Source organism: Taudactylus pleione, unplaced genomic scaffold, assembly GCF_031769625.1.
Source record: "Taudactylus pleione unplaced genomic scaffold, aTauple2 ptg000127l, whole genome shotgun sequence".
In the NCBI taxonomy this organism is placed as follows: Eukaryota; Metazoa; Chordata; class Amphibia; order Anura; family Myobatrachidae; genus Taudactylus; species Taudactylus pleione.
In genome coordinates, this window is record NW_028284529.1 from 13,774,545 (window position 1) to 13,918,723 (window position 144,179).

Here is a 144,179-nt window from a genome sequence, read left to right on the forward strand (position 1 = left end):
GTGTCCGGCTCTGAATCAGGCCCTTAGTATGTAATCCAAGTACAAACTCCTAGTGCCATTCTCCTGTGCCTGTTCTGCGTCTGAAGCCACAGCGTTAATACATCATCCAAGTACAATCTCCTAGTGCCATTCTCCTGTGTCAGCTCTGCATCTGGATCAAGAGGGTGTGTACCCAATACATCACCCAAGAGCAAAACTTCCAGTATCATTCTTCTGTGCTTTTCTTGTGATAGTGTTCTACCATCTTCCACTTGTGCCGGATACCTGACCAAAGGGCCGCGACCTGCTTGCTGGTTGCAGCTTATGCCCAAATCCTGCTTGGAGTCACTGGTGAACACCTCCCAGTAAGTCAGACAAACCACGCCTTTGGTAAGGTCTAGCCAACATCCGGTACTTGTGGATGAGGAAGGCATATTTCCAGGCCCTTCGCCTCAGAGTACTTTCTCAACCTGGGTCCACATCTATCCCTTACAGGGGACCACCATAGCCCGAACGTGACAGTAACTGTATAACCAAGTTAACAACCATCTAGATCCTGACTCTGCCAATCCCAATCAATATCTGTCCTGCGCGAGTTCCTAAGTAATACCTAGTTCCAGAGCCGCAACTAGACTTTTTGGGCCAGAAAAAGCACTGGCGCCCTCACCGCAAAGAGCGCTACTTGTAGTGTATATGCATCACATATCCGCGGCAGGGAGATCCGTGCAAGTACCCTGCGCCGGCAGCTGAACTCACCGACACGCGTACTTGAAGTGTGCTGGTAAGACCTGGGTTGGGAATCGGTGGCTGTGTACAGGGCTGCCATGAGAAATTGTGGGGCAGTTAGCTGTGTGTGTTAAATAAAAGAGGATGTAACTGAAGGTGTTTGAGGAGGTGGCCTGATGGAGAGGGAGTCGGCCAGGGAAGAGACAGAGGTAGCCTGGAGATGACGGGGATAAAAGAAGAGGGAGCTACAAGTGAGAATGAATATGAACCAAAAATTGACAGGCCCAAACAGTGCCCCTTACCCTGCAGTGCCCTGTGCCATAGCAAATGTTGCACCACCCTAGTTACAGCCCTGACTGGTTCATTCCAGATAGTATCCACCCATGGTCCTAAAGAGAGAACCCTATTCCCTAATCGGCCTTCCCAGCCAGGAGTCACAATGGTGTGAACTGAAGATAGCACGCTTTAATCTTACAGGAGTCCCTAATATCCTTGTAGTGGATCATTATGTAATGCCGGCTGTCGGGATGCCTGCTGTCAGAATACAGACAGCGTTATCCTGATGTATGGTATCCCGACAGGGTTTGGGTAAGTATACTTACAGTCCCCCCTAACCATCTCTTTTTGTAGCCTATCCCTAACCCTCCCTACCCGGCACCCTAACCATCCCTGTTAGTACCTAAACCTAACCCTCCCCACTTCGTGCCTAAACTTAACCCTCCCCCCTTAGTGCCTACTCCTAACCCTCCCCGCTAGGGGTGCCAAACCCTTACCTCCCCTCAAAAAACCTAACCCTAACCCTGCTACGCTCCCTAAACCTAACCCCCCCCACGGCTAATGCTAAGAGCATCCCGGACTTACCTCGTTCGGGCTGGCATCCTTCAGCGTTCAGGCGTCGAATTAAGATAAGCGTCGGATTTTCGATGCCTATCTTAAGTCCCTTGTCAGGATTCAGCTGCCGGTATTGAGACCGGCAGCATCGCGGACGCCAGACTCATAACTGCATCCCCTTGTAGCTACTATATAGCCTGCACTTATGTATGTGGGGCAGAGACCACTTCTGTACAGGAAGAAAATATGCATCAACTGATAGCATTCTTATTCCTATAATGTGCAGGTGGTTTGCGCTGCAAACATTTCAAAATTAAGAGTTGGTGCAGTCTACCCAGACTCTAATAGGGGCATATTTATCACAATTTACATCTCCAATGCGGATGGGATGTGATAAATTCACCCAAAATCGCAATGCGATATTCAAATACATTGCAAGGATGTATCAAATATTGCATGCAGGGACAGAGCTTACGTGAAACCCTTGACCCTATGAATCTCTCCCCGCATTTCTCAGCTTAATTTTTTCAACTTTTTTTATGTAATAGATACACCACTCTTGGGTGTGCGATCACCCTCTGATATACGCATACCTTGGTGCGTTCAACCACCCAAGGCGTGATTATATCAGAGCGTGATCACACACCCAAGAGTGGTATATCTATTTTATAAAATATTTCCTGTTGTGACAAAATAGTTTTCTGTGGAGATGATGTAGGATGAAACAGATACAGAAGAGAATAGTTCAGAATAGACTGTTTAATTGAAATAATTCTCAATGAATAAACATTTAAATGGATGATGTAAGTGAATAAAACGGGTTAGGTACTGGATTCCGGCACTTGGGATCCCAGCGGTCAGAATCCCGACACTGGCTTCCCGACCAGGTTAGAATGCCGACGCCCCCAGGTAAGTAAGCCTAACCCCTCTTTAGTGCCTAAACCTAACCCTCCCTCCCCGCAGCCTAAACCTAAACCCCCACCACAGCCTAACCCTCCACCTAGTGCCTAACCCCTTACCCTAACCCTCCCTCTAAACCCAGTACTTGCCTTCGAGATTCTAGTGGTCGGGATGCCGGTGCCTGTATTCTGACAAGTTTCAGGATTCTGGCTGCCGGAATCCCAGCAGTCAGCATTCTGACTGCATCCCAATGAAACAGCTGAACATTAATGACTATTGTCACCATGGTTCATTTTGAACACAAAGCATGTGTAGTACAGTGAATTGTAATGGCAGGAAGAGCTTATTGCTTCAGGGACAAGGCTACTCACCATTTGAATTCTTGTCACAAGCTGCCGTTGCGTGTCCTCCGTCCTCCTCAGTGTCCTCTGACCACAGGCTCTGACTGCCTCCACAGTCACCAGGCAACATGCCGGCCGAACTGGGACGGCGCCTGCAGTTGCTGGGAGACCTAGACGCCAGACAGCCGCAGGTGCTGTTAGGTCTGCTAGACGAGCAGTGTCCCAGCTGTCAGATGTCAATCAATCTGGGCACACGCACCTCATTGGTTCAGGAACTTTTAGCAGACTATCTGTACCGGCGCCATGTCGCTGATGATAGTTTATACCTCATGTGTGAATACTGGTTCCTGTAAGTCTGTCAGTATCCCTGTCTACCAATATCCTGTCAGTTAATGCCTTGTACTGCTCTGCCTGTGTTCCTGACCGTCACAGTGGTTTTGTATCCAGGCTCAGTCTACGGCCTTGTCACATCCGTGGCATTCAACTCTCGGTGATGGCTACTATTTCTGTATTCAGTCATGTACGCCTGCCGCTCACCATACCATCATCTGTAGCGCTGCCTGAGGCATAGCTACCTTCTCCACCTAGATGGCATCTCAGCACTCTAGCCACACCATGACCCTCAAGGTTGCACCGCTGCCATCTTAGACGCACCTTGGCACCAGTGCCCAATTCCGGCCCTCGAGGCCGTATCTCAGCACCTGTTTCCTAATTTGGCCCTCAAGGTCACACCTCGGCATCAGTGGCGCACCACAACCCTCAAGGTCGCACCACGTCTTAGTCACACCTCGGCCGTCAAGGCCACATCTCGGCACCAGTGCCTTACTGCAGCCCTCAAGGCCGCACCTCGGCACCAGTGCCGTTGTTCGATCCTCAAGGCCACATCTTGGCCCTCAAAGTTGCAACTTGTCATCTAAGCCGCACCTCGGTTCATTGTCATTACCATCTATTCCATCTCCAGCAGCATATCCTCTGATCAGCAGGATTTCCGTGTTTTAAGACCAGGCAGCCACCTAAGTATCAGTGAGTGTGTTCAGCTCTAAGTGAACAGCGGGTGGCTATTATTGGCAGAAGACCAAGCCAGCCTGACTCTAGGGTTCCTAGTCCTGTTCAAGTTCTCTTGTGAGAATTGATGTCCAGTCTACTGAGTCATGAAATCATTTGGACATTTCCTTACATTTTTGTGTCAGAAATGTGTATGTCAGTGACGCAGTGATGTGCTTATCACCTGTGAGAAGTGTCTCTGACAGATGTTATTGTTTACACTTGTGGATACAGCTGTGTCTTTGTGATGAGGTTCAGATATATATACAGTATATACTCTTTGTTTTGTTATTTCCATACCATTGGAATTTTTGACACACTCCAGTGTTCCAACTTTGTCCGTGGGATTGTGATAGGTGTTAAATAGTGTGAGCATGGGACTTTCCAGTGTGTTCTACATGGGGAAGAACTTGATGTTGGAGTCTTGGCTTTAACCAGGTTCTGTCAGCTCAAGTTATCTTTCAAGGCTCTTGTTACTTGACTGTTGGAATGAAATGGTGTTGTCTGCACTCTTAGATAATTAGCACCATTGAGACAATCCTGTGGTTTGGAGACCTCAATGTGCCTACCAAAGTGAAGTGATTGGTATCTGTTCCCTACCATGCTGGTAGAGGGTATTTAACCATGCAGCCGGTTTACTCAAGATATTATTCCTTAATATATTGGGCCTGATTCAGTGTTGTATGCTATTGCATTCGCAGCTGCGATCCCGCTTGTAATGTATGTGTGAAAATATGCTAATGCCTGCTAACAGACTCCCCACCTGAAACAACGTGCAACTGACTGAGCAAATTTTGCTATACCCACTTCACCTATCTGCGTTGTGTAGATCCTCTGGGAGTTGAGAACACACCTCTATCGAAGCAACATCAGAAGCTCATCAACTCCTCGAGTAAGTCCTGGGCTGCAGAGATTCCAGGTCAACTTTCTCTCTACAAATGGCCTCTCTCTTCAAGGCTTAGTACATAGACCCCTTTGTCCTCTGTAAATTTGCAGAAAATATGTAAAATGGCATAATGATTTCTTCCTTTTGTATAGAAAAATAAGTACGTAAATGTACAATGTAAAATGTGAATTGGGGGCACTACTGTGTTGCAGAACATGAAATGTGGGCACTACTGTGTGGTGTAATGTGAATTGTGAGCACTACTGTGTGGCATGTGAATAGTGCGCATTACTGTGGGGCATAATATAAATTGGGGCACCAAAATTAAGCTAAATGTTGCAACACCACAAGGCCTCGTGATGCTAGACATGGCAAAATCTAAAAGTGTCAGGAACTGAGACAACAAGTGCTAGTGATCAATCACAGAGCAGGAGCTCTATGGGGAGCAACGAAGGTAAACCATCTAAAAGATACAGTATATTGACAAAAATTTCTAAAGCCATATGTCCAACTTCAGAGGCAGTGTTGGAGGAAATGAGAGAAGTTCCTTATCAAAGTGCCATTGGAACTTTAATGCATGCTAGAATTGGTACATGTCCATACATAACTCTTGAAGTTAGTCATGTCAGCCAATTTGCTTTCAGTCCTGGAAAAGAACACTGGATTGCTGTTAAGATACCTGTAAGGTACAAGTTCCTTGAAATTAAACTTTGAGAAAACTGAAGATTTGGATCTACAAGCTGTCTGTAAAGCCGATTTGGGAACAGATGCTGACGATAGGCGTTCCTACACCGGATACCTGTGTGGGCGCAGATGTCAGCTGGGCTTGCAGAAAAGTGGGCGCAGCTGTCAGCTGGGCTTGCAGAAAAGTGCTTGCTGTTGCCTTGTCTACTACTGAAGCTGAGTATATGGCACTCGCAGAATCAGCCAGAGAAATTGTGGTTGGAGGAAAATTTGGGGTATATTTACGAAGCAGCAACTTTTGTAATGTGAGTGCCACTTAATTTTCAGCTCCAACCCGCCACTTTGTGAATATAGACCTTTGTGCCACTGTGATATCACAGATCCAATTGATGCATTTGAAGACCCAGCATTGGATCACCATCCCAACCATCGGCCATCTGAGTATGGCTACTCAAAATTGCCAACTTATCTCCGCATGCGAGACCAATAAAATCTGCATTAAAAGACAAAGACTGGCCACAGGCATTCCCACAAAATGGTCCCCGTTGCCACTCCTAAATGGCCGCTGCATGTCAGTGTTTCTGTTCCCAGTGCTGGTCAAGACATATATACTTTTATAGCTGAATCTTGTGTGTGCGCTGTGTACCTGTTATACAGTACATACCTGCTGCATCAACCTTGGGTCATCCTGTAGACCTGTTCTTCCTGGTTAATAAGCCAATGACCTGGTTATCTAGCATGTGGACTGACCATCACACCTAGTTGCCACCTATACATCCAGTGCTTAAAGTGGTCCTAGAGACGTGGTGGAACTCACCCCCCCCATCCTCGGCGCTATCTTAATAAAGAGACAGTGCGCGGTGTGGGCGCACACTGCAAAGGGGGTGTGGTTTTAAAAGGGGGCGTAGTCACACAATACTATCCCCAATTCAAATTACGCCACACAGTAGCACAACCTTATTCACATTACACAACACATAATGCCCCTGATTCACATTACACCATATAGTAGTGTCCCTTATTCATGTTATGACACAGTAGTGTCCCTTATATACAATGCCCACAGTAGTAGTGCCCCTACTACGCATAATGCCCACAGCAGTAGTGCCCCTTATGCAATGCCCTCAGTAGTGGTGCCCCTTATGCAGTGCCTCCTGGAGTGGTGCCCCTTATGTAGTGTCCCAGTGATAGTGCCTTCATTGGTATGTATGTAGTTGTGCCTCCAGTAGTAATGTTCCCTGTAGTAGTGTCCCCAGTTGTAATGCCCCCAGTAGTAGTGCCCCTTACACAAAAAAACCCACGCAATACTTATCTTAAGCCCCGATCCCGCTGCCCTCCGATGAGGGATAGACATCGGAAACCAATGGTTATCAACCATCAATGTTTCCGATTCGATGGAAGTACTTTTTCCATCGAATACTGGGAATTCGATGATTGCTACCCATGGGATGCTCCAGTGTCAGACTGGGCAATGAGGGGCCCACCAGGGGAATCGGTAGTAAGGGTGTGGTCATCTGCCAGAGGGGGTGTGGCCAGCCACCACAGACTCTTGGCTAACGATTAGGCAAATCTTGGTGTAGATTCTATAGAAGGGAACCAAGCCCCCATGTTGATCAGTGGTCCTTTTCTACCAGGTAACTGGCTAATAAAGTAACAACATATAAAACCTGACACCTAGAGGAGGGCCCACAGGCAGTGGGGCCCACCGGGGATTTCCCCTGTACCCGTGGGCCAGTCCAACCCTGGGATGCCCATCCGATGGATGGCTATGGATAGGGAGCACACTCTGCACAGCAGAGCAGCAGGAGAATAGAAGCTGTGCACATACGCACAGCATCTATTCTCAGTGTAGGGGAGAGCCCGGGGGCACTTCAGCATCTCGGATTGCTTGGCACGACCCCACAATAACGTGAATGGTGAGAGTCATGAGGCCCCGCACCTTTCACATAGACCCCCATCCCATTTTTGCCCCGAGAGTATGATAACTATTTAATGGTTGCGATGGCTAGTTGCCATTGCATCACTGGATTTGATGTTGAAAGCCCGGCAACCATTCGATGCCAGGCTTCTGATGTTCATCCCTATGTCCGACTGGCTGCTCCTCGGAACTAAGGGAGAAACGTCATGACGTCTCTCCCATAGTGCACAGTTGCACACTCCGGGAGCCAGAGCTCAGGAGTGAACTCCAGCCTCCAGCTGCCGCTGTATGGAAGGAGCAGGCAGCCGGCAACGCCCTGCAGTGCAGTGTTAACAGGCGGGGTAAGGTGGGCTTGAGGAGGTGGAACGCAATTCCGCCCCACATTAAACCCCGAATACCATCTATAAGGTATGCCAATAGAGGGTGTGTCGCCAATGTAAGCGGGTCTCGCGCATGCGCACGTCGGAGCCGGCTCCGACATGCACATGCCCAGTGGGCAAACATCGACCCGGTTGCGAGCGCTCAGCGCTTGCGACCGGGTCTAAATAAGGCCCTGAGTCTGTATGGGCATTTGCATAAACTCACATATGGGCGACTGCCAATAGACGCTGCTATGTGCGCTTTTGCGTGTGACTTGGTATCAGCCCGCGTTTCATTACCTTTGTATCTGCTGTTTTACTTTAATTACACAAGTGTATAATGACACTATGTGAACATTGGCAGATACAGGTTAACAAAATATCACAATTTGGAGATACTGCAAAATAAAATTTGATAAGTCTTCCCACTGTGATAAAGGTTGATAAAAAAAAGGTAATAGGGCCAAGGATTAGCTTCTAACTCTCCATCTCCCCCAGTACCAGCAGGAGCAGAGCTGCCAAGCAGCGGCAGCAGCAGCTTTCTTTTCATTGAAAGAAAGGGAGGGCGCTGGAGCCGGGCTGCACCAATTCCGCGGAATAGGGGTTCATGCGCAGCTCAGCAGATGTCACATACACGTTTCTGCTAACATACGTGTAACTCCGGCAGCTGCGGAGGCGCCTTCTCTGCAACCGGAGCACGTCACCTGCCGGGGTGTGCGGCCCGTTGAGGATGTGACTTTTGGCGGGAGTTTGTCAGTGTGTCCTTCCCCTGTGCACTGCTGGTGCTGGTGGGTGCCGAAGGAGGAGGGAGCCTGGCTGGCTGCAGGCGGGAGAGGGACGGGAGCAGCGGGTCCAGGGGTATATACAGTAGGCTGCAGTGCTGTTGCTGACCGATAACAACACAGCCAGGTAAGAGGCTGGTATTTGTTATGGCGGTGTATGAGGGTACATAATGCTGCGGCTGGCACCCTGGGCACAGCGCCGACCTTATTACCTACGGACGTTCCATTGTGTAGTACATACATAACGCCTGTGGTGCACAGTGTATTCTCTGCTGCGTACTCTTCTCGTCATTGTCTGTGTTATATTTAGTCATGAGAATAATTATCAGATGTAGTAGATGAGTAATGTGTTTGCAGAACATGCGCCGCCTCTGCAGCCTATGTTCTGTTCTCAGTCTCTGCGTGTTCTGTGTGTGCGGGAGAAGGGGGAGTGAGAGGCATTTAAATATCAGGCTGGTCAAGAGTATGTGAAAGGGGTACTTTGGAAATATGTATCACATTTTCATGTTTTATACGTGTGTGTGTGTGTGTGTGTATATATATATATATATATATATATATATATATATCTCCTTCATGCATAATACTAGTTATTAGAAGATGCACTACATGGCACAGGCAGCCTGTCTGTTACTGGGGTTGCATGCTAATAAACTTGCGCTAGCAGTGGCCTTATGCCAGCTTTGTCTTCTATGTTGTTGTTTTCTTTTTTTTATTGTTCACTAACTCAGTGTGGTCCTCTGAGGGATTTAGAAAATCATCAATTTTGATCTTTTACAGCTTACACGTCCTTTATATTTTATCAGTAATTTGTTATAGGCAGAGTAGTTTGTGTTTTTTCCATTTTTATTTTATAGCATTTGCTTACTGTGCTCCATTACGACACATTTACTAGTAAATATGGGAAGGTCTTGTTCAAAAGTAGGTGTCTTCCTACCCACTGAGAATTACTTTCACTTTGGTTTAAATCACACGGTACAACCTGCACAACCAATGATATTGTTTATAGATTTCTCTTCAACCTTCTGTAGTGCAGGGCAAACTATTTTGGGTGTACACACTGATAGGGAGGGTACACACGGTCAGACTATCAGATCGTTATCTGATCATTCTGCATGTGCTGGTTCGAACATCCAGCGCATGCAGCAACTCCCCAACTACTATAACGACCCGTGATCAATGATCACAGGTCTCTATAGTAAACAGGCTAACATGGTCGATATCGACCTTGTTGGCCTGCATGCACGGGCAATGGTCGATATCTGTATCAACCATTCGTGCCTGCGCATCGGCAATCGTTTGGTCGTTGAAAGGGGTAATATTTCGGTTGATATAAACCAGGGGTGGCCAACCCGTGGCTCTTGAGTCGCATGAGGCTCTTCTGAGCGTCTAATGCGGCTCGGCAGACCCCAATTGTTACTGAGAATGCTGGTCTCTAATGCCATCAGAGGCTAAAGAAGCCTCTGACCACTTCAGAGGCCAGCGTTCCCAGTAATGCAGTGCGCGGGTGACGTCATGATGTCACCCGCGATGTGAGGAGCCCGTGCGTCTGCTGGATCCAGTTAGATCCAGCAGGCGGCGGAAGCAGTTGCAGCGACTGCGCGGTGGGACTTAGTGGTGCCAGCCCGGAGGTAAGTTTCTTCATGGGGGGGGAGGGAGCTAGTGCTGGGGGCACTACTACAGGGAGCATTGCAGGAGGGGAACAGCTACAGGGGGCATTGCTTAATGGGCACAGCTACAGGGGACAGTGCAGAAGAGGCGCAACTACTGGGGGGCATTGCTTAATGGGCACAGCTACAGGGGGCATTTCAGAAGGGGCAACTACTGGGGCATTGCATAATGGGCACAGCTACAGGGGCATTGCAGAAGGGGCACAACTACTGGGGGAATTGCATAATGCGCACAGCTACAGGGGGCATTGCATAAGGGCCGCAACTACTGGGGGCATTGCTTAATGGGCATTGAAGAAGGGGCACAACTACTGGGGGGCATTGCATAATGGGCACAGCTACAGGGGGCATTGCATAAGGGCCACAACTACTGTGGGCATTGATTAATGGGCAATCCATATGGTGCACAACTACAGAGGGCATTGCATAAGGGCCACAACTACTTGGGGGCACTACATATGGGGCACAACAGCGTAATGGGCACTGGCATTCTCAATTTATTTTATGTGGTTCTGGATTTCAATATGTATTTTATGTGAACGTGGCTATTGCAATGTTTTCTGTGTTGCTCTGGCTTTTTCTTTCACTTCAACAGTGAAAACTGTATATTTGGATGATTATGTAAAATGTTTATTTTCAATGTCCTGGGCTTGCCACCAGCGTGACTAAAAACGGAGGTGTGACACAAGGTCATGCTCCTGCAAATGTCATACGGCGCGCGCATGCTATCGGCTCTTTCGATTGACTACATATCTTTTTTGGCTCTTTGCCTCCGACTGGTTGGCCACCCCTGATATAAACGATCGAACGGTATCATTATTGTTTATATTGACCAGAATATCTGACCGTGTGTACGCACTAATAATGTCTTTGATAGATATTTCAGTGAAGTCATCTCTTAACATGCAAATCGTGTTGAAATCGTCCAAGTTGGCCTGCATGTGTTGGCGACCATAGATATCGTTATTGTCCATGCGGGAACATGCATCGTTCGCTGCATAAAAATGAACGATTTATCATTGATCGATATCGTTCATTAAAATCGTACTGTGTATTCATCATTGGTTTTATTCTTTACATCACTCAGTGCTTTATATTAGGAATTGCCTATCGGCAGTCCCATAACGGTCTTTTGAATCGTTATGGGATTGGCATCTTTGATTTTAATACAGAGAATAAAGAAAATATTATCAATCTTCTCCAGGATTGATATTCTTTTTACACATGTGCTATTGGTGAGTTAGAATAAAGTCACACATGCAGTACAGTAAGACGTGCTGGGGAACAATTAAGAACATGCCTGCTAGCATCATAACTTATGAATTGATCCTATTGATACATCATAACTTCAGGATCGATCCAATAATCCTGTATCTTCAATGAAGTTTGATATATCCAATAGATCATACTTCGATGTTCGTCCCTACCTTGTATATGAAACCATTGATCAAACTGACAAGTGTGGTGCTAAATAAAAAAAAAAACTAGTTCATAATACAACTGTTCCTTAATCCCATATTTCTCCATGGTAATTTTAAGACCACTGTAGTCAATAAAAGTGATGTTAAAATTGGCGGTGACTTGTATTACATATAGATTTTGCTTATTAGTGACCTATAATTCTATAATATTTGATGTTACAGCCACAATATTCATACAAGTAGTCTGCAGCATATAAATGATTAATTGTTAATAAAATAAGGACACATGTAATGCTTGGCAATACACTGTCAGATAGAAGTCACCATTAAACAGACCAATTATCTGACTGCCATATACTGTCCGATAATTGGCCTTTTTTTCTGATTGTGAGTATATACTTTGTAAGCTCAAAGCACAAATTATTGCATCCGTCAAACATGCTGGAAGATTTTTGATTCCCAACAAGCGGATAATTGGTGTTCGGTTGCAACAGTACAATTATCGGCTGATCAGGGCGATACTTGCAGTGTGTATGACCATTTTATGAATGGGTTTTTTTTGTGAATTTGGTCCCTATATTTTCAATTTTTGGTTTAAAATTTTTTTGAATTCTCTTTGTAGGTCTACCCAAAACATCTGATAAAGCTATTGAAGGAAAACGTTATTTATTCACGCTTTCTGTTTCCTTAATGTAGGTCATAAAAGTTCCAGACTTGTTGGAAGTATTGTGTTTATTCTCCATTGATTTTTATTGCTGATTTATCAAAAAAATGACCCGTGATTACAAACCTGGGGATCTGATCTTTGCCAAGATGAAAGGGTACCCTCACTGGCCTGCCAGGGTAAGTTGAATGCTTTAATACACTTACATGTAATTGGTGTAAAGAAATATTCTATCTATTCCTTAAGGCAGGGTTCGACACATCCCGGGGGCCAGGTCGCCATGGTGACTATATTTTGTTGTTTGGCGACCAGATTTCAGGGACGGAGGATCCAAGGAAGCAGTTTCCCAGCGGAGGTTCGTGGGTGGCCATTTCACAGCAGTGCATGCACTGGCAGCATATTTTGAGCTGACTCCCGCCTTTGGTGACACCTTCACCCTCATCCATCCTGGCTGTCTGGCTACACAGAGCTCCGGTAAGAGCTTGTATGCAGACACCTTCACCCTCGTCCGTCCCGGCTGTCTGGCTCCTCCACCTGCGGTGACCTTCTTCCTCATCCGTGCTGGGAAATAACTGCACAGTGTGGCTGCGGAGTGGTGGTTTGCCTGGGGGGGGTGGGTGTAGCTTCTCTAGTGCTGTGGCCATGGGAGTTTGTCACCCGTGGAATATGTGCTCAGTAATGTTGCACTAGTGATGGGTAGTACTTTCTGGCACCGTTATTATTATATGTACAAATCTGGTCCGTTATTACTGGAGGGTAGCTGTGCAGAGCTGTGAGGAGTTTCCTCCATTTTACTGCAGCCATTCAACTGCACCCATTTTGTGGACTAATGCAGTGTGTGTAACAGATGAATAGCACACTGAGCTAAGGGCTCGAATCACACCCGCTCGCTAGATGCGTTCGCACGCAGCCATCAGCTGCTAAAGTATGTAAAGCCCGTGATCGCACGGCAAGACATTAGTACGCCCACTATGTCCTAGCGTGCGATTGCAGTCTGTATGTAAGACACCCACCAGCCAGTCATAAGACGCCCACTTTCCCTTCGTAACAGACGTCATCTCCAGGAAGTGTATGCAACAATTAGTAACATCGAGTACCATCGGAACCATATGCAGCACTTGTGGTTGACCATACCCTACCACAAGCACTGCGATTGCTGCAGTGTGTAACACAGACAGATGACGTGTACTATGATGCTGTGTCTTAATTATGCACGCCCCTGAAATGCTGTTAAAACGCTTGGGCGCACCTGCGTTTGCACAACCACACCCTTTACCTTTTACAAGGTTTTAGTGATGTATTTTTATTTTTTTGGATGGTGGTCTGGCGCCTACATTTTCATTCTGGCTCCTAGATTGTATAAAAATTTGTCAAGCCCTGCCTTAAGCCATTTAGGAAACATCACTCCACTATTTAAGTATGTTTTAAGCAAGAGTCGCTACATGAGATTCATTTCTCTACTGCAAAAAGCTTCAGTGTATTTAAATATTTAATTTTTTTTGGACAGAAGACATCAAGAGGCTTATTTATTAGAATAGCCTGGAAATTAACACTCGACTCATATCTCAGCAATAATGAATATATTCTCAGGATTTTGTGAGGTTTCCTGGAGACAGGTTCCAGTAATAGGCAGTCCATTTGCTTCTGGGTTCGGACCTGGCCGCAAAACTGCGTATGCGCTGCCATCCTGACAAAATATGCGCTATGCAGAAAACTTACGATGACTGTTACTCCAGCCCACCAGAAAGGGATAGCAAGAACCTGCTTATGCTGAGCTTCACCCACAGAGAAAGGTGGGCTAATGCCATCTGAAAATGGTGTTAGACACCCGTAAATAAGGTTAGAAGCTTGTTAAATAGATTTCCCCCATAGAAAAATATGAGGACAACTGCTGTGAGCGCTGTTGCTAACAAAGCTTTTTAGGTTTGATTACTTTCTGCGATAATTCATTAAACGTGCTGAAAAAGATGTTTCCGCAGAATCAGTTTGATATATACACCATGAAGTTATAGGCAAGCAGGATTGTGAAACAATTTTTTTTGGGGGGGTCATCTCTCAGTGTATGTGAAGCAGGTTTACATATTGGTATAACAAAGATTTTTGTCTAAAATGTAATCTTTTTATATGGGAATTCCATATACAGCAATGTTTTTTTCATTGTTTTAACATTCCTGGGAGGCAGTACATGGATTTCTTGTGCCAATTAAAGTAATTGACTTGCTGTTGGTAAGGGCCAGGCAGTTATTTCACATCCTAGCATGGTTTCATTGCAGTTGGTGAAGACAGTTACTGAAAACAGTTTACTGTAAACATGAAAGTACTTCTGCCATATTATAATTCATGGCAATATTCAGTATGAAACAGTTTAGCTACTCTGACATTTTTCGAATATCTATGAGCTAGACTATTGCCTGCAACCAAAATATACTCATGCCCCTTCAATGCTCATCAGGCTTCCCAACATGCCCTCTGATGCATGACCTCCGGTGCCCAATTCATAGTATGCAACCAATTCAGTCTGCCCCACCACAGTGCCCTCAATACATAGTCTGCCCCAACACAGTGCGTCCAAAATGTGTCAATGTTAAATTAAATTAATGTGTACAGGGAGGCAAGGCTGCTCTCCCTGCATTTACTGCCTGGGATGGGATCTGAGAAACCAGCAGAATGACCTGACTAGGTCTTGACCCTTCATAGGTGGGCAAGTACCTAACTTGTAGCTGGGCAGCTGCAGGAACACCATGGAGTGTCTGACATGGTTTATCAAGGAACCCTGGCCTACTCTACCCCCTGCTGTTGCTTCCAAGTTTACATTCATGTACTGCAAGGGCTCTTCCTGCAGAGCGAGCTACCCGGTGAGCTCCATGACAAACCAGCCTACGCTGTTCAGCAGGTGAGGAAGGGCAGCCAACAGCATGGCATGTCTGAGTGATAGTTATACAGTAGCCCTTTTCCCAGGGTTGCTTGTGTGTGTCTTCAGCCAGGAGGAAATTACTTCACAGAAAGGGTAGTGGATGAGTGGAATAGCCTCCCACCAGATGTGGTTGAAGCTAAAACAGTGGAACAATTTAAACCCGCTTGGGATAGGCATAAGAAGAGTCGTAAGGAGCAAATAAGGTTGAAGTTGCCAAAAAGATGAATGAAAAGGGGCAGACTAGATAGGCCAAGTGGTGCTTATCTGCCGTCAAATTCTATGATGCTGTGGCACTGTAGCATCCGTAGTGTTAGTGGTCCACAGTCCTGGGGTCTATTCCCAAAGGCAGGATTCCACCTTGTGCCACATAAAGCTTGTAATGTGCTGCAAGTTCTTTATCCTGCTCACCAGTGGTCTGTGCGTTCTGAGTTGCTAGCCGGTGAGCTGCTGTGGAGCTGTTCAGTATAGGGTTCACTGACCCTGGTGTCAAGTCTCTATGGCTGCGAGTGGGGATTTGTGTTTTGCTACCGGCAGGCTGTGTGATTGCACTCGCTGGGCGGTGAGGTGCTTAACGATCAATGCAGGATTGCCAACACTGCTGCCATGGTTTCCAGGTCATTAGTTATGCTACCCCCAGCGGGCCAATACTCTTCTTATTGGCGCTGCAGCACGTTTTCCAGGACCTGCGTACATTTTGAAACAAAACACCTCCAATCACAAAACAGGGGTGGGTCCTAATTTGCATGACTACTACTGGATGCAATAGTCATGCAGTAGGACAGAGCCGAGTTTTGTTTCTAAACGAAACCACACTTAACACGGACGGGCTGGAATCTGCAAATCCGGTCGCTAGGCGTAAAACCTTTGTTGACCTGGGATTTGCCGAGCCTGCATTATTAAGATGTTGGCATGCCGGGGTTTAACCTCACTGTGCCTCCATTCTTCTTATTGACATTTGGAATGTCAAACTCTGATACCGAATCTGTAGCATAAATGTGCCAGCCCTGGCACATGTAAGTTGTGTAATATATTATAAAATATTTATTATGTTTATTTCAGAGATTCATGGATTATGCACCAACCTGTATGTTAAAAATACTACAAATGCCACTTTCACACCAAATTTATAACCCAGGTTCTTGCCGGGGCAACCCGGGTCCTGGCTTGGTGTGAAAGGGTCAACCTGGGTTTTGTGTTTCGGGTATCCGAACCTGGTCACATCCAGGGTTGAACACAGGACTGACCCGTGTAACGGTGTGATGTTGAATGTTACCGGGCACTCATTCCCGGTGCTATTCAACATTGCATTTAAATGAATTCCCCTCCATGTTTGTCAAAATCACTTTGGTATATTTATTTATCTTAAATATAAAAGATTGGTGGCAACCTTTAGACTATTAAAAAGATATGAGATTAGTAGCAAAATTGTAAAAACAAATCACTTAAAATTGCAACAGTAATAAAATTTGAAATGGAATCTCAGCAATAGAACAAAGAAATGTAGACAATTGATAGGACAGTTTGGTAAAGATCGATGTATGGCAATATTGACTATCGCTACCGAATGAAAAAAAATTGGTCAAAAAAACATGAATTTCTGGCATAGATAATTAAATAAAACTGATGTCTAGTATATAATTTAGTACATTGACAATAATATACAATTAGAAAAAAAAGAATGTAGACAAACATCACAGTCTAAGAAATAGTGCCAATAATTTGTCCATGGGTACCATAGGCGTTGGCGCGTATACAGTATAGAAGTATAGCTACAGACTTTAGCAAACAATGTTTCTCAAAGAAAGAAAAGGTTACTTGAATACTTTGAATTCACTTGTTATAGTAATCTTGCAATCACTTCTGTAATACTGTTACAACTACTAGGTATAGCTCTCAGCTGCTATATGCAAATATAACTAAGTCACTTGGTTAATAAAGAAATTTAAATCCGCAATAATCAACCCCTTTCCCGATTTGAAGAGAACTTCTGCGACATTTACCCAGGCTTGGAGTCTCCCTCTCAGTTCAGGGACTAGCTTGTAAATGCCCAGCTCTGTGAACCCTGGTCTGGCTCTCTCTATAAATGTCAGCTTCGCTCCACTATCTCGTAGGGATGTGTGTGGATCTTCACTACAGCCTGCTGCCCAACCAACCCAGGGATTGTCTGCCCTGTGGTCCTGAGCGTAACTTAGTCCTCCTACGAGCACTGTAAGGCTGATCTCTGCAAGTGCAGAGATCAGCTGCAGCAGGGGGGGACTGAAGAACAGTCCTCTCTGATACGCTCCACTGTGCTTGTTTTGGGAGGGAGGGGCATTGCCAGAGTGGAGGAGGTTTATATATTTTTTCAATTAACAAATGTAATATCCTTTGCTTAGCATTTGACAACAATAGATACCTGCCATAGTTTTTCTTTTTCATATTTCTGTCTTCCAATTGGGGACACTGGAGACAATGGGGGAGGCATGCTATTTTAGATGTTAAACTTGTGTTGTTGGTTTTTACTTTGGACCGGACTGTATGCGGCTCTTGTGTATACAGTCGCAAGCCCAGTTCTCTGTGGAGCCGGGCTGGGGTCCCCTAGCTGCAGACCTCAGCCAGAGCGGCCCGGCTAAGGTAACGGGTCCTGCTACCCCTCGGGACGCCATTTTGCTTTCTATTGGGCGGTTATTTCCCCTGGGTCAGTGGAGGCTGCCAGGAAGGGAGGTCATAGGGGATGGCGAAAGCCCGGTTTACCATGCCCTCACTGGTCAACCAAGAATAGAGGCCACGGCTCCTATCAGGCCAAACAGGACGGCGTTGTTCAACGACTAGGCACCTGGAAGGTCTCCGCCAGGAAGCGAGCTCTCCTGTTGCTCCTCCTATTTTCTCTTAGCGTGCTTCCCTGCTGGACTACCTGCTGAAGAGCTCTTCTCTCATCATGCTGAGTATCCATCTTCTCCATCGGTGCTCCTGCAGTTCAGTAGTTTGAGAAAATGGCAAAACCTCCTATCTAGCTATAGTTTGCTGTGTACTCTTAATAATTCTGTGTGTTTGCTTTCTCACTACTGTTATACTATAATGACTGGTTTCTTGACTAATTCAGTGGGACATGCATTAGACATGTGTGGGTTGTTTCTCAGTGTTGTTGTTTTTTTTTATATATACATTGTGTCACCATGTGTTCTAAAAGGAGCTCGAAGGCTGCTGACAAATTTTCTAGCCATAGATGCAATCGCTGTCAAAATAAGCTTCAGAGTGGGGATCCAGACCACATTTGACTCTGCAAGGCATATTTTGCAGAACCACCGGGTGATAGTCCCCCAGGTTCATCCCCATCTGAACCAGCTTGGGAATGTGTCCTATCTAATGCTATGCAAGAGCTGTCTCAGCAATTAGCCCTATATAGACAAACTCCTGCAGCTGCTCATAGCACTATTACCCAACCACCCTCTGAAGAGCCTGCTTGGGTGTCTAGTTTATCCCAGTCTGTACCAGGGTTAGTATAGAACATCCTCCCTACCCTGCATGTTAGATCCAGCGGTTGCACGCACTCAGAAGCGCCGTTTATATATCCCAGAGGTGCAGGATTATCTTTCTGGTTCTGAAGTTTCCTAGGTGAGGAAGCCTGCCCGCAGGAATCTGATTTTGAAAAATTCTCAGTTTTTGAAGAGGTTTTTGATCTAATAATGTGGAAGCTTTAATTGGGGTGGTTAAAGCCGTCCTTCAAATTAAGCATCCTGAGGGTGTCACCGAACAGGTGTCCACCTTTTCAAGTGCAAGAAAAAGGAATTAATTCCTTTCTCCTCTAGAATATTTGTTTGAAGCCTGGGATCAGCCTCACCGCAAATTTCGGACTTCCAGACCTATCCCCTTTTATCCTCCTTCACCACAAGGCTATTATTCCTCTGCCAAATGTAGCCACGCTTAAAGATATAACTGATGGGAAACTTGATGGGTTTCTCATCTATTTTTACCAGCACAGGTCTCTCACTTCGTCCAGCACTCTCCGCATCTTGTGTCAACCAGGCCATGTAACGTTGGGTGCGTTCCTTAGATGACAGCCTACATATTGGTAACGTGCGGAGCTCTTACCTTTTGGAGAGCCTCAGATTGGCATCCAGGTACTTGGGTGAATCGGCTATTGATTCAGGGATTTGTCTTCTAGGGCCTCAGCTTCTGTCATTGCTGCCTGTCATGGTTTGTGGTTAAGCACGTGGCAGGCGGATGCAGAATCTAAAAAAGCACGAGTCTCTTCCGTTCAAGGGTGACGTCTTTCTACAACGGATGGTAGATGTGCAACTTCAGATCCGACAAAAGCAGCGGTTCTACAGGGGTCCATAGTTTCCCTGTTAACTCTCAGAATTCATGGTCAAACCTCTTTCTCGTTCTGAGGTAGGATCTTCCGTCCCATTGTGAATCTCAAATCCCTCAATCCCTCAATCTCCATCTTCAGGTTCCCAAATTCAAGATGGAATTCCTCAGATCGAGTATTCAGTCCTTGGAACCCGGCAACTTTATTGTGTCCTTCATCAAGGACGCTTATCTACACATCCCAATTTGCCTGGGTCATCAGTCCCTTTTCCATTCCAAGCTCTATCGTTCGGTCTCTCAACAACACCCCAGGTATTCACAAAAGTGGTGTCAGACGTGGCCACTTTCCTTCAACAACAAGATGTAAGAGTTTTCCCTACTTAAACTACCTCCTTCTCATGGCGAGAACGTCGTCTGGAGATCCATATCACCTTGTTCACAACTGTCTCGCTGTTGTTCCTGACCAACAGATGCTCCATCTGGGAGCTTTTCTGGACACTCGGTGGATTTTCTTGCCAGGTAACAAGATCTTGGGAGTTCAATCACTTGTACAACTGCTTCTCCAACGGTGTAGACCTTCAACATGGTGGAGTTTGCTCAGTTTCACACCTGGTGTTTTCATAGGCTGCAGCTGTCCAAATGGAACAGCTCTCCTCTTTTAGATACTCACAGGTCATCTATTTGTCTCCCAAGACAACAGTCCCTACTGTGGTGGTTGATCAGACCTCAAATGAACAAGGGCTGTCCTTTTCTAAATTTCATCATGGACAATACTTTACTATGGATGCCAGCCTCCAGGGATGGAGCACATCTAACCCTTCACATGACTTTTCAGGGTTGTTGGTCATCTCTGGAGGCGCGTCTTCTCATCAATATTCTCAAACTCACAGTGCTCTATCTAGCTATGCTACAGGCTTGTTACCTTCTTCAGGGCCTCCCTATCAGGGTCCAATCACACAATGTGATGCTAGGCGCTTATATAAATCACCAAGGAGGATTGAGAAGTGCGCCGGCTATGAGGGAAGCGGCGTGCATTGTAATGGGCCAAAAAGCATACTTCGGCCATATCTGCAGTTTATATTCCTTGGGTGGACAACTGCGAGGCAGATTATCTCAAGGATTTCGACTTGGTGGAGTGGTACCTTCATCCAGACATCTACCAGCTTCTGGTGGAACGGTGGAGACACCCAGAGATCGACTTGATGGCCTCCAGACATAACTACAAGATCGACAAGTACGGTTCTCGTACTCTAGATCCGGCGGCTTACCTCTTAGAAGCCTTGTCCACTCTGTGGAACTTCAGGATGGTCTATCTTTTCCCTCCCACGACTCTCATTCCGCGAGATCTTCTCAAGCTACGCGAGGAATGTGTTCTAACAATCCTAGTAGTTCAATATTGGCCACGATGCTCCTGGTACACAGATCTTCTTCGCATGTTGGTAGCCCCCCTTGGCGGCCATCTCCTCACCCAAAGTCCATTTCATTACCAAGATTTACAGTATCTGGATTTGACAGGGTGGCTATTGAGACAGCCATCCTGAGGGCACTCTCGCATTCCGTGGTAAAGACCATGGTCAGGGCCCGGAAGCCATTGTCATTTAAAGCTGAAAACACACTAAATGATTTACCACAAGATTTGGAAAGCAAATGAATCAAGAAAGAAGAGGCGATGGTCAGTTAGGATTTATTTTATATGTTATATAATACATTCAAAAGACAATACAAGATAATAGTGTGCAGAGAAAATTGCACCTGCTCTCTCTCAACGGAAGCTAATCAGTAGTAATTATAAGGTTAAAATGTCATCATAAAATAACATTACCAGAGGGCACTGAACTGTATTAGTAACCGAAATTATCAGCAGAGTACCATTAAGCAAGCTTACACCAATGAATCATGATGTTAGTATAAGAAATAATTAGAACTTGCTTAGCGATAGCAATTGTATATAGACATCTGACTTCAATATATGCTTATTCTAGCTGGAATATTCATTGCTCAGAAAAAAATGGTGACAAAATTTGCAGCAGTCTTTTGAATAGCTAATAATTAGCAGCTGGATTGTTAGTTGCTCATGGAAAGATGGTAAAAAATTGTAGCAGACTTTTTGTTAGGTAGCAAGTTAAATCCAACATCAGTAAGCAACACTGTTTCAAACAGGCTGTAAACTGGAATGCACAAGCTAAAAGTTGGGAAGCAAGCTGTAGCAAGCATGCTTGATTTCACAAGTCAAGCTGTCATAGGCAGGCTGAGCGGTGTGCAAGGTAACAGCAGGGAGAGTTAAGGTGCCCACACTCTGGACGATTTTAGGCACGATTTGCACGAAAACGACGCATCGGAACGATACATCATTTTTTTTATTTTTTTGAAATCTGTTTATTGAGCAGTGAAAAAATTGTTATACAATGTACTGTAAAACATATCATTCAAGAATTAAGTACAATCAAACATTCAAAGAAAAAACTTATTTCTTGACGTAAACAAAATGAATTCTTATTTTTCAATTTAGAACAAATATAGATTGATATAACACAAGATGTATCAAAAATATACAAAGCCAGATACCGTAAAAAATCTATCAATCTGGATACATAAGAGTAGCAAAAATTACATATATTACATTAAATCATTAATATAATTGGAGCATAAAGTCTATAACTTGCAAATTATTATACCTAGCAGTTCACATTGCACAATAATTATCGTAATCCTGAGTCGCTATGGGGAGCTTATTAGGAAGAGCGAGTGATATAATAATAACATATAAAATATGGAGAATGAAAAGGAACTGGGTAGAATGATGAGGTTGGGGGGTGGGGGGGAGGTAGCCCGATGACTAAGGCGAGATAGACAAGAAAAGAAAAGGCACAAGTTGTCTTAACGAGTGACATACCAAGGTATACGGAATAAAATCCTAGGTGATCTGTTTTAGCAGGAACCACTCGGAACGATACATCATTTAAACATTTGCAAATCGTGCAGCTAAAAGGAATAATGATCCAATGTGCGGTTCCGCAAGTTGTTTGTCGTATCTTCAGATCTTACCTACTGCAGGTAAGATCTGGCAATCTCCTAACGATGCACTGGAAATCATTAAGGACGCACGATAGGTCGTTAGTCACATTGCACAGTTTAGCAAGATATTGTCTGTCCAGGAGTTCAAGGGAAATCATTGATGACATCGCATCTTTTGCGTGTCATCCAATCGTGTGGGCACCTTTAGGCTTTTAATGGAAACATGCATGCATATAAGATGGCCTTTTTTTATGTCACTCTATCCCTTGTTGCTTACCCCACTTATCCTTAGATCCTGAGTAGTAATAGGACGGATACAGTGGCGTATCTAAAATGGGGTGCAGTGTGTGCGGGGCCCAGGGGGGCCCCGCACTGCACCCATATTTTTTTTTAAACTTACCTGTCCGAGGTCCCGCGTTGGGTGTCACTGCTGCTCAGAACACCGGAAAAATGGCCGCCGTGGTGTTCTGCGCATGCGCAGAAGACTCCTGGCACACTCTAGTGCCCGGAGTCTACTGCGCATGCACAGAACGCTGGAAAAATGGCCGCCGCGGTCATTTTTCCGGCGTTCTGCGTATGCGCAGTAGACTCCGGGAGCACTCTAGTGCCCAGAGTCTACTAATGCTCTGGTGGCTAGCCAGCCGCGTCAGTCGGCTGCCAGCCACTTGTGAGATAGGAGGGGGCCCCGCACGAGTAGTGCACACGGACCCCCTCCTCTCTTAAAACGCCCCTGGACGGATATGTGCTTTAAGGATTACGGGCAGGTCCAATTCAAGTATTACTGCCCGACTTCCTCACGGAGATATAGAATTCGTCTTGGATTCAGATATGGTGATTCGGCTTTCTCCTAGAGGTGTGCTGTAGGCTCTGGGGTCCACGTTCTTTTCCTCCACCAACAGCCGCTCTTAAAACCAGAATTTTCTCTGCATAGGGGCACTCTCCTTCTATGCATTTTTCTGCCTTATTAGCCTGTTGGCGGCTTCTTCAGGAAGTGAGTTTTACACTTGCGGCTATCGCCATATATATATGATAATGGATGATAATGAATGAAACAATTGAGACTGTTAGAAAATCTGTTTAACAACTGGTGTAACTCTGACACCCATTTCCACTCTTGCTTGGGTGTGTAAGGAAATTGAAAAATTACTTCAGTAAAGGTCCCCATCCATCTGCGATGGATTGCCGCAATGCTGCAACCCGGCATCGCAGGATCGCAGAAATCCAACATGTTGGATTTCATAGATACGACAATCACGATCAAAAAATGATCATTATTGTCAAATCGGTGAAATTTCAGCAATCCTGCGACGGATCGCTGAACATCGATGGTCCCCAGTCTTTCCGACCGGCAGATCGGCGTTTCCCATCTGATCGCCAGATGGGAGTTCTATTAAGAAGTGATGTTTGCCCATAGCAACCAATCAGATTCTACTTCTCATTTATCTAGCACCTTCTAGAAGATAATACCTGGAATATAATTGGTTGCTATGGGCAACATCACTTCTTAATAGAACTCCCATCTTAGTAAATTTACCCCTGAGGGTTTGTAGCCCTGGGTGCTTTGGTCTGAATTAGTGATCTTGCTTGACTGCAATCAAGAAGTATTTGAATATTTGTGGAATGCAGCTTTGGGTGCCTGGTTTTAGTGGTCTCATCTTGTCTTACCCAGTAAGGGCTGAGAGGCAGATGAGGCGTATTAGCAGACATTTCCTTTTATTGGATGTTCATGTGTTCCACAGGTTCTCAAACTCTGTCCTCAGGACCCCAAACAGTGCATCTTTTCCAAGTCTCCACACAGAATCACATGTGGATGTTTTAAAATGTGTCAGTGAGTAATGAATACAACTGTGCACCTGCTGGTTGACCTGAAAAACATGACCTGTGTGGGATCCTGAGGACCAAGTTTGAGAACCTTTGATTTATACTATACTGATTATGGTAAGATCCCGAAGCCGGAAATACACTGCACAATCATGCAGCAGATCAGCTGACTGGGACAAATGCTGAGGTAGCTGCTTGATAGTTTGAGCACCTCCATACACTACACAATGGATAGAGGAGATCTCTATTCACAGCTTGAAGTTGAGTGAATGATTGATGGTTGGGTGAATTGAACAGATTTGAAAACTAAACAGATCCAGACAAATTTTCAGATTCTGACCGTATCATACGCTGAATGATAATCACTCAAACTAGACATTTAGGATCTGATTCAGAGCTGCACGTAGTATCAATGCCACAAGCAAGTGGCCAATGTTTTCAGTCTGCACATGCATCTAAGTCGCGTATCACCTGCGTTCCCGATGGTTAACGCTCTGACGCAGAACCAATTTGGATGCAGAAATAGGCAAGTTTGGTAGACATTTATGGGTGTGACCAATGGTGCATTTACAGGGTGTGACCAATGGTGCATCTTAATACGTACAATAGCACGAACCACTGAATCAGACCTTTTAGTTAACTTATTTGCATCATTGCAATGTATGGCCAGCTCAAGCCAGTCAATGGGTGGGAAGTTTATATTTTTTCTGGCAGTAATTCTGCAAAAAGTGTGGGGGGGTTTGTTTTCCTGCTCCACTATGGGAAAGAGTCAGGGGGTGTTCAAATTAATTTACATTTTTATTTGACTCTTGATGCCAGTCCTAAATTTTAGTTCCTAGATCTACTTCAGGGATTCATTTACGTTTTTTTTTTATTTTTTTTTATTAGCATGTATTTAATGGGATGCAGTCATTATGTTGTCAATCATAATGACAACACTTCTGCAAATGTTCCATGCTGACATGTCAACATGCTGACATGTGAAATGTTGATATTCAGCAGAGACCGGAGGGTTTGGCCTTGGGAGAGGAGGATTAGGCACTAAGGGGAGGGTTAGATGTTAGCAGTACTCACCGCTGTAACTGCTGCAGGATCAGCCAGAAGTCACTGTCAACTGACCACCAGACCCAGAGGACAAAACTGAAAGCCGCCAAAGAATTCTGGGTCAGGGCTCCTTCACTTGTTTAAAAGTTTTTGTGTACATTATTACCTTAATCCTGATAGTAGATACCCAGCGATCTTCAGTGTAACATAGAAGAGGTCCTATAGCGTACTGGTCATAGATGCATTACCTCCATGTACACCTCACCAGTTCTGGTCCTCCTCTTATTCACATGTGTGAAATCGATACCTTTTTACTGCTCTTTGCCCCTACAGCCATTTTGTTTCTAGTTTTGCACATTTGTACTTCGTGAGTATCTGTAAAATTGTTAGACAAATTATGACCGTTAAAAAGTATTCTCAATAAAAAGTCATCTTTGTAGTGTATTCCTGCATACTGCTAATGAAATTAGTGGTAGAACGCTGGACTCCAGAGCAAGAATTCAATTCCCATCATTGATGCAGTGTCCTACTGGTACAACATGTTTTCCTTCGCACCTCCTATGAAAACATGCAATGTCTCCACTACCTGATATGTGGGAAACCTGCATCACTGCAGTGCCCGCACAACTGACTACTTCCTCCCGCACACATAGTCTGGTGTCGTATACTCCAGAACATAGGGGTTATTTGTAGAGTTGTAGGTACTGTCATTTGCGTAGCATATTTTGCAGGATTTGAAACTGAGCATGCTCAAAAATAAGCTCTTCCGAGTGCGGCTATGCAAACAAGCACAACTTCATAGGTAGAAATAGGGTAAAGAAGCTCTCATGTTTGCAATGTTCCCACAACTGTGGGCCATGCAGACCAGCACATAACTAAATATGTGCCTGTTAGGTGAAATGTCTTGTGCACTGCAGGTATACGTTGATGGTAACTAGTAGTAAGTGAGGTGCATATAGGGCCCACGCAGAAGCGGATTCATCTCTAGGTGTGTACATGACTGCATATGGGCAGAAATATGCTATTTGTCGGTACCTGCTTCGTATCAATTTTTCCCTCCCGCGGGACACTGGCAGACTGTTTTAGCGCTACAATGCTAAAAGGGCAGGGCACATTTTGCCCCTTTTAGATCGGGCAGGGCGCCCCGCTAAAACAGCCTAGTGGGAATACTATGGACATATGGCTGGATTGCAGTAAGAATGCTCAGTAAATATTTTTGTGCTTGAGTAACGGTTCTATTTCTACTTATGCTGGCTACACACTGGGCAATATATATCAATGGTACAGCTGATGAATGATCTGTCGGCCGTGTGTACACATGATATATCTGTGAAAGACAACTTTCACAGATATATAGCATCGGCGTGATGCACTGCAGATGAGAAATAGCTGAAAGACTTAATATTTCACATCTGCTCTGACAGAACCATATGCTGGCCACAGGAACCAGCGATAGTGACATAACAGCTGGTTCTTCTGACTAGACGTAAGTGTGTTTGCACAAGATTGTTTGTGCGTTACTTAGCCAAATCTTCAGATCAGTTGGCGGTCGTCCAATCTAACAATTTGTCTTTCAAGTGTGTACCCCACATTACTGCTGCTCCGTATTTGGTTTGTTATAATCAAATGTTACCGACATTGTTTTCTGACCATGCCACACTGCTATTGAACCTTACCTTGACCCTGAATCTTTTCCTGCCAAGTGTCCTGTCTTTTTTTTTTTTTTCCATGCCTCTTGCTGCTAATTTGTGATAACCTGTAGGCTTTGACCTGCAGTGATGTATATTGTCTTCTGAGCGTTACTGGTAAAGATGACCTCCATTATGCTCAGGGCAGTTGATCCACACCAACTGGTAGGAGCAAAATGGGTCTATTCTAGTGCTTGTTTACGGAAGTGTTCTAAAATAAATGGGATACCAATTTTATGTAAAGAAGCTTCACATGATTGTAACTGGTTATTCAGCTCTTGCATGAAACAATGTAGGTAATCTAATTTCTTTTCATTTTTTCCAATTTTAAATATATCTGTTTGTATTACTTGTCATAAAGTCTTCCTATTGTTTCTTTAGTCAGATTCAGTAAAGTAAATAACTAAGATGTAGTTTCACTTCAGTGTTGTGAGGGTTTTTTTTTTTTGGAGGGGGGGTTGGTAGGGGACAAATTTATAGGGATTCTAAGATTTATTATGGTTTATATGGCAACAATATAGTGCATATAATGTTTTTTATAATCAATGCACTTGGGAGGATTTATGTTCTTTTTAGAAAATAAATTCAATGCTCAAGCTGTTAAATTGCATATGCAGGTGGATGAACTTCCTGATGGGGCTGTGAAACCTCCCACAAGTAAAATGCCGATCTTCTTTTTTGGCACCCATGAAACGTAAGTATCTTATTTTTATTTATTTTTTTATATCTCTTTCTTTCCTTCAGTTTTTGCTTTTTATTTCTTCCTTAGATTTTGATGAAGCATGTCTTAAGTTAAAATCTGTTTTTATATTACAGGTTGAGTGTCCCATATCCAAATATTCCGAAATACGGAATATTCTGAAATATGGAATTTTTTTTAGCATGAATGAGTTAGTGATACCTTTTTGCTTTTTGATGGTTCAATGTACACAAACTTTCTTTAAGACACAAAATTATTAAAAATATTGTATAAAATTACCTTCAGGCTGTGTGTATAAGGTGTATATAAAACATAAATGCTTTCTGTGCTTAGATTTGGGTTCCATTCCCAAGATATGTCATTATGTTATGCAAATATTCCATAATACGGAATATTCCGATATCCAAAATACCCCTAGTCCCAAAGATTTTGGATATGGGAGACCCAACCTGTAGCAAACCTTTTTTTTAAAGTTGAGTCTTTTTTTTTTTTCTTTTATTACTAGGTGAGCAGAAAGTACCCAGATGTTAGCTTGGGTAGCTAAAATTTAGTATGCATTAGATTAGTATGGCTTACCTTCACTACCCACATACCCACAGTGTGGTAATTCCTGACACTTGAAATTGTGAGGATAATCTATATATATATATATATATATATCTATTTATCATCACGATTTCAAATAAATATATACACACACATACACACACACTACCGTTCTAAAGTTTGGGGTCACCTACAAATTTCAGAATCGGTATGAAATACCCTGGCAGCCCGACAGCGCTGGAAATCCCAATCGTCCTCAGGTAAGTAATAACTAACCTAACCCTAACCTCCCACCCAAGTGCCTAACCCTAATCCCCCCTGTAAGTGCCTAACCCCCCCTCTTCCCCGCTGCCTAAACCTAAGTCCCCCGGGGGGATGCCTAACCCTAAGTCCCACCAGGGGATGCCTAGCCCCAATCCTCCCTCCCCCTAGCCTAACCCTGACCCTCCCAGGGGGGGGTGCCTAACCCTAAGTTCCCCCCTGAGTGCGCTAAACCTAACTGAGACTGGCCAATAAAAGGAAAAGATTAATATGGGCAAAAGAACACAGACATTGGACAGAGGAAGATTGGAAAAAAGTGTTATGGAAAGGCAAATCGAAGTTTGAGGTGTTTGGATCACACAGCAGAACATTTGTGAGATGCAGAACAAGTTGAAAAGATGCTGGAAGAGAGCCTGACGCAATCTGTCAAACATGGTGGCGGTAATGTGATGGTCTGGGGCTGCTTTGGTGCTGGTAAAGTGGGAGATTTGTACAAGGTAAAAGGGATTTTGAATAAGGAAGGCTATCACTCCATTTTGCAGCGCCATGCCATACCCTGTGGACAGCGCTTGATTGGAGCCAATTTCCTCCAACAGGATAATGACCCAAAGCACACCTCCAAATTATGCAAGAACTATTTAGGGAAGTAGCAGGCAGCTGGTATTCTGTCTGTAATGCAGTCACCAGATCTCAACTCCATTGAGCTTTTGTGGGAGCAGCTTGACCGTATGGTACCCAAGAAGTGCCCATCAAGCCAATCCAACTTGTGGGAGGTGATTCAGGAAGCGTGGGTGAAATTTCTTCAGATTACCTCAACAAATTAACAGCTAGAATGCCAAAGGTCTGCAATTCTGTAATTGCTGCAAAAGGAGCATTCTTTGACGAAAGCAAAGTTTGAAGGACAAAACTATTATTTCAATTAAAAATTATTATTTCTAACCTTGCCAATGTCTTGACTATATGTCCTATTCACTTTGAGATAGAGAGAGAGAGAGCGAGATATTTTGAGAGATATTTATTTTAGTATCCACAATCTGCCGGCACTCCCAACACCATCACAGCTGCCTCTGGTATAAATATCTCCAAAAAAGAACGGCACTCATAGAATTCAAAGCAACAAATAAATGTATTGTCAGGTCTACGACCGTTTCTGGGCCGAAGCCCCGTCTTCAGGACCACAACAATTACAAAGCAAACAAGAAAACATAAAAACTTACCCCCCTTATGTACCTCACCTCTACCCGTTGCTCGTCTCCAGCCGTCCGCCGGAAGCACATGACCGCCGCACTTCCGAGAACAGCCAATTGCGTTGTCATAGAAACCCCAGCATGCGTTCCACTGACTTAGGAGCCTGACTGCATCCTCCGGCGGCCGGACCTAAAGACATAGCGAAACAGGCATCAATGAGTGTAGGCACAATGTCCCAATACAAAAACATACAAAAATGACATTAAAATTCAGAATATACAGACATGCAAGATCTATCATTGAGTACACCCACATATATATTAATCTACTGGACATACAAGTGTCACTTCAGAGAGATACAGAACTATTGAAATATAAAATCAAATCCATTACATAAGGCTATTCCAATTGATCTTTTCGTTTAATCCATGGTATCAAGTTTCAAAATCCACTTGGATTCCTTAATAAGTAACTGCTTCACCCTGTCACCACATCTCATATTTACAGGCACATGATCGATCATAAAATACCGTAATGAAGCCAGAGTATTCCCCACCTCCTTAAAGTGTCGGGCAACTGGCTGATCGATAGGTCTGCGATCAGGTTGTCATTACAAGGGAGAACTATGTGCTGCCATTCGTTCTGAAAATTTACGTGTTGTGTGGCCCACGTAATATAATTTACACTGGCATACAATAATGTATAGAACATACTCTGTGGAACAGGTAAGGTATACCTAATGTCAAACATTTTATTAGTATGAGGGTGTTTAAAAGCATGACACTTATTTAGATACGGACACGTCGTTCAATTGCTGCACCGATAACATCCAGGTTGTTTCCTATGTACATTCGCTACTAAGGGAACTGCTTTGCCCGTAATGTCTGTCTTAACGAATCTATCCCTAAGGTTCCTACCTCTTTTCAATGCAGCATTAGGTCTACTGTTCTTAAAAATGGGGAGATCTTTATCCGAGAAGACTAGTGGCCGCAACGCCTGAGTGGCTCTCCTGATAATGGGACTAGCTGTAGTAAAATCACTAGTCCAAAGGATAATTTTAGAAGAATTTCTCTCCGTGGGGCATAAAAAATCACTATGGGACATACCCAACACTTGTAGTTTTTGCTCCCTTAGAATCTTAGGCTCATACCCCCCTGGAAATAAACTTCCCAATCAGGGTATCTAATTCTCCAGGTACCTTGTTCCGCATCATCTGAGATAAAGGGAGACCCCTCTTAAGGGGTTCTGGATGATGACTGGAAGCAAATAGAAAAGTATTTCTATCCGTAGGTTTATAAAAAAAAAAAAAAACCTCGGTCTGAAAAGCTTGATCAATCAGTTTTACTTTAACATTTAAAAAATGTACTTCAGACTCATGACATACAAAAGTAAACTTAATTGGAGAGTCTGAGTTATTAATTTTCTTCATCAAGTCGATAAATCTGTCGGTACCCCTGGTCCACAGAAGAAAAATATAGTCAATGTACCGGGTGTACCACAGAATATCTCTCTGCACCTCAAAGTCCTGGAAGAACTATTCTTGTTCTTGCTGAAACATAAAAACATTGGCATACGAGGGTGCCACAGAAGAACCCATGGCACACCCTCGTAGCTGCAAAAAGAAACCACCATCATGCAAGAAGTAATTGCGACATAATGTTAACTCTAATAACTGCAAGAATAGACCATGATCATAAACAGACTTAGGCAAATTAATATCCAAAAAATGTTTCATGGCTAATATGCCATCAACATGTGGGATGGAAGTGTACAAACTGCAGATGTCTAAGCAGCATAACAACGTGTGTGAAGGAGTATTACTAAATTCAGCTAGTTTGTGTAGGAATGTTGAAGTGTCCTTGAGGAAAGTAGGCTGTCCACACACCAACGGTTGCAATATAGAGTCCAGCAACTGCGAGACCGGTTGAAGAAGTGAGTCTCTTGCCGATATGATAGGCCGCCCAGGGGGTTTATTGCTGTCCTTGTGTACCTTGGGTAAGGTGTACAGCACAGGTACCTTAGGATACTGAACCAAAGGGCTTTAAGCACCTTTTGAGGAATTTTCAATTGATCCTTAGCTGTAGTCAGAATATCCTCTAATTCCCTTTGGTATTCCGCAGTGGGATCTCTTCGCAGCTTTTTTATGCACAGCAATATCAGACAGTTGAGACCCAATTTCAGACCTATATGCATCAATGTCCTGAATCACGATTGCTCCGCCTTTATCTGCGGGCCTGATGACAATGTCTTCATATGATTCCAGGTCTTTTACTTCAGCTTTAGATAGATTGGGGTGGACCTTTCCAGGTCCTGCAACAAATTTAGTAACTGCCTCATCCAGTAAGCGACCAATCGTCCTTAATGATGCATTATGGGAGACCGGGTCAAAATTGGACCTAGAGGATCGTTTCAAAAATAGTGGGATCAGCGCTCGTGATTTCATGCTGAAAATGTTCCTTTTGTCGCGAATTTATGAGAAGCGCACCTCCAGTTAAATTCGTCAAAACGATTTGTAGGGACAACACTTAGACCTCGGTTCAAAACCCGAGTCTCCGGGGCAGTCAGTGATCTTTTGAAGAGATTGAAGATTACATTTTCTTCTTGGTAGGTGGTCTTCCCCTGCCTCTTATTTTGCCTGCCTCTGCGGGTAGTGGATTTGACAGGGATACGTTTGTTGGTAAGGGGACCTGACGTAAAGGGACTCTCTGGGACCTATTCAAATCCTCACTTTCTGAGACTTGGAAATCGCTGTCACTGTTACTGTTTGAGGAGTTTTTATCTCCTCGTCTATCTGGATTTCTTTTCTGCCATGGTCTGCATCTGGTGGCCCGCTCTTTATTAAACCTAGGAGGATCCCCCAATGACAGCCATTTGTACACACGGTATTCATCATAATCTGTGTCAACCGTGTATTTTTTTATTTTTCTTGAATTTAATAATGTTTCTTTTGTAAGTTTCACATTGTTCATCCAGTTTACTTAACCTGTCCTGGCTGGTTTCATTTTTTAAAGTTTTCAAGTGGGACTTTTCAAAAAGTGCAATTTTATCTTTAGTGATAGTTAATTCACGATTGGCTTCTTCGATGGTCGCGGTGATCGAAGAAGCCAGATAAGAAGATAGATAAGAATTGATATAAGACAAAGTTCATATCACAATAAATGTTGTAAAAAAAATGTTTTTTTTAAAAATAGTAAAAATTAAATGTAGTAGACTTATTTTGGTTAAGGATAATAAGTTCATGAAGGTAAGATCATGGAGCTCTCAACACATTTTGTCTGGATTCTACACTTCCTTCAGGGGAGTCTAGACTTCCCCTTGAAGGCTAGAATCCAGATGAAATTATTTGGGAGCTCCAAGATTTCATTTATTTTAGAGTTAAAATGTATTCCTAGTATTTTTTTTATTATGTCAATTGTGTATTTGTAAAGTCCGTAATTTCATTGCCATACATTAAAACTTAATAATAATTTTGTATTTTACTTATAACTAGTGGTGTGCCTATGAGTCAGAGTAATAGTTTAAAATATAATTTGAAAAGTCAATGCCACAGGTGCTTCTGTCAAAGATCTGGACTGTAGTCATGCGAAAATGCAGAGAAGTAATGCAGATATTAAAATAACTGATCAAGTTTCGTGAGTAATCTTTTTTTGTATACAAGAAATAGTAGTCATAAGAGATGTTGCTAATACAGCCGAGGCTAACGGCGTGAAGTCCACCTGCAAATACTACAGCCAGCATAAAGCTGTTTTAACAAAAATTAAGCGCTTAGTGTCACTAATGAAGCTCGTCTAAGGTCCAGATGCAGGAATCAAATAAATGATGACAATGTAAATGTGTATAGCTCTTTTCAGTATAGGTGGCATTGCAGACCTTAGGCAGAGATGGGGAACATGAATGTTACCATAAGAAGCTTTTGCTGTCTCGTCCGACAGGTGTTTCAAGTCTTGGCTGCCTGTGTAAATTTCCTGTGAGCGTCCTGTTCGCTGTCCCTGTCTGTCGACCTTTTGTCCCTGGCGAGCCTTTGCATCTGTCTATCTTCACCCATGTCGACCTTTTGTGTGTCAACCTTTCGCCCCTGTCGACCTTTTGACTGTCTACCATGTGTTTGCTATCTAGACATTGACGACCTTTTTAATCTAGATCTGTTATAGCATTTAAATATTATAGATCATATCTATTTACAGCATAAGGCTGTGCCAATTGCACTATAACAGAGAGACTTACAGTGGGTACCCCTTATGATACTGTGAGCTAAGCTGAGACTGGGAAGCACAGGGCTGAGTTTCCTTGCACTAGGGTCTGCAAAAGTGCCCACAACCTCAGGGTGGAGGGGGCTAAGTTAAAGGAAGCATATCATTAGTGTGTGGAACTTCAAATCCCATTAAGTCTTGGAAGTAATTAACAAAATACCCATGGCTTTTACAGCATGTTGTTTCTTGTGAAATAAGAGATGTCAGCATGCCTTGGAAGCCAGGTCACGCTAGAACATCTAGCTTCAAACTTTGAAGTGCTTTACATTTGCATTAAAAAATTAAGAAAATAGAGTAAATAGACTTCAGCAAAGAGAACTTAGCAATTGGTTTGTATTTTCTTTATTTTTTTTACACTAAAGGGGCATTAATTTAAATGATTTAATGATTATATAATACATAAATCAAAATAATAAATGATTACATAATACATAAATACAAAAACACCATAAAACAAAAATCCTGTATTAGAAATGTAAAGACTTACCAAAATTCCCCATTCCCATCTTTATTCCACTCTTAAGCCATAGGCATCGCATCTTTTCTTTTGTCCTGTAATAGTCTGTTTTCTTGCATTAGTGAAATACAGCTTATCACTGTACTTCCTCTTGAGCAATGCGAATATTCTCCTTGCATGAAAACAAAAAGGCATGTCAACTGATTGCCTATCAGAGTGGCTACTAATGGACCTTGACTTTGGGACTATGAATGAACTACATCGTATTGTATCATCATTCGCGTGTGTTATATTAGCAAGTAGTCGATCTGAGAGGTTTTTTCTTGCTCCAGCCAATCAGACTCTAAAGCCATTTTGAATCTCTACCCACAACAGGCCTCTCTGCTTAAATTCCCAGCTCCATATGCAGCAGATTGTACATCATCTATAAGTGAGTTATATTTTTTTTTACAGGGTGGACTCCTCGCTGTTTGTTACCCCTCATTAGTGATAACCAGTCCAGGCTTTTTGTGCTGATTATACTTTGGAGGGAGTGTATAATTTTTATTATCTTGATCCCACTCATCATCATGCAGTTTACGATGACTGGAGTGTTTTAATGCAGCCGACTTTTAAGATGCTCTTAAACAAGGCCGGTTCCAGGGGTTGGAGCACCCTGTGCCGGTACCTTTAAAGGGTACCCTTACATCGTGCGTGGCCGGAAATGGGGGCGTGGCCTAATTACCATAGGCCACACCCCCTATGTGCTGTAATTTGGGGGGGCGTGCCCGCATGGTATGCTTCCAAATAACGTCAGTCTGGGGGAAGCTTCAATGGCTGGGCTTCCCCCGGCAATCTCCCGTCACTGAATGGATGCCGCACGCAGCATCCATTCAGACTCTGGCACCAGTTTTTAACTCATGGACTGCTTGCTGGCACTGACAGGCAGGCTGTATGTGGTGGCACATAGTCACACACACAGCCTGCCAGTGCCAGCAGCCAGCCTTGGTGATGCATTCACTTACCGTCTCTCCTCCGCCCTCGTCCAGGCCTCCACGACCGCCCAGTGCTGCTCAGCTTCAGGGTTGCTGATGGTGCTGAGTGAGCCCCACTCGTGATTCGTCGTCCGGTCACTCGTCGTCTGGTCCAGTGGCTGGCTGGCCGTCCGTGCTAGCTGTGAGCCTGGCATGACAGTGACAGCCAGGGCCGGGCCAAGCAAAATGCTGGGAGAAAATCTGCGCGCCCTCTGTAGGTGGCGCCCTCGTGTGGCCGCTCAGGTGGAAAATGCCTGGAGCCGGCCATGCTCGCAAACTTACATAATATTTTGAGATGCATATATCATGTCATTGGTGCATCTCAAAATGCACCCAAATAGGTATTTGTATAAGGTTTGTCTAAATTTCAAACCTGACAAACGTATTTACAGTATTTAAAGCGTGTGTATATATATCTTTTTTTTCTTTCTTTTTTTTTATTCTTTAACACAGCGCATTCTTGGGACCAAAGGACATATTCCCATATGATGAAAACAAAGAGAAGTATGCCAAACCTAATAAGCGAAAGGGATTCAATGAGGGTTTATGGGAAATTGACAATAATCCTAGAGTTAAGTTCTCAAATCCACAGGTAAGGTATAGTTTAAAGTCTTATTTTAAAATAAATATATTAAAATGTACAATGATGTGTGTTGTGCATGCACAGTACACTAAAACTACAGGCAACTCTCCACAAAATTATTTTTTAAAATCTCAACTCATACGTGTCTCAGATCAATGCGATCATATGTGCATTAGCCCTGAATATTATTCAAGATTGATTCTGACTTTTTGTTTGTCTGTAAAGATTTTTTGGTATCCTAAAAATTTATCTGGATGTTTTACATTCTAATAAATGTTTATAGAGCCATACTTTCTTCTCATTGAAAAGTTTTTAGGATGGAAGTATCTTTTCATATTGATGATAATTATTAATAATAATAAATACAATGTTATTTATTTAGCATTTTTCTTCCAATACAACAAAGTGCTTTACATTTGCATTAAAAAAAGAAAATTTTAGTAAATAGACTTCAGAAAAGAGAACTAAGAATTTGGTTTGTACTTTCTTTAATTTTTTTTTAGACCTTAAAGGGGTATTAATGAAATGCTTGAGTAAACAGATTAGTATTAAGTTTGTTTTTGAAGGTTTCTAGAGTGGAGGCATCTTTGCAGGGCACCAAGTTAGAGATTCTGAGCTTCACAGCTAAAAGCTAGACTCCCAAATGAACTAAGGGAGATGCTAGGTATCAAAAGTGCAGATCAAAGTAAGCAAATGAGTGAGTAATGCTGGTTACACACTGACAGATATATTGGCCGATCGATTGATCAGCCAATATATCTGGTGCCCTTCGCCCAGTGTGTACCGGTGATATGTCTGAATTGCGTCATTCATAGACACATTGCATTGACGCTGCTGCACAAACGATTGCAGATATGTCTGGCAGTGTCTACGGGCAGTCTGCCGACCGCCCATGCACTTGCAGCAGAGGCCGTTGGGGAGGGAGGGACTTTAAAAATTAGTAAGCCAATTTTTAAATAGTAATGCCATTTTACAGGCATCCAGTGTAGGGATTAGAGAATGGGTGCTATGTGGCAGGAGCAGGGCTGGTTATTTAACAGCCTGGCTGCAGCGTAATTCTTTTGGTGGAAGACCAGGTAGAGGTCAATGTACTAGTACAAGCAAATGTATGTTTGAGTGTAGATAGGTCTGAGGAAAGGGTCTGATTCTGCGTTGGGAGCAAAGCAAAAAAAAAAAGCAAGTAATGTGCCCATAAATCAGCAATCACAAAAAAAATTACCAATACTGCATTTTTTTTTCCCCTGATTTAACGATTCTCCAATCCACCAATATGTGCCCATACATTGACGATATGAACCAGCAGATCATTTTCACCAACGAACAGATCTGCCAATTGCGAGAAGCTTTATCATTTTGCTGTCTGCAAAATGGCTGATCGGTACCATACACTAGCAATATACAGCCCAGATTCCAAAATGCAACATTTTGGAAACCTGATTCACCGATTCAAATCGCTATTTGGTTGAATAAGCGATCGGCGAATCCCATACTGTATTGTGCTGACTTTTTTTTTTCCCCCCCACAATCATCTGCAAATTGTAGAATTGCCCCAATTGATTGCTGATATATGGACCCAATATTTTTACACTGCAGTTTAGATCTGATCTAGGACACGCTTGTCAAATCTAAATCTCTCTGAACATTTGAAATCTGCCTCACCTGCAGTGCAGCATGGTTTTGACAGGGGCAAAGTTATTTGCTTTTTTTTTCTTTTGTCCCCTTTCTGTTATGGAAAATGTTTTGTTGTTAATTTCTTACCTGTTATGATGGACAATTTTCACGTTTTAGAAAGACATTTAACCACAATGTACACACACAAATCTAAATGCGAACCTATGATTTCATTCGTATGTGATGACTGCATGACCAAAAAATGAAAGCTTATTCCAAAAGGAATTACTCATGATCCCCAAAACAGTAGATTGATTTTGCTGCGTTTCAGAGACTGATGAGATGTGAAGAATTAAGCAATTTTTACATTTACAACTATATTTACATTAAATTATCCAGTTGTTTAATAGGTATAATAAGTTCAGCAAACAGAAAAGTAAAATAAAAAAAAAAAAAATCCTATCATGTTTGGCAACTCTTAAATGTATTAAAATAGAGTTACAGCTAATCCTTTTTTTTTTTTTTTTTGTGACCATAGTGAAGGGGGGATATTGTTAGGCTAACAACATTGAGACTAGACTGAGTGTAAATTCCTGATAAAGTATGGAGAAAACTCTTGAACTTCAAATTCAAAGCATGCCGTAATTCCCTGTGCCGTATAGTCATGTTTACGTTTCCTTTATCAAAAATATATGTGGTATATCATGTTATTGTTTTAGAACTACTTGTCAATTGCCGATGCTGCTGAGCAGGAAGCAGAAGAAGCACAAATGGAAGAAGACTTAGAGGATAATGAGGATAAGATGCCACATAAAAAAAGGAAAAGCGCATCATCAAAGGTGAATTTATTTCAAGACATGAATTTATTTCTATAGCATATCTCCATTTTTTTTGGTTTGTTTTTTGTCTGCCATGTATCCTTTACTTAATCATATGATTTAACATATATTTGATATGTACTGTGTTAAGCAATCGGGCTGGCAGGCAGCTTTAAGCCTGGGGGGAAATTGCAATCAAGTGGCCTCGACTTTTCTACCAGCGCATGGCAGAGGCAAAATGGATGTGGTGAAAAAACTGCAGGCATGGTATATCTAATGGAGATGCGGTTTAAATGTGTAATGAAAATCATTGTCTTAGAACTATAATCAAACACACCACCTACCAGCCTGACAGAAACCATTCTAGTGATGGTTATAAAATATCCACCTCATAGCACACACTCCCACCCTACGACTTTCATATCCACCTCGTAGCACCACATACTGCCCTGTGTCATAAAACAGTCTGAATGCACCTACAGATGTGCCCACATAAATCTAGCCTCCTTGTGCGTTAAACAGAACTTCCAGGACTCTGTAGATCCTAGCGTCTCTGTTCTACTAAAAACAGCCACAACCGCTGACACTGTAATGTAGCATTTCACATGCAGATATAGCCGCAGTCGCAGGCTATACACAGCATATAGGCATGCTTGTGCGTACTATTCGCATCTCTTTGAGAATAAGACACATTTTAAAGGAAAAAGTTGCCCAAAAAGATGGTCGGTGCTACCGAGTCACATGGCGCTCACGTGTTATGTGTAACGCGACTTATAGTGCACTGAAGATAGCTGCATGAGCACCCTTCTGTACCTTATACATACTTCTGTCCACATGTTCTTCTGCTGGTTGTTAGAATGAACATTATTCGCTGTGCACAAAGGCACAGCCATAGTAAGTTATTAAGTTTGTGATATTTCGGAAATTAGCCTAGATTATGGTCTATAGTGCATGTCTCCGAGGAGGACCTGTCTGTAATTAATGCTGCTAGGAGTTACAGACCACCAGTCACTCATCACTCAAGTCTGTGTACGGTGGTGTGCCCATTGCTGCACATTAAGGTGTTGTGTCCAATGCTGAATCTTACCTGCTGCCAGTGTGCCTCTTTACTCCTAATGGGATGCTCAGAGCTGGTGGCCATAGATAATGCTGATAGCAGGGTCTGACGTCCACGGTGTGCTGCAGCTTATGAGAGTGGACCCAGCAGGATGAAACGTCCCTTTACATTCATAAGACAACAGCAGTCAGTCTGAGGAAAAGTCCTGACAGGCACCTAGCCTCATAATTAGAGCCTTATTCTCATCACACATCCTCCCTGTATCCCATCAGCCTTCTCATTCCCATCACCCAGCCTCCTATGATATTCTTTCACTATAGTCCCCACATGCCACCCACACAGCAGGAAATCACCCTCATTACACCTGCATGAGACTGCAATGATGGTAGGTGACTCTGAACAGCGTACTTTAAGTACATGCAGGATGACTATATAGGTTCATTCTATGTTATATGTCTTAGACATACACTACAAAACATAGACCTAGCACTACAAGTATCAGCATTCCCCACTAACAGAGTAGGTGGGTGTACATAGACACAAAAGGGACACGGGTGGGTTGGAACAGAGGCCCTGATTCAGAGCCGGACGGTCTGACAGAGCGCTCGCTCTGAATCAGGGCCGTCCCTGCTCCTTTTTGGAGCGGCCTACTGGCCGCTCGCTTAGCTGTGGGTGACCACCCACAGCTATAGCGAGCAGCCAAAATGATGGTCGCGATGGTCAAGACCATCGGGCTTGCGACGAGACCCTTGCGGTAGGCTCTTGCTGCCGCAAGCCCTGGAGTGCTTTTGGCTCTATCAGAGCCAAAAGCACTCCCACTGACATCACTAGTGATGTCAGTGGGGCCGGCCCCAGACGGTAGGCGTTCCCATGGGAACGCCTCCGTCTGGGCAGCCATGCCCACCAAAGGGGGCGTGCTGTCAATCACCATCGACAGCACGCCCCCTTTGCTGCGAGACCCATAACGACGGCTTGGCCATCGTTATTCGGGTCTCGCGCATGCACACGACGGAGCCGGCTCCCTCGTGCGCATGCGCACTTGGGCAACATCGACCCGCTTGCGAGCGCGTCTGAATCAGGCCCATACTCTAGTGCTGTCTTGAGGAAGCATGTCCAGAAGAGCAAGCAAATCGAGATCCCATGAATTGTATGCTGTCTGCTGGGTGTTTTACTGCCTAGCACTGGAAAAGATCATGGCTTGTTCACCCTGTAACTCAGTGGTTCCCAAACTTTTTTGAATCACTGCGCCCTAGTGCATCAGAATTGTTTTCACAGCACGCCTAAGCCAAAAGTTTGTTTAAAAATTCTGAAAAATTTTTAGTGAAGTAAATTGTGCTAACCTGTCATCCTTAGGTTCAGTTATGTAGTGGGTGACAGGTTTGTGCTTCTGTTTGCCCACATATTTACTTTACATTGACCATGAATAATTTGATTTCTACTTCAGGGTCCATAGGGTATCCACAGGATACCTTGGGGTATAGGTGTGACGTCAGTCGCAGGGCACCAAAGAGTTAAGCTTTCAGCCTCCCAGGATGCACTAGGTCCCCCTCCTATACCCCGCCCCCGGGCCAAGGCACCTCAGTTTAGTTTGGTGCCCGGCCGGAGTCGGGTGCACCTGTTGGAGTGGGGGCTAGAAGAGCCCCTGAAGCTTATTCTTCATGCAGCTGTGGCTGCACATCTGGATGAACAGCATGGACAGTCAGTCCTGACGTCCATGCTGTCTTCCCTACACCCCGCCGGTACCAGAACGCCGGTACTGATCCGGGGATGCTGGTGGGCGTCTGGGGTCACAGCTAGCGGTGACCCCAGATGCTCCGGACCATGGCCGGATTCAAGGGGGACAGAGGTAAGCAGCGGGGTCCCGCGGTGGGTCCCCGCTGATCACATGGTCCTAAGTCCCCAGGCAGGGGGCTCCCTGGGGACTGGCTGCAGCGTGGAGCCAGGCGACCAACCTGCGCTTCCACTACCCCCTGGGACAGCGGACCGCAGCAGAGCGGTAGCGCTGCGGCGTCCCAGGGGTTAAATGCATGCCAGGGGAGCGCGCCTTCCCTGTCTCACAGCCGGCGCCTCCCCCGCTGCACACAGCCCTCTCTGCATGCTGCCGACTGGTCCAGTGGCAGCGCTCCTCCCCCAGGCCAGCCTCCTCTCTGCTCCTCGGCGGCCATCTTCTCCAGAACGCATGGTGAACGCTGCTGGAAGCGCTGGACGGAAGCATCGTGGTCTGGGTCCCCCCGCATACCTCTCCTCCGCTGTGGTCAGGTCTGTGTATGCAGCGCTGTGTCCTACCAGGCCCTGTGTCTGTGTAGTTGAGTGATCAGCGCTGTTAGTGCAGGAATTGTTATTTTTCTGCATTGTATGTGACTGTGCTAGCGCTGCTGCCTGTAATCTTTTCTTCTCTAAACTGTCAGCTTTATTACTGTCCCTGTTCTTTCTGCTAAAGCCCTTGCGGTGCGGTGCTGCAGGGTGGTCTCTCGCCTATTTAATACTTAATTGGTGAGAGAGGTCACATACGTGGTGCCATCATGTCTGAAAGTGATTTTCCCCTCCGGCTACAGTGTACCACGTGCAAAGTACCGTTAGCGGAGGGGGAGGGTAGCGCGGAGGGCCTTTGCCGGCAGTGTTTGTCCATGGCGCGGCCTATTACGGTTACAGCACCGGTACAGGAGCCGCCCTGGGCTTGTTTCGCTCAGGCGTTAACAGCTTTAGTGGGCCAGTTAGCTCCGCAGCCCGCGTTTACTCCGATGGGTTTGTCCCAGCAGTCTGTGGTGTCGTCACCCATGCAGGGGTTCCCACGACAATTGGTGGTACCCCACAGTCTCCCTATTTCCCCGCTCCCGGGTTCTCAGGAGCCAGCGTGGGTTAACTCCCTGACAAGTTCTGTACAGCACTTGTCGGATGTGTTGCAAGGGGAGTCTGTGATGCGGTCTCATAAAAGGCCGGTGGCGTCTCTGTCCGCTCCTTATGAGGATGACGAAGGGACGTCTGATGATGGGGAGATTCTAGATCCTTACGATCAGGAACCTCTCCATACTAAGGACGCTGATGCTAAGTCCAAAGTATATATTCCTGGACTTATTCGGGCGGTCCGCACAGCCTTGGTGATTGAGGACGAAGTTCCCCCAGCGGCTAAATCTAAGTATGCCTTTTTCAAAGATGTGAAGGGCGATGCCACAGTCTTTCCTCTTTCGGGTCAGTTGGTGGACCATTTAGAGGAGGCGTGGAAACAACCTGGCAAAAGATACCAGCCGCAGAGACGCCTGGCGGTGGCTTATCCGTTCGCGGATAATTATTTTGCTAAGTGGGAATCCCCTCCACAGGTGGATTCTCACGTGACCCGTCTTGTCCGTAGTGCCACATTGCCGATGCCATCCATGTCCTCCCTTAAGGATGCTACGGACCGCAAGGTAGAAATCTGCCTGAAGTCCGCTTATTCCCTTGCAGGGGGGGCAGCACGGCCGGCTATGGCCATTTGCTGGGTTGCCAGAGCGAGGGAGCGCTGGGCGGATTCATTAGAGGCTTCTTTTGAATCCGACTGTCCGGCCGATCAGGCGGAGTTGATTGGCAATCTCCGTGATTCGGCCACCTACATCAACGAGGCGGCTCTAGACATTAGTACTCTGGTGTCTAGAATTTCTTCAGCAGCGGTAGCTGCTCGTCGCACCTTGTGGCTGCGATCCTGGAAGGCGGACGCAGATTCCAAGAAAGGTCTGGAAGCGTTGCCGTTTACCGGAGAAGTTCTCTTCGGTCCGGATCTGGATAAGATTGTGGCCACGCTGGCGGCAGCCAAATCTGCCTGTCTCCCGTCGGCCGCTGCTCCTTCTGGTTCGGGACCATCGTCCTTTCGGTCATCTAGGGCCCAGGGCAGGCCCAAACCACAGTCGTTTCCTCGACAGGCTGGCCCTAAGAAATCGGTCAAGCCCCGGAAGCAGGCATGGAGTACCAGACGTCCGGCCCCCAAGCCAGATGACAAGCCTGCGGCCTGACGGTCCGGGCCTCCCTTTGGGGGATCCCAGGGTGGGAGGCCGCCTGCTACAGTTCGCCCAGTGTTGGTCGACCACTACGACAGACACTTGGGTTCTGGAGGTGGTTTCCCACGGATACGCCCTCTCCTTCCGGCACAGACCCCCGGCTCGCTTCTTCACCACGGGTCTCCCATCAGACCGGAACAAGGCTACGGAGCTGCGGAAGGTATTGCACACTATGCTCCAGGCTGGAGTTATAGTGGCGGTTCCATTCTCCCAGAGGGGCCAGGGTTTCTATTCAAATCTATTTTTGGTACAGAAACCCAATGGGTCATATCGTCCGATACTCAACCTCAAAGCACTCAACAAGTCTTTGCGGGTCCCGAAGTTTCGGATGGAGACCCTACGGTCCATCATTCTGGCGCTGGAACCTGGGGACTACTTGGTGTCATTGGACATACAGGACGCTTACCTGCATGTCCCTATTCTTTGGCGCCATCAACAGTTCCTCAGGTTTGCAATCAGCAGCGACCACTTCCAGTTTCGGGCGTTACCTTTTGGCCTGGCAACAGCACCACGTGTTTTCACCAAGGTGATGGCGGTCATGGCGGCTTCTCTGCGGCTGCAGGGAGTCCGCATGTTGCCGTATTTGGACGACCTGTTATTGGTGGCAGGATCTCCAGAGCTCCTGTTACGCCACTTGGACCTGACCATTGCACTGCTGCAACGGCACGGCTGGCTAATCAACTGGCAGAAGTCCACTCTAATCCCGTCTCGGAGGATTCTGCATCTTGGAGCCTTATTGGACTCGGGACAGCAAAGGATCTTCGTGACGGAGGACAAGATCTCTGCTTTACAGTCAAGGGTGCGCAGTTGTCTGCACAGCCGCCGGGTGTCCTTACACTCGGCGATGAGGTTACTGGGCTCCATGGTGTCGGTGTTCGACATGGTGGAATACGCCCAGTTTCACTCCAGACCTCTGCAGCACCTGATCCTGTCCAAGTGGAACGGGCTGACTCAGTCTCTGAAGTCCCAGACGATTGTGCTCACCCAGGAGGTTCGCCTGTCCCTTACGTGGTGGTTACAGACGACCCACCTCAACAAGGGACGTCCGTTCTGGGTTCCAAATTGGGTCCTGTTGACAACGGACGCCAGTCTTCGGGGCTGGGGAGCAGTTTCGGGTCCACACTTGTTCCAGGGCAGGTGGACGCCGACAGAAGCGGAGCTTCCAATAAATATCTTGGAACTCCGTGCGGTCTTCAATGCTCTCCAGCAGGCACAGCGGTTTCTCCAGGGTCGCCCGGTGCAGGTCCAGTCGGACAACGCTACCACCGTGGCCTACATAAACAGGCAAGGAGGAACTCGCAGTCGGGCGGCTCTCGTAGAGGTCTCTCGGATCCTGGTTTGGGCGGAGCGCAATCTTCCGGCCATATCAGCGGTCTTCATCCCGGGAGTGCTCAATTGGGAGGCGGACTTTCTAAGTCGCCAGGACGTTCATCCGGGGGAATGGTCCCTGCACCCGGACGTTTTTCAACTACTGGTGGACAGGTGGGGTCTTCCAGAAATCGACCTCATGGCGTCCCGGCACAACAACAAGTTGCCGGTGTACGGGTCTCGCACAAGAGACAAAGGGGCGTCTCTGGTGGATGCTCTGTCCGTCCGGTGGACGTTCCGGTTCGCATACCTGTTCCCTCCGGTCTCCCTTCTTCCACGGGTAATCCGGAAATTCAAACAGGAAGGAGGGACGCTCCTGTTGATAGCTCCCGCGTGGCCCAGACGGCACTGGTTCTCAGACCTTCAGGGTCTGTCCGTGGACATTCCTCTGCGGTTGCCGCTACGACCGGACCTTCTGTCTCAGGGTCCTTGCCTTCACCCGGACCTGACTCGGCTGTCTTTGACGGCGTGGCTGTTGAGACGGCCATGCTGAGGTCCCGGGGGTTTTCCAGCTCTGTGGTGCGTACCATGTTACGAGCTCGGAAACCGTCTTCCGCGAGGATATACCATCGCGTGTGGCATACGTTCTTCCAGTGGTGTCGACCGAGAGGTTATGCACCGCGGGAGTTTCGTCTGTCTCGGATTCTCGCCTTCCTGCAAGCGGGACTAGATCATGGGCTTCGCCTTGCTTCTTTGAAGGTACAGGTTTCGGCCCTATCTGTCTGGTTTCACCGTAGGATTGCTACAATCCCGGATGTGCGCACCTTTATGCAGGGTGTTCTCCGCATTCAGCCGCCCTTTGTTCCACCTGTGGCGCCTTGGGATTTGGCTGTGGTCCTGAGGGCTCTCCAAGGACCGCCGTTTGAACCACTGGGCTCAGTGGATCTTAAATGGCTAACAGCTAAGACTGTTTTCCTTCTGGCTATTGCTTCGGCCAGACGTGTTTCTGAGTTAGGGGCTCTTTCTTGTAGACCCCCTTTCTTGGTTTTTTATGGGAACAGGGCAGTGCTCCGCACTCGGCCCGAGTTTCTTCCCAAAGTTATTTCCCAGTTTCATATTAACGAGGAAATAGTTGTTCCGGCCTTTAACTCACCGGGTCTTTCCGTGGGTGAGGCCTCATTGGATGTTGTGCGGGCCTTAAGGACTTATGTTGACCGCACTTCTTCGTTTAGGAAGTCGGACGCTTTGTTTGTCCTCTTTGGCTTCCGTAAAAAGGGTTGGCCTGCTTCAAAGCAAACTTTGGCAGCCTGGATCCGTATGGCTATTTCTGAAGCTTATCTTCATGAAGGCCTACCGGTCCCTCCTTCTCTGAAGGCTCATTCCACTAGGTCTGTGGGTCCTTCGTGGGCAGCTCGACGTGGTGCCTCGGCAGTTCAGATCTGCAAGGCTGCTACGTGGTCTTCTGTCCATACCTTCGTGAGGTATTACAGGTTTGACACCTTCGCCTCTCAGGATGCTTCCTTCGGGCGGCGGATTCTCCTTTCTGCACAGGAGCGTCCCCACCCTTAAAGGATACTGCTTTGGGACATCCCCAAGGTATCCTGTGGATACCCTATGGACCCTGAAGTAGAAAATATGAGATATGGTAAGAACTTACCCTTGTTATCTCTATTTCTACGAAGTCCATAGGGTTCCACAGGACTCCCGCCCTGTCGCACCTGTGCTGCAGATGGGCTTTGCTCTGGTCACCGGTTTTCCGTCTCCCTCTGGTGAGAATGTGATTCTTGTATGTGTCCAGATCTTTGTTCTCTCTCTTCCTTCTCCTCCTCCGGCCTATGGCTTGGTAACTAACTGAGGTGCCTTGGCCCGGGGGCGGGGTATAGGAGGGGGACCTAGTGCATCCTGGGAGGCTGAAAGCTTAACTCTTTGGTGCCCTGCGACTGACGTCACACCTATACCCCAAGGTATCCTGTGGAACCCTATGGACTTCGTAGAAATAGAGATAACAAGGGTAAGTTCTTACCATATCTCATATTTTTGTGCTGGACCACCAACCTGAGGCACCCCTGCAAGTGTCCCGAGGCACCCCAGGGTACTGCGGCACACAGTTTGGGAACCACTGCTGTAACCCTCTCTTGCTGGCACAAAAAAATATATTCGTATGATAAGGCTGTAAAACCTTGAAAATTTTTATTTTTTAAATAAACATCTTAATGTTTAATTTGTGTAAATTAAAATGTGAAATTAACAATCTTAAAACCTCACTTGTAAAATATCAGATTTCAAGCAAACACTCGGATACATCTTCTAGCGGACTTGGATCTCCAGAAAAAGATCTGAATATCTCAAAAGAGGACATCAGTGATCATCCTGCCAGTGAGGTGAGTCTTACATTGTACCAAGCATACATTTTACTTATTTTTCTTTTTTTTGTAGTCGAATACATAATACTCTGTCCATGTTACAAAGTATAATTAAAATAATCAGTCTGTATTGTTCATTATTAACATGCAGTATGCCACGTCTGTGCATCAGACTCAGTACTTATAGGGAGAATACTATAAAAATAAAATGTAGATTAGCGACGAGGAGGTTGCCAGGGAAAGTGAGGGCCACAAATAAAACACCTCAGTCTCATGGAACAAAGGCTGGTAGGACAGACTAATAGAACACAAAGAACACAATGTTTTGGGTAACATCCTTGTTTTGAACAGCTGTTGAATAAACTTGATTTAATACAAAAATATCCCTCACTATTTAATAAATCCTCTGCATATAGTTTGGTATGCAAGTTTCTAAAATATCCTCAAATGAATCATAAAATGTAATTAACGTAAAATTTAGCAAAAATGTCACCTTAATGTCTCATTTAGCCGAATAGGGACACAGACATTACTAATGGGGGGTAAGTACCACCCACATTATGAAGGGTTCTTAAACAAGAAAAAAAAGCCCTTCTCTTCATCCAAGAGCAGGGTTAGTTGTTGTAGTGCCTTAAGCAAAGGAAACTTGTAGTTTGAGACACGCCTAATGTTTTATGTGGGAACCAACCTCTTCCTTCACTGTCTACACATGTTGTAGGATCATCTTCCTTTACAGACTTTTTTTTTTACTTGTGCTTGAAGCACACGGCTGCCTGGAAGTGTGGGAGATATTACTAAAATACTTCACTTGCTGTGGGTAGTTTCAATACACCTTAGGTTCTCTCAACAATGTCATATACTGTTACAACACAGATACTATAGTGTTATAGTAGATTGATTGCTGCATAGGTACTGCAAGGAGCATTAACTGCATACTGCCTCCACCCCCCAATATTGATGTTCACTCACAAAATCTTGAAGACTGAAGCCTCAATTGCTACATTTTCCAGATCCTCTTGAGATTTGATGGTATATTCCTCATCAGCCTAGTGTAAGTGCCTCCTAAAATTCAGAGCCTGCATGCTGCATGCACTTCCTGGTGGCATCTGAACACATGGTGTTGTCATTTTACTAGTCAGTGTGTTTCATACTGAAACACATAGGGCAGTTGTTTTCCCTACTAGCCTTCTCATAAAGGCTACACAGACCTTTTCCCTTGCCTGGTAGAAGTTTGGAATATCCGAAGTATAACCCAGTCAGTTACATTCACTCCTCGATCATGTTTTTTTTTTTTCCTGTGAGCATAACTTCAGATTTTTCTTTTTTATTTAAGCCATGTCATTTACTTGTCCCCCAAAGTCAAAGCACTATTCTCATCGACTATGGGTATCTGGCCACTGAAAATTGATGTATCTTCATGCTCAAAAGACCAGTCTCCGGCATCATGAGGGATTTCTTACAGAAAGCTCCTTAAGTCTGGAGGCTTTGGTTGCATTGACATCTTGATGGGAACAGATCATTACATACTCCAGTGTCTCCATAGGATCAGATGTTGGCTATATTTGCTGATTGGACACAATTTGTCTCTCCTGGCAGCTACCTCCAACAATGCTTGGCCAAGTTTCTTATACATATGGCTGCTCGTGTTCCCTTGCTGGTAATAATTGTAGACTTTATTTCTTTTAACTAGTTGGTACCTAGAACACCTCTCACTGGTTGGTAACATTATAGTTTCAGCCAGTTATGTGCCAAGAACATCACCTTGCATATACCTGTTTGTTCTTTTTCCCATGATGTCTGGGAATACAGTCTTAAACATGTGTCGTCATGCTTGCATAACTCCCTTAGGGTAACTCAGATCACAAAATAATGTCCATTGATACCAACTCGATCAGTTTTTCTCTGTGATATATTGTGTGATCCATGGGCTTTGTGTTGTCCTATTGCCCTTCTCCATGCAGTGACTTGAAACTGGACAAGAAAGCTCTATCTAGACAAGTTTATTCTATTCATTCTTTGTAATCCATCTGTATCACACAAAGAAGCAAGCACAGTTACAGTGATCTTTTTGCAGTGGAGCATGACTGCATACATTACAGAATGGCATACATATCTTCTCTACATTTACTTCAATGAAACAAAAGTATGATCCATTATGTAATTGGTTCAATAGTCTGCTCTTAGTGGCATGTGCCCATCCAACATTTTTATATGGTGTCACCTGATTCTTATCGTAGTTATCTATCTTTGTCCCATGCAGCATCAGTCCTGTCCCTTACACAGTGTGTGCATAGTCTCATCTACACGGATCTGTGTTGCCTAGATTTAAGTGTAGCAATAGGGTTGTATTAAGTGACACCTACTGTACCCTGCCTTCAATACTGTCTTTTACCAGACAAACGTCTACTTTTTTTTTTCTTAAATTTGACACCTACCTGTCATTGCAGTGTGTCTATAGTTCTATCTAGGATATGACATATAGGAAGAGGCTTGAGAATTTTCAGGTAACACTGCCCATTCTTAAATGGGGCCTTCAAATCCAACCTTGGGTTATCCAGAAACTTTTTGGATTTCCTGGTTATCTTCATCTATGACACCTTCCTTGTCCTTGCAGGATGTGTCCCTATTCTTATACAAGGGGTGTCTCTTATTTTCAGAACACCTGTCCTAGCTTCAGAGGGTGTGCCCTGCCTCCTGTGGGAGGAGCTTAAGCCCATCAGTGATGTCTGTGTCCCCCCTTCAACTACAGAGAGAGAATTTGATGGTAAGTGTTAGAAAAAAGTAAAAGCAAATTAAAAACACAGTATGCCCAGCAAGATCCATTGTGTGCATTAAATAATAAATTGTTGTTGAGTGTGGTACTATCATCTCTTGACCTGACTCAATCGTGTGGAGGTCCAGTGTTGTGACCAGGAACAGTCCCTCCCCAAGTTTTGGCCAGCCAATTCTACTGAAGAATGAATTCATTTTGGGGGGTTATTTAGAGGATGCCCTACACTATATTTTTTAAGGAGTGTGCTCTCCATGTCTTTCAGTTGCAGAGTTGCTCTAGGGTGGTTTTTTCTCCCATTATTTTTTGACCTCACAAAAATGTTGTACTACTTGGTAACAATGGCCATCAGCATTCAAGCACACAGAACATAGGATTCCAAATACAGTAGATGGGAAGGTGTAGTACTTCTGAAATATGTTTAGCTTAACTTAATATGAGGATATATCTTCTTTGAAAATGCTATAGATACAAGCCTAGAATGGAAAATAAATCACTGGAAAGGTTAGGCGTTATAATCCATGTCATGTGCAAATAAGTATGTATAGATATCCAAATTTTCCCTATTAACATTGGACATTTTGCTCCTTGTCAGGATGCCAGTGCTCCAAGTGATCCTCCTGTTGTAGTTAAAGGTAGAAGAGGAAGAAAGAGAAAGGTAAAAGCTACTCTCTATATTCCCAGTCTCCTTTATGCCATCTCTGTACAATATATGTCCAATACAGGAGTAAAGCACTTCTATTAAATGTTTCTGTTAATATAGTTTTCCTACATGAAGTCACTAATCTAGCTGAACTAGTTGTTCGTTTTTAGTATTTCAGAATTTATATTTATCCATAATTTTTATATAACAGTGTCCTGGTTTAGGATGAAGCTTGACTATCTAATCCTTTTATCTTTGACTATTATCTCACCACTGTCCTGAACCTATTTTTAGATGATCATATCCAAAATCAATATATTTAGAACATGGGAAAATATCCCCCTTAAATAGCATAAAAAGTGTTTGTTTTATTGAACTTGCACATGTGTGTGCTTTCTTTCCAAACCCGCAAGAAGCAGGATTCTACACACAGGTTTTCTTACCAAAGTCATACTAAAACCTGCATGGTGTTAATCCCTGAGGAGGCCATCATTTAATTTTGAAGTGCAAATGGTTTTGATGCTTTGCTACAGCTGTGTCGCATAGAGTGTTAATTGTGGACACTAATGTGTAACATAGTATTATATGTAATATTTAAGTCTACACCCATATGTCTTTTAATACCCCTCTTACTTCCCCACATGCTCTCAGATAACCCCAACTGTCCCTTCAATGCCCATCAGACCACCTCACATGCCCCTTGTGTACCCCTCTGATTATACACATGCCCTTTAAGTTCCACTCATACCACCCTCAGATATTGAGCAGAGTGTGTAAGAAAAACCCTGACCACCAAGTAATGTACAATAAATGCCAGTAAAATACCCACACACATTGTAACACTGAAAGCTGCCAGCATAACAATTTCACCCATTACACACTGCTCTGCTTTCCTTTTTCCCATGCAGAGGCGCAAGGTACCAAGGGCTTCCTGATCCGACAGCCTCCCTGGCTAAGCCATTATATCCCCCCGCTTCTAGGATTTACAAAACGGCAGGATGCAGCACCCTACTAAAACTGCCTAGTGGGAACACTGTATATTTTTCATCATCCTAAAGTAGTTGCTTACAATGTGAAGGAATAATCTGGTATTCCAACAGGATATACCAAATAAAAAACTAGAAAATCTGCTGCATTAAATGAGGGGACTGCTGTTTTTATAGGTTACATGATGGGGGATTTCTAGGGAATAGAATCCCTCCCTCTATACAAAAATTTTATTTTACTGTAGTGTTGAGTGCTAATGTCATGTGATCACCAAACAAGAATAACTAATAGGGCAAATAACTAAGAGGGCAAAGTGTTCTATAAGAGGAGCCTACCCTCTTTCAATCGAGGTAACCCCCAATTGCATACATGCAGTGCTGCTCCTTGTCCACCCTGCAATTCTGGCAAACTTAGGCCCTGATTCAGAGCCGGACGCTCTGACAGAGCGCTCGCTCTGAATCGGGGCTGTCCTTCTTAGTTTCTACTTCAGGGTACATAGGGGGTTCACAGGGTTGACCTTGGGGTATAGCTGGATCTGGATCCACGGGCACCACACAGTTAAAGCTTTAGCTGCTCCCAGGATGCTCTTGGGTCCATCCTCCTCTATAACGCACCCCCGAGCCACAGGTACCTCAGTTTGAGTTGGTGCCCGGCCGGAGTCGGGTCACCCTGTGCAGGGGGGCTGCAGGAGCAGCCCCCAAAAGCTTTTTATTTAAAAAAAAAAAAAAAAAAAGTGAGCCTGTAAGTTTTTTATGTTTAACAGGGGCTCTCCAGCGTGGCAGCGAAGGGCTGTCTGTACAGACACCCACACTGCCGCTCTTACTCCCCGCTGGCGCCGTGACTCCAGTATCGCACTGGGGATTGCAGCGGGAGGCCAGAGTCCGTACTAGCCGGACTCTGGGTACCTCCCTGGACTGCTGCCGGAGTCGCCGGGGGGAAGGTAAGCCGCGAGTCGCCGATTAGCGGCTGCTCGCGGGTCTTACTCTATATGCAATCCTTTGCCCCCAGTTCTAGGGGACAGACCGGGGGCTGCTAGCGGTGGCGGCGGGCTCCCCCTCCAGTGGAGGAATACCCCGTCAGTGCCGGCAACCCAGGGGTTAATAGCTAGCCAGGGGAGGAAGCCTTCCCTGTTTAGTGGCTCCTCCCCTCAGCTCAGCGCACCTTTCAGCAAGTAGTCTGGCGTCGCTGAGCTGCAGTTACTCGGCCACTCCTCCTCTGAGGTCTCTGGGGGCCATTTTCTGTGGCAGCGCAGATCTCTCAGGGAGCACGCGGACCGGTCCCACTGTGTACTTCTCCCCCGATGAAGGACCGTGTACACAGCGCTATAGCCCTCCCAGACACTGAATCTGGGAGGTTGATTGTAGTAGAAAGGTGCAGTGAGTATATCTTCTCAGCATGGTATGTGACTTCTGCTAGTGCTGCCTGTCTGTGCTTATTTCTACTTACTGTCGGCTTATACCTATCCCTTTCCTTCTCCTACAAACCCTACAGGTGTGTGGGGGAGGGGCGTTTCTACAGATCTCACCTATATAAATCACGTATTTGTGAGGTCAGTCACATACAGTTGTGTGCTACACAGTACCATATTGTGGGCTGTTGTTTAGCACACTGGTGAGTGCGCTTGATTCGGCTCTGTTGCCAGATATATTTATTTATGTAATATATTTTGTCATGTCGGACGAGGAGATTGAGCCCTCCGTGTCTCCGGTGTTGGTCTCCTGCGGACGCTATTCTGCAGGAGTGGATAGGGAGGATTTGTCACAGGATGGCCTGTGTAGACGGTGCCAGGTGGTTCCTGGCCCATCAAAATCTCCTATGACGCAGGAACCACCATGGGCGATGTTTTCTCAGGTGCTGGTGTCTATTGCGGACCGTCTGTCAGTCCCGACTGCTGTCCCTACTAGGGCGTTGCCCCAGCCGGCCGTCCCCCATTCTCCGGGTGTCCCGCAATTATTGCGGAGCCCCCCCGGGTCTCAGTCTGTTGGTTCTTATGTGGAGTTACCTGTGTATATACAGTCTTCCCCTGTGACGCAGCAGTCTGTGGTGCCCTTTCAGGCCCCTGTGGCGACTCCTCCACCCTGGGTGGATATGCTCTACAACTCAGGACAAAATTTGGCGGCCGCGTCTTCGGCTTTTCAGTCAATGTTGCAGAATGACATGCCTTCTAGGGCGTCAAAACGCACACTAATGGCGCAGGCGGCGCATGTATCGGACTCCGAGGGGTCCTCATGATAACACTGACTCGGACACATTGGTCCAGGAAGTGGATACCAAGTCGTCCATTAATGTGCGAGCGCTGGTTAGGGCGGTGAGAGCCATTCTCCTAATAGAGGATGAGGCACCAGCTCCTAAGTCGAAGTATCCTAGTTTCAAAAAAACTAAGGTGGCTTCTGCGGTGTTTCCCCTGTCTGATCAGTTGACGGATCATATGGCGGTGGCTTGACAGGCGCCCAGTAAGAGATTCCTACCACAGAAGCGGTTGGCTTCTAATTACCCTTTTCCTGAGGCACATTGTAAAAACTGGGAAACTCCACCGGCGGTGGATTCCCACGTCACCCGTTTAATAAGGAGCGCTATTTTGGCATTACCGTCTATATCCTCGCTGAAGGATCCCACGGACAGAAAAGTTGACTTTCTTAAAGTCCTTTTACTCCCTCTCAGGGGCAGTGGCCCGACCATCCATGGCCATTTCCTGGGTGGCCCAAGGCCATTGAGGGTTGGGCCAATGCATTAGAGGATACCTTTCCGGACGACGCTCCGGATGTCCAGAGGGCGTTATTAGGACAGATGAGAGACGCTGCTTCCTACATTGGAGAAGCCTCTTTGGATGCTAGTCTGCTGACCTCTCGAGTATCGGCTGCAGCAGTGTCTGCCCGCCGATCCTTATGGCTAAGGTCCTGGAGAGCGGACTCCAATTCAAAGAAAGGCCTGGAGGCCTTACCTTTCAATGGAGAATTGCTATTTGGTCTGGACTTGGACAAAATAGTGGATACCCTGGCTAAATCCAAGTCCGCTTTCCTCCCTTCAGCAGCAACGCCTGCCAAGGTCCGGAGCTCGACCTTTCGGGTTCAGGGTAAGGCAAAAGGTCAGTCCTTCCCGAGGCAGTCGGCGGCTAAGACCGCCTCTAAACCCAAGAAGCAAGCCTGGAGTGCTCGGCGCCCTTCTTCCAAGCAGGAGGATAAACCTGCTGCCTGATGGGACGGGTCTCCCTCTGGGGGATCTCAGAGTGGGAGGCCGACTTCTCCAATTCGCCCAGTGTTGGCACAATACCACCACGGATGCCTGGGTTCGAGAAGTAGTCTCTCAGGGGTACGCCCTGTCTTTTCGGATCAGGCCGCCCCACCAGTTTTTTTGCACGAGTCCTTCTCTGGACAACACCAAAGCTTCCCAGATTCAGGTGTCTACACAATCCTTGCTACAAGCAGGGGTAATTTTTCCCGTTCCGCAGTCTCAACGTGGGATGGGGTACTATTCTACTCTGTTTCTGGTACAGAAGCCCAATGGTTCTCATCGCCCTATCCTGAATTTGATGCCTCTGAACAAGTACCTCAGAGTTCCCAAGTTCAGGATGGAAATGTTATGTTCCATCATTCTGGCGATGGAACCCGGGGATTACATGGTCTCCCTGGATATCCAGGACGCCTATCTCCACGTGCCCATAGCACTGGCACACCAGCGGTATCTGAGGTTTGCTATCCTGCAACGTCACTACCAGTTTCGGGCGTTGCCTTTTGGCCTTTCCACAGCTCCGAGGGTGTTCACCAAGGTGATGGCAATTATGGCCGCCCACCTTCGGGGCCAGGGTATATGGCTGCTGCCGTATCTGGACGATCTTCTTCTGCTGGCGAGCTCCCCGGAGGTACTTCTTCGACATCTCCACCTGACCATTGATTGTCTTCAGACACACGGGTGGTTGATAAATTGGAAGAAGTCATCTCTGATCCCATCACAACGGATGGTTCATTTGGGAGCCTTCTGGATTCTCGTCAGCAAAGGATTTTCCTGACTCCGGAAATGGTGTCCTCCCTACAACTGCGGATACACAGTTGCCTGAGCAGTGCCAGGGTGTCTGTACACTCGGCCATGAGAGTCCTAGGGTCCATGGTGTCGGCATTCGACATGGTGAAGTTTGCCCAGTTCCATTCCAGGCCCCTGCAAGGGCAGATTCTATCGGAATGGAACGGGTTACCTCACCGGATCCGATCCCAGACACTGGTTTTGTCCTCGGAAGTGCGCCAGTCTCTAGCTTGGTGGCTTCAGCCAGCTCATCTCATCGAGGGTCGCCCCTTTTGGATCCCGGACTGGGTTCTGCTCACAACAGATGCCAGTCTCCGGGGTTGGGGGCAGTGACCGGCTCGTTGTCTCTTCAGGCAGTTATTCCCATAAACGTGCTGGAACTGTGGGCCGTATGCAGGGCTCTGCTGTCGTCGGGCACTGCTCTTCACGGAAAGGCAGTTCAGGTGCAATCCGACAACGCCACCACTGTGGCGTACATCAATCACCAGGGAGGAACTCGCAGTCGAGCTGCGATGTCGGAGGTGTCTCAGATCCTGGCTTGGGTGGAGTGCCACCTTCCAGCAATCTCGGCAGTCTTCATCCCGGGAGTCCTCAATTGGGAGGCAGACTTCCTCAGCCGTCACGACGTGCATCCCGGGGAATGGTCGCTTCATCCAGAGGTGTTTCAACTTCTCGTGGACAAATGGGGACTGCCGGAGTTGGACCTGATGGCCTCCCATCACAATTACAAGTTACCCGTGTACGGCTCAAGGACATTGGATGCAGGCGCAAGCTTGGTGGACGCGCTGTCAGTGAAATGGACATTTCACCTAGCGTACCTGTTCCCTCCGATCTCCCTGCTACCTCGGGTACTAAGAAAAGGACAGGGGCACGTTTCTGCTGGTGGCTCCAGCGTGGCCCAGACGTCCTTGGTACTCCGATCTCAGGAACTTGTCCGTAGATGCCCCTTTCCTTCTGCCTCAGCGTCGGGACCTGCTGTCTCAGGGGCCTTGCCTTTACCCAGATCTGGGTCGGCTGTCTTTGATGGCGTGGCTCTTGAGACAGCCGTCTTAAGGTCCCGGGGTTTTTCAAGCTCCGTCATCAGTACCATGCTGAGGGCGCATAAACCTGCCTCTGCACGGATTTAAATCTGTGGCACACTTACTTTCAGTGGTGTGAGTCCAGAAACTTTGATCTTCAGGTGTTCAGGGTTTCTAGGATTTTAGCATTTCTGCAGTCTGGTCTTGACCTGGGCTTACGTCTTGCTTCCCTGAAGGTTCATGTATCGGCTCTGTGAGGTTCCAACGTAGAATCGCTTCTCTGCCTGACGTTCACACCTTTTTCCAGGGTGGTGTTAGAATCCAGCTTCCCTTTGTGCCTCCAGTGGCTCCGTGGGACTTGGCGGTGGTTCTTCGGGTCCTGCAGGGACCTCCTTTTGAACCTCTTGAGTCTGTTGACCTCAAGTGGTTAACACTTAAGACTGTGTTTCTCCAGGCAATTGCTTCGGCCAGGAGGGTATCCGAGTTGGGGCACTTTCCTGTAGTCCCCCCTTCTTAATTTTTCACCAGGCCAGAGCAGTGCTTCGGACTCGTCCTGAGTTTTTGCCTAAAGTTGTTCTAAGTTCCACATCAATCAGGAACTGGTGGTGTTAGCTTTTCAGTCCCCTGATCTTACAGCTGGCGAGGCTTTGTTGGACGTTGTCCGTGCTCTCAGAATTTATGTTGATCGGACTGCTTCTGTTAGAAGATCCGATTCTTTTGGTTTGCATAAGAGGGGTTGGCCTGCCAACAAACAAACCATAGCCCGTTGGCTTTGTTCTGTTTTTAGGGAGGCTTATGTACAGGAAGGTTTACCTGTTCCAGCCTCTGTTAAGGCTCATTCCACTCGGTCTGTGGGTCCTTCTTGGGCTGCTAGACGTGGTGCCTCCGCTGTTCCGCTGTGCAAGGCAGCCACTTGGTCTTCCATTCAGACGTTTTTGAGGTTTTATTCGTTTGACACCTTTGCCTCTCAGGATGCTGCATCATTTGGGTGCAGGATTCTCCTTTCTGCACAGGAGCGTCCCCACCCTCAGTTGAACTGCTTTGGGACATCCCCAAGGTCAACCCTTTGGACCCTGAAGTAGAAAACAAGAGATATGGTAAGAACTTACCTTTGTTATCTCTGTTTCTACGAAGTCCATAGGGTCCACAGGGCGCCCGCCCTGACGCACCAGGCTTCAAAAGGGCTGTGTTGCTGGTCACCGGTTTTCCGTCTCCCTTTTCTGTATGGTTTTCTTGTGTGTTCCAGTCTTCCTTCTCTGTTTAGTCTCCTCCTCCGGCCTGGGCTGCTTACCAACTGAGGTGCCTGTGGCTCGGGGGCGGGGTATAGAGGAGGATGGACCCAAGAGCATCCTGGGAGCAGCTAAAGCTTTAACTGCGTGGTGCCTGTGGATCCAGATCCAGCTATATACCCCAAGGTCAACCCTGTGGACCCTATGGACTTCGTAGAAACAGAGATAACAAAGGTAAGTTCTTACGATATCTGTTGTTTTTTAGAGCGGCCTCCCGGCCGCTTGCATAGCTGTGGGTGACCACCCACAGCTATAGCGAGCGGCCTGGAAGATGGTCGCGATGGTCAAGACCATCTCGACCATCGGGCTTGCGACGAGACCCTTGTGGTAGGGTCTTGTTGCCGCAAGCCCTGGATTGCTTTCGGCTCTATCAGAGCCGAAAGCACTCCCACTGACATTACTTGTGATGTCAGTGGGGCCAGCCCCAGATGGTAGGCATTCCCATGGGAACGCCTCCGTCTGGGCAGCCACGCCCACCAAAGGGGGCGTGCTGCCACTCACCATCGATAGCACGCCCCCTTTGGTATGAGACCCGGAGCGACGGCTTGCCCGTCGCTATCCGGGTCTCGCGCATGCGCCGTCGTGTGCATGCGCACTGGGCCAACATCGACCTGCTTGCGAGCCTCAGCGCTCGCGAGCAGGTCTGAATCAGGCCCTTAATGTTTTCTGCAGTGCATGTTGTTGTCTAGGGATCCTCAAATAATAACTACTTAGGGGCCACATCATTTAAAATAGGACACTACTCTTCTTGCAAATGTATATAGAAGGTAGTATGGGAGAGTTCTTCCACTATGTTTTCAGCAGTGTACAGGTGGAGATCGCATCAATCACGCAACAGCAACTTATTTTCAAACAAGGATACACCCAGGACATATGGTGCTAGAATACGGTAGATGGGGGACTTTATATCGTGTCGTCAACCGTCCCCCTATCCCTTGTATTCCTCCCCCCCAACCTGTAGTGTAGGGTACTCTTCAGTTCCTTATTACAGTATTGTGGGGTGCCGAGACTGCACTGTTACAGCCCTGCCTGTAACAGTGCAGGGCTGTATCCGTATAGAATTGCAACAAGAAGAAAAAGTTAAACTACTGGGGGTCATTTAAAAAGTACATGTATTGTTTGTTCAATATTCAATTTTTGCAGAAGTAGTTGTGATTTATAATAATGCTAATTTGTTTTGCTTTGCAAGGTGGATATTATGGCAGAGGCTGAGCGAGATGTAGTTGCTGCTTCACTGACACAACCAAAGCAAAGTCCTAAGATAGGCAGACCAGGTAACTCATTCATGTGATATTTTCAGCTTTTCAGAATTGCTTTATTTTTTTCATTTACATCTATTAGGGGAAATTGGAATCATGGGGGTTTAGATGTGTGCACAGGAGTTTAGGCACTTTAAGAAATTGGCAATGAAATCTGTGTACCTCTCCCTCTATCTCCTAGCTTTGATCACTTCAGTTTATTATATGTAGTATTTCATGTTCTTTTTTATTATTTACTACAAATAAATCACAGCCTTGTTCTCTGTGGGGCTGGTAGTGAGCTTAACCCTGTCCGAGCTTAAGAACAGGAACTGAGGTGCCAACAAGTATCTGTCAGTGCTGCCTCCCCCCTTGTCCATTACAGGGCTCTCCAGAAGCAAAGCAATCACAACTGTCACAGGTAGTTCAGCTTCTATCTCTGGAGCAGAAGTGAGAATTGTAGACTTATTTTCCCCTTTTGTGGAGATAGAGAAGAGTTCTACTTAACAGAGGGCTTGCAGAGCAGAGACTCTGATGCAGATAAAGCATCAGTTTCTCATCTTTGGATATATTCGACTTATTCTCTTCTGCTAGACCGTGTGAGTGACACAACTCTGCTGTAGTCTAGTCATTGGAAGTTTCATGCTCTGATCTTTCATATCAGGAGTGACATGAGGTAGTGGATGATTCAGCTGCAGAGATAACCATGTTTCAATGAGAATTCCTCAAAAAGACCAGGAATTAATGGCTTGGATAGGGAATAGTCAGTTTAAATGAAAAAACTTATGTTTTTTCCATCCTCCATTAAAGGAGTGCAAGACACAGATTGCTTTAGTTTCATACCTTTCAAGCAGAGGATAATGAAAAATGTGATTGTCCCCTATAGTAATGTTATCGGATTGTCATCTCTTTCCAGTCTGCATTTTTCAATATAAAAAATTTGATTTTGTTTTTATCTGTTAAATACTGTGCATTTGTGTATTTTTATTTTTTTTTATTACTATCCACTTGAAAATAAACTGACTCCTAGCATTTCCATTCCATTGATCAGCTGACCAATCAACTCTCACATGTTGAGCCAAACTATGGCCCGTATTTAATTAGTTTCGCGTACGCAATAACGTTTTCGCCTACATCACGTATTTTAGCCGCTGAAACTTATCGTGCGCGTACCCGCGCTTCGCCCTACTCAATTCCAAAAGATGCGAAAACGGCGACACACGATGTCAGAACAGGTGAAAAGTGGTGTCCGAATTGGGAAAATCAGACTGAACCCCCCCAAAAAGATGCAGAAACAATGGGGATCTATGTAGTAGTGCCCGATTAGCCCTAATACTACTGTTTGGGGTACTTACGTTCGCACAATCGCCACTAATTAGCGTCTTTGCACAAGTGATGAAGAATGGCATAAAGCAGTATTTTTTTCAGTAAATAAGTAATCCTGTCAAAATTGGGGTACCTGAAAATGGGTGCAAGCATATTTTAATGTCTCTAAAGTGCAGTTTTGGTAATTGCGAATTTCCACCCTCATAAAAGCACCTGCAATCACAAAAACACTTGACCCCTTCTTAGTGTACCCCCAAAACCTTATTTCGCCACTTTGTGCTTTTTCGCCCCAAAATTCAAAGTACTTTTTTGGGGAGTACTTAAGTTTTTTTTTTTATGGAATTTTTTTTACTCAGTTGTCTTTTGGGGGGCTGTTCCAAGGGTTCTGAGTGGTTTCCCCTCCTTTGCACCCCAAAACAAAAATGTTGCACTTCTTTTCTCCTGCTATTCAGAGGTGAATCTTTTTCGCCTATTACATTGCATTGACTTTCCGCATACGTGAAAAGCGGATGGAATTGAATACGGAGATAACTTTTTGCCTGTCGAAAAGTCGCAGTCAGCGATACTTTTTCACCGATCTCGGCTTTTCGCTACTATTTGAATACAGGCCTATATCTTACAGACACTCTAGTAGGAATGGTAAAGCCATCTGGAAACTATCTTCATCTGCTACAGCCCAACACTACTCTACTCAGGACAATGAAAATTGTACTTTTTTTCACTCTGATTATAGTTAATTAATTTTCCTTTGTATCTTGCTGCTTGTTCTCAAACCTACAATGTTTGAAACAAAACTTTACTTACTGTCCTTCCATGGCATTAGCTTTAAAACTAACATGCTTCACCCATCCTGCATCACACACCCCTCTGTCCATATTGCCTTCGCACTACTCCGCTACCTTTAACACTTATGAACCTTTTTCCTACAGTATGTATATTCATTAACTGTAACATCCTCAAACAGTTGAGATTCTCTCTCCTTATGCTATTATTAGCTGTTTATATACAACGTAATCCAGGGCCAGCTCATTTCTCCCATACACCACATCTTATTAACAACCTTAAGGAAATCCAGCAAACCTAAAACACATCACCTGCCTCCCATCATCCTCTAAATCCATTAAATTTGTTCACTGGTGTGAACACACTGGGGGAGATGTATTAACTGGCGATATGGGGGAGGCGTGGTATCCTCACACATTGTGTGTGCTGATATCTCTTCTTCCCATGTATTAAAGTGGGGTTCGGTGGTAAATGACAACTATGCGTCCCTACCATTATCAACACTGCTATCTACAAGATAGCATCTTGTTGGCACCTTAGTTCCTGTTCATACATTGTCCGATGTGCAGGACTATGTATGAATGGTCAATGGTACTGACCGTTCCGACAGCTGCAACTGTCAATATAGGCAGCTGTCGGTGCCCTAGCACCACAGCAGTGACAGCACTATGGCGGTTGCTGGCTTCCGGGGCTGCACAAGGGATCTCACGATGCTTGCGAGGTCCCACGCATGCTCAGGCAGGGTTCGCCGGAAGGGGGAGTTTTCACTACCTAACTTTGGCAGAGAAAATGTTCATACATCTCATCGGTACTGCTTCCTGCTTCGCCTCTGTAAAGAGGAGAAACAGAAAGAGTTATAGCGGCACAAAGCGTTTTGTGTGGGGGATACACTTGAACTACTTTTAAATGGCTTCCAAGGTTAAAGCACCCATTGAGGTGGGTGCTCTGTGTTAAGTAGCTGTTGAACCTCTTTCTGGAGGCCTTTATGTACTAATGTACTTTCTCCATAGGCCTCTGTGTTCTGACAATACGAACCATGATGGCAGAGGAACAACTATCGCAGGCCTCCGTGCCTGGTGTTTTAAGGCTAAGCTGCACGGGGGTTCTCTCTACCATGCCTACCAGTCAAGTAAGCCGGCAGAACCTTCTGTGCGCAGGTCTCCTTCCTACAGGAAATTCACTCCTGCCATAGAGCCAGGCAGATCAGGGATTGACAAATTTTTCTAAAATCTTGGAGCCAGGATGAAATTGTATGAGCCAGACCCCCCCCGCCCTTCAAAAAAATAAATTACAGGAATAAGGAGCACAGCCCTGCATGTTATGCAACTATTATACACACTATGCTAGTCCGCAAAATGGTTACAGTTGAATGGATACAGTAAAATGGAGGCCCCCCTCACTGCTCTGCACAACTCCCCTGCCCCACCGTCCAGTAATAACTGACCACATTTCACATAAAACAATGGTGCCAGAAAGTACAACAAAACCCTCCTCCCCTCATGGTCACACCACTATCCCTCTGAAGCCGCTCCGCAATCCCTGGCCAAGCATACCCTACTACCGGAGAGCTCTATGCAGCTGGTGATAGGAGACAGTAAATAGCCGGGACGTACAGGAGGATCAGTGTAGACTGGGACAGACAGCAGGGATCGGAGCAGGCCAGGATGAAGAGGAGTCGTCAGCGCTGGCCGGGATGGACAGAGGCACAGCAGTCACCGCAGGCGACACTTGGCACATGCACTCCTGTGCATGATATGAACACCGTATTACTATAGGCACGAATCTCAGCCAGAGCTGATGAGGATCTACTTCCTCCCTCATTGCAAAATCTGGTAGCCAGGCAGCAAAATCTGGTAGCCGTGGCGACCTGGCCCCCGGGATTTGTCGAGCCCTGAGGTAGATGTAGCACTCCTTCACTTGCTTGGTACAGGAGTGGCTGTTGCTAGCCAGCAAAGTTATGGTTTAGCACAGGCCTTCCAGGCCAGACAGATCTAGGTCCTCCCCTATTGTGAATCTGCTCCTCTGCACAGGAAGTTAGGTCTCCATTCCTTTAAAAGGTAGAGACCCTGATAATGATATTTCTGTTCTTTTAAATAGAGCAGCCCCCTGGTTTACAGCCCAGGTACCTGGGTGTTAGCTGAGGGTATGACAAAAGTATTCTCTTCCTTTAGGTAGCTTTCTTCTTCAGAGTCCATAGGGCTCCACAGGGAAACAATGGGGGTGTAGGTGGGACTTGGAGGACCAGACACTAACAGCAAAGTTTTCAATTTCAATCCTGGGATGCTCTGGTCCTTACGACTCAATGTCCTCTCCTCTGGACCCATCCTGGGCTACTTTTTCACAGGTGCTGTCAAAGATTGCGGGCCATCTAACGGTCCCTATGGTAGCTCCCCCTATGGCCACAGCTGGTACTCCCTGCAAATTGGTAGACCTACTTTCTACCTCAGTGCAGAGTCTGGCAAATACCTCTACAGGTTTTCAGCAAATGTTGCATAAGGAAGAGACCCTTACCTAGTAAACCTAAGCGTGCTGTGTTATTTTTCCAGTCCACCCATATCAGATTCTGATTTATCATCTGGGGAGGCAGAAGATGCAGTCCTCTCTCTCACCTTCGGGAGACGAGGAACCCCCCTCTGAATTTAATACACCTGCACTTGTAAGAGCTGTAAAATCTATTCTTCAAATAGAAGAGACAGAACCTGCTTCTAAGGCAAAACAGCCATCCTTTAAACAACAAAATTTAATTTTACCAGAATTCCCTCCCACTGATCAGCTATCTGATCATATGAGTGAGACATGAAATATGGCCAGTAAAAGATTTCAGCTGCCTAAGCGAAGTTCCTTTTACCCTCTTCCTGCTACTGATTGCACTAAATGGGTAGTTCCCCCAGCAATGCATTCCCACGTGAAACGTCTGGTCAAAAATGCTACCTTACCTATCCATTCTGCAACCTCCTTGAAGGAGACTACGGATAGAAGGATGGAAGCTTATCTAAAATCTTTTTCTCCTTCATCCACCAGGGGACACTGGAGCCTCAGTACAGTGGGGTATAGAAGTGGGTTAACCGGGAGCTGGCACCTTTAAAAAATTTGAATGGAAGCTAGCTCCTCCATCTCTATACCCCCCTACAGGTCAGCCTAAAATTTGTGCCCTGGCAACTGGACCTATACTTCTTAGGGCTGTCAATTACCAAATACACCTAAAAGATTCTGCAATCAGCAGTTGAGGACACAGGCAGCTCACTGCCCCTGCCTGTCTGCGCCGTTGGAGCTGCCGGGGAGACCTCACTGCCGCTGCTTGCGGTACGCGCTGAGGTCTCCTGCTACAGAGACCTCGGTCTCTGGGGAGCCCAGGACGCGCTGCATGCGGTGCACGTCCGGGCTCCCATAGCTAAACCCGCTGCTGGCAGCCATCAGGTTAGTGTCTCCTGGCTCTCTGAATAGCAGGGAGCCAGGAAGTTAGGCGGGTACACTGTAAGCATATCTGCTAGCGCTGGAACGGGCGCCTTAGCGAGGGGGCGGAGCCTAAGGCAGTCTTCTGCTTCTGCCTCCCAGCAACCCCAGCGCTTCTAACAGAAGCGGGCGGCCATTTTATCATATGCTGCACGAGGCTGATGGCAGTCCCGGCTCTGTGAACAAAATCAGGCCAGTACAGCTGTTTTTTCAGTAATATAATCGCGCTATTCATTAGCGCTGATAAGGGTCATAGCATATCTCCCGCTATGCCCCTTTTACCTTTCTGTACAGTCTCTATATTTATCTCACTGTCTTTTCATCTGTGTGTGTGTATGACAGTGTATTACAATGTCTAACAAGGGTTCTAAGGTTGCTCAAAAATCCTTTTCCTGCAAGAATTATGCAGAGAAATTCACACAGGGACAGTCTAATTCTTCCCTGCTGTGCGACAAGTGTGTTTCTCAGTCTCTGACTGCTGACTCACAGGTTCTGCCTATATGGTCTGATCAATTGACTTCTGTCATGTCTAATCTGTCTGCAGAGCTGGAAGCAGCCCGCAGAGACAGGGAGGCAGCATCTGAACCAGATTGGGCTCGCTTATTAGCCAGGTCTGTTGAGGGACTTACAAAGGTGATGTCCCAGGCCCCTCCTGCAAGCTCGTCTTATAATGTTCCTCATCCTTGCACTGGGATGAATCAGAGGAGGAAGAGATCCAAGATCCAGAAGAAGGCGAGGTTCAGAAAGACGAGGTTCAGATCCTTGAGAAGTCAGAACCTACATCTCGGCATAGAAGCTTTAATTGCTGCAGTATACATCTCAGGGCATAGAAGCTTTAATTGCTGCAGTATGCCAAGTTTTACATGTTGAAGACTTGGAGGTGACTGCTAAACCATCTATTTTTAGTAAAAGACAAAGACAGGTGGCCACTTTTACAGCATGAGAGGAGTTGGACAATATCCTAACCTCAGCATGGAAACACCCAGATAAGAAGTTTCAAATCTCTAAGAAACTTTTATCTTATTACCCCTTTCCACCAGAAAGCAGGGAATTATGTGAAACTACTCCAGCAGTGGATCCCTCAGTGTCCCGTCTTTCTAAAAAGACGGTGTGCCGGGGGCTGTATCCCTAAAAGCATCCTCTGATAGGAAGCTGGAGAATACGTTAAAATCTATATATCCCTGCGTCCAGCACTAGTTAGCTGTTGGGTAAATAAGGCTTTAGAAGCCTGGGCTACACAGCTTGCATATGGTCTTAAGACCGGAACGCAGACTCTAGACCTCATTCAACTAGCCGAACAGATTGCAGAATCAGCTGCTTTCCTTGGGGAAGCTTCTAAGGACATATGTGGTCTTTCTGCTAGATCTTTGGGTTTAGCTATCTCAGCTAGAAGAGCTCTTTGGCTGCATAAATGGCAAGTAGATGCGGAGTCCAAGAGAGCAGTAGAGGCCCTTCCCTTTATGGGGGATGTCCTCTTCGGTACGGTGTTGGATAGGTGGATATCACAGGCTACAGGTGGAAAATCCACTTACCTACCATCTGCCGCTCCTCCTCCTAGACGACCTACAGCAGGACCATCTTTTCGGTCCTTTCGTCCCCCTGGAAGGTTTAGAGGTTGTTCCAGATGAGCTCCGGCCTTCTCCCGAGGTTCCAGAGGCCGTGGTAGAGCTTCGACATCCCCTGCAGCCGAGTCTCAGCAGGACAAGAATGCAGCAAAGCCTTCCGCATGACGCCCTCCCTTCTCATTTGGGGGATCCCAGGCTGGGCGCTAGTCTCCTGCACTTCAAAGAAGTGTGGATCAGATCCTGTCCGGACGCCTGGGTCCGGAACATCATTACTCAGGGCCTGAAGTTGGATTTCAAGATTCAACCGCCTTCTCGTTTTTTCACAACCGGTTTACCTCTGGTATCTGAAAAGCGAGTGGTAATTCAGGAAGCAATACAGAAACTGTTATTGTCTCAGGGGGCAGTGAATGTCCCAACCCAGCAGAGAGGTCAGGGTTTTTATTCCAGCTTGTTTGTGGTACCCAAGCCGGACGGCTCAATGAGACCCATTCACAATCTCAAGGATCTAAACCCTTATCTTCGAGTCTTCAGGTTCAAGATGGAGTCTCTCCAGTCCGTTATAGCTGGTCCCGAGAAAGACGAGTTTCTTGTGTCCCTTGACATAAAAGACACCTACCTCCACATCCCCATCTGGCCTCCTCATCAGGCATTTCTTCGATTTGCGGTGCTGGATTCTCATTTGCAATTTCAGGTCTTACCTTTTGGTCTTTCGTCGGCACCAAGAGTGTTTGCGAAAGTACGGCCGTTATGATGGCCCTGGTTCTTCTTCAGAGGGTTGTCATTGTTCCATACTTGGACGATCTCCTGATCAAGGCACTGTCAGTAGCTCGTTTGTTAGGGGATATTCACTTAAATCAGAGTCTGCTCTTGGAACATGACTGGATTTAAATATTTCCAAAAACTCGTCTCTGATACCAACACAATGCTTGATATTCCTGGGCATGATATTGGACACGGTGGAACAAAGGGTGTTCCTACCCCAGGACATGGTGCGTCTGATACTGTGCCATCGCAGAGTGTCCGTACATCTCTATATTCGTCTTCTGGGGAAGATGGTGGCGTCCTTCGAGGTGATTCAATATGCGAGATTTCACGCCCGGCCTTTTCAACTGGACCTTCTCTCCCAGTGGTCAGGATCACACCTCTTTCTCCACCAGCGAGTCCTATTGTCCCCCAAAACTCGAACATCTCTCATTTGGTGGTTGAATCCCTCTCACCTGTTGGCAGGAAGATGGTTTGCAGTGTGGGATTGGATTCTCCTCACCACAGTCGTAAGTCTGAGAGGGTGGGGGGCTGTGACTCTAGGAAAGCATTTTCAGGGTCACTGGACTCAGAGGGAGACAGGATTGCCTATAACTATTCATAAAACACTGCCCTTATTTTTAGCACTCCAGCTGGAGCATCCTCTGTTGCAGGGTCAGGCAGTAAGAGTACAGTCAGACGATGCAACAGCGGTGGCGTACATAAACAGGGCGGCACCAAAAGCCGAGCCACCATGAAGGAGGTCAGCAGAATTCTGCTTTGGACTGAGGAATTTGCAGTGGCGATTTCTTCATCCGGGGGAATGGTCCCTCAATCCACAAGTTTTTCACCAACTGACTCTGAGGTGGGGCCGACCTCATGGCGTCGAGGTTGAACCACCAATTACCGATTTTACTGCTCCCGAACGAGGGACCCGCAGGCAGCAGCGGTGGATGCACTGACAACTTCATGGCCATTTCAATACCTGTTCCCTCCTTTCCCACTCATCCCCCGATTGCTTCAAAGAATCAAGCGAGAAAATGTCAAGGTGCTACTACTAGCGCCAGATTGGCCCAGACGAGCATGGTACTCGCATATACAGAGTCTGTTGATAGACGAAACGTGGCCTCTTCCTCTACAAGAAGACTTCTTCAGGGGCCGTTTATTTATCAAGACTTAAGACTGCTTCGTTTGACGGCATGGCTACTGAAAGGGCCGTCCTCAGGAACAAGGGTATCCCACCAAGTGTGATTCCTACCATCATTCGGGCTCGGAAAGGAGGTTACGTCTCAACATTATTATCGTATATGGAAGACGTACGTAGCTTGGTGTGAGCAACACAATTCGCCTCAGTCAGTATTTAAGGTATCACGCCGCCTTCTTTTCCTTCAGGCTGGGTTAACAGCAGACCTTCGTCTTGGTTCATTAAAGGTACAGTTATACGCCCTGTCCATTTTCTTTCAGCGGAAATTGGCCTTATTGCCGGATATCCAGACCTTTTTCCAAAGAGTGGTCAGAATTCAGCCTCCTTTTGTGCCTCCAACGGCACCATTTAACTTGGATTTGATACTGTCTTTTCTCCAGTCTGACACCTTTGAGCCGTTGCAGAGGGTGGAGAAAAAGTATTTAACTTGGAAGGTGGTTCTTCTTTTGTCGCTTGCCTCTGCGAGGTGTCTGTCTGAACTCCGTGCTTTATCATGTCGTCCTCCTTATCTCATTTTCCATGAGGATAGGGTGGAGTTGAGCACTCATTAGTCTTTCCTTCCAAAAGTAGTATCTGCTTTTCATATAAACCAACCAATTGTGGTCCCTGTGTTTACAGATGAGTCTCCAGCCTCTAAATCCTTGGATGCTGTCAGAGCGCTCCGGATTTATGTTGACAGAACTGCTCCTCTACGAAAGTCTGATGCTTTGTTTGTTCGGTTTAATCTGGCGCGTCCAGGCTGGCCGGCTTCAAAGCAGACCATCTCTAGATGTATTCGTCTGACTATCAGACAGGCTTATTTGGCGGTTTCCAGACAACCACCTACTTCCATTACAGCGCATTCAACACGCTCGGTAGGTCCTTCATGGGCGGCTGCTCGTGGAGTTTCCTTAAATCAACTTTGTTGTGCGGCGACTTGGTCAGGCAGGCATACCTTTTTAAAGTTCTACCGTTTTGATACTTTTGCAGCCTCTGCTTCGGAGTTTGGCCATGCAGTTTTGCAGGGATCTCAGCGCTCTCCCACCCGGGATGTGAGCTCTGGAACATCCCCACTGTACTGAGGCTCCAGTGTCCCCTAGTGGATGAAGGAGAAATCAGGATTCTGGTAGTTACCGATAAATCCCTTTCTCCGATTCCACAGAGGACACTGGACGTCGACCCTGCGCTGTTCTACCTGCAATCGGTACTGTTTTCCTGTTTCAGACGTTTGTTGTTTGTTTCCAGAGTCTGCTTGGAATATTTTTTTTTTCTTTTAGAACACTGTTATTTCTTTGTACATGAATGCTGTAGCTTTTTGTCTCCTTTCTCCCTACTTTCCAGCTCCCCTCGGGCACAGTTTATTTAGACTGACCTGTAGGGGGGGGTATAGAGGGGGAGGAGCTAGCTTCCATTCAAATTTTTTAAAGGTGCCAGCTTCCAGTTAACCCACTTCTATACCCCACTGTACTGAGGCTCTAGTGTCCCCTGTGGAATCGGAGAAAGGGATTTATTGGTAAGTACCAAAATCCTGATATACTCTCTTACAGGAGCTATTACTCGTCCTGCTAGGGATACGGCCTGGGTGGCTAAGGCCACAGAGTTGGGCAGAGGCCCTAGAAGAGACAGTTCCCTCTGATTCTTCGAGGGAACAGCTGTCCTACATATCTCACATTAGAGATGCAGCCTCCTATTTGGGTGAAGCAGCTATGGATACAGCTCTCCTAAAAAGGCTTTGGAGTCTCTGCCTTATTCAGGGGATATCCTGTTTGGCCCAGAATTTGGACAAAATTGTGACTTCCTTGGCAGCTTCCAAGACTGTGTTCTTGCGAAGCCTCTGATGTCATCCTTTCGGTTTACTTTCGTCCTCAAGGAAAAGCTAAAGGTCATCCTTGTCGAGGCATCAACTAAGGCTTCCAAACCTAGGACCAAACAGAGCTGGGCTACTAGACGTCCACCTACCAAATCTGAGGACAAGCCTTCAGCCTGACTGGGCAGGCCCTCTCCATGGGGGCTCCCTGGCTGGGAGGCCAGCTTCTTCAGTTTGCCCAGTTCTGGCGTTAGACCACATCAAATGCCTGGGTAAGAGAAGGGGTCTCCCACGGATATGCCCTATCCTTCCTGAGGCGACCCCCCCCCAGCAGTTATTTTGCACAGGCACTCAATCGGCCCGACACAAGGCACTGTTGTTCCAAAAGGCTTTTCAGTCCTTACTGCTGTCAATGAGGGAAGGGCTGCTATTCTACCCTTTTCTTAGTTCAGAAGCCAACGGGTCTCATCAGCCTATCCTCAACCTGAAGTCTCTGAACAAGTTTATCAGGGTGCCTAGGTTTCGTATGGAAATCCTCCTCTCTGGACATTCAGGGCGCTTACCTACATGTACCTATAGCGCCTTCTCATCAACAATATCTCCGATTTGCTATACTACAGCAACATTACTAATTTCAGGCTCTGCCTTTTGGCCTTTCAACGGCTCCTTGGGTCTTTACCAAGATCATGACAGTTATGGCGGCCTATCGTCGTAGTCAAGGGATTAGACTGCTCCCATATTTAGACTATCTCTTGCTGTTGGCCAGCTCCCCAGGAATTCTTCACCGCCATCTACAGATTATCATTGCTTTTCTACAAATGCATGGTTGGCTGATCAACTGTAAAAAGTCTACCTTGACACCTTCTCAAAGAATGGTACATCTGGAAGCCCTCCTGGACTCTCAGGTTCAGAGAATCTTCCAAACGACAGAAAAAATCTTGGTATTACAGCACCTGGTGCACAGACTACTACAGTCGCCAAGTGTCAATGCACTCTGCAACGCAGGCCCTGGGATCCATGGTGTCCACCTTCGACATGGTGAAGTTCGCTCAGTTTCACTCCAGGCCCCTGAAACACCTGATCCTCTCCAGGTGGAACGGGCTGCCTCATCTGCACAGATCCCAGATGAAGAGCCTCTCCCAGGAGGTTTGCCTGTCCGTAGCCTGGTGGCTACAAACATCCCACTTGAACAAGGGACGCACCTTTTGGATCGTGGACTGGGTACATCTAAGCACTGCCGCAAGCCGCCGCGGGTGGGGCGCAGTGACCAGCCAGCACTCCTTACGGGGCTGCTGGACTCCAGCCGAGGCGGTCTTACCAATCAAGGTCCTAGAACTCCGAGCCATTTACAGAGCTCTCACTCTGGCTCAGTATATTCTTCAGAGCAGGCCAGTACAAGTACAGTCCGACAACGCCACGGCAGTGGCTTACCTCAAGTCAAACACCAAGGAGGCACTCGAAGTCGGGCAGCAATGGCAGAAGTGTCCTGCATTCTCACATGGGCCTAACGCCACCCCCGCAGTGCTCATCCCAGGATTCTCAATTGGGAGGCGGATTTCCTCAGCCGTCACAACGTGCATGCAGTAGAGGGGTCTCTACATCCAGAAGTCTTTCAGCTTCTGGTGGAAAAATTGGGTCTACCAGACTTGGAACTCATGGCCTCAAGACACAACCACAAACTTCCAGTGTATGGAGCCAGGACAAGGGACCCCAACGCAGCCTTCATGAACTCCTTATCTGTGAAGTGGACCTTCCATTTGGCATACCTCTTCCCTCCAATATCCCTTCCTTGAGTTCTTCGGAAATTCAAACAGGAAGTGGGAACCGTCCTGTAGGTAGCTCTGGCTTGGCCCAGAAGCCATTGGTAGTCCGACCTTCAAAGTCGCCATAGACGTTCCTCTTCAACTTCCTCTACGTCCAGACCTGTTGTTTAAGGGCCCCTGTCTACATCCGGACCTGGCCCATCTGTCTGTATCAGCTTGGCTCTTGAGACATCCCTCCTAAGGTCTAAGGGATTTTCTAGCGCTCTGGTTCAGACCATGATCAGAGCTTGGGTATTTCTTGCTGAAAAAATGAAGCTGTTGTGACATGGTGTGCACTTGCGAATAGATTGGATGCCACAATCGGCACATGTGGTTTATAAAACCATTTGTTATCATATAAAGACAGCTGCTATCAAATGCAACATCCCTGAAACATTGTTATACTTGTGTGCCCCCTCATATGGAGATTGGGACTTCAGGACCAAGGGGTCATTCTGAATTTTATATAGTCTAAGCACTATTCTATATCTCTAATTGAGTGGCAACTATCTCAGGTGAGTAATACTCTCATTGGATGTCCAATGCGTAATAGACATCCAAAAGCAGATACGAAAACCTGAGTAACATGCCACTCACTCTGTTGTTTCAAAGGGTAAACTGCTCTTGATCAAATCTCTCACCCTTCATATATGGCAATTTGGCCAAGTGAGGTGTAGTAGAGGTGAGAGTAGCAGTTCTGTCTCCCTGATCATCCTAATAATTCTCTTTTACAAGTAATCTAATTATTTTATGTGCAATATTGAATATACAAACTGGGCACACAGCTTATGATGCTTTTGAAGCATGAGATATGAAATTGATGTCACCTAATTTCGCCCCCTTTAATTATGGCTTAGATGGTACTTATGCCTCATACCTCTAAGCATTTAGTTTTCGAATTTACGTTATCAGTGCCCTCTGTGTATATGTTGGTATGTTTGTTTGGTGTCATAAGGAATTTAAGTTAATATTAAAGGCTACGTTTTTTAAATTATTTTCATTTTTCTAATGCAAAGAGTGCTCACAACACAGTTCTTTCCTCTTCTTGTTTTTTCTCATCAGCGATTCTAACTCTAGTGAGCACCAACACTACCTCAGTAAATTATTTTTTCCATTTTAGATAAACTATGCAATAGGAATAGTGGTCATAGACTAACTGGTACTAGATTTATATATCTTGTCTGTGCGACGATTTCCCCATGCCTCATCCCCTGACATTATCCATGATCAGAGCTCTTAAACCGGCTTCTGACAAGATTTATTACTGGGTATGGCATACATATTTCCCAGTGGTGTGCCTCTAGAAACTATGACCCTCAAGTTTGTAAGGTTTCTCGAATGCTTGCCTTTCTTCATTCAAACCCTTATCAAGTGACTCACTGCGAAGACTCTTGTTTCTCTTGGCTATAGCATCTGCCCATAGGGTATCTGATTTAGGGGAGCTTTCATGTCGCTTCCCCTTTTTAATCTTTCATCAAGACAGGGCTGTTCTTGGAACACGCCCGGGCTTCCTTCCCAAGGTGGTTTCTCGTTTCCACATTAAAGACCAAATTGTGGTTCCAGCCTTTCAATCACCAAACCTCTCGGCAGGTGAGGCCTCTTTGGATGTGGTCCGTGCTCTAAAGATCTACGTGGACCGCTCTAATTCCATCAGACTCCCTCTTCATCTTCTATGGATTCCACAAGCAGGGATGGCCAGCTAACAAACAGACTCTGGGCAGATGGATTCGCATGACTATCTCATAGTTTTACGCGCAAGCTGGCCTTCCTGTGCCAGCTGCAGTGTCTGCTTATTCTACTCGCTCTGTGGGTCCATCATGGGCAGCCCAGTGTGCTGAACACTATGCAAGATGGCTACGTGGTCTTCGGTCCACATCTTTCTTAGCTTCTATGCCTTTGATACGTTTTCCTCTCAGGATGCTTCCTTCGGGCGCAGGGTTCTCCTCTAAGCTCAAGAGCATACCCGCCCTTGAACAACTGCTTTGGGACACCCCCATTGTCTCCCTGGGGAGCCCTATGGACCCTGAAGAAGAAAAGGACAGTTATGGTAAAACTTACTCTTGTTAACTTTCATCAAAGTCCATAGGGTCCACAGGGCACCCGCCCTGACTCACCTGGCTTCTATGGGTTTCTTCTCTTGGTCACTTGTTTCCTTTTCTGTGTGAGAGTGTGATTTTTCAGTGTACCAGTCTTTCTTCTCTCCTATCCTGCTCTTGCTTTGGGCTTGTTAACAGAACTGAGTTGCCCTCAGACTGTGGGCAGGATATAGGGGGAAGGACCGCAGCATCCTCTGATTGAAAAGCTTTGCTGTTGGTGTCTGGTCCACCAAGTTCCACCTACACTCCATTGTCTCCCTGTGGACCCTATAGACTTCGAAGAAAGTGAGGTAACAGGTAATTTTTACCATAACTTTCCTTTTAGCACCTCCTACCGGAGACTTCTGGATATCTAAGCACGTTGCTTTAGTTTATCCGCTACCAGCATCAGGTCAGGGAATTTCCGGTTGTTGCTCTTTGCCCGACTTGTTAGATCTGCGATTCTGGGCAGCTGGATTGGTTCCCCAGAATGATATATATTCTAGTGCATGTCCCTCGCTTTTGCTTTGGTAGCTAGGTTTGGGGGCTGCCGGGCAGATGCCCTACAGCACGGTCTTCGTTTGAGTACAAGTTATTCTCTCTTGTGGGACAGACGGGCTACTACCCAGTTTGTTAGTAGGTCATTGCCATCCGAGTCAGTCACCAGTACTTCCTCGGGTAGATTGTACGGGACAATAACTTCCAGTTTCCGGTATCGCCGTTAGGGAAGGTCCACAGCCCCTTGTGTTTTCATGAGGATCAGGACAGTCATGGCTGCTATTCTTGATCTGCTCATCTGGGCTCAGTCACTGGACCCACGGATGAATAATTACTTGGAAGCATTTCTCCTTGGGGGAGAGCTTTGCTGCATTCCAGGGTACGGCGGGTATTCCTCACTGCTGTTAGACTTAGGGTCTTTCGATTGCCGTTCCATCTGTTCTGGCAACTCTACCAAGTGTTATTACACTCTTGCAGGCAGATCTTGAGCTCTCTAGTCTAGCCCTTCAGGGGTGGAGAGGCTGCAGATTGCTCAGTTTCTTTCCCTGCCTCTATACAGGGACATTTGGGCCTTATGACATAGATCCTGTCTGCTTTTTATGACAAGCTATTGTTCCTATTTTGTGGCAGCTAAAGGTGCTCCATTTGGGATCCAGGACAGGGGTCCTTCTCAGTACCGATGCACAGCTTCGCTGGTGGAGGGCAGTAAACTGTCATTAGACTTTTAGGATTGGTGAATGGCTCAGGGGAACCTGTTACCGATCTTCAGTCTGCTACTCTGGGTAGTCTTCAGAGCGCTCTATCTGGTTCTATCACTCCTCCAGCATCGTCCGGTCATGGTCTGGTCTGTCAGCGTAACACCCGTTGCTCACATAAGCCATCAGGGTGGCGCTCTCAGTTGCGGTTCCATTTAAGATGGTCGGCCGCTCCCCTAGTTGGGAGGAATGTCCTCTTAAAACTCTATAGGCAGCCTTCCTTCCCGCAGTTCTCCTGGAGCAGCGGACTCCTAGGTTGCCAGGTCGTTCACTCGGATGAGTAGGCTCTACATTATGACATTATGATGCTTTTTCCAGCTATTATGAGTCCTCTATTTTCTGCAAATTGTTCTAGGCCTGGGCCTGCGCCCCTCATTCTGGAGATACATGTCTCAGACCTGTCAGATCTCCTCCGACTGCTTCCACTCCTACCAGAGGTTTGGGTGTTTTATTTCAGGGCATCCTCTAAGTGCAGCCACCATTTGCTCTTGCCAGGTGGCTCCATCGAACCTCCCTAGGTTCCTTGGTCCCTTCAGAAAGCTCCCTTATTGATTGCGGAGCACATCGCTCAGTCATTGGTCTTTCTGGATAGCTTTTTCCTACTTGCCATCGCTTGGCGCAGTGGGCGTCTGTTTGGAGCGCCTTGTTTTGTCGCTACCCCTCTCTGATCTTTTACTTGGATCGGAGCGATCTCGCTTGGTACCTACCCAGGGTTGTGTCTCGGTTCCCCTCCTACCTGTAATCGTGGTTCCGGCTTCCCGCGTTCCAAATTTTTCGCCGGAGGACGCCTCTATGCATAGTGGCTCTCCAGTATTTTTATCATGGGACAGAGCCGGAGACCAGTTTCTTTTATGGTCCGGTAGGATTTTCACAAACTGGGCTTCCAGGTTTCTGAAAAGATTATCCTGCTGGCCCCGCTTGTCTCCTGCCCCTGTTGTGACTGCTCTTCAACCATGGTCAGTTGACCTTGGGTGGCTCGAAGTGGCATTTCTACGGTACAGCTGCCACACAGTTTTATGCCACACTTTGTTTCAATGCAGCTTGTCACCTTTGCATCTTCGGACACAGCCTTTGGGCAATGGAGTTCTCCATGCAGCCCAGGAGCATCTCCTCCCATCTGGGTACAGCTTTAGGATGTTCCAGAGTGATCCCTGTGCCCCCTAGTGGAGGAAGAAGAAAATAGGTTTTATGGTCTTGCCTTGTTAAATACTTTTCTTCGACTCCATAGGGGGCACAGGGCGCCCACCCTGACATGGCTTGCGAGATTTATTTTCTCTGATGCTGGTTCTTGGCGCACCTTTCTCTGACTTTGTTCTGGGTGTGTGCTGGTTTTGCCTCTCCCTCTTCTCCCCGCTCTTTGCTAACTGGCTGGCCTGTGGATGGGGCTGGGTATAGCAGAGCTGGAGCCTGGATGCTGCTGTGAAGAAAATGAGTAACTGTTTGGTGCCCAGAATCTCCTCTCCAGGCTATACCCCAGAGTGATCCCTGTCCTCCCTATGGAGTCGAAGAAAAGGATTTAACAAGGTAATCCTCCTTTTCTCCGTGTTACTTTTCATTGCCACTGGAGTACACCCAAGAATTTCTTGAATATTTCTCTGCCTGGTTCACTTATTTCTTATTCTATGACATCCTCAATGTCAGTATGGGTGATTTTCAATATCACTATTGATAATCCACATTCTCCTTGTGCCTCTAAACTAGTCTTTCTAACATCCTCTATCTCCGCTTCTTCAAATGGACAGACTCTTCTACTATTCAGGATGGCCACTGCCTTGATCTTTTATTCTCTAGACAATGCCCCGTTTCTGATCCCTTTTAAAACTCCATTCCCACTCTCATATCATGCAAGCTCTCCTCTATTACTTTAACTCTCTGCTGACAAATCGTTATCGTTCATATCGTTCACTTTTATCGCTCTGTGTGTACGCACCTTTAGAGTATTACAAGACTCAGTCATAAATCATTTGCTCTTCTGTTTCTATACCACCTCTCTTAGTGTTAAAAGGGAGAAGTAGGCTATATTGCTATACGGAAATTGACACCCTAAAGGACTACACTTACGTTACCTGCAACCAGGGTGCAACAAGGCCATTAGATTGAACTGAGCCATTGCTGCTAGCCCAATAATTTTAGAGCATTGGGCCAAAGGGATACATAGGCATAGCTCTACCCTACGGAAAGAGGCACCCTAAAGGAGCCATCTGACCTCACCTAATAAGAGCCCGACATTCAGGAACATTTGTTCATCAATACCGCATTTTTAATTTATTTCCAATTATACCTGCAATTACTCAGGATATAACATCTATTAATAAATATGTTTTAAAATTCATAAATGCGTTGAGCACATGCAACATCATATTATATTTCATAAAGAATTTTAGTTTTCAGGTTAGCGCTGGACACCACCCCTTTTTCCATTTCATCTAATATTCACAAGTCTGGACAACTTATGTGTCCAGCGGCTCCCGACACACAAGGGGGAAAGACTGTAGCGCTAGTGCCTAACACAACAAAGTTTCTGATAGACACTTATGGTGTGTACACACGGTACAACTTTCATGAACGATAACTATATCGTTCATATCGTTATCGTTCACTTTTGCAGTCACCAACCTGACAACGACCAACGATGCTCGTTCCCACATGGACAAAAAAGATATCTTTCATCGTCCATGCATGCAGGCCAACTTGGTGGATATCGTCAACTTTGCCTGTTCAAAGATGTGGCAGGATGACTTCACTGAAAAATATCTTTCAAGTTGGTGGTACAGATCGTACCATGTGTATGCACCATTAGTCTGTCTTCAAATTATGTTGTGTAAATCTAAAATATTTCCAAAATACATACCTATCTCACCCAAGACACTGCAAATACTTTCATTCATGCATTTATTATTGCATTGACTACTGTAGTAGTGTCCTTACTGGTCTTCTCCATAGCAGACTTTCACCCCTGGAATCTATTTTGAATCTATGATCTTCCTCACAAAACATTCTTCTGCTGCTCTTGTCAGTCCTTACATTGACTGCATGTATTTTACTAAAGGTGCGTACACACTAGACGATTTGCTCCATGAGCGACATTGTCTAGTGTGTCCCTGGCAGGGGTGTGCTCAGTGTCGTTAACGACACTGAGCACAAACACTGAACAATATCGTTCAGTGCCGGGCTCTCTCCCTCATTCCTGAACATGCAACAGCATGACAATATCGTTGGGCTGGCCTGCATGTTCGGTCGATGAATGACAAACGACCACCGAGAGCGCGCATCACTGGTCGTTGCCCGTTAATTGTTTTTGCGCAAAAAATTAACGATATTTTGGACAACAATATCGTTATCGTTCAATCGTCCAAAATATCGCCCAGTGTGTACGCACCTTAAATCTAATAAAAAAATACTTCTAACAGTCAAGGCCTTAAACAAGATTACACCAACATGCATCTGTTTGACAAAGTATGTGCCAACTCAATCCCTTCGCTCTGTGCAAGATTTGAGTCTCTCATTCTCACTCATTAATTGCTCCCATCCCCAGATACAGGACTTTTTCCAGACTGCATCCACCGTGTGGAATGCCATTCCTTGAACAACAAAGCTTCAAAGTGTTCCCTGGAAACACCTCTTCAAGCAAGTGTAACAAATTTTAAACCACCCACTTAGCCTCCTTAAGATACCTAATTTCCTATCTTCTACATCAGTGGTTCTCAAACTCGGTCCTCAGGACCCCACACAGTTCACGTTTTGCAGGTCACCTAGCTGGGCACAGGTGTATTCATTACTCACTGACACATTTTAAAAGATCCACAGGTGGAGCTAATTATCTCACTTGTGTTGATGTGAGGAGACCTGCAAAACATGCACTGTTTGGGGTCTTGAGGACCGAGTTTGAGAACCTATGTTCTACATAGTTCAAACAAAATTCACATGTGTTCTTTCCATACACAAATAACCTTCTGACTCCAGTCTAAAACTGCAGCCAACAGTGTTGTCTGGCTGGATCAGTATGCAATATGTAGCACTAAAACTTTTGTGTCAAATTCCTATTTCATTATAGATTGTAAGCTTGCGAGCTGGGCTTTTACTTTTCTCTCTAGTAATACCCTGTCTTGTTTCATTATTGTATTCCCAGCTGTAAAGCGCAATGGAATGTGCTGGTGCTATGTAAATAAATGTTAAAATGGGAATTGGCTGTCATTTTTGACAGCCTTGCTATTCCTTTACTAAGTGCCACCTTATTAAGACAATTTGAATAGAGTGAAGTTAATCTAAAGTTTAGAAACCTTTGATCTGGGTTAAAGCTTGCTGAAGTCCTACGCTTTTGCAGACTAAGGTTATAATTATTGACTTTAGTTGGCCGATCGATAATCCAAGAATATGAATATCTTCCATTTTCTTGGTAATGTCCTCTAGTTCCTGAACTAGAAAGAATTGTAGTTAGGTCACAGTGAGAAGGAGTTATTTTCTCCCTGTTAATGCTGTTAAATTGAAAGGTCCTAGGTTTTGATTTTCTGGAAAAGCAAAAAGGGTTTATTAAACAGTGCAATACTCCTGTTTAGGAAAGCAAAAGGGAAAACAGGTGTGGTCAAATAAAAGACTAACTACACAATCTTCCTAGAAACAATTAGCATAATAAGTACTTTGCCCACCTGTGATCTTGTGTCGTCTTCTCTGCAGCGACAAATGGTTAAGTTCCACATCAGACACCTGGTTGAGAGGCATATTGTACAGTATCTGGGCTACATTCAATATTGTCTGAAAACTGTCAGATATTTATTTTTTTCTTTACTACAGGTCTTCCCATACACCAGGGGTTCTTAACTCTAGTCTTCAAATACCCCCAGTAGGTCATATCTTGTGGAAGTCCTTAATCATGCACTGTGGAGTTGATCTATTTTGCTGGGTCAGTAATTTTCCCACCTGCTTCCACAGAGTGAAATCCTCAAAACATGAACTGTTGGGGGTACTTGAGGGTTGGAGTTGAGACCCACTGCCATAGACAAGTCAAAGAAACAGGCCTCGACAGGGGATAATTTATTCTGTAAGACACGCGAACCACTACTGCTTGGCGACTCCGGCATTAAGAGTGATTGAGATGCAAACCGCTATTGCATGGTGCAACACAGATCCAGTCTGAGCAACAGGTGCGGATGTGCCACCCAATTTATGAACGGTCAGTGGCTGCAGCTATCGATTTCGGCAGCTGTCGTTGCTCTATCACCACAGCAGGGACAGCACTGTCCCTGCTGCGGAGGCTGCCGTGCTGCAGTGTGCTCTGAGCCCTCGCGCATGCCCATTAGTGCCAGCTGGGAAGGGAAACACAGCATATCAACACAAGGCTGATGCGTTGCAGGGACGTGTAGTCAGGGGAAGCAGAGCCTACCCTGTCATAATCCTGAGATTTGATATAAAAATCATTAGAATAATACAAAGAAAATATTAACTTCTAAACGTCTTTGTTTATTGTAATAATTTTTATAGTTAACACTCACCAGCTTTGAGGCAGCTACAGCTCAGCCTGGGGGTGGGGCCACACCACGGGTAGTAAGCTGCACAAAGAGAGAGCTAATAGAGACATGCCTCTGACTGTGGGGGCGAAGGGGATTTGAGTTACAGTGAGTAGGGAGTGATACAGGCTCCCAGCACTCAGACACATCTTTATGTGTGCCTCCCCAGCGATTGACCTCATTGTACGTCACTGATGCGCTGTGTGCTCTGGCTGGGATCGGGGAGGCTTTCATCACTCCGGTAGGTGATATGTTAATACATCTCATCGGTACTGCTTCCTGCTCTGCCTCGGTAGAGATGCGAAGCAGGAAGAGCTATAGCAGCACGATGTGTGCTGCTATAATACACCTCCCCCATTGTGGCTTAAATGTTATTATTCCCAGTCACGAGTTCACCATGATGTCACTTGGTGAATTAATGTAGATCTCCAGCTCACCACTAAGTGGACTTCAAAGTAAACAACAGTATCGGTGAGATTATGCAGTTTTTATATATCTGATCACTGTGATCTATGTATTTAACTGGTTCAGGTTTATTACATTAGATTCCATCTAAGGCCCGTATTCAATTTGGGAGTGAAAAGTCTGTGCTGGACTTTTCGTTCCACATCGGAGCTTTTCCTGGGATAAAGTATCGTGCGTGCGCCCGCTTTATCCCCGTATTCAATTAGGAAGCAGTGAAAATGGGAGTCTGCGGAAAGGTAAGTATCGCAAAAAATTTGGGAATTTTCGGGTTTTGTTTCTAGGACCCCCCTAAAGATGTTCAGACATGGGGGTTCACTCTGGGTACCCCCTTTATGCAGAATGTGTTGTGCATTTGTAAATAGCCGCGGCAGGTGTTTTTTCCCGACATTAGAACAAGTGATGCATAAGAGCACTTAGGTTTTTTGTTTTTTTTTAAGTGGTCCCACCAAATTTGGGGTACATGAAAATGGGTACTAGCATATTTTTAAGTCCCTAAAGTTATTTTTTTTTAAATTCTGCAAAAATGCACCTGTCGCTAATACCCTATTCTAGAAAACACCTGCCGCATACTTGTAGAACACCCCCGAACCTATGTCCCTATTTTTAAACACTGTTTTCTCTTTTTTTTTTTTTTTTTCTTTCTTTTCTTCACCCCAAATTTTTAATTAATTTTTTTAGCGTGTCCCTATTTTTCTTAAAAAAAAACTTTTTGAAAGTTTATTTTGAAATGTCATTCCCAGGGGTGCAGGATATTTTTTTTAAGCCTGCACCCCTAAACCCCAATTCTGCACTTTTTTTCGCCATGTAAAACATGGTGAAAAGTTATCCGTGCGAAAAGTCTTTGAAATTGAATACGGGGATAATGAAAATAGACGAAAATGACGTCACCGAGTTTTCGCAGCCTAATTGGATACCCCCCTAAGACTATTGACTTTTACTAATACCCTTTGGAGGGTTTCTGAGTTCTAAAGTGTTTTTAAAATTTTATGTATGCATTTATTTTTTACATTCGACATGTCTAGATTTTTTTGTTTTACAATAACATTAAATATGGTTACACTTTTTAAACAAGTATTTTTTTGAATGTAGCGCTGGTCTGTTTTTTTATTTTATTCCTCTTTAGCGGATGATTTCCTTAGGGTTTGTTGTCGACAAAGTACAGCAGAAAGTATTCTACCGGTGTACAAGATTCTCTCCTTACAGAAACTAGTCAGGTCTCTATTAGTTCTTAGATTAATTTCTGCCTGTGTAGCCATGAGATTCCTAGGAAAAAATTGTGTTAACCTTCGAGGTTGTACAGTTTGCTCAGTTAACCTTAAGGGAGTTCCAGTTACTATCAAAATGGAACTAATGTATTCATCACCTATCCTGTCAATTCTTTGTTTTCCTCAAGGCTAAAGGTGCGTACACACTAGGCGATCAGGAAAGACAGTACGATTACAACATTGTAATCGTACTGTCGTTCCTGATCCCCTGTAGTGTCTGCACTGAACGATCAGTCGTTCAGTGCAGGCACTGTCCATCATTCCTGAACATGCCAATCTGTCGTTATCAGCAGATTGTGCTGCATGTTCAGGCGATGGACAATGTCGGAAACTACCAGCGGGAGTGCGCATCGCTGGTCGCTTCTGACATAAAAGTGCACGATTTGTGCTCGATTATTGAGCGATTGCACGATTACGATGTCGTAATCGTGCAGTCGCTCAGTAATATCGCCCAGTGTGTACGCACCTTAAGTGTATGGCTCCTTTAATGACTGGAATGACAACCTCAACACAGTTTGTCCTTTCACATTATTGATGCTGGAAAATCATAATAAAGGATGCCAGTCTACAGGGATGTGAGTGATGACCTTTCATTGCAGTCTACAGTGGTTATGGTCCTGATGAGAGTCAACGTTACCAATCAGTGTTTTTGAAAAAAAGAGTAGTCATAAACACTTGTCAAGCTCAACCACTTATAAGGAGAAAACCAATAAAAATCTAATTTGCCAATACCACAGCAGTGGCATCAGTCAATCACCAGGGATGTAACAAGAGCCGTTTTGGGAAAAGAAAGTAAATGGGCCCATGCACTGGGCATAACCTGGCATTCCAGTGAGTTCTCTATTCTTGGGGTAGAAAACCAGAAAGTGGACTTTCTATGTAGGAACAAATTGTCAGTTCCAAAAGAAAATAGATACCATATAGTAGAGCACGTAAAAACAATATATTAGAATATAATTGAATTGTGGCATCAGGAAATGTAAAATAAATGAAATGTCAGACAAGAAAATGTACTTTTGCATGGTATATAGTGTTTAATATTTAAAACGGCATCCTCAGAGTCACAATACCCATTGGAACTTTCCTGGTTAGATCCCTGGGTTCTGACATTGCCATACTCAGAAAGAAGAGAGTTTAATGCTGACATTCTATTTGTTTTAATCTTTTTGTTTATTTTTGTGCAGCCCAAAAACCTTTAAAGAAAAACTTTAAATCAGTATTAGATTTCTTTCAGAATTGGCAATGTTGTAGTTATCCGTGTACCACCATATGAGATTGATGTGTATGTTATATGAACAAGGAATCCTAAAATACTATTCCTGTTAAGAGACAAGAATAGAAATTGATGTGTGGAAATTGGTAGTTTTTCATAAAGGCAGCTTTAAGTGCTGCCTCTGTGCTAAACGAATAGCTAATTGAATAGTCCTGGGCATTTTGCCTGGGAGCTGAAGCCTCTTGGTAAAGACCTTGGCTAATTTACTTTCCCCCCCCCACCCTCCATTTTGAATGAAGGTTCAACTTGATTGTTTTTTTTTTGTTTTTTTTTCCCCAAAACATTTGGTAGTGTAAACTAATTATTTAGACTTGTCTAACCCTTAGATTCCACAGACGTCAAAGTTCCTAAGCCTAGAGGAAGACCAAGACTAATAAGGACACCTCCCTCTCCAGAGCATGACATGTAAGTTTGATCTTTGTTTGCTAGTTATAGAAGCAACTTTCTTAAAATATACTCTTCTGGAATGAAATAATATATGATAAATGAAATATTGTTCATGAAGTAATTTTGCCTGTAAGAGTAAAGTTAATCAAGTATCTCTTTTCAATTTACTACTGATATCTAATATTTCTTTACTCCATGGTGGACACTGGGAACCCTGGGATATAGTGGGAACAGAAGAGTCCTTAGCACCAAACAGCTAATCTTCTTTTACCGACAGCACAGGCTCCTCCTCCTCTATACCCAGCCTACAGAGCCAAGTTTTTATTTTTGGTGCCCAAGGAGCACGTTTTATTGCGGTTGCTGCTATGCATCCTGTATTTTTTTCTTTTAATTTTCTTTTATTAAATTTTTTATTAATTACAGAGCAGGTAGTGGGTCGGTGTCCCGCCGCTGCTCCACCTCTTCCCTGTTCTGGCCGCCAGAGCGCTGGCAACTGGGTTGGTGCCCCTGGTCGGCTCCAGAGCAAACAGCAGGACCCCCCAGCTGCTTCTGGAGCTCCAGGGACCAGGTACCATGGCGCTCTGCTCTGCATGGAGCTGCACCATATTGACTGTCACTGTTGATGAGGAAGAGCGTTGGCAGTGGGGGCCAGGTTGTCTCCGTACCTCCACTGAACCACCAGGGACATTTTCTTTGCAACAGGGGAGTTATATTACATGGTGGGGAATGGGTATGAAATACCGCCAGCCGCACGGCCGGCGGTTCGATTCCCGTCTGCGGCAGCCCGACAGGAGCAGAGTGCGACGCAGAGGAAGCCTGACAGCGCTGGAAATCACGATCGTGGATAGGTAAGTATCCACTAACCTAACCCTCCTTAGGGGTGCCTAACCCTAACTTCCCCCCCAAGTGCCTAACCCTAACCACCCCCTTCCCCGCTACCTAAGTCCCCCGGGGGGGTGCCTAACCCCAAGTCCCCCCCGGGGGTGCCTAACCCTCACCCTCCCTCCCCCTAACCCTCCCGGGGGGGTGCCTAACCCTAAGTCCCCCCGGGAGCCCTAAACCTAACCCTCCCCAACCCGCGGCTGTCCGCTCGCGGCACCCGGCATCACTACGATCGTGATGCCGGGCGCCGGTCTCCCGGCGTCGGGGGAAATGCGGGCGTCTATATCTAGACGCCCGGCATTTCACCCATCCCGGGATAAGACAGTCGGGAAGCCGGCAGCCGGTATATAGGCAGTCGGCTTCCCGATTGCTTCCCACATGGTGGTAAGTCCTTGGGGTCTGCCAGAGCAGTAGGAGCACTTACCCTATTGTCTCCTCTGCCACTCTTTGGCCCTTCCCTTGCTCCACACTGCCTGCCAAAGCCTCTCTCTCCCCCCCCTCCTGGGATGCTGAGCTGCCATATTATATGCAGCCTGCCTAGCTGACAGGTGATCCTTTCCTCTCTGTCTCCCCTATACCTCACACCGGGTTATAGTTATTGTCCCCTTCCATACCAATCGGTACTGGTTGCTGGGACCATTCTCTATTCTATTCCTTATACTGAGTATCGAATTATTGTTTTCTGTGTGTCCGTTCTGATCTTATCTATGTGTTAGGTTTTTCTCTGTACTACCTACTGTGCATGTACTGCAATTTATTACTGTACCTACCTCTAATGTAATGCAATTTATTACCGTACGTACCTCCCTACGGTACTGCACTTTTTATTACTGTACCTTAGTTTTACTTAATATAAGTTACAATTGCTGATTTCTGCAACCATAAATGGTATAAAGGGAGGTCCAGGAGTTAGGCACTTGGGGGTTTATTTACTAGTTGTCAGCTTGGTTTGCTAGTAAAAGCATTAAACCTCTAGTTTGAATTCTGTGCAAATGATATAGGCTGTTCTCCCTCTGTATCCCCTCCCATCAGGAAGAAACGGTTTCTTCTTCAGGGTCCACAGGAACTACCTTGGGGTATGTAGTTGGAGTTCTCCATTGTACCAAACAGCTACAGCTTTGAAGCTCCCAGCATGCATAGTATTTGCCCAGCCACACTATGGTGTGCTGCTGAAAGGTTTTAGAGGTGTGGGTCAGTCTCCCTGTACGCCTCTCCCTTGGTTCAGGTATACAGTGCCCTATATCCTACTAAGCCTCCAGGGGTTTGGTCAGTTGATTCAGAGCCCATTTGAATCTGTCTGTGCATTTTTTTTGTGACTTTAATGCTAGCTGCTGTATTGATACTGCCTTTTTATTTCTAAACTGTCAGGTATATCTCACTGTTTCTCCTCATCCCTCTGTACAGGTGTGTGGGGTTTTTCATGGTCTTTTCACATTTACTTGTGAAGACTGTCACATTGCATTTATACCTTATACCTATTATACATTGTTATGTCTAAAGGCAAAGAGGGAAAAGGAGGCTGAGCCTTCTGTGCTGTCGTCATGTAAATCATGGTTGGCAGGCCTGTAGGCTCAGGATTTCATGCAGCATGTGTGTGTACAACCTGTTATAGGTTCACCACTGTTATAGGTTCACCACTGCAGTATACCAGCTCCTGCACAATGGGGTTCCCGTATCGGTTACATTCTGCTATGTATATGCCTCCCATGCGCAGAGTATGGTCACATCTACCCCTGCTTAACAGATGGGGAGACGAGTAGACCAGTTACTGTGTAGCAGAGTATCCCATCAGGCGCAGTCTAGGGATTCTGCTGTGTAACTTTCACTGCTATTGCTCCATTTTTTTAACCTCAAATTCCAGGTGTGTAGGGGTTAAATCGTACTTCACATTTACTTGTGAAGTCTGAGCTGCCCATCCCCCTCTCTTAATTAGTGGGAGAAGCTCAGCTGCAGTGGAGTGGTTACTGAGAGGAGATTTGGTCTCTCTGTGTATACCTTTTCTCTTAGGATCAAGGTATATAGCACTAGAATGCTACCAACTTTTTTTGTTTGTGTTTCAGTGCCTATTTGTAAGTATATTTGTATGCATTGCACTTATATCCTACCAATGTGATGGTGCCCACTGGCAAATGTTTTATATGCATTGTGGATCCTACCAAATTTGTTAGGTAGTTGATTTTAATGCCTTTTTGCAAATATATTTATACACTAGTAGATCCTACCAAACTTGTGTGTTTAGGTAGTTCATTTTAATGCCCTGTTGCAAATATCTAACGGACATGCCGGGCAGCCCCCAAGCGCTGCAGTCACTGTGAATGGATGCCGGGTTTCCATTCACCGGCTGTGACCGCTGCCGCTGTTTTGACCACCCGCGGGACACAGCGACCAGCGGGTGGAGGCAGAACCTGCAGGCTGTCTCAGCGGGCCGCCGGGCTGGAGGGTAGGGCGCATTCTGCCCTTCAGAAATAGGGCAGGGCGCGTTCTGCACTTCAGAAATCGGGCAGGGCACGGTGCCCCGCTAATACAGCCTAGCGGGTACACTAAGGGGTCACCTTGTATGTCCTTCTGGTCTCGGGCTTTGACGTAGTTAGTGGACCGCTCATCAGCCCCCACACTGCCTTCCATTTTGGATTACCCAGGGATTTACAGCCTGCTGTGTTTCTTCTTCCCATACATCCTGCCTGGATGGAGAATTATGTCCACTCAGTTTAGAATTCTTTTTTTTTTTTTTGTAGCATCTACCTATCTTTAGAGGTTACAGGCGAATAAGACATCTGTTGAAGCATATAAATTGACTGCACCATCCTTTCAGTCCACCCTGCTCTCAGGTTCTGACATCTCATCTGAGGGGGCAGAGGATAGACAGGTTTTCTCCTTCTGGCGGAGAGGAGGAGCGTAATTCATCTGTGGATGTTCCTCTCTAGCAGGTCTTATTATAGAAGATGAAGTACCAGCTCCTAGAGCCTAATAAATCTGGTGTTTAGACACCAAGGTGATTTAGGCTGGATTACCTCAATTTTAATAGCTCATTGAGCGTATGGGGTAAGCTTGCAACACTTTAGATAAACTCTTGCAGACTCCATGGATGACCAATGTTTTTTTTTTTCCCATGCCCTTAGGGAGAGTGCATTAGGGGTGCAATCACCAGAAGGTTGTTGGTACAACTCCCTTATCAGGTTCTATCTGTGGCCTGAGTTTCGTGTGGAGACCATGCGGTTAATCAGGCTGGCAATAGAATCTGGGGTTTTCAGGGTTCCCTGGACATACAGGATGTATTGCATTAATCCACCAGGGGTGTCTGAGGTTTGCTGTTCGTCAGCAACATTACCAAGTTCAGGCTCTGCCCTTTGGTCTGGCCACAGCCTGTCGGGTGTTAACCAAGATACTGGCGACTCACCTCATAGTCAGGATACTACCATACTTGGATGACCTCCTGATATTGGCGCAATCTCCTGAGGTTTTATAACATTATCTCCAAATGACCACTGCCTGTCTACAAGAGCACGGTAGGATAATCAATTGGAAAAAGTCTTCCTTCTCCAACTCAGCAGATGGTACATTTGGGGGCGCCTTGCTAGATTCCCTGGGGCAAAGGATTCTTTTACTAGTGGACAAGATTGCTGCCCTACAAGTAAGGTTACACAAACTGCTTCACAATCAGAAAGTGTCAGTTCACTTGGCAATGCAGGTACTGGGTTACATGTTATCCACGTTCGACATGGTGGCTTATGCCAAGTTCCATTCCAGGATCCTGCAACGATGGATTCTGTCTTCTGAGATGGTCAGTATCATGTGATAAAGTTTCAAATGATCTGCATTTCACCAGAATTTCTCCTCTCCCTTGCGTGGTTGCTGCAGACGACTCTTTTAGACAAGGGTCTCCCATTATGGACCCCAGATTGGGTGCTCCTTACCACAGATGCAAGTTTGTGAGGATGGGGTGCGGTGAAGGATCATCACACCTTTCAAGGAAGATGGACAGCTCGGGAAAGTCTCCTAACCATAAATATTTTAGAGCTTCGTGCAGTGCACAGGGCGCTCGTTCTGGCGCAGGAACACCTTCACAGCAGGCCTGTCCAGATTCAGTCTGACAACGCAACCACAGTGGCCTACATCAACCATCAGTAAGGCACACGTAGTCTGGAAGCTATGAGGGAAGTGGTGAAGATTCTGGTTTGGGTAGAATGCCATCTTCCAGCAATCTCGGCAATATTCATCCCAGGAATTCTCAACTGGGATGCGGAATGTCTAAGTTATCAGGACATACACACCGGAGAATGAGTTCTTCATCTGGACATCTTTCAGTGCCTGGTGGACAAGAGGACTACAGGACGCAGACTTCATGGCATCACGTCACAACCACAAGGTCCCCAGGTACGGGTCCCGAACAAGGGACCCCTCAGCTGCCTTTGTGGACGATCTGGTGGTGAGGTGGGACTTCAGGTTGGCATATCTGTTTCCTCCGATCTCCCTCCTCCCAAGGGTTGTCCAAAAATTCAAGTAAGAAGGCGTGAGGATGATCCTAATAGCTCCTGCCTGGCCCAGGAGACTTTGGTTCACATATCTGACATGTCTATCCATAGACAGTCCATTTCCACTTCCTCTACGGCCGGATTTGCAAAGGTTTTTCTACTTCCGTGATCCACACGATGCTTAGGGAAAGGAAGCACGCTTTGGCCCACATCTATCATTGGATAATTTGGCATTATTTTTTTCATTGGTGTTCTCATAGAAAATATGACCCTAAGGTTTTCAGGGTTTCCAGAGTCATTGCTTTTCGACAGGCTGGACTAGACTTAAGTCTTCGTCTGGCTACCCTGAGAGTTCAGGTTTCTGCATTGTCAGTTTGGTTCCAGAGCAGAATTGCCACTCTGCCAGAGGTTAGAACATTTTTTTTCAGGGTGTTCTCCGTCTGAAACCTCCGTTTGTCCCTCCGGTGGCACCATGGGATTTATATTTAGTTCTCAGGGTGCTGCAGGCTCCCCCCTTTGAACCCTTAGACACAGTGCACCTGAAATGCTAGACAGCTAAGACACTTTCTCTCCTCGCTGTCTCCTCAGCTTGCAGAGTTTCTAATTTGGCAGCACTTTCATGTCGCTCTCCATTTTTGATTTTTCACCAGAATAGAGTTGTCCTCCGTACAAGGGCGGGTTACCTTCCAAAGTTCATATCCTGTTTTCATGTAAATGAGGAAATTGTAGTCCCAGCCTTTCAGTCTTCAGGCCTTTCTATAGGTGAAGCTTCACTGGATGTGGTTCGAGCTCTTCGTATCTACGTGGATCGTACCAGCTCCATCAGGAAATCAGATGCATTTTTTGTGTTATATGGCTTTCATAAGCGAGGCTGGCCTGCTAGCAAGCAGACTCTGGCTCGGTGGCTGCGTATTACTATTTTTCATGTGTATACTCAGGCTGATCTCCTGGTTGTGAACACAGTGACAGCACATTATTCTCTGTCTGTGGGACCATCATGGGCGTTTAAACATGGCGCCTCTGCAGAACAATTGTACAAGGGGGCGACTTAGTCTTCGGTCCACACTTTCATCAAATTCTATGCATTTGATACTTTTGCCTCCCAGGATGCTTCCTTTGGGCGGCAGATTCTCTTTTCTGCTCAGGAGCATCCTCATTCTTAAGGGAACTGCTTAGGACATCCCCAAGTAGTTCGTGTGGACCCTACGGACACTGAAGAAGAAAATAAGAGTTATGGTATAACATACTTTGGTTAACTCTTTCTTCGAGGTCCACAGGGCACCCACCCTGACGCACCTGGCCTCTGTTAGGATCTGTTCTTTTCTTTTTATGTCACCAATTCCCTCTTCATTTTTTGAGAGTTTCTTGTGTACATTGTACTTCCTTCTCCACTTTCCGTCTCTTGCCCTTAGGCTTGCTTGCAAACTGAATGCCTGTGGCTGGGGGCAGGGTATATAGGGAAGAGGCCCTATGCATGCTGGGAGCTTCAAAGCTGTAGCTGTTTGGTGCAATGGATTACACCAACTACATACTTCAATGTAGTTCCTGTGGACCCTATGGACCTCGAAGAAAGAGTTAACTCTTATTTTTAACCAGGTGCTCTAAACGATGGTGTACTTCTGATATGTGGGAGAGAGATTAAAAGCCATGGGTGCCATATTTCTTAAGACCTTCTGATAGAATAGACAGGGTTATGATTATATTCCAATCTATTGTTGGTAAGGATTGAATATTTAAAATCAATAATAAGTGACATAGATTATCCATAGATATCAACGATGTGTATCTTCATGTCCCTACTTTGAAGAACATCAAAGTCTACTCTGATTTGCAGTGAAAAGTCTCCACTAGAAATCTCCTTCTTTTTCTTTGGTTTTTGCAAAGCTTATGGACATGTGACTGCCCTTCTAGAAAGAAGTGGTCCCTATTTGAGCAACTTGGTAATTAAAATAGGATCCTATCCCTTCTCCAGACCCAATTACATATGGCAGCCCAGAATCTGAAGTAACATGGATGGCTAATAACTTTGCACAAGTCAAACCATACTATATCCCAACAAATGGTATTTCTTGGACTGCAATTCAATACCACTCTTCAGAGTATTCTCACCAATGGATAATATCCTAGATCTAGATAGCTTAATTTGGTCTCTTCTGGATCTCTAGTTGACGTCAATTCTGTTATGTATGAATGTGATTCTAAAATGTTTTCTAACCTTAAAGCTCCTCAACAAGCACTTTAACTTGAGTATGTTCCAAGCTTCTTGCAAAATGGCACTAGTCAGATAATCTCTGTATCCCCTCAGGCACAACATTCTATTTTTCTGGTGACTGATACAAGGGTTGCCCCTTCACAGCCTGGTACAGGGTAATTGTAACGCAGATATATATATATATATATATATATATATATCTCTATCTCTCTTTATACAGTCAGGTGCATAAATATTGGGACATTGACAGAATTCTTATATTTTGGCCTCTATTCACCACCACAATGGCTTTGAAATGAAACAAACAAGATGTGCTTTAACTGCAGACTTTCAGATTTAATTTGAGGGTAATTACATCCAAATCAGGTGAACGGTGTAGGAATTACAATGGTTTCTATATGTGCCTCCCACTTTTTAAGGGGCCAAAAGTAATGGGACAAACTAAACAATCCTTTCACTTTTTAATACTTTGTTGCAAATCCTTTGCAGGCAATTACAGCCTGAAGTCTGGAACGCATAGACATCACCAGACGCTGGGTTTCATCCCTGGTGATGCTCTGCCAGGCCTCTACTGCAAATGTCTTAATTTCCTGCTTGTTCTTGGGGCATTTTCCCTTCAGTTTTGTCTTCATCAAATGAAACGCATGCTCAATCGGATTCGGGTCCGGGGATTGACTTGGCCATTGCATAACTTTCCACTTTTTAGCCTTAAAAAACTCTTTGGTTGCTTTTGCAGTATGCTTCGGGTCATTGTTCATCTGCACTGTGAAGCGCCGTCCAATGAGTTCTGAAGCATTTGACTGAATATGAGCATATAATATTGCCCGAAACACTTAAGAATTCATTCTGCTGCTTTTGTCAGCAGTCACATCATCAATAAATACAAGGGAACCAGTTCCATTGGCAGCCATACATGCCCACGCCATGACACTACCACCACCATGCTTCACTGATGACGTGGTATGTTTTGGATCATGAGCAGTTCCTTTCCTTCTCTTCTCTTCCCATCACTCTGGTACAAGTTGATCTTTGTCTCATCTGTCCATAGGATGTTGTTCCAGAACTGTAATGGCTTTTTTAGATGTTGTTTGGCAAACTCTAATCTGGTCTTCCTGTTTTAGTGGCTCACCAATGGTTTACATCTTGTGGTGAACCCTCTATATTCACTCTTGTGAAGTCTTCTCTTGATTGTTGACTTTGACACATATACACCTACCTCCTGGAGAGTGTTCTTGATTTGGCCAACTGTCGTGAAGGGATTTTTCTTCACCAGGGAAATAATTCTTCTGTCATCCACCACATTTGTTTTCCGTGGTCTTCCAGGTCATTTGGTGTTGCTTAGCTCTCCAGTGCATTCTTTCTTTTTAAGAATGTTCCAAACAGTTGATTTGGCCACACCTAATGTTTTTGCTATCTCTCTGATGGGTTTATTTTGATTTTTCAGCCTAATGATGGCTTGCTTCACTGATAGTGACAGCTCTTTGGATCTCATATTGAGAGTCAACAGCAACTTATTCCAAATGCAAATTTCACACCTAGAATCAACTCCAGACCTTTTACCTGCTTAATTGATAATGAAATAACGAGGGAATAGCCCACACCTGTCCATGAAATAGCTTTTGCGTTGATAGTCCCATTACTTTTGTCCCCTTAAAAAGTGGGAGGCGCATATAGAAACTGTTGTAATTCCTACACCATTCACCTGATTTGGATGTAATTACCCTCAAATTAAATCTGAAAGTCTGCAGTTAAAGCACATCTTGTTTGTTTCATTTCAAAGCCATTGTGGTGGTGAATAGAGGCCAAAATATGAAAATTCTGTAAATGTCCCAATATTTACGCACCTGACTGTGTATGTATGTATGTGTGTGTGTGTGTGTGTGTATATATGTATATATATATATATATATATATATATATATATATATATATATATATATATATATAATACCTATACAGTGTAGCCTAAAGGGATTTTGGTCACAAGATGAATCAAGATTTCCCATCAACATTCTGGAGCTGGTGTTGAATGTCCTAATCAAAAAGCAGGCATATCTTCATGGGAACTCCGTAAACATTAAATTAAATGAGGTAGCAACTGAGTTGAAATACAAACAGGACTGCATTTGCTTGATTCAAAGCATTTGAGTAACACCATGCTAATCCCATGGAAGTTTCATCTAGTTCACCTCTTCTCCATCAATTGATATGCTTCCGAAGGTCCTCAAAAAGTTTGAGAGGGTGCCAGACTGGACAAGGTGATATTGGTACTCTGACATCTAAATGGACAGTAGTTTTGTCCTGGTGACTTCATCTATGACCAGACCTTTTAGGAAAGGTGCCTTCATCAGGATAATGTTCAAGTACCGTTTTCACAATGTGGTTATTGAAACCATGATTCTTAATGTTAAGGGGTATATTTACTAAAGTGCAGGTTTTTAGAAGTAGAGATTTTGCCCATAGCAAACAATCAGATTATAGTTATCTTCTAGAAGGTGCTAAATAAATACGTAGAATCTGATTGGTTGCTATGGGCAACATCTCCACTTCCAAAAACTCTCAATTTAGTAAATATACCCCTTAGTCTCAGACAGCATACTCTCTGCTAGAAACAACAATAAGTTGGAAGTCAAATTTATTTGTGTGAAAGGAGAGGCTTTTAGCCCGCTATCTTGACTTTACCCGGTCTGTTGACTTTTTTTGCAGTTCATGTATTAAGACTCCATTCTTTGAAGGTACAGATCTCATTCCTGTCCATTTTGTTTTCAAAGAAAGCGTCTTTCCCTATAGATTGTAAGATTGCGAACAGGGTAATCTTACCTTTGTCTGTTATTACCCAGTCTTGTTTTATTACTAATTTTGTCCCCAATTGCAAAGCGCAACAGAATATCGTGGCAATATAAAAATGTAACTGTTAATAATAATATAACTGGCTTCCTGTCTGCAGGTACATTCCTTTTTCCAAAGAGTATTACTTGTTCAACCTCCTTTTGTTCCATTGGACCTATAAGTTTTTCCTCACAGCTTAACACCATCCTCCATTAGAATCTTAAAATACTGTAGAATTAAAACTACTCTCTTTGTTTATGGTCCTGTTGGTGAAAACTTTTGCTAGGAGAGTTTCAGGACTGGGCAGGACTTTTGCATACAGTAGGTCTCTAATTTTAGTGAGGATGGCTGTCCTGTGTTTTAAAGCCACATTTAACTAAAATTGACATCGATTCCACCTAAATCAAGAAATTGTATTCTCTTTTTAAGGAGGTATTCTTCTCTGGATGAAGAGGGTTTTCTTATGAGGTGATACCTAGAAAGGACCTCCGCTGTTAGGAAGTCAATTAATTGTTTATTCTGTGCAATGCTTCAGTTATACCTAAGGCATACATGCCAGTTCTGGTAAACTGGTTCCTAACAATATTAAGGCTGCTTCTCCCCTTTCAATACTTTTGCATCCAAGTAACCTAGGTTTAGACTGAAGGTTATGCACTCAACTAAGTTAGCGCGTTACATTCCCATTGTACTTTAGGTAAGCTCAAATCTCTTGTGTCCATTGGGGGCAATGCATACCCCACCTTTTACACTTTTTTGTTTATTCTATTGGTCTCTTGTGGCATAATCCTTTTTTGTTGTTGTACATTTTCAAGTGCAGGTTGAATGGTATTTTCTCTGAGCGAAAAGCAGATTTGTCATTCTGGCACCACTTATGTGATGATACGGAGATGGCCCCATGACAGATGTTCTCTCTATCCCCCACTGTTGGTCATCCTGTACACAGCTGTATACATCATGCAAACAGACAGTTTTAGAACATTTTTAGATATTTGTGATATATTTAGATATTTGTGAAATATATTTTCAACTAAGGAACTAAACAGTTCTATTTATTTATAGCACAAGTGAGGAGGATCAGAGCAAGAAAAAAGTTCTAGAAAATAAACCCCAAAGGCAACCTCTTAGAAAGGATGATGAGCTCACAAAAGAGGAGGATGAAAAGCAGAGAAGAGAGGCCAACAAAAAAGAAGCTGAAACTAAAACGAAAGTTACGGGTAAAATTGATTCCCTTTCCGACTCTGAAGATGAGGAACAGGAAGACGGAAAGGTAAGACTGTCAAAACCTTTCTTTTTTAAAGATACTTTTTTCATATGTATGTCAGTATATAAACTAGATTTTAATGGTTTTATTAATTTTTTATTTTTTTTTTAATCCCTGCATTTTTATGGCTCTGGTTCTAATAGAAGGGCAAAGCAGGAAAACCTCCTCCCCAGACTGCTCAGAAGCGTGGTTTAAAGACCGTGCAGGAAAAAGAAGTTGTTGATAAAAAGCGAAAACCAGAAGATGCTGTTAATGTGGAAAGGTGAAATCATTTTTGTTATTGTGACTGGCGAACTTTATCCATTTTTTTTATAATTTGAGAATACACAATAAAGATATAGACCTGTTCACTTATCTGCACCCTTACACCCCTGGTTAAATTGCATATTTCAGTGATTATGTAAAGTAAAAATGCGTTTTTGAACTGTACAACATTCAATTATTTGCTCAATTTAACAGTGTGAATAAATCACACGCAAAACTTTGGGCAGTCTACCAGTTGATTAATACATTCTTTTTGAGTTAAAGTATACAGTGTCAGACTCCTCCCCTTTATATTTATTATCCAACAGATCTTCAGTTTTAACTAGGGGTCAGGGAGCTACTGCTTTGGCTGCCTATGGGCTGTTTATCTTTTGTTTTTTTTTACTGCTGTCTGCAACTTATACAGTCTCCCATGTAGGATTTGTTTGGCAACAGTGAGGCTGAACTGCAGCTGATGTGTCAACTGCTCTTTCTCTCATGTCTGTGGGCAGGATTCCAAAGAAATGAAACTGCTTCACTGCAGTAACAATGGCCACCTACTATGACAACAAAGGTGCCTGCTCCAGATTCTCTTTGAGGTACTCCCTCATGCTCCTTCTCTCCATTATGTATTATTGGAGGTAGCACTTGCAGGGGTATTCAATTTGGAGCAAAAATTTCAGAATCAGCGATAAATTATTGCCGATGACGTCATTTTCGACAATTTCAATTATCCCCATATTCAATTTCAAAGACCTGAATAGGTGGTGAAAAAAAGTGCACAATTGGAACCTGGGGAATACATGGTGTCGTTGGACATACAGGACGCTTACCTGCATGTCCCTATTCTTTTGAGTCACCAACAGTTCCTCAGGTTTGCAATCCGCAATGATCACTTTCAGTTCCGGGCGTTACCTTTTGGCCTGGCGACAGCACCATGTGTGTTCACCAAGGTTATGGCAGCATTCCTGCGGCTGCAGGGAGTCCGCATGTTGCCGTACCTAGATGACCTTTTGTTGGTAGCAGAGTCTCCAGAACTCCTCCTATTCCACTTGGATCTGACGATTGCAGTACTGCAACGACACGGCTGGTTGATAAACTGGCAGAAGTCCACCCTGATCCCGTCTCAGAGGATTCTACACCTCGGAGCCTTATTGGACTCCAGTCAGCAGCGGATCTTTGTGACGGGAGAAAAGATCTCTGCCTTGCAGTTGAGGGTGCGCAGTTGTCTGCAGAGTCGCCGTGTGTCTCTACACTCGGCAATGAGGTTACTGGGCTCCATGGTGTCAGTATTCGACATGATGGAATATGCCCAGTTTCACTCCAGACCTCTGCAGCAATTGATCCTGTCCAAATGGAATGGACTGCCTCAGAGTCTAAAGTCCCAGACGATGGTGCTCACTCCGGAGGTTCGCCTGTCCCTTGCCTGGTGGTTGCAGACGACCCATCTCAACAAGGGTCGTCCATTTTGGGTGGCGATCTGGGTCCTATTAACAACGGACGCCAGCCTTCGGGGCTGGGGAGCGGTCACGGGTCCACACTTGTTCCAGGGCAGATGGACTCAGGCGGAACAGGAGCTTCCGATAAACATCTTGGAACTCCGCGCCATCTTCAATGCTCTCCAGCAGGCACAGCGGGTTCTCCAAGGTCACCCCGTGCAGGTCCAGTCGGACAATGCCACCACTGTGGCCTACATAAATCGGCAAGGAGGAACCCGAAGTCGGGCGACACTCGCCCTGTCGCACCTGTGCCGCAGATGGGCTTTACTCTGGTCACCGGTTTTTCCGTCTCCCTCTGGTGAGAATGTGATTCTTGTGTGTGTCCAGATCTTTCTTCTCTCTCTTCCTTCTCCTCCTCCGGCCTATGGCTTGGTACGTAACTGAGATGCCTTGGCTCGGGGGCGGGGTATAGGAGGGGGACCCTAGTGCATCCTGGGAGGCTGAAAACTTAACTCTATGGTACCCAATGCCTGACGTCATCACCTATACCCCAAGGTATCCTGTGGAACCCTATGGACTTCGTAGAAATAGAGATAACAAAGGTAAGTTCTTACCATATCTCATATTTTTCATGTACCCCAAATTTGATGGGACCACTTAAAAAAACGAAAAAAATAACCTAAGTGCTCGTCTGCATCACTTCTTCAATGTCTGAAAAAAAACACCTGCCGCGGCTATTTAAAGCACAGACTTTCATTTGCAGGCTAAAACGGGGTACCCATAGTGATCCCCCATGTTTTGACAGCTTTAGGGGGGTCCTACAATTTATTCCAGGTATATCCCAGTTTGTTTTTTTTCGCCGATCCTATTTTGCCGGCTCCCGTTTTCTTAGCTTTTTAATTGAATACGGGGATAAAGCGGGCACGCGCCCGATACTTTATCCCAGGAAAATCAGCGATGTGGAGCGAAAAGTCCAGCACGGACTTTTCGCTCCAAATTGAATACCCCTGTTAGTGGCAGCCTGGTACACATATAATTTAAAATGTTACTGCAGCAATCACAACTAAGGGATTTACCTTGGGGAGGACAGCTTATCAAAATCTGACAGGCATTGCCTCAACTAAAACCACACAAAAACTCGTTTCTTCTGTGTTCTTTAAGAATTATTCATTTTCTGATCAGAACACCAGTGAAATCTATTTCAGGGGCACAGGTGGAGCCACCTTGGGCTAGCAATTTAGAGAAATGAGACGTGTGTCTTGTGTGTTTATCTTCCTCCCTTGAAAACTTGAAATCTACTTCTTACCCAGAAACATTGCAAGCTTAAAATTGTCACAAATCCAGCCCTATGAACACTCAGAATCCGAGTTCTGCTCTCAGAAGGAGGGTGAGCTGCTAGAGGATTTAGCTTTGGAAGAGGAATCCATATTCTGTGCCACATGTACACACAGTAGGGTTAATTTCTTTGTGAGAATCCAATTAACCTACAGTAGCGTTATTATTGTGAGATGAAACTCTAGCCCCACAGGAGGAAACTCATGCAAGTGGGATGGGGTCATACAAATTACACACAGTTAAAGCCTTGTCTTGCTGAGGCACTAATGCTAACCACTACGCCAGCCATGTTGCTCTGTCTTTCATGTAGAAGGGCTGTTCTTATGACCTGACCTGTTTTATTTTTTTATCCATGGTAGTTTAGAAAGGTTCATTTTAATCAAGATAATGTGATCCCAGCCTTAGACCAGGATATGTCTGCAGAGAAATAGGGCTATTTTTGGTCTGTGGACATTTAGGGCATAGTTGATTTATATGCTAGGACCAGGAAATTACCCAGGACAGATTACTTTTTGATGCTTTATGATGTCCCCAAAAGAGGTTGGCCCGCATCAAAGCTGAACTTTGCCAGGTGGATTACTTTGGTAATTGGCCAGGCTCACATAGGAACAAGGTAGGTTTTTCTGGAAATTTGAGGGTACATTCCTCCAGCTCGATTTGTTATTTCCATGGTAGCATGGCATGGTGCCTTTATAATGCAGCTGTCCCAGGTAAACATTTTACATATTCAATGATTTTGTATCAAACAAAACCGCAATTTATGAGCATCCCCTTTCTTAGGGATAGCTTTGTCCATTGTGAACAGTGTATACAGTGTTCCTTATACAATAAATAAGAACATTTTATCCAAAGTCATATGGGTGTCACTTGATGGCTCACCCTTTGCACCTTTTGTTTGTGTTCTGTTCTTGTTTACTGTTTGTTGCTTTCTCTGTTTTCCTTGTCGGGATCGTTTTTCTTATTGGAGAGCATTTATTTTTATCCTCTTATACCATATTCCTGCTTCTCTCTTTTTGTGGCTTTCCTAGTAAAAGACTAAAGGTCCCAAGCAGTCAATGGGGAGTATACAAGGGGCAAACTTCGGGGACTCTGAGAAAATTCGAATGATTGCGCTAGAAAACTTCTGTAATGAGGAGTGTGAAAAATTCTTAAAGAATGACTAGAAAGCCTCTTAGCTGATTATAAGAAATACGCATATAGCTGATGTGTGCCAAAAGTAGTGACTAACATGTTAAAATATTTTTCTGTCTGCTGTTAAATATAGCAGTTAAAGTATTAAAAGATGCATTAAAAGTTTACTTTTTTCCAGTTCTACTTCCACATACAGCTTTACATTTGAGTTCTTTCAAAAAGTCCCTACCTGCCAATGCCTATTACAGGGTTGTTTTTTGCGGATATGGAATAGTCTTGCAATCAAATTTACTGGTTTATAGTGCAGACTAGTAACTATGTTGAAAGCTAATGTATTTTCTGCTTTATAAGCACAAGGATTTAGCAGACAAATTCATAACCATTCTCCGTGCTAGCAGTTGGAAACAAAATTGTGCTTGGTATTCCACATTAATTGTTTTTATGGTAATGGATATTGGGTGTACTGTATTTTTTGTCGACATGGCTGAAATGGCGATATGATAGAATCATATGACAGAATGTCGGTAGACTTTCATGGTGGTCTAGCGGTGATTTACAGCTGGCTGTGGAGTTTCCAGCTGTGGTTTTCTGAGACCCACCCATTAGATGAGAAGCAGTTTCGGCACAGACATCTGACGGAGCGGTGGTTCCGGTAAGTATTCTTCCCCTAATTCCTAACCTTCCCCTGGTGCCTAAAGCTGGCCACACACTAGACCAACTTACATCCAACCAGCCAACTTGTTGATTGGTCGGAATGAAAATCTGGTAAGGAATGGGAGTAAATGATGATCAGCAATTTGCTCCTAAATACCAGAAAACATGAAAATGGTCGTCAGACAAGTTTGTTAAATGCTTGATCTAAACAATTTGTTCAAACAACATTTTTTGTTCATTTTCCAGCGTTTGGGAGCTAATTTGCTGATTGTCATTTGCTTTCATTCATTACCAGATTTTCATTCCAACCAATCAACAAGTTGGCTGGTTGGATGTAAGTTGGTCTAGTGTGTGGCCAGCTTAACTCTAATGTTGTCATTCTGAGAATGTTGGCTTTCACATGTTGACATTTTAGATGTCGACATTGTGACCATGTCAGCATTCTGAGGATGTCGACATGTTGCCTGTCAACATTTCAACAATGTCAGTTTCATAATTGTTGGTACTGTGGTGTCGATATTGTGAATGTCGACCTTATGACTGAATCCCCATGGGGATCAGGTACACTTATTTTAGTTAAGTGTTTTGAATGGTTCCCATTGTCACTATCGTAACTGGTACTGTAAATCACTGTGGGGCTCTGCAGAGGGACCAAAGTCAATTTATACTGTCAGGCTTTCTACACATGGAGGTCACTGGAAGCTAAAAAGGGCATCTATTATGTATAAAAATCACTTTTGTGTAGTGCTAGGTGCAAAATTTATTTTCTCTCGTGCTGCACTGGTTGCAAGTACAAAAATGTCTCAAGTTTAAAAAAAAAGTTTGACACATGCTCTAATTCTACTAATACAACAAATGTATTTCAAGTTAGCTGTTATCTTTGTGCTAATAAATTAATAGAAATTATTGTATGGATGCCAAAATTGTTTCAAGAAAAAGTTGTCATTTCATGGATGTATGGATGTATGCTTGGATCTTGATGACTGCAGTACACATCATTACTGTATATTAAACTTTTTATAAGCAATAAAACATTTATGTGGACCCTAAACTACATGTCAGTTGAAAATAACGTAATTATCCCATACAGAGTAGCATGCCACCACCTCTGGGCCTCTACTTACCATTACAGCACGGGGTCCAATATATTGGCCATAATATTGATTTCTGTTTCTGGCCAAATGTGCTCTGCATATAGAGTTAAACCTTTTGTGTGCAACCAATATTTAATTATTATTGCAATAGGCAACAAACTCCATATTTACTGTTAGTATTATTGCTGATTAACGTTGGCCAATTACTTTTAGACTTTTTGAATGCACATTTGCTAATTGTATGTTAGGATGAAATATATTTTGAAGTCCAGTACATGCCTAATGTTGCACTAATTGTATGAAGAAAACAGAAAAGTGTATCATCTGAAAAAAGTGATTCCATTATTTAATTTAACTTAATAGTTAATTATTCCACTACAGAGAATACTAGTCTTACAGTTTTTATCATATTTTTCAGTCACAATAAGGAGGAGATGAAAAAAGCAGAGGTCAAGAAATTTGACAGAAAAAAAGGTTTGCTTGTTTTGTACATAGTATTTTAATTAAAAACGTTGATATTTTTCACACCGTTTTCTTCCCAGAATTTAATGGATATATAAAATTGCCGATTTAGGTTAAGTAAATGTACTTTACAATGTAAAGTCAGTTTATAACTTCCTTTTCCATCATCTTTTTTTATTTCATAATTTTAAAACTATTTCAGAAACATCCACAGATGCCAGACTTCAAAGGATACATGCAGAAATTAAGAACTCTTTAAAGATTGACCACCAGGTATGTATTGCCTCGACTCAATTATTTTTAACTGCTATTTGCAGGGCATGTTGCAAAATAATCCCAAATAAGACTCCCTGCTCTCTGGGGGGTAACTCATTCACAAAGTTGGTCTGTACTTTATCTATCTGTCACTGGTCCATCTCTCACAGGAGCACAGGTAATTATTAACAGTTGTGGCCCACGCTTAAGTTTAAACTGGGTGCAAGTCAAACAGTCTCCCAGTGGATGAAAACTTTTGGTGGCATCTAGAGATCACCTTTTTGAATGATATGGGCTGGGAAAAAGCCAGTGAATTGCTCTGAATAATTTTCACAAATTAAAGAGGTTGCCTCAGCTTTATTTTCTACACATTACATAAAGTCCAGACAAAGCCGGTTTAGCCCAGTTCCTTCAGATAAGAAGATTGCAAAGGGTTTTATTTAGTGGACCTGAGTTTTCCTAACTCTGCCATTACATTTCAGGTTTTAAGGATATTCATGCCTGTGCACAGGTGACTTAATTAGTACCTCATTCAATTTTATTTGCCCTTCTGGACTCAAGTATTGATATCCTTTACTGAACTGTAATAGCAGAGGCTGGGTAACACTACGCCCAGCCATAGGTTGGTGCAAATGTCGATGGTGGAGTGTTCAGAAGCACTGGCGGAGTTACTCTCAGGGCTGGCACAGTCGGACACACGCCAGAACACACATTACCGTCGCTGCCACACTGCAAAAAATCGCAAATGCTTCCACCTCTGAACAAGGCCTAGGTGTCAAAACCAAACTTTAAGGACACAGGGAACATCACTCCTAATATCCAGAATGTGTAATACTGGCAAAGGATTCTTGTGCTACAGGGTGGGGAGTTCATCTCACCACAAAGATAGTGGGGGACTTGGTCACAAAAGAAAAAACTCCATATACAGTGTCTTGCAAAAATATTCACCCCCCCCCTAGCTTTTTACCTTTTTTGTAACATTACAACGTGTAATTTGTTTTTTTTTTATCTGAATTTTATGTGATGGATCTGCACAAAATAGTCTAATTTGGTGAAGTGAAATGAGAAAAATATATATAAAAAAAGAATCTTTATAAATAAAATTCTGAAAATTGGCATGTGCATATGTAATCATCCCCTTTGCAATGGAGCCCCTCAAAAGTTATGCAACCAATTACCTTCAGAAGTCTCATAATTAGTGAAATGAAGTCCACCTGTGTGAAATCGAAGTGTCACATGATCTGTCAGTATAACCACACCTTTTCTGAAAGGCCCCAGAGGCTGCAACACCACTAAGCAAGAGGCATCACACCATGAAGACCAAGGAGCTCTCCAAACAAGTCACGGACAAAGTTGTTGAGAAGTACAAATCTGGTTTGGGTTATAAAAAAAAAAATATACAAATCTTTTATGATCCCCCGGAGCACCATCAAATCCATCATCATCAAATGGACAGAACATGGTACCACAACAAACCTGCCAAGAGAGGGCCGCCCACCAAAACTCACAGACCGGGCAAGGAGGGCATTAATCAGAGAGACAGCACAGAGACCAAAGGCAACCCTGCAGAGTTCCACAGCAGAGACTGGGTGTATCTGTGACCACATTAAGCCGTACACTCCATAGAGCTGGGCTTTATGGAAGAGTGGCCAGAAAAAAGCCATTACTTAGTGATAAAGATAAGAAGATACGATTTGAGTTTGGCAAAAGGCATGTGGGCGACTCCCCAAATGTATGGAGGAAGGTGCTCTGGTCAGAGGAGACTAAAATTTAACTTTTCGGCCACCAAGAAAAATGCTATGTCTGGCGCAAACCCAACACATTCCATCACCCCCAAAAACACCATCCCCACAGTGAAACATGGTGGTGGCAGCATCATGCTGTGGGGATGTTTTTCAGCAGCAGTGACTGGGAAACTGATCCGAGTCAAGGGAAAGATGAATGGTGCTAAATACAGGGGTATTCTTGAGCAAAACCTGTTTCAGTCTGCCTGTGATTTGAGATTGGGATGGAGGTTCACCTTCCAGCAGGACAATGACCCGAAGTATACTGCTAAAGCAACACACGAGTGGTTTAAGGGGAAACATTTAAATGTGTTGGAATGGCCTAGTCAAAGCCCAGATCTCAATCCAATTGAGAATCTGTGGTCAGACTTGAAGATTGCTGTTCACAAGCGGAAACCATCCAACATGAAGGAGCTGGAGCAGTTTTGCCTTGAGGAATGGACAAAAATCCCAGGGGCAAGATGTGGCAAGCTCATAGAGACTTATCCAAAGCAACTTGCAGCTGTAATTGCAGCAAAATGTGGCTTGACAAAGTAGACTTTAGGGGGGTGAATAGTTCTGCACGCTGAAGTTTTCTGTTATGTTGTCCTAAATGTTTGATTCACAATATAATAAAAAAACACAACTTCACAGTTGTAGCATGTTCTGTGAATGAACTGATGCCCACCTTCAAACAATCCATTTTAATTCCAGGTTGTGAGGCAACTAAGCATGAAAAATGCAAAGGGGGGGGGGGTGAATACTTTTGCAAGGCACTGGAAATGAGAGCTGTATGGAAAGCAGAGTATACTCAAACAGCAGAATAGTTATGGCCCTCAAACCACCTGGGAGGCTGCGGAAGTATAACCATGATGGAGGAATTAGCAAAATTAATAACTGGGGCAGAAGGAATACCCTATCACAGGCAAGAAGAATGTAGTGGTTGATTACCTAAATCGAAGACATGTTGTTCCAGGAGAATGGTCCCTACAACAGAATGTTGTTCTGCTGATGATACTGTAGGAAAATTTTGCCTTTTAGACATTATGGAACCAAACCAGAATGACAAAATAAAAAAATTTTCTTTTCTCAACAAAAAATTCCATGGACAGACTAGGTGGGTGCATAGTCTGTCCCGTGAAGGTTTCAAGTGACTTGTATCACTCCATTTCCTCTCATTATAGTCTCCTGGGTAGGAAAATAAAGAGAGAAAGTAATGGTGCATACAAGCTAGGCAATGTGTGTGTATGCATCAACATAGTCAGTGGAGGGGGTGCCAGCATTGGCAAGTGTATACATGCTTGCCGATGCCGACGAACGGCGGGATATCGTTAACGAGCCGCGGGAGCGTGCATCGTTGGTCATTCGGACCATACACACTAGACGATATGAACAATATATCTTTGAACTATGTAGTTTTTGTTCAGTTTTATCATCTAGTGTGTATGCCCCTTAAGTGATAGCTGTCCCAGTGGCTTGGGAAAGGCTTCAATAGAAACAATGGTCTCTACGTTCACATCCAAATCTGCTGTTTAGTGGTTCAGGCTTTCGCTCAAATATGCAACAAATAAATGTAATGGCATGAAATTGATACATATCTATCGCTGAACAGTAACCACTCAGTCCGTAATCCATACACTCTTGCCAGGAAGATAACATCTCTATAGTGCATCGCAGAGTTTGAAAGACGGGGGTTTCTTTTTTTTTTTTTAAACACTGGATGGACTGCATAGTGGCAACAACTTCTGACCTTATTCATGTTACATTATATTAAAGGTGTTGCTAACAACGTAGCCATTTATGTATTATTTCCACAATAGTTTTCTTTTTCCAGAGCCACACTGTTTATTTTATTCATGTTTCAGAATCATTTGACAATATAACTTCTTCAGGTGAGTACATGTCCAAAAAGAGACAAAAACAACCTCTTAAAGGGCATTGAAATCTGTGGATGCGTTGGAACGTTTTTCATAGACCATTGTGATGCCTCCCTAAAATAAATATAATATAATTTTTTTTTCTCTCAGTACACCTGCATAATAGAGACTTTGAGTGGTATCCAATTCGCCCCGAACATTGTTCGGGCGCTAATTGATCCCCGCGATCGGCGAAAAATGGGGATTATCCCCGTTTTTCGACTTTGTTTTTTTTTTTCTTCCTATACAAACGAAATAATATGATATATCTCACACATAGGGTCCACGATGAGCTCACAGATCTATGTGTTTTCGCCTTTAAGGTCAAAAAATTTTATTTACCGTGGATCATTTTTTCGGGACACATCAGGTCCCGAAAAACAACTTCGGGGCTAATTGGATAGCCCCGGGGAATCCATTAGTGCCCAAACAATGTTCGGGGGTAATTGGATACCCCCCTTTCTGTCTATCAAACCCTTAGTAGTTACTGTGACAATGACATCCCATACTGCAGAAAGTGCTAAGAAAGTCAGAGATGGGCAGGGTTTAATGCCCAGATCTCCCTATTCAACTTCAGTAAACTAAGGGCTGCCCTTGCTTGATGTGATGGGTAGTCTAGTGTTCAAAATGGTTTGCCTTGTTGGCCTACCATATTATTCCTGCACATGTTATTCACACAATTTAAGAAAAACAAATGTGTGGTTACTGTAGAAACAAATATTGCTTTTGCAATATGTCCAAAAAATGCCAAAATAAGGCTCCGCACTTGGATGAGAAAAGCCTCTGCAGCAAAGGGATTAAATTATTTCAGGGCAAGCAATGTAGAAAATTTGGTTTGGGTTTAATGATGGACTGTAGGGAACAAACATTACATGAAATTACACTAGTTTATCAAGGACTTAGTGCCACAATTCACTTTATTTTGTGTTACTATTTGAGTCGACATAACTCCCTAAATAAACAAATACTGCTGCCATCGTCTCATACTGCCAATGGGTTTCAATTTACAGTTCTCGTGTTTTTGTGCAGGATGTTAACAGATGTATTAGTGCATTGGATGAGCTCGCTTCTCTCCAAGTCAGCATGCAACATGCTCAGAAGCACACAGATATGATCACTACCCTGAAAAAGGTAAGCTACTTTAATCCCATATTAACGGAGTGGATACTGTCTTGAGTTATTTTGTTTGTGTTTTATAACTTTAATGGTAGTGTTATACATTCAGTGTTTAATAAAATCCTAAATGTCACTTCATGGTGTATCTAGAAGAGCTTTGCATAGTAATTCGGACTCATTTGGTGACCCATTCTTCTCCACCTATTCAATTTGTCTCATGCCACAGCGCTAAGTGCCGTAGCATGACTAACACCACTCTCCGTTGTTCACTGCTTATCAACCATTCACATAATCAAACAGCCCATGAGCTTCAGCTATGCCCGAAAATATTTTTTTTTTTGTATAATGCCACCATATTTCACAGTGCTTTCCAAAGAATACTGAAGCATTCACAATAGGGACTGGGTTTTACAGTATCCCTACTGCAGACACACTAACTAGGGTCCATATTTTTAAAGAAGCCAATTAATCGAATTCAAATTCCACACATTCCCTTGTGACACTGTTAATACATCACTTACAGTGTTACTATATTGCTGGATTTATTAAATAATGATCCCTATCGCCTTTTACTACACAATTTCCCTTTTCTAGCCCATGAAAATTATAGAAACAAAAGTTATACCCCTTCTCGCCAAATGCCAACCAAAACATTTATAGATGAATATGAGTAAGATTCATGAAACTTGCAAAACATAAGGAGAAGACGTAAAGCTTTTAAGCTCTATGTGCAAAGAAACAGAATTTTAGAATAAAAATTGAAGATACATATTCTGAGAGACCTGTATACTCAGGGGTAAGTTTATTTAGTTGAGAGTTTTTAGAAGTGGAGATGTTGCCCATAGCAACCAATCAGATTCTACTTCACATTTAACTAGCACCTTCTAGAAGATAATAGCTAGAATCTGATTGGGCAACATCTCCACTTCTAAAAACTGTCACCTTCGTAAGTTTACTCCTCAGTCTCTCACTCCTTGGGCTTTATTTACGAAGCAGCTGCTTTTGTAAGCCACTGCTGGTTCAAAACTGCACCCGCAGTCAGTGTAAAGCACGCTGGGCTTTGCACTGACTGCAGGCGCTGTGTTTACATTTTCACCTGCAATCCGTCTGGAAGCAGCAGCTTACAAAAAGCCACTGCTTCATAAATCCTAAAGTGCTGAAAAAAGTTAGTTTGCTCTGATGTTGAACTAAATCAATGTCCTGCTAGGAGATGGATTCATGCAGGTGGAATGAGGAACAAGTCAAACAGAAGAACTTTTCATTTTTTTTGAAGGGGGTCCTGCACAGGAACAGTCTTTCCTGTGAGATGGAAGTGTCTCATACAAATTTAGCTCGATAAAGATGATATAGACAAACATACTGTAACTAAATATAGATAAGACAGATGTTACATACAGATGTGTCCGCCTTCGTCTTTGCTATAGTGGTCCCGTAAGACTGCGTGCATGGACCCGTAAGACTCTGCTAGCACCAGGCGTGTTTCTGTCCTACCCTACCCCCCCCCCCCCCCCCATCCGAGTTCATCCAAGTCGCAGTGGGTTGAAGAGATACAAGTGCCGCTATCAAAATAAACAGAACTGTCTCCTGGTGCTCCCTAGCCTCATCGCGACTTAGCCACATTTTTGGCAAACTAAAGGTGCCCGACACTAGCAGAATTGTACTAGACCTGGTAGTTTACTCATGCCAGGCTGTATGGCGTATTGAGGCTAGATGAGCAAGGCCACATATCTGTACTGTATTGTGTTACCATTAATGATTATGAAGTTGGGCGGAGAAGCATGTTAAATGTAAGGAGATGTGAACCCCTTTAACCAATTGCTTACTATAAATCAAATAAATTAGGTTTTTCTCATATTGTCCACTGCTGGACTGTGTGTGTGTGTGTGTGTGTGTGTGTGTGTGTGTGTGTGTGTGTGTGTGTGTGTGTGTCGGAAAAAAGGAAAGAACTAGTGTATTACCTCAATGCAGGAACAATGTATTTGCCAGCACACAATCCTGTAAGGATTACAGGTGGGTAATCCTGCCAAGTGATTTAAGATCTATCAGCCTGAAATCAAATGGATATCCAGTGTCGGTTAACAGAAACAATATGAGCAGGAGAGTCTGGTGGGTCCCCATAGGTGATGAACAGTATCTCTTCCGTCTTGATTTGACACAGAGTATCTTTGTCATATATGAGATACTACATCACCTTAAATCTTTTTCAGGCTTTATTATTGTATGAAGGAAGCTGTGACATCACTTCAACATTCTATTTAGACCTAGAGTACAAATAAGCTTTAAGTAATGACATGCTGAGAAAATGGCATAACATCAAAAAAACATTGTATGACAGTAGGTACACACTATACATTTATTAGGTCGATTTGCTAATAATTGGGTGATCAGCATGATTTATTGCACAATTTGTATGAACATTTTGCCAAACGGTACAAAACTGTACACAAACGCATTCCTTTGGTTATCTGTTTGATCGGCAAAGATACAAATTCATATATGATTGGGTTTTTGCTTGGATAAAACATTATAATATAGAACACCTACCCCGGACTACCTTTTATAACTTATTTTTTAACTGATTTTGATAAAAACTGTTTGATGCAGAGGTATAGGAAACAAAACTAAGACAAATTCTTCCAGTGGTCACAAAGTTTACTTTAGTTATAAGGATCACGTGTTTAATACATAGAAATATGTACTTATTGGATCACTTGGTTTTCAATTGGCAGTTTTCTCTCTCATGACCTTTTCAGACAGAGCTGTAACTAGACTTTTTTTGTACCCTGAGCCAGACAGAGCATTAGCGTCACCCCCCCCCCCCCCCCACCCCAACCACCATTTTTAAAAAAGGGACATAAGACAAGCCCCTATAAAAAGGGCATGGTCTCATGGGGAAGGGACATAACCAATCTCACTTGTCCTGTACGATGATGGAGTACCAATCCCTTTGTATCACTGTTACCAAGGTGTCCCTGCCAAATACAATCTGAGGTGGCCAAAATGCATTGTTGCTTCCCTACATGTGTGACTTATTTATCATGGTAATCTGACTCCAAGCATTTCCAGATTGTTGCACTGGACTAATCAATAACACCCAAGTCCGTGGAAACCCCCATCAATCAGCTAAAAATCTGTCAGCTGTGCCATCCGAGGAGCTGCTGCTAGCTGACGGCTACAGTACTTCCCTGCTTGAGACTGAGACAGTCAGGATCATTACAGGACAGCGCGGCTCAGTGTATGAAAGCTGTTCTCAGGTGGCTCAAGACTTATTTTGGGGTATTCCAGAGACCCTTTGGGACTATTTGTTGTAATAGTATGTAACAGCCGCTAATGAGGTGCTGGCTGGCTGAGAATTTTTACCTTGGTGTGACCGGAATAAAAATCGAGCCCAGTAAGTTAATATACACTTGCATTGGTATATTGGAGTCCCATAAAGACTCAGCATAATACGGTACTGAAGGATATTAATAAATTAAATACTTTGGAGAGACTGCCCTGAACGATGGTACACCGGGGGTATCTTAGCTGTTAGCCACGGGGAAAAAATTAGGTTTAGGCAGCAAGGGGGGTTAGGGTCAGGCTTTGGGGTGGAAGAGGGGGGGTGGTTAGGGATGGGCTCTAAGCGGGGACAGTTGGGTTTAGGCACAAAGGGGGGGAGGGTTAGGTTTAGGCACTAACTGGGATGGTTAGGGTGCGGGATGGGGAGGGTTGGGTATACTTACCTCGGGATACCGAGCATCGGGATGGTGCTGTAGGCATTTTGACAGCAGATATACCCAACCCGCTTGTAGTGTATATACAGCAAATACCAGCAGCGGGATGGTCTGTGTATATACCCTGCGCTGTGAGCTGTACTCACCGGCAAAGGTACTTGAGGTGTGCTTGGTAATACCTGGGTGAGGATGCGGTGGCTGCGTTCAAGGCTACAATCAGAAATAGTGGGGACCAGCATACATGTAATAGACAGGGACTCTTCCTCCTCCCGACCTGTTGGACGCAAAGTTCCAACGAGCACCAGCGCCCAGAGAAAGCACATGCTACAGTGTGATGCCTCTTTCCACATCTCACATACATATGAAAATGGCTTTGGACGCCAATCCTCAATACCACCTTCATGCCTTTAACTTTAAAAGTTACTTGTCGGTTACATTATCCTTTATTTTAAATCACATTTGTTAGCAGTCATACCCAGATCTTGAACCCAGCATCTCTTTCAGGCAGTACAGTAAGTACAGGAGAATATGTGCACCTTCAGTTGCTGGGGATAAAAGAAGAGGAAGCTACAAGTGATTATAAACAGAAATTTGACAGCCGCCATGGAACAATTTCTTGCTGCGAGTGTAATTTTTGCGTGGAGAGTATGAATGGGATCAGCTAATCCTTAGGGTAGCAGATGCACGCAAAGTAGCCAAGTTACATATGGCTAAATGGGAACAGAATGGAACATCAGAAAACTGTAATAAACTGTTTGCAAGCAAAAACTAAATTCTGAATCAAACAGGTGAATATACTTTGCAGTGTCCACAGCCTTAGTTGTGTTGCAGGGCAAATGTTGATGATTTTGCTCTTATGAGGTGTCCTTTTATGTAACATGTTTGCAGATTCGTCGGTTTAAAGCTAGTCAGGTGGTAATGGATAAAGCCACCATGCTTTACAACAAGTTCAAGAATATGTTTCTCGTTGGAGAAGGAGACTCCATAATAACTCAAGTTCTGAACAAGTCTCTAGCAGAACAGAAGCAGCAAGAAGAAGCCAATAAGAATAAGGAACCAGGAAAGAGAGGACCTCACAAGAAGCTGGACCAGAGCTCAGGTAAATTTAGCAGGAATAAGTTTTGAATCATGAGCTTTGGACACATTTGGACTTGCGTGCAACTCAGAATCTGGTCCATAGCCAGTATTTGGAACCTTCTCAAGGTGGGAGATTTCAAGAATCATGGGGTGATTCAAGGTACAGCCAGGTTCCCAAAGTATAGGAAAGAATACATAGAGGGCAATTGATCCTAAAGTATTATGCTTCTACTTTTATATTCAGAAATTGAAATTTCAAATTTCCTATTACTTGAATTAGTTTGAAATGTTATATTGCGCAGATACAAAGGCGGTTAATGGTGGACGGGAAACACAAGACAAAGCGCAACAGAATGGAGATAGTAGTGAGGAAAATGATGATAAAGAAGACAAGACCCGAAAATGGTGAGAGCTCATCTAGAAAGTATTTTAATTATTTTTGCCAAAATAGTAATTTTAGCTACATGGCGTTTAAGAAGTATACCAGTATTTACAGTTGTCTGATGTATATAATGTAAACTTAAATTTATTTTGAAATATCAGTTTACACTGTTATTCCTTGTCTTTGAATCTCCATTTTATTCAGGAATCTTTCAGTAACAATGTTTATGTAGTAATTTAAGGTCACTGGATTTGGTTGAATTAAAAAATAAACTAATTTGATCTCTGCATATTCAGCACCTCTCACTTGTATATAAATCATTGTGGCTGTTATCAGGCAGTTAGGGCTAAAAATATATACCTGGAGCAATCGATCACTCATCATTTTTTTTTTTTTTTTTTATTAGAGTTTGCTACTTAATTGGACATATTTTACTATGTAAATGTAAAAAAAAGACAAAAATAAAACCCATGGGGAGTAATGTATATTTACTAAATAGTGGTTTTGTGTATTTAGTAATTTTGCTGTGGTTTTCTGGCATACCACTGATTTAACTAAAGTCCAAACCACAACAATTCCACTGAGAATCCAGACTTTAGAATAGAGTATTGAAGCACAATATAGTTTTCCTATTACAAGTACTAAAACACCATATTTACTAAGCAGTTGCTTTAGAAATCGCGGACAAACAGCCCAAATAAATGACTAGGTACTGATTGGCGAGATGGTGTGTGCAAACACATTCAAATGGTCTTGGCTTCATTATGATGCCTAAAATGTGCATGTGCAACACCTGTGACTGTATGGTGTTTGCAGGGGTCTCTGTGCTCACAAATTAGTTTTTGTAGTTTGGGGCATTTTATAAGGCATTTGGGGTGCCACGTACTATGTGAAAATCACCAGGAAATGTTTGTCGGTTTTTGTGCAACTTCTGTCAGTTTACCGGATGCATTTGATGGCGTCTTCCATCGGATACAAGTAAGCTGATGAGGTTTTCGGCCCTTTCGAAACCGATGCATCGACTGCAGTTTTCAAAACTGTCAATACCAATGCTTAGTAAATACTGTAATTTGACCACCAAAACTTTAGGCAAAGCTTCCCGCTTAGTACAGTAAATTTAGCCTATGGCCGCTTTGTAGGTTATAGAGTAGAAGCAACCCATTAATGATAATTGTATATTCTAAATAAATATGAATTCTGTAGGGGTCTCATTTAATATGAGTGCATTGTTTAGTGATATTCCCATTGCCGATGGCGAACCTCAGATTGGTTAAGGTAGGTTTCAGCACCCAGTTTAGCAGTGTTAACAAATGTATCCAAAATACTTAATTTCTGGCTCAACTGAGAAATGATTTGGGGATTTTAATCCTTTATACTTTGTAGCCTTTTAATTGTTCACCTTACGAGCAGAAATGATTATTTAATGCTTACCTGTTACTTTTTTCAGTACTCTTAGTGGTTCGAAAGGTACCGAGCAAAATAAACACACCAGTGATGATTCTGCCTCAGATGTCTAGTGGGGGAATAAGACCTGCCTCTCCGGAAGAGTTGTTTTGACAGTTTTACAACTGCTAAGTATTTTAAAGAATTTTTTATATCTGCAGTATTTTGGGATTTGGCATGAAGAACTTGGACAGAGGCAAGACACTATTTTATTTGGGATAGAGCCTTTTCCTTTCGGTGTGGCCTATAGTGCTGTTCTACATGCTCTGCTGTTGTGTTTCAGATCTGCTATGAATTTTTGTAGTTAAGCTGCCATTCTGGAATTTTGTGCTTACAGAGCAATTATGTGAACTATTTACACTGTTCCTCGCTGTTACACACACACACACACACACACACACACACACACACACTGCAATTTAGTTATCGCTAATATGGCTGCTGTAAAACATGCACTGAACTGTCTCACCTTCATATCGGAGACTGCAATTCAATTCCGAACATTTTTACAGGTACAGTTTCAAAAAGAATAGAATATGAAGACTCAAATAATGCAAACAGCCAGTGTTCAATTTGCTAACTGAAACTTACTGTGGCTTCTTACTAGGGAACCTTTTTCAGCTAAAGGCAGCAATAACCAACCTGACATCTGCAGTCAGTAACAATGTACATTCCTCCACCAGAGGAATGTATGCTGGGAGATGCATGAAACATGTAATGTGCAGTGAGTGCTCTATATAGTCAGGAAGGAATATTACTTCTCTTTGATGTTGTTGTAACTCTTTATGTGAGCAACCACAGGTTGGCAATACTGTCCTATTTGGCCTCAATATAATGCCAGTAACAAGGGGAGGAAACTACACATACTGTTAGAAAAGTATCATCTTGTTTTTCCCTTTTGCAGTAACACTTGTTTTGATAGTTGTGAGGTATTTTGCTTCCAAAGAGTAATAGAATAATATAGTCCATTTAATATATAATGTTATGGCTGGTGTCTGGAAGATTGTGATATCTCTTCTGTCACACAGGGTGTCAGTGTTAACCAGTGAAACCAGTATTTCTACACATACAAATGTGAAATTGCAGCACAACACTAGGGAAATAAATACTTGGCTTTTTCAAACTTGTTTCTCCACCTCAGTCATGTCCTTTATTAGTCTACTAGATACAGCTTTACTCTTAAGCAGCTCTTCTAGAGGAGCTGTAACCTTACATTATATTACTAGTAATAGTATATATGTGATCTGTTAATTCCATGTGGTATTTGTCAGATAAATAAAAAAAAAGTTGGTATATTTTTTATATAGCAGTTGAAAATGTTAGGTAAGTGGACCTGAAATGCTTTTGTTTTTGTTTTTATGTGTTTTTGTTTTAAATGGTTATACTGTGCAAAGTATTTCTGCTATGTAAATATAATGCAATGTCCGGTATTTTGTTGTGCTTTTGTATTGAAGGCTCAAATAAACCTTGGGAAAAAACCACTGAGTTGCTCATGGTCTTTAACGTCTCAACCTTTATAATAAACCATGATTTACTTTCAAATGCACTTACCTCTATCTTAATGTGGGGTACAGATACTTATTCCATTGATTTCAGGATTACAATTTGAGAGTGCATAGAGTAACATGTATATGAATACACATGTATATGAATACATTCATTATTAGACTTATTTATCTATAGGTGGTGCTCATCCTGTGAGGATACCGGGTGTCCTGGGTATCCTGGGGTTCAGGGATCACACAGTGGAGCAGGTTATAATGAAGGAATGATGAACTTTATTCATGGAGACACAGAAATTCAGCAAACAGTAAGCAGGGTTATATCATTACAGTCCACTCAGAGTTCAGCAAAGTCTTTTCCAGCTGCTGTATATCTCTTCCCTACCTGGCCAGCTGTAACAGGGAACACAGAGCTGCTATATATCTCTTCCCTACCTGGCCAGCTGTAACAGGGCACACAGAGCTGTTATATATCTTAAGACACTGAGAGGGGACAACACCCCAACCTTCAGAGTCACACTCTACACACACACTATCCCACAATTCCTCTTGCTGCACCACCCTACTTCCCTCTCTCTCCCTCATTGGTGGGCTCAGGTGTCAGTCTTTGCAGAGAGGAAGGAGGAGGGTTTTGTAACAGGAACACACCTTTGCTGTCTGCTGCTGGCAAACTTCCTGTATGAGACATGCAGACTGAGGGTTTCAATTTAAGAACACAGAACTGGGTCATAACTCTTTTCAACATGCAGGCAAGTCCTAGAAGTCCTTTTCCCTTGTCTCCTCACATACCTCCCCCTTCTTAAATCGAGGAGACAGACATGGTCCCAATGTTGGAGTCCTGACTGTCGACTCGGCCCGAGGGTCTGCGAAGCTTGATATTTGTTTCCTCACATCTGGATAGCCCGTCAGCATTGTGATGTTCTCGTCCCTTTTTGTGAGAAATGGAAAAGTTGAAACTTTGTAACGCCAGACTCCACCTCAACAACCTCCCATTTTCCCCCGAGGTTCTGTTTAGCCAATACAACGGGTTATGGTCAGTGACAACAGTAAATTCTTTCCCATAAAGATATGGTTGTAGCTTCTTTAAGGCCCAGACTATGGCTAGACATTCTTTTTCAATAGTGGCGTAGGCTATCTCTCGGTCAGCTAGTTTACGGGATAGATACACAATTGGATGTTCCCTACCATCTGCTCCCACTTGACTCAACACTGCCCCAAGTCCACACCCTGATGCGTCTGTCTGCACAATAAACTTTCTGTTGTAGTCAGGGGCAGCCAACACTGGGGCTCGAGTCAGCAAGTCTTTTAAGGTGTTGAAAGCTTGCTCACATTCAACAGTCCATTCAATATTCCGAGCATATCTCTTTTTGGTCAAGTCTGTCAGAGCCTTGGCCACGGTGCTGTAATGTGGTATAAATTTCCTGTAATAGCCAGCGACTCCAAGGAACGCCCGCACTTGTTTTTGGTTGACAGGTTGGGGCCAATTGGAAATAGCCTCCACCTTTGCCGGATCAGGTCTGATAGCACCTCCTCCGACCCGATGTCCTAGGTACTGAACCTCAGCCATCCCCATTTGACACTTATCTGGGCGTATGGTGAGTCCAGCCTGTCTAATCCTCTTCAGCACTTCTGTCACCTGAATTAAATGCTCCTCCCAGGTATGGCTGAAGATGGCAATGTCATCTAAGTAGGCTTGGGAAAAGTCTTGACACCCCTCCAAGAGGTCATTAACCATTCGCTGGAATGTGGCAGGGGCGTTCTTCATCCCGAAAGGCATTGTAGTCCACTCAAAGAGTCCTTCCGGTGTGATGAAGGCAGAACGCTCCTGGGCCTCTTTGGTAAGTGGGATTTGCCAGTAGCCTTTGCTCAAATCCAATGTTGAGACAAACTCAGCCCCTCCAATCCGATCCAGTAGCTCATCAACACGGGGCATAGGGTAAGCATCAGTGGTGGTGACTTCGTTCAATTTGCGATAGTCCACACAAAACCGTGTGGTCCCATCTTTCTTGGGAACCAACACAACCCCAGCAGCCCATGGGCTTTTAGATGGCACTATGACCCCCAAAGCTAGCATCTCCTCGATCTCAGCCTTTACCTGCCTCATAACACCTGGAGTCATCCGGTAAGCGACTTGTCGGATGGGCCTAGCACTCCCAGTGTCCACATGGTGGGCGGTCAGATGAGTTCGACCAGGTAGACAAGAAAACTGGGCCTGTTCAGCCTCTAAGATCCTCCACATCTCTTGCTGCTGCGCTGCATTCAACTGTTGTCCCACCTGGACTGATTCCACTCCTTTCTTCTCTTTAGCAGCTCCCAAAAGGTCAAGCAATGGATCAGTTTCTGGTGCCTCCATTGGAGGACAACATACCGCCATTGTTACTACTTGACGATCACGATAGGCCTTAATTCGATTTATATGGAAGGTGCGTAGGTACTTCCCTCCCTTATCCAGGGCAATCACGTAATTGACCGGCCCGGTGCGCCTTACCACTGTATACGGTCCTTCCCACATAGCCTGCAGTTTGTTTCTTCGCACTGGGATAAGCACCATTACTTTTTGCCCTGGATGCAACTCTCGGTCTTGAGCATGGGCGTCATACCATTCCTTTTGTCTCTCTTGTGATTCCCTGAGATGCTCTTGGGTTAACTGTAGCAATCTTCTCATGCGGTTCCGCATATTCTCTACATATTGTAAAATGGGCTGCTGGTGTTCTTGGAAAGTTCCCTCCCAGCTCTCTTTGACCAGGTCTAGAGGCCCCCGCACTTTCCGGCCGTACAAAAGTTCAAATGGGGAATATCCAGTAGACGCCTGTGGGACTTCCCGATAAGCGAAGAGAAGCTGTTGAAGGGCTCTCTCCCAGTCCCTCCCCTCGGACAGCACGTAAGCTTGTAGAAGTCTTTAGCGTTCCATTGAAACGTTCACAGAGTCCGTTGGTCTGTGGATGGTAAGAGGTGGTCCGAAGAGGTCGAACCCCCCACTTTTCCCACAGGGTTTGCATTAGTTCACCTTGGAATTGGGGCCCTTGATCTGTGATGACTTCCTGTGGGTATCCAAGCCGACTGAATATGTCTGTTAATGCTTGCGCAACGTGTTCTGTGTCAATAGATGATAGGGCCACAGCCTCAGGATAGCGTGTAGCAAAGTCCACCAGTGTTAGGATGTACTTCTTTCCCGTATGACTGGGAATAGCTAATGGTCCAATTAGGTCTATGGCAACACGGGCAAAGGGCTCCCCTATAATAGGTAATGGGTGCAGAGGAGCTTTTCGCTGGGGCTTCCCGAGCCTTTGGCAGGTATTGCAGGTGTCTCGATACTGCTTAACGTCTCTAGAGATTCGTGGCCAGAAGAAATTCCGCAACAATCGTGCCAGTGTTTTACGGGTGCCAAAATGCCCGGCCGCTGGAATGTCATGAGCAAGGGCTAGTAATTGTGCTCTGTACGGTGTAGGTACCACCAACTGTTTAGTAGGCATTACTGTTTCCTGTCCAGACTGAAGAACGACCACTCGGTACAGCAATTCCTCTTCCCAAACTATCTTGCTCCCATCAGCTGTTTCCAACCCCAGGTCGGCTGTGCTCCTTAATTTACTTAGGGAAGGGTCTGTCCGTTGGGCCTGTCGAAACTCGCTCCGGTCCACCTCCCCCAAGTCTAACTCTGAAGTACTGGACAAGAAACTGGAATCACTCACCATTGTGGTCGGGGTAGGTTGGTTCTGTTCTGAATCTGTCACCTGGGTCACTGCTCTTTGGGTTTGGCTCCGGGTCACCACTTGAACGAAGCGTGTCACCAGTCCCTGTCCCAGATCATTCCCGAGGATGACCTTGGCTGGTAGCCCCTTGAGTACTCCGACCTCCACGATTCCTTGATCAGCTCCCCAGTCGAGATGTATCTTGGCGACGGGGATATCGGTCTGTTGTCCCCCGGCGGTGGCAATTCGTACATACTGTCCAGGAATCACCCGGGAGGTGGGAATCAGGTCTGGCTCAATCAATGTGAGTGAGGCCCCAGAATCTCGTAGGCCCTGTACCCGCTGGTCCTCTACAAACACAGGCTGTAAGTGCCCCTGCATATTCTGAGGAGTTGCCTGCTCCTCCCCCAGAACCAGGTCTACAATATACACCCCATCCATCATCTCGGTCGCATCTGAATGGATGACCTCCTCGCAATAATCCTCCATGGGGTAACATACCACAGAGACTGGGGCCGGTCTAGCCCCAGGGAATGGCCCTCGCGTGCGTGGACAGTCCCTCAACAAGTGTCCTGGTTGATTGCAGCGGTAGCACTTCCGAGGTTCTGGGTTAGCCACTTTGAATCTGGGTGGTTGATAAGAAATGTTTTTGATAGGGCCTCCTTTACTACTATCATTTATGCGTGGTTCTCTGTCAGGGAGCTTCTCCGCTCGTGGGGTTCTTGTACCACCTGTTGCACTGAAGACTCTCCATTGGGGACGGTTAGCTATATATTCATCAGCCCATTCTGCAGCTTGTTCAGGCGTGCTGGGCTTCCGGTCTGCGACCCACTCCCGTATCTCTGGTGCCATCTTAATCATTAGTTGTTCTGCCACAATTAGGTTGATGATCTGCTCCACGGTAGAGGCCTGTCTACCCTCGAGCCATTTTCCACAAGCTTGCCGTAGCTGACTGGCAAACTCTTGGTAGGAAGCAGTCCCACTTTTGCTCAGTGTCCTGAATTTGAGACGATAAGATTCTGCAGTGATCTGAAACTTAGCCAGCAATGCCTTCTTTATGCAGGTGTAGATTCCACATTCCTGGGAAGTTAGAGCCCTGTAGGCTTCCAAAGCCCTACCGGTGAGACTTGGCCCCAAGTACTTGGGCCATTCAGCTGGCTCTATCCCGTGCACTCCCATGAGATTCTCAAAGATCTGCAGGTGAGTGTCAATGTCAGTTTCATTCTCTCGAAATGTGGGAACATCCTTAAATCCCAAGCGCCGCTTCTCTTGTTCAGCCCCTCTGGGCGACAGCACAGTTCCGCTGCTAGTAGGGATTTGTACCCCTAATATTGCTTGGATCACTCCAGCTCTCTCTTGTGTAGTTGCACTTTCACCTAGCGCCCCCAGCCAGCTCTGTAGTAGGGCGGGAGTAGCGGTGGTTGACTCGGGTAACCGACTGGAAGTGCTTCCACTGCCTGTCGGTCCTTCTTCATCATCACTCAGGTGGTCGGGATCCTCTGGGTGTGCACGATCCCACTCCAACAACCGTAGTACCAGAATCTCCCGGGTGTCAGTCCCATTATAAGCAATTCCCTTCATCCTGCAAAATCCTTGCAGGTGCGGTTTCCGGGCTGTCCGGTAAAACTTCTCCTGCTCTCTCATGACGTTTTCAATTTGGCCGCCGGTTGCAACTGCTGACTGACTCTCCATGCTGATATTCTCTGGTATTAGCGTGGCTTCTACTCACTCCCCTGGAATTACTGCAGGAACTGTGTGACGTCCCACCGCTGCCGCCAAATGTGAGGATACCGGGTGTCCTGGGTATCCTGGGGTTCAGGGATCACACAGTGGAGCAGGTTATAATGAAGGAATGATGAACTTTATTCATGGAGACACAGAAATTCAGCAAACAGTAAGCAGGGTTATATCATTACAGTCCACTCAGAGTTCAGCAAAGTCTTTTCCAGCTGCTGTATATCTCTTCCCTACCTGGCCAGCTGTAACAGGGAACACAGAGCTGCTATATATCTCTTCCCTACCTGGCCAGCTGTAACAGGGCACACAGAGCTGTTATATATCTTAAGACACTGAGAGGGGACAACACCCCAACCTTCAGAGTCACACTCTACACACACACTATCCCACAATTCCTCTTGCTGCACCACCCTACTTCCCTCTCTCTCCCTCATTGGTGGGCTCAGGTGTCAGTCTTTGCAGAGAGGAAGGAGGAGGGTTTTGTAACAGGAACACACCTTTGCTGTCTGCTGCTGGCAAACTTCCTGTATGAGACATGCAGACTGAGGGTTTCAATTTAAGAACACAGAACTGGGTCATAACTCTTTTCAACATGCAGGCAAGTCCTAGAAGTCCTTTTCCCTTGTCTCCTCACACATCCCTACAGTTATGAATAAGGATAATATTGACTAGAAGGTATCTAATCAATGGTTAACAGTGAAATAAGCATTTTAAAGAAAATTGCCCTCTCACCATTCCTGATCAATGAGTGTACCTTATTTTGTGCTCTTGGAGTCACAGTAGAATTGTGGTTTCAGACCCATCTCTTTAGACTTTATCAGTTTCTGGGTTCTGTTTTCCAAAGTCTTGGCACCAGTGGTTATTACTTTGGCACTTTAGTTGCAACAGTTGGCTGAATTCCCAGATTCCTAATATATATTCACAACCCTAACTAGGGCTGTGCGAGTGTTGTTGTTGCGCAAAGGCAACATATAATACAGAGCATCACAGTGTCTGCCATATAATGCAGAGATGATGGCGGCAACCACCATATAGTGCAGAGCACATAAGTGATCGCCAGATAATGCACTAGTAATGACAACAAACATCCTAATACAGACTTACTCATTTAGATAGTTTTAACAAATGCTTGTTTATAGAAACCAGAACAGTATTTTACATTAAATTGCCATAGTTATAAGGGTTAGGCTGGGTACACACGTAAAGATTTTCTGTCCAACCATCCAACTAGTTGATTGGTTGGAATGAAAATCTGGTAAGGTATGAAAGCAAAAGACAATCAGCAAATTGCTCCCAAACGCTGGAAAATGGACAAAAACTGTTTGTTAAATGTTTGATTTAAACAATTTGTTCAAACTTGTCTGAACGACCATTTTCATCTGTTTTCTGGCATTTAGTAGCAAATTGCTGATCATCAGTTACTCCCATACGTTACCAGATATTCATTCCAACCAATCAACTAGTTGGATGGTTGGACAGAGAATCTTTAGGTGTGTACCCAGGTTTTAAGCTACACAAGCAATTTATAGTGCAATGATCTCTTCAGTTGTGCAGTGCAATTTAATCCCATTGCATAAGTGAGTAGTCGCTTCCTTTTAGAGTTGAAATGAAAGGGCGAACCATTAATCATTTATTCGGAGTGTCACACAGGTCTGTATGTGTAGTCATTTATAATGTGGGCTGCTAATGCCACTGTGTTTCTTAATACAAACCCATGGCATCTGCCCCACTGTTTCTTCCCTAGTATCTGCACTTACACTTACCCTATGCTGGGTGCAAGAGATCATCTAATAGGCTTACGCATGACTCGGAATAGGATCCACGACACTGCCACAATAAGGTTCTCTTCCGTGCATTCGCCCACTTGCCACCCAGGAACTACCATTTAAAGTACAGGGAGAGAATTGGATGTGATGCATATTCTCACTGCGGCGCATGCACAGTTTGCTAAAATTCACTAAGTGTAAATCAGGGCGGCCCCAGGTCTAGTAGCACTCTGTGCGAGAATGTTTGGAGTGTTGCGCGCCTCCCCCATCGCTCAGCACAAGGTGTGTGTGTACTGTAAGTATATATTATATACATACAGTGATTGCGCTGAGTGAAAAAAATGTGTGGATCCCAGGGATCCCTCATTTTAAAAAAAATTGAGGTCCTACGCCACTGTTTCTGGGTACTATCACATTATGGGGGGTGAGGGCTGGTAGCAATTGGGACAGTGCTGGGGGGCATGGATGGGATTAGGGCAGACAGTACTGGAGTAGGGAGGGGTTAAGGGTAGATAGCAACTGGAGCAAAAAGGAGGTTAGGGGCAGGCAGTGCTGGGGGTAGGGGTAGATAGCAGCTGGGGCAGTACTGGGGAGGCAAGGATGGGTTTAGGAGCAGGCAATACTGGGGGTATTGAGGGAGTAAGGGTAGATAGCAGCTGGGGCAGGAGTGGGCAAGGAGGGGGTTAGTGACAGGCAGTGCTGGAGTAGGGAGGGGGTAAGGGTAGATAGCAGCTGCGGCAGTACTAGGGGACAAGGCTGGGGTTAGGGGCAGGTAGTACATGGGGTAAGGGTAGATGGCAGCTGGGGCAAGGAGGTGGTTAGGGACGGGCAGAACTGGGGTAGGGAGGAGGTAAGAGTAGATAGCAGCTGGGGCAAAGAGGAGGTTAAGCACAGACTGTACTATCGGTAGTGCTACATTAATAATACTGCATACTGATCCTCCCAGGATATACCAAGCCCAGTTAATACCTTTTCTATAAGGCCTGTAGCACTGCACTGCAGGCACAGGGAACACACACTACTACAGGGGGAGTCGCACACTTCTACTCACAATGATGTCACAATGATTTCAGTAGTAGTCTAGTCCGCATGTGAACATCCCTACAATACAGGTTCACAGCCTGTATACGTGTGACCGTCTCCCCGGGCACAGAGGCCTGCCAGGGCAGTGTAGGCAAGCATGGGATGTCACGCTGGCTCGCTGCCTGTACAGAGAGCACACATCATGGGACAGTGTCAGAGAGTGGCGCTTACCTTTGCGGCGGAGGAGGGTGGCGGCACTGCGCTGGTTAAGTGCAGCCAGTCTCTGAGGCACAGGTACATGGTGCTGGCGGTGGCTCTTGGGATCAGTGCACCCAGCAGAGGATGCAGAGGCACAGCTGGAGACTGACCTTGAGGAAATAGCAGAGCTGCATGCTGCACTGGCAGGAAGAGAGGGAGAGAAACGCTGCAGGCTGCGATTGGGTAAACACCACAGGCAGTGAGCAATTGACTAGGCTCTTGGCGCATAGAGCCAGATCATAGCACATCCTGTGGGACCTACTCATCTTCTAAAAGTGGATCCTAGTTGCCATTTTGGGGTAAAATACGCGCTATAGCTGATATATATCTTTTTACTTCAGGATCCATAGAAGGTCCACAAGGTGACCTTGGGAGTATAGGTGATGCAGAGTCATCTGGGCACCTTACGCAGTATTTCTACATCAGGGTCCAGAGGGTATCCACAGGATACCTTTGGGTATAGATGTTGACGTCAGGCATCGGGCACCATAGAGTTAAGTTTTCAGCCTCCCAGGATGTACTACGGTCCCCCCCCTATACCCCACCCCAAGCCAAGGCATCTCAGTTTCGTTGGTGCCCGGCTCGGAGTCGGAGCACCTGTTTAGAGGGGGGCTAAGGATAGCCCCTGAAGTTTTCTTCAAGGCAGCTGTGGCTGCCCATCTGGAAGTACAGCATGGACAGTCACTACTGACGTCCATGCTGTCTTCCCTACACCCGCGCTGGTACCAGAACGCCGGTACTGATCCGGGGATGCTGGTAGGCATCTGGGGTCACAGCTAGCGGTGACCCCAGATGTTTTGGACCATGGCCGGATTTAAGGGGGGCAGCAGGTAAGCAGCGGGGTTCCGTGGTGGGTCCCCGCTGAAATATGGTCCAGAGTCCCCAGGCAGGGGGCTCCCTGGGGACTGGCTGCCAGGCAGGGGGCTCCCTGGGGACTGGCTGCAACGTGGAGCCAGGTAACAAACCTGCGCTTCCACTACCCCCCTGGGACAGTGGGCCCCAGCTGAGCGGTAGCGCTGCGGCATCCCAGGGGTTAATTGCATGCCAGGGGAGCGCGCCTTCCCTTTACGCAGCCGGTGCCTCCCCCGCTGCACACAGCCCTCTCTGCACCTACCGATTGGCCCTGTGGCAGCGCTCCTCCCCCAGGCCGGCCTCCTCTCTGCTCCTCGGTGGCCATCTTTATGGAAGCATGGTGAACGCTGCTGGAAGCTGCTGATCGATAGCATCGTGGTCTGGGTCCCCCGGCATAGCTCTCCTTCGTTGGAACAGGTCTGTGTATGCAGCGCTGTGTCCTACCAGGCCCTGTGTCTGCGTAGTTGAGGATCAGCGCTGATAGTGCAGGGATTAATTTCTTTGCATTGTATGTGACTGCTGCTAGCGTCTGTTGCCTGTACATTCACTTTCTACTGTCAGCTTTTTCACTGTCCCTGCTCTTCTTCTGCTAAAGCCCTTGCGGTGCTGTGATTGCAGGGCGGTTCTCCCACTATACTAACGAGTATCAGTGAGAGGGGTCACATACTTGCCATCATGTCTGAGAGTGATTTTCCTCTCCAGCTTCTGTGTACTACGTGCAAGGTACCTATAGCGGAGGGGGAGGGTAGCGCGGAGGGGCTATGTCGGCAGTGTTTTTTATTGGCGCGACCAATTACTGTCACGGCTTCGGTACAGGAACCGCCCTGGGCTTGTTTCGCCAAACCGCTTACAACCCTAGTGGGCCAGTTAGCTCCGCAGCCTGCGTTCTCTCAGATGGGATTGTCCCAGCAGTCAGCGGTGTCGTCACCCATGCAGAGGTTCCCGAGACAACTGATGGTACCCCACAGTCTACCTATTTCCCCTCCTCAAGTCTCTCAGGAGCCTGCGTGGGTTAATTCGCTGACAAGCTCTGTACAGCATTTGTCGGATGTGTTACAAGGGGAGTCTGTGTTGCGGCCTCACAAGCGGCCCGTGGCGTCTCTGTCTGCACCTTATGAGGATGACGACTGGACGTCCGATGATGGGGAGATTCTGGATCTTTCTGACCAAGAACCTCCCCGTACTAAAGAGTTGGACGCTAAGTCTAAGGTTTATATTCCTGGCCTTATTCGTGCAGTCCGCACAGCTTTAGTTATTGAGGATGATGATCCTCCGGTGTCCAAGTCCAAATATGCCTTTTTCAAGGATATTAAGGGTGACGCCACAGTGTTTCCTCTTTCGGGTCAGTTAGTAGACCATTTAGAGGAGGCGTGGAAACATCCTGGCAAATGGTATCAGCCTCAAAGACGTTTAGCGGTGGCTTATCAGTTTGCGGACAATTATTTCTCTAAGTGGGAATCCCCTCCTCAGGTGGATTCTCATGTGACACGCCTAGTCCGAAGTGCCACATTGCCCATGCCCTCCATGTCCTCCTTGAAGGATGCTATGGACCGTAAGGTGGAGATCTGCTTAAAGTCCATTTATTCCCTCGCGGGGGGGGCATCGAGACCGGCTATGGCCGTATGTTGGGTAGCCAGAGCTATGGAGCGCTGGGCTGATAGTTTGGAGGCGTCTTTGGATTCCGTCTGTTTGGCTGAATAGTCCGAGTTGATAGGCAACCTCCGGGATTCGGCCACTTATATCAATGAGGCGGCCTTGGATATTAGTACCCTCACTTCTCGCATTTCTTCAGCAGCTGTGGCTGCTCATCGCACCTTATGGTTGCGATCCTGGAAGGCGGACGCTGATTCCAAAAAGGGATTGGTTGCTTTGCCATTTAATGGAGAAGTCCTCTTTGGTCCAGATCTAGACAAAATTGTGGCCACGCTGGCGGCAGCCAAGTCTGCATGTCTCCCATCTGCTGCGGTCCCTTCCAGTTCGGGAGTGCGTCATCCTTTTGGCCTTATAGGGCCCAGGGTAGGCCTAAGGCACAGTCCTTTCCCAGACAGGCTGGGCCCAAGAAATCGGCCAAGCCCAGGAAACAGGCCTGGAGTACCAGACGTCCGGCCCCTAAGGCTGATGACAAGCCTGCGGCCTGACTGTCCGGGCCTCCCTTTGGGGCATCCCAAAGTGGGAGGCCGCCTACTGCAGTTCACCCAGTATTGGTCGGCAACTACGACAGACACTTGGGTTCACATGGTGGTTTCTCACAGGTATGCCCTCTCCTTTCGGCACAGGCCCCCATCCTGATTCTTCACCACGGGTCTTCCCTTAGACCAGAACAAAGCCATGGAACTGCGGAAGGCTTTGCACACTATGCTCCAGGCTGGAGTTATAGTGCCTGTTCCATTCTCCCAGAGGGGCCAGTGTTTCTATTCCAATATATTTTTGGTGCAGAAACCCAATGGGTCGTACCGTCCGATTCTCAACCTCAAGGCACTCAACAAGTCCTTGCAGGTGCCGCGATTTCGGATGGAGATTCTACGGTCCATCATTCTGGCGCTGGAACCTGGGGATTACATGGTGTCGTTGGACATACAGGACGCTTACCTGCATGTCCCTATTCTTTTGCGTCACCAACAGTTCCTCAGGTTTGCAATCCGTAACGAACACTTTCAGTCCCGGGCGTTACCTTTTGGCCTGGCGACAGCACCACGGGTGTTCACCAAGGTTATGGCGGTCATGGCGGCGTTCCTGCGGCTGCAGGGAGTCCGCATGTTGCCGTACCTAGAAAACCTTTTGTTTGTAGCAGGGTCTCCAGAGCTCCTTCTACGCCACTTGGACCTGGCGATTGCAGTACTGCAACGGCACGGCTGGTTGATAAACTGGCAAAAGTCCACCCTGATCCCGTCTCAGAGGATTCTACACCTCGGAGCCTTATTGGACTCCAGTCAGCAGCGGATCTTTGTGACGGGAGAAAAGATCTCTGCCTTGCAGTTGTGGGTGCGCAGTTGTCTGCAGAGTCGCCGTGTGTCTCTACACTCGGCGATGAGGTTACTGGGCTCCATAGTGTCAGTATTCGACATGGTGGAATATGCCCAGTTTCACTCCAGACCTCTGCAGCAATTGATCCTGTCCAAATGGAATGGACTGCCTCAGAGTCTAAAGTCCCAGACGATGGTGCTCACTCCGGAGGTTCGCCTGTCCCTTGCCTGGTGGTTGCAGACGACCCATCTCAACAAGGGTCGTCCATTTTGGGTGGCGAACTGGGTCCTGTTAACAACGGACGCCAGCCTTCGGGGCTGGGGAGCGGTCACTGGTCCACACTTGTTCCAGGGCAGATGGACTCAGGCGGAAAAGGAGCTTCTGATAAACATCTTGGAACTCTGCGCCGTTTCCAATGCTCTCCAGCAGGCACAGCGGGTTCTCCAAGGTCAACCTGTGCAGGTCCAGTCGGACAACGCCACCACCGTGGCTTACATAAATCGGCAAGGAGGAACCCGAAGTCGGGCGGCACTCGTAGAGGTGTCCCGCATCCTGGTCTGGGCGGAGCGCAATCTCCCGGCCATATCAGCAGTATTCATCCCGGGAGTTCTCAACTGGGAGGCCGACTTTCTCAGTCGCCAGGACGTTCATCCAGGGGAGTGGTCTCTGCACCAGGACGTCTTTCAACTTCTGGTGGACAGGTGGGATCTTCCAGAGATTGACCTCATGGCGTCACAGCACAACAACAAGTTGCCGGTGTACGGGTCTCGCACAAGAGACGAAAAGGCGTCTCTGGTGGATGCTCTGTCCGTCCAGTGGACGTTCCAGTTTGCTTAATTCTTTCCTCCGTTTTCCCTTCTTCAACAGGTAATCCGGAAATTCAAACAGGAAGGAGGAACGCTCCTGTTGATAGCTCCCGCGTGGCCCAGGCGGCACTGGTTCTCAGACCTTCAGGGTCTGTCCGTGGACCGTCCTCTGCTGTTGCCGCTATGACCGGACCTACTGTCTCAGGCTCCTTGTCTTCACCCGGACCTGACTCGGCTGTCTTTGACGGCGTGGCTGTTGAGACAGTCATGTTAAGGTCCAGGGGGTTTTCCAGCTCTGTAGTACGAACTATGCTAAGAGCTCGGAAGCCGCCTTCTGCAAGAATATACCATCGTGTGTGGCATACGTTCTTCCAGTGGTGTCGGCCGAGAGGTTATGCACCTCGGGAGTTCCGTCTGTCTAGAGTGTTGGCCTTCCTACAGGCGGGACTAGACCATGGGCTTCGCCTTGCTTCTTTGAAGGTGCAGGTGTCTGCCCTATCTGTCTGGTTCCATCGTAGGATTGCTACAATCCCTGATGTGCGCACCTTTATGCAAGGTATTCTTCGAATTCAGTCACAATTTGTTCCACCGGTGGCGCCTTGGGATTTAGCTGTGAAAGGGAGGGGTTACACTAAGTAGAAAAAGGGAGGCTGCTGGGCCACGTCACGGCTTCTCTGTTACCAGCAGTCCATAACACTAAGGGGTTCACGTCCGGGGCGCAGTGCACCCCAAAAAACGTCCAGCCCAGGACCCCCCCAGGGCATCACACGAAAATGGAAAAAGAGTGACAGTGCAGTGTAAAGTATAGCTGTGTGTGAGTAATCATTAAGTGTGGAATGAGAGGTTAAAATATATGTGAAAAAATACATGAGGCCTTACATTTGACAAAATTATATATGTGCCTTTATCATGAGGCCTTATAATTGGTATATTTTACATTTGGGGTGAGCGTTTGGGCGTAGGGCCCCCGGGACTGGTCTGGCTGGGCCTCCTCAGGGCATCACCACTTAATACACATAGTTGCTTTTCACATCACCTTTTATGTTTGTTTATTATTCATGTATTTTTTCACATATATTTTAACATCTCATTCCACATTTAATGATTACTCACACACAGCTATACTTTACACTGCACTGTCACACTTTTTCCATTTTCGTGTGATGCCCTGGGGGGGTCCTGGGCTGGACGTTTTTTGGGGTGCACTGCGCCCCGGACGTGAACCCCTTAGTGTTAGGGACTGCTGGTAACAGAGAAGCCGTGACGTGGCCCAGCAGCCTCCCATGAATTTGCAAATGCATGCAACTAATATCTCTGAATTTCTATGACCATATAGTCTTCATATATTGTTTCCTCTATGGCTTCCGTAAGAAGGGTTGGCCTGCTTCAAAGCAGACTTTGGCAGGCTGGATTCGTATGGCCATTTCAGAAGCTTATCTTCATGAAGGCCTTCCGGTTCCTTCCTCTGTGAGGGCTCATTCCACTAGGTCTGTGGGTCCTTCGTGGGCAGCTCGACGTGGTGCCTCGCCAGTCCAGATCTGCAAGGCTGCCACGTGGTCCTCTGTCCATACCTTTGTGAGGTATTACGCGTTTGACACCTTTGCCTCTCAGGATGCTTCATTCGGGCGGCGGATTCTCCTTTCTGCACAGGAGCGTCCCCACCCTTGAAGGATACTGCTTTGGGACATCCCCAAGGTATCCTGTGGATACCCTAGGGATCCTGATGTAGAGATATGGTAAGAACTTACCTTTGTTATCTCTATTTTTACGAAGTCCATAGGGTTCCACAGGACTCCCGCCCTGTCGCACCTGTGCTGCAGATGGGCTTTACTCTGGTCACCGGTTTTTCCGTCTCCCTCTGGTGAGAATGTGATTCTTGTGTGTGTCCAGATCTTTCTTCTCTCTCTTCCTTCTCCTCCTCCGGCCTATGGCTTGGTACGTAACTGAGATGCCTTGGCTCGGGGGCGGGGTATAGGAGGGGGACCCTAGTGCATCCTGGGAGGCTGAAAACTTAACTCTATGGTGCCCGATGTCTGACGTCATCACCTATACCCCAAGGTATCCTGTGGAACCCTATGGACTTCGTAGAAATAGAGATAACAAAGGTAAGTTCTTACCATATCTCATATTATTCTCCCAGGATGCAACGGGTCTCCATCTATACCACGCCCCTGGGCCGGAGACTCCTCAGTTTCGGAGTCGGGTCACTGAACACGCAGAGGGGGTTTTGCTAGCAGCCCCTGAAGTTTGAAGATTTTTCTAAGTGCGGCAGCGTGGACAGTCCAGTGGAAGTTCACACTGCCGCATCATCACCCCACTGACGCCGGTACTGATCCGGGGATCTCGGTGGGGCTCTTGGGTCTTGGCTAGCAGGGACCCTAGAGGATCCCTAGACTGCTGCCCGACGCTACGGCGCGGCAGAGGTTAATCGCTGGCCAGGGGAGGCAGCCTTCCCTGCTTACAGCCGGCTCCACCCCCGCTGCACAGTGCGCCTTTCCACCGTGGTCTGGCTGCGCTGTGACAGCTTCCTTCTCCCGGCTCCACCCCCCCTCAGTTCTTCAGTGGCCATTTCTCCTGGCTGCGTGTCGCAGATCTCAGCGGTTGGTGTGGAGTCCGGGTCCCCTGACATACCTCTCCTCCTGGTGGTGGTCAGCGTCTAGTAGGACAAAAGTGCTACATACAAGTCTGTGTGGTTGACCACTTAGTGCCATTAAGTGCAGGTATTGTTATTTTGCATTGTCTGCTAGCATTGTCTGTCTGAGTTTCTCTCTGTACTGTTAGCCATTTTTGGCTATCCCTGTACCTATTCTGCTATTCTGAGCCATTTGCACTGGTGTGTGCGGGTGCAGCTAAAGTCAGTCTGTGACCTTACTATGCAGTCACATCTATAAAGTGGTGTCCTCTTCACTATGTTGGCAGTGAGAGTGATATGCCTAATGTGGCTCCAACTAAACTGTTCTGTAAAAAATGTACAGCGGTGTAAGGGGCAGGGTACATAGCCTCTGAGGAGTTATGTTTGCGGTGTTATACCCCTCCAGGTCCCTCTGCGGCTTCTGCCACTCAGCAGGAGCTGCCATGGGAGTGCTTTGCAAAAGCACTGACAACCATTGCGGGGCGTTTGGCAGGTCCTCCTGTGTTTCCACAGTTCGGTTTTCAACAGCAGCACCTTTTGTCAGTGCAAAACCTGCTGCAACCATCTGCACCTACACAGTTGTTGCCCCCCCCCAGTGGGTTAATAAAGTTCCTGCTATATTGCAAGGTGCAACTGAGGTACGGCAGACTGACGTACCCGTCAACAGACCAGTTAAAAGGGTCTTGCTGTCGTCACAATCTACTGTATGGGATGAAGATGATGTGTCATCTGATGATGGACAGCTTCAGGATGAGTCTGAATCTGAGCCCCTTCCTCAAGAGGCAGGGGTCAAATCAAAAATATATACTCCAGGTCTGATGCAGGCTGTGAAGGCAGTTCTGATCATTGAGGATGAGCGTCCTGCGCCTAATTCTAGGCATGCATATTTCATGGAAGAAAAGGTGACTGAGGCTACATTCCCAATGTCAACTGGTGAATCACTTGGAGGTAGCTTGGAAAACGCCGGGGAAGCGTCTAGTCTCTGCGTATCTTTTGCTGAGAATTATTTTGCCAAGTGGGAGGCTCCACCGGCGGTTGATTCCCATGTTATGCGCTTGGTGAAAAGCACAACGCTCCCTATGCCTCCCATGTCTTCCCTGAAGGATTCTACAGATAGGAAGGTAGAGGTCTGCCTTAAATCTGTTTATTCCTTTTTGGGGGCTGTGTGCAGACCAGCTAGGGCCATTTGCTGGGTGGCTCGGGCCATGGAATGTTGGGCTAATAGCCTGGAAACATCCTTAGCCCCAAATGCTACCAGAGAACAGCTGAATCTTGTGGGAAACCTCAGAGATTCTGCTACTTATATAAATGAGGCAGCGTTGCATATTGGCTTACTAGATGCCATGATTTCTTCGGCGACCATTGCTGCTCGCCACTCTCTGTGGCTCCGTTCTTGGAGGGCTGAGGCAGAATCCAAGAAGGGGTTGGAATGTTTGCCTTATGACAGTAAACGCTTGTTTGACCCTGATTTCGACAAAATTGTGAATGCCTTAGCAGCAGCTAAGTCCGCTTGTCTGCCTTCGGCTCCTGTCTCTTTGGGGGCTCGGACTCCGTCCTTTCGGACCTATCGGGCCCCAGGCAAGGCTAGAACTCAGTCCTTTCCTAGGCCATCCACCGCCAAGAAATCTGCCAGGCCTAAAAAGCAGCCTTGGAGTACCAGACGTCCAGCTGCCAAACCTGATGACAAGCCCTACGCTTGACGGGTGGGAGGCCGACATCTTCAGTTCACCCAGTACTGGTGTCGGACTACCGCGGATTCCTTGGTGAGGGAAGTGGTCTTTCTGGGGTACGCCCTTCTTCCGCAGAAGGCCTCCCTATCAATTCTTTTGCACAGGACTTCTGAAAAACGCGAACAAGGCTTTGGCTATTCAACAAGGTGTCCTTGTACCGGTCCCGATGTCCCAAAGGGGAACGGGGTATTATTCCAGCCTTTTCTAGTTCAGAAACCAAACTGCTCTTACCATCCTATTCTCAATCTCCGGTCCTTAAACAAATTCCTCAGGGCACCCAGGTTCAGGATGGAAACCCTACGCTCAGTTATACTGGCTATGGAACCTGGGGATTTTATGGTGTCTCTGGATATCCAGGATGCGTACCTGCATATTCTGATCACTTCAACTCACCAACGTTTTCTCAGGTTTGCTGTGTCATGACAACATTTCCAGTTTCAGGCTCTACTGTTTGGCCTTGCAACTGCACCTCGGGTGTTTACAAAGGTCATGGCAGTAATGGCAGCCCACCTGCGGCTGCAGGGGATCCGCATGTTACGATACCTGGATGCCCTCTTACTGCTAGCAGGGTCCCCAGAGGTCCTTCACCACCACCGGCAGCTAACGATATTTGTGCTCCAGGTACACGGGTGATTGCTCAATTGGAAGAAGTCCTCACTGATTCAGTCTCAAAGGATGCTCCATCTGGGAGCTCTGTTGGATTCACAACCGCAAAGGATTTTTCTGACACCAGAAAAGATCTCCACTTTGCAGATGCCTTCACAGTCGCCGAACGTCAGTCCACTCAACGATGCAGTTACTGGGATCTATGTTGGTGTTCGACATGGTGGAGTATGCCCTGTTTCATTCCCAGCCTCTGCAGAAATCAATCCTTTCCAAGTGGGACGGATTAACCCATCATATACGGACTCAAATGATGGTGCTCTCTCCGGAGGTGCACCTGTCGCTAACTTGGTGGCTACAGACAGTCCACCTCACCAAGGGACGTCCCTTTTGGATCACGGACTGGGTCCTTCTGACGATGAATGCCAGTCTTTGGGTTTGGGGCACAGTGACAGGTCCACACTCAACATATTGAACAGTTTTCAGGGCCCTGCAACAAGCCAGGCTGCTGCTTCACGGAAAGCCCGTGCAAGTGCAGTCAGACAACGCCACAATGGTGTCTTACCTAAACTGGCAAGGGGGCACTCGAAATCAGGCGACAATGATAGAGGTGTCACGCATCCTGACATGGGTGGAAGGCCATCTACCAGCCATATCGGCGATGTTCATTTCAGGAGTGCTGAATTGGGAAACAGACTTCCTCAGCCGTCACGACGTGCATCCAGGGGAATGGTGTCTGCACCAAGAAGTGTTTCAGCTCCTAGTGGACAAGTGGGGCCTTCCAGATGTGGACCTCTTGGCATCTCGACAAAATCACAAACTACCACTGTACGGGTCCCGGACAAGGGACGCCAAGGCTTTCCTGGTGGACGCTCTGTCAGTCAAGTGGACCTTCCAGTTTGTGTACCTGTTTCCCCCGTTATACCTTCTTGCTTGCGTTCTTCGAAAAATTCAAACAAGAGGGAGGCATGGTCCTGCTGGTGGCTTCAGCGTGGCCCCGGTACTCAGATCTTCAGAACACATAGAATTATGTTGTGAACAAAAAAAGTGTTAAACAAATCAAAATATATATTATATTTTAGATTCCTCAAAGTAGCCCCCTTTTGCTTGGATGACCGCTCTGCACACTCTTGGCATGTGTTTTCATAGTTTTGAGGTGTTCAGCATTAATCTACCATGTTGAAAATAATTTAAATAAACAAAAACCATTGAATGAGAAGGTGTGTCCAAACTTTTGACTGGTACTAATATATATATATATATATATATATATATATATATATAATTTTTTTTTTTTATTTTGCTGGTATGACTTACTACATGACTTGGGCTGTGGTGAATAACTGTCTCAGCAAAGTCTGCAATGTTCCTCATTCTTTATAGTACTGACAGCTGAAGCTATTAAGTTTGTCTGCAGGGAGATGGGGGGGGGGTATTCTGGTTAAAGGGGAAATTGGGGCCACAGGGAGAAGGGAGGCTTCAGCCTGTAGATGTGTAGTGTTTTACAGCTGAACACAGGGATGGTTTTATTTGTGCAGCATGCAGAAAGTGTGTTTTTTTTCCGAGAAGATAGGCTGGGGCAGCCAGTGCACTGCTCAAGTCACCCCTGCAGCTGGAAAGATTACACAAAAGAGGCTGCTGCATGGTGGACTGGAGTCGGGCAGTGTAGCAGAATCATGGCGCATCTCCTATTGGATAGGCACCCACGTGCACCCTTGACCTGGTGTAAATGCATCTATTTCTAGGCGTTTTGTTTGCATCAAGCACAGGCTGGTGCAAGAGCCGAAAGATGATGACGAGTAGCAACCAGGCGTTCGTCGACGGGTGCGCCGCAAGTTGCCTACAACTCTACATTCAGGCAAATTTATGTATTTACCACCGTGTACACAATATGGGAGCAAATGCGTCTTGTTCCATTTAACTCTGCATCAGGCCAAAACAAACTAAAGTTTAGGAGAGAAAAAGGGAAACCACACCTCACTAAGGGGCATATTTAACAATGGATGTTTGCGGGGTACCTGCAAATATTAAACACCACCGGGATGTATGTACAGGGGACCGTAGAAGATACCAATCACAGGAGCAGCTAAAATGCAGAATTTGCCATACTTGGCACCAGTAGTAAACAACCGGATTAAGTTAAGAGACAGACAAGGAATTCCCAACAAGGAACTTAAGATAGGCGTTGAAATACTGACGAGGTAAGTCCGAGATGCCCTTAGCATTTGCTGCGGGGCGGGGAGTGGGGGGGATGTCGCTGTCTCTATTCTGACATAAGGCATCCCGACAGCTGGCATTACATGCCGATTTTAGCCATTGTAGCCTATGGGTTATGCTTAAAAAAATTTGATGGGATAGGAATTCTTGGGAGCCCTCCCTGGCAATGGCCACACATGCACTGGTCTGATGTCCGCACATGCACAGTAGCATGGCTGGGTTTCGACCCAGAAGAGATCACATTAGCAATCGCTTTACACATGGCAAAGACAGAATTCTGTCGGTGTCCCTGGATGTGAAAATTGGTAAATGCCGGTGATCCTTAATTTATATTGCCACGATAAGCACTAATAAAATGTAATTTATAAAAAGACCCAAAATCTAGACTGAATCATACTTGCCTACTTTTGCATTCTTCGGGAGAAGCCCCTGACCACTTTTAAGTCATTAGGCTTCGCCATAATCATTGGGGGTCCTTGGGTAGTGGTTAGGGCTAAAAAGTATGCAATTTGCATCATTTTAGATCCTTCCCCTCCCTACAGAACCGCTATTATCTGCCTATCCTACCCACTTCACTAGGAAGTGGGTGGGATATGGGGAATTCACCCACTCATTCGAGGGCGTAGGGCAGGGGATAGCCATACTTGAGCACAGGTGACTTAATTAGTACCTCAGTTATTTTGATTTAACCATCTGTTCTTTAGCATGGATATCACTAAAACCAGTATTGTTAGTGTGCCTTGAGGACCGAGGTTGGGAATCACTGGTCTAGGGGATTACCTAAAAAATCATGAGTCTCCCGGATTCCAGGAGAGTAGGTAAGTAAATTCCAAATGTGATAGAAGGCAGAGCTTCCAAATTCTGATATTTTGCCAATATTCATATTTGCACAACATTCCTACAAATGGTTACACACATACAAGATGGGAGAATCTGGCTGGTTCTGAGATGGGAGTAAAGCAAAAAAGCAAACGACTGTACACCTTGTTCAAACCATGTTGCACTGCAGAAGGAGCAGACTGAAAATGTGCAGAGAGATTTAGATTTGGGAGGGCCAAAATGAAATTAAATTGCAGTATAAAAATAAAGCTAACCATCATTTATGGGCAACATGCAAAAGAAGCCAGTATTTACCTTGCATGCAAAACAATAAATGTGTTTGCATCAGTGTCGGACTGGGGAATGAAGGGCCCACCTGGAAATTGCAGTGATAGGGGCCCATATTTAGGGGTGTGGCCAGCCTCCACAGACAGTGCATGGACTGGGCTCCTTAAAAATGTATATATAGTGAATACTTCTAGTGCATGCATGATAATGTACCAGATTAATAATAGCAATGCATTATAGAAAATACTCCATAGTCCTCTGCAGTACAATGTAACATATGTATAATGTATAGTTTAAGTGCACAGTCTTGAACCTGATCCTTAGAGGAGGGGATGGGTCCACAGGCAGTGGGGCCCACCGGTGGAATTCCCCTGTATCCCTGTGCACCAGTCCAACCCTGTTTTGTACCCTCTGTATTGCAACATGGTTTTCCCAGGTGCACAGTTACTTGCTCTTTTTTGCTGTGCTCCCATCTCAGAATCAGGCCCTCATGTACCCCCCGCCACCACCACACACACACCGGCTCTGCTTATGGTGCAAATATGCACAAATTCCTATTTTGTTTTTATTAAAGTATGACAGTAGCTGTTTAAATTATCTTAAAGTTCTTTAATTTAATTGGGATACTATATTGTAAGTGTTATTAATACCTCTTTCTCACGCAAGTAAAAAAAAAAACACTAGTGTGTCTTCAAATTATTTAAATGTACTCTAAGACAAAAGATATAGGGGACAATAGCATGTGACTTGCAGGCACCTGTAAGAACTGGCTTTGCCTTTTAAATGATTGCCTCTTTAAAATATCAGGCAGACTTACTGGGATCTCGCCAATGCCTGCATCTCGCGCGCTATTACATGTCCTTCTAATGTCTCTTTTGTAGTCAAATAAATTTGCAGTATGTATAGTTGTAATTAATTCAATATAAATTGTACAAGTTGTGTTAAAAATGTTTCTTATACACATTTCTCTTTCATTAAAATAAATATCATTGAAGGTGTAGCTGAAATTCTTTTAATATACGGTAATCAAATTTGGCCATACAGTATAAACCAGAAATATAAGTATACTTGATGAGAGAGATGGTTTTGGGGATGTGGAAAAGTAGCTGATCAAGCCACTATCTACAGAATATGCTTTTTTACTATGCAAATCACCAAAGTTATTAGACAATGTTAATTCCGCTAATTGGACAAGAAATAAGTTCTTTAAAATTGTGATTATAGCTATGTGCCATTCACATATCTTGTAATGTGCAAACATTGAAACAATCTAAATGCAAGTGAAAAACGGCTGCAACTAAAAATGTAAGATTGCTTAAGATCTTAGGGGAAAACATTTTGCTCACTTGCAGTTGTAATTGCAAATACAAGTATAAGCCATTAATAAAATAGCTGGGGTGGTAAAATGTTCAACATTGCTGCCTCACAGCACTGAGGCCATTTGGTTTAGTTCCACCATGGCCCTATCTGTGATGAATTTGTATATTCTCCCCATGTTTGCATGGGTTTCCTCCTGTTGCTCCTGCTTCAGCCTGCACTCCAGGGAGTTAGATTACTGCCGCACGGGATGCCGGCCGCCGGAATCCCGACCCGCAGCCAGAACACAGGCACCGGAATTCCGACATCAGTACAGATGCTGACGCTGGAATCCCAACAGCTGGCATCCCGAATTTAAGTATAGCGGGCTGGGTTAGCTTGTAGCTGTGGAGGGGGAGGGTTAGAATGAAGGGAAGATTAGGGGGGTGAAGGCGGGAGGGTTAGTATATTTACTGAGACCCTGTTTCTCACATCTGTCCAGCCTCGGGATGCCGCTGTCTGTCTTTTGACGGCTGGCATCCCGACTGCCGGTCTACCAAAACCCAACCCCTCCAGAGACAAACTGCTACATTAATTAGCTTCTCCCTAAATTAACCTTTATGTATGTTATGTGGTAGGGAACATGGGGCCTGATGTAGCATCGATCGCAATTGCAGCTAAGTGCGCCGATTGAGCAATTGATAGCCATTGCGCATGCACTGCGATTACGTAAGCACATAGGAATACATCGCAAAGTGAGTGACAGGCTGTCAGCGTTTGGGGGTGGTGACGGAGGAGTGGTCGGAGAAACTCAGGCAAGCCTGTCTGTTTGAACGCTGTTTCCTGGGCGTGCATAAATTGGCCACTGCGATTGCATATGCAGCTTGTGTATGCACTGCGTGCGACAAGACTTGCAGTTTCTGTGTATGGCCAGACCTGCTGTAAATGTGCGTGAACGGCCGATGTGCTTCGATGGTACCAATGTTTACGCAGAAGTTCGAGGCTGGACGGATGTCAAAATGCAGCAGTGGGCATCTTTATGCTGGCTGAGCTGTGGCAGGTATTGCTATATTTCTACTTCAGGGTCCATAGGGTATCCACAGGATACCTTGGGGTATAGGTGTGACGTCAGTCGCAGGGCACCAAAGAGTTAAGCTTTCAGCCTCCCAGGATGCACTAGGTCCCCCTCCTATACCCCGCCCCCGGGCCAAGGCACCCCAGTTTAGTTTGGTGCCCGGCCGGAGTCGGGTGCACCTGTTGGAGTGGGGGCTAGAAGAGCCCCTGAAGCTTATTCTTCATGCAGCTGTGGCTGCACATCTGGATGTACAGCATGGACAGTCAGTCCTGACGTCCATGCTGTCTTCCCTACACCCCGCCGGTACCAGAACGCCGGTACTGATCCGGGGATGCTGGTGGGCGTCTGGGGTCACAGCTAGCGGTGACCCCAGATGCTCCGGACCATGGCCGGATTCAAGGGGGACAGAGGTAAGCAGCGGGGTCCCGCGGTGGGTCCCCGCTGATCACATGGTCCTAAGTCCCCAGGCAGGGGGCTCCCTGGGGACTGGCTGCAGCGTGGAGCCAGGCGACCAACCTGCGCTTCCACTACCCCCTGGGACAGCGGACCGCAGCAGAGCGGTAGCGCTGCGGCGTCCCAGGGGTTAAATGCATGCCAGGGGAGCGCGCCTTCCCTGTCTCACAGCCGGCGCCTCCCCCGCTGCACACAGCCCTCTCTGCATGCTGCCGACTGGTCCTGTGGCAGCGCTCCTCCCCCAGGCCAGCCTCCTCTCTGCTCCTCGGCGGCCATCTTCTCCAGAACGCATGGTGAACGCTGCTGGAAGCGCTGGACGGAAGCATCGTGGTCTGGGTCCCCCCGCATACCTCTCCTCCGCTGTGGTCAGGTCTGTGTATGCAGCGCTGTGTCCTACCAGGCCCTGTGTCTGTGTAGTTGAGTGATCAGCGCTGTTAGTGCAGGAATTGTTATTTTTCTGCATTGTATGTGACTGTGCTAGCGCTGCTGCCTGTAATCTTTTCTTCTCTAAACTGTCAGCTTTATTACTGTCCCTGTTCTTTCTGCTAAAGCCCTTGCGGTGCGGTGCTGCAGGGTGGTCTCTCGCCTATTTAATACTTAATTGGTGAGAGAGGTCACATACGTGGTGCCATCATGTCTGAAAGTGATTTTCCCCTCCGGCTACAGTGTACCACGTGCAAAGTACCGTTAGCGGAGGGGGAGGGTAGCGCGGAGGGCCTTTGCCGGCAGTGTTTGTCCATGGCGCGGCCTATTACGGTTACAGCACCGGTACAGGAGCCGCCCTGGGCTTGTTTCGCTCAGGCGTTAACAGCTTTAGTGGGCCAGTTAGCTCCGCAGCCCGCGTTTACTCCGATGGGTTTGTCCCAGCAGTCTGTGGTGTCGTCACCCATGCAGGGGTTCCCACGACAATTGGTGGTACCCCACAGTCTCCCTATTTCCCCGCTCCCGGGTTCTCAGGAGCCAGCGTGGGTTAACTCCCTGACGAGTTCTGTACAGCACTTGTCGGATGTGTTGCAAGGGGAGTCTGTGATGCGGTCTCATAAAAGGCCGGTGGCGTCTCTGTCCGCTCCTTATGAGGATGACGAAGGGACGTCTGATGATGGGGAGATTCTAGATCCTTACGATCAGGAACCTCTCCATACTAAGGACGCTGATGCTAAGTCCAAAGTATATATTCCTGGACTTATTCGGGCGGTCCGCACAGCCTTGGTGATTGAGGACGACGTTCCCCCAGCGGCTAAATCTAAGTATGCCTTTTTCAAAGATGTGAAGGGCGATGCCACAGTCTTTCCTCTTTCGGGTCAGTTGGTGGACCATTTAGAGGAGGCGTGGAAACAACCTGGCAAAAGATACCAGCCGCAGAGACGCCTGGCGGTGGCTTATCCGTTCGCGGATAATTATTTTGCGAAGTGGGAATCCCCTCCACAGGTGGATTCTCACGTGACCCGTCTTGTCCGTAGTGCCACATTGCCGATGCCATCCATGTCCTCCCTTAAGGATGCTACGGACCGCAAGGTAGAAATCTGCCTGAAGTCCGCTTATTCCCTTGCTGGGGGGGCAGCACGGCCGGCTATGGCCATTTGCTGGGTTGCCAGAGCGATGGAGCGCTGGGCGGATTCATTAGAGGCTTCTTTTGAATCCGACTGTCCGGCCGATCAGGCGGAGTTGATTGGCAATCTCCGTGATTCGGCCACCTACATCAACGAGGCGGCTCTAGACATTAGTACTCTGGTGTCTAGAATTTCTTCAGCAGCGGTAGCTGCTCGTCGCACCTTGTGGCTGCGATCCTGGAAGGCGGACGCAGATTCCAAGAAAGGTCTGGAAGCGTTGCCGTTTACCGGAGAAGTTCTCTTCGGTCCGGATCTGGATAAGATTGTGGCCACGCTGGCGGCAGCCAAATCTGCCTGTCTCCCGTCGGCCGCTGCTCCTTCTGGTTCGGGACCATCGTCCTTTCGGTCATCTAGGGCCCAGGGCAGGCCCAAACCACAGTCGTTTCCTCGACAGGCTGGCCCTAAGAAATCGGTCAAGCCCCGGAAGCAGGCATGGAGTACCAGACGTCCGGCCCCCAAGCCAGATGGCAAGCCTGCGGCCTGACGGTCCGGGCCTCCCTTTGGGGGATCCCAGGGTGGGAGGCCGCCTGCTACAGTTCGCCCAGTGTTGGTCGACCACTACGACAGACACTTGGGTTCTGGAGGTGGTTTCCCACGGATACGCCCTCTCCTTCCGGCACAGACCCCCGGCTCGCTTCTTCACCACGGGTCTCCCATCAGACCGGAACAAGGCTACGGAGCTGCGGAAGGTATTGCACACTATGCTCCAGGCTGGAGTTATAGTGGCGGTTCCATTCTCCCAGAGGGGCCAGGGTTTCTATTCAAATCTATTTTTGGTACAGAAACCCAATGGGTCATATCGTCCGATTCTCAACCTCAAAGCACTCAACAAGTCTTTGCGGGTCCCGAAGTTTCGGATGGAGACCCTACGGTCCATCATTCTGGCGCTGGAACCTGGGGACTACTTGGTGTCATTGGACATACAGGACGCTTACCTGCATGTCCCTATTCTTTGGCGCCATCAACAGTTCCTCAGGTTTGCAATCAGCAGCGACCACTTCCAGTTTCGGGCGTTACCTTTTGGCCTGGCAACAGCACCACGTGTTTTTTCACCAAGGTGATGGCGGTCATGGCGGCTTCTCTGCGGCTGCAGGGAGTCCGCATGTTGCCGTATTTGGACGACCTGTTATTGGTGGCAGGATCTCCAGAGCTCCTGTTACGCCACTTGGACCTGACCATTGCACTGCTGCAACGGCACGGCTGGCTAATCAACTGGCAGAAGTCCACTCTAATCCCGTCTCGGAGGATTCTGCATCTTGGAGCCTTATTGGACTCGGGACAGCAAAGGATCTTCGTGACGGAGGACAAGATCTCTGCTTTACAGTCAAGGGTGCGCAGTTGTCTGCACAGCCGCCGGGTGTCCTTACACTCGGCGATGAGGTTACTGGGCTCCATGGTGTCGGTGTTCGACATGGTGGAATACGCCCAGTTTCACTCCAGACCTCTGCAGCACCTGATCCTGTCCAAGTGGAACGGGCTGACTCAGTCTCTGAAGTCCCAGACGATTGTGCTCACCCAGGAGGTTCGCCTGTCCCTTACGTGGTGGTTACAGACGACCCACCTCAACAAGGGACGTCCGTTCTGGGTTCCAAATTGGGTCCTGTTGACAACGGACGCCAGTCTTCGGGGCTGGGGAGCAGTTTCGGGTCCACACTTGTTCCAGGGCAGGTGGACGCCGACAGAAGCGGAGCTTCCAATAAATATCTTGGAACTCCGTGCGGTCTTCAATGCTCTCCAGCAGGCACAGCGGTTTCTCCAGGGTCGCCCGGTGCAGGTCCAGTCGGACAACGCTACCACCGTGGCCTACATAAACAGGCAAGGAGGAACTCGCAGTCGGGCGGCTCTCGTAGAGGTCTCTCGGATCCTGGTTTGGGCGGAGCGCAATCTTCCGGCCATATCAGCGGTCTTCATCCCGGGAGTGCTCAATTGGGAGGCGGACTTTCTAAGTCGCCAGGACGTTCATCCGGGGGAATGGTCCCTGCACCCGGACGTTTTTCAACTACTGGTGGACAGGTGGGGTCTTCCAGAAATCGACCTCATGGCGTCCCGGCACAACAACAAGTTGCCGGTGTACGGGTCTCGCACAAGAGACGAAGGGGCGTCTCTGGTGGATGCTCTGTCCGTCCGGTGGACGTTCCGGTTCGCATACCTGTTCCCTCCGGTCTCCCTTCTTCCACGGGTAATCCGGAAATTCAAACAGGAAGGAGGGACGCTCCTGTTGATAGCTCCCGCGTGGCCCAGACGGCACTGGTTCTCAGACCTTCAGGGTCTGTCCGTGGACATTCCTCTGCGGTTGCCGCTACGACCGGACCTTCTGTTTCAGGGTCCTTGCCTTCACCAGGACCTGACTCGGCTGTTTTTGACGGCGTGGCTGTTGAGACGGCCATGCTGAGGTCCCGGGGGTTTTTCAGCTCTGTGGTGCGTACCATGTTACGAGCTCGGAAACCGTCTTCCGCGAGGATATACCATCGCGTGTGGCATACGTTCTTCCAGTGGTGTCGACCGAGAGGTTATGCACCGCGGGAGTTTCGTCTGTCTCGGATTCTCGCCTTCCTGCAAGCGGGACTAGATCATGGGCTTCGCCTTGCTTCTTTGAAGGTACAGGTTTCGGCCCTATCTGTCTGGTTTCACCGTAGGATTGCTACAATCCCGGATGTGCGCACCTTTATGCAGGGTGTTCTCCGCATTCAGCCGCCCTTTGTTCCACCTGTGGCGCCTTGGGATTTGGCTGTGGTCCTGAGGGCTCTCCAAGGACCGCCGTTTGAACCACTGGGCTCAGTGGATCTTAAATGGCTAACAGCTAAGACTGTTTTCCTTCTGGCCATTGCTTCGGCCAGACGTGTTTCTGAGTTAGGGGCTCTTTCTTGTAGACCCCCTTTCTTGGTTTTTTATGGGAACAGGGCAGTGCTCCGCACTCGGCCCGAGTTTCTTCCCAAAGTTATTTCCCAGTTTCATATTAACGAGGAAATAGTTGTTCCGGCCTTTAACTCACCGGGTCTTTCCGTGGGTGAGGCCTCTTTGGATGTTGTGCGGGCCTTAAGGACTTATGTTGACCGCACTTCTTCGTTTAGGAAGTCGGACGCTTTGTTTGTCCTCTTTGGCTTCCGTAAAAAGGGTTGGCCTGCTTCAAAGCAAACTTTGGCAGCCTGGATCCGTATGGCTATTTCTGAAGCTT

The 144,179-nt window shown here is 45.7% G+C and overlaps 1 protein-coding gene across 1 annotated transcript; it reads left to right on the forward strand.

The window, feature by feature from the left end:
* Window positions 1–8,274: 8,274 nt before the first annotated feature.
* PSIP1 (PC4 and SRSF1 interacting protein 1) lies at window positions 8,275–114,090 on the forward strand. Its single transcript, XM_088472656.1, has 17 exons — window positions 8,275–8,577; window positions 12,238–12,384; window positions 27,595–27,671; window positions 35,846–35,984; window positions 38,306–38,425; window positions 47,077–47,178; window positions 50,526–50,588; window positions 59,075–59,159; window positions 83,945–84,023; window positions 95,460–95,667; window positions 95,805–95,923; window positions 101,976–102,031; window positions 102,222–102,292; window positions 106,983–107,084; window positions 111,671–111,881; window positions 112,162–112,264; window positions 113,689–114,090. The coding sequence occupies exons 2-17, from the start codon at window positions 12,313–12,315 to the stop codon at window positions 113,756–113,758; spliced, it is 1,677 nt and encodes a 558-aa protein (XP_088328782.1). The 5' UTR covers window positions 8,275–8,577; window positions 12,238–12,312; the 3' UTR covers window positions 113,759–114,090.
* Window positions 114,091–144,179: the final 30,089 nt, after the last annotated feature.

Bases quoted from the DNA above. Each gene is read 5' to 3' on its own strand.
- PSIP1 (XM_088472656.1), top strand. From the start codon at position 12,313: ATGACCCGTGATTACAAACCTGGGGATCTGATCTTTGCCAAGATGAAA. The intron at 95,668-95,804 runs GTAAGACTGTCA...TGGTTCTAATAG, and splicing joins AGGAACAGGAAGACGGAAAG to AAGGGCAAAGCAGGAAAACC. The intron at 102,293-106,982 runs GTATGTATTGCC...GTTTTTGTGCAG, and splicing joins CTTTAAAGATTGACCACCAG to GATGTTAACAGATGTATTAG.